The sequence below is a fragment of the Caloenas nicobarica genome, chromosome 2 (assembly GCF_036013445.1).
Source record: "Caloenas nicobarica isolate bCalNic1 chromosome 2, bCalNic1.hap1, whole genome shotgun sequence".
In the NCBI taxonomy this organism is placed as follows: domain Eukaryota; kingdom Metazoa; phylum Chordata; class Aves; order Columbiformes; family Columbidae; genus Caloenas; species Caloenas nicobarica.
The window spans coordinates 129,295,168-129,396,935 of record NC_088246.1 but is presented as its reverse complement, the minus strand read 5'-3'; the positions used below and the strand labels follow the sequence as shown (position 1 = coordinate 129,396,935).

General features: G+C 41.2%; 1 protein-coding gene across 1 annotated transcript; it reads left to right on the top strand.

Annotated features, from left to right (window-relative positions):
* The first annotated feature begins 1,683 nt into the window (after positions 1-1,683).
* CPA6 (carboxypeptidase A6) lies at positions 1,684-80,301 on the top strand. The gene is made up of 11 exons (XM_065627947.1): positions 1,684-2,282; positions 34,732-34,807; positions 48,100-48,224; positions 51,566-51,680; positions 52,602-52,703; positions 53,550-53,654; positions 68,126-68,236; positions 68,487-68,577; positions 73,118-73,320; positions 78,422-78,506; positions 80,114-80,301. The coding sequence occupies exons 1-11, from the start codon at positions 1,684-1,686 to the stop codon at positions 80,299-80,301; spliced, it is 1,800 nt and encodes a 599-aa protein (XP_065484019.1).
* Positions 80,302-101,768: the final 21,467 nt, after the last annotated feature.

The following is a 101,768-nucleotide window of genomic DNA, read 5'->3' as shown; positions in this document are numbered from 1 at the left end:
AAACAGAAAAGGCTTTGATGCTGTGTGACCACTGCTCAGTGGTAACTAAAATGTCCCTGTGTTATCAACACTGTTTCCAGGACAAATTCAAACCACAGCCCCAGAATAGCTATTGTGAAGAAAATTAACCTTACCCCAGCCCCCGTCAGCACAACATATTAACAAAGATAGCAATACCTTTCTTAGAGTGTTCCACATTCTGTTATTTTTCTGTACTATTTGGTTTTGGTGCTTGAACTCCATTTCTTTCTCATATCTTCTTACATTTTACTTTGAAGGAACATCGCAAAAAGGTGGGATTTAAGACTGAAATCTAGAGCCGCAGAAGCCCATAATAAAATTCTCCCTAACTCCAATGGAGCCAAGTTTTCCTCTTGAAAGCAAAAATTTTAGAATAGTAGCCAAACTATTTTGCAAACAGAAGCCAATAGTAAAATTCTTCCTAACTCCCATGGAACCAGGTTTTGAACCTGAAAGCAAATCTTTTAGAATAATAGGCAAACTATATCTTGCAAACGTTTCAATAAATTGGTGTATTACCTGATGCACTTCAGATATAGCAAGGATACCTTGTAAGACCAGTGACCACAAATAGCATGTGAAATAAAGCAGTGGGTTTTGTTCCAATATCATACTCACGCCCTCCAAAAGTCACTCAACTTTGTGACAGCTGACTTTTAACCTTTGAAGTCACCTCTGAACATACAGTAGAGTTTCTATTAAATAGGTGTATGTAAACTTAAAGTGGCACTTATTCCAAGACTGAAGACTTGAAGAAAAAAGGCTTTGGGTTTTGCCTGCAGAACATGGAAAGTGTTTTCAACATGAGATGTACAACATCTTATGCTGAACATCTGTGTATTAGCACACACACAAATTCAGCCCTGCGTAGCCTGACCAGAAGTGAATTTGAGTTTTTCAGCAGGATATGTTATGGGGGAATGGGCAGCTCAAGGGAGAGAACACCAGTAACCAAACAGAAGGGAATAATCCTGCCCTGGACCAAGTCTTTTCCATCTCCAGACTCTGTCACACAACTACTGTCAGATTTGGTGCCAGCACAGAAGAGACAGAGGAAAATGTTCACTTGCCTTTCAGCCACAGAATATGAAGCGTGTGTGGTTTAATACAGTCCTTTTTCAAAAAGTTCCCTGTGTCTCTGATACATTAGCAGGGATTTACAGTAGGTCTCACACATGGTCAAATGTCAGCTGGTTTTATTTGTCTACAGCCCACTCCTTTTTGCTCTCGGAGAGGCTGAGAAACAGTCATTTTTTAAGAACTTTTTGCTCTTCTGTAATGAAAGTCAACATAAAAGTATCAAAGGGGCTACCAGTTTTTTTCAATATTGGCATTATATTTTTACCTTTTTCTTTAACAAGTACTCCATATGTTTTCCATAAACTACAATTATTCGCAACAAAATTCACTCCATTTTCCTTGCTGTTCCCAGTGCTCCAGCAACTTATCTTTATGTTGGTCTTTCACCCTCACCAGTGTGGAAAAGACAGCAAATCCCCAGTTTAAAAAAAAAAAATAAATGCTGAGATTTTATTTTATTTATTTCAATAGCAGTTTGTCTTCTCCTTTCGATTACTCAGGCCCGAGGCTTTTGGCAACCCTGGTAACTCGAAATCCCACTTTCTCCTCCTTTCGTGGTTCCTAAGGGACTCGCCACCGCTGATGTTCTGTGCCGGTGTATCGCCGCCCTCCCATCAGACTCAACTCTTTTGCCCAACCGGGAAAATCACGCCGCTAATCCCCGCCGATGCCCCTTACCGCGTGTTAACCGGCCCCTGGCCGGCTGCCTTCCCGCAGCACCTGCAGTCGAAGCCCACCCGCGGCACCCCGCTTCCCCGCAGCCCCGACGGAGCCGCCGTGCCCGTGGGGGGCTGCTCGCCGCCGCCCGGCCCTTGCCAGCCCCCCCCCCCGCCCCCAGGGCAGGGCGCGGGGCCGCGCACCCCCCAGCCCTCCCCGGCGGGCGGGCGTCTCCCCGCCCCGTCCCGTCCCCGTGCCCAGGCGCGGCGGGGCTTGCGGGCGACGTCCTCCCCCGACTTTCTCCTCTCGCCGCTGGCGACCGGCGACACCTCCGACCGCCCCGCTCCTCCCGGCCCCCGCCTCCGCGCCGGCTTTGTGTGCGCGGCAGCCGCCACCTGGGGCGGCGGTGGCTGCAGGGCCCCCACCATGCCGCTCCGCGGGCGCCCCGCCGGGCTCCTGCCCCTTTGTCTGCTCTGCCTCCAGGCTGCGCTGCCGCTCCGCGGCCACCGCGGCCGCTACGCCGGGTAAGTCCGCCCGCCGCCCCGCTCTGCCCGCAGCCGCGCTCCCTCCGCTCGTTTCCCCAGCGCCGCCAGCGAGAACCGCTCGTCTGTGCGTGTCCGGGCTTTTCTTCCCGCTGCTGAGCCGTTTGTTTGCCTGTTTCCATTCGCGCTCCGGCGCTTTCTTGCGATAGATGCTCCAAGTCTCTGCTAGCAATAGGAGGGATGCTACACTGGGTTAAAAAAACCCCCAAGAACAAAACAACAAACTTTTAGTGTCCTTGTAGAAACTGCGACTATACAGAGGGAAAAAAGTTTTAGAGGCTTCACCGTGCTCTGAAATGAATGAAGGTTTGTATTTTCCTTTATGAAACGTATTTAGTAGAACTCGAAAGTGTTTTTGTTTAAAAAAGCTAGGCGATGTGCAATCTTACTGAGTGCATAAAAACCCCAAACAGTAAAGGGACCTAATTAACAGTAAGCAAACGAAGACTTTTACATGTATTTCAAACTAGGCGCTTTTTTCTTTCCTTTTTTGTTTTTTTTTTTGTTTGTTTCCTATTTAAAGTTGAAATGTGTGTTAGAGAGGAAAAGACTGAACCAAGTAGTAGTAAAAGGCAAACTGTAGTATCATCACTAGGCTTTGCCTCTGAAGTGTGTGTTCTTCTTGCCTAGTTTAGAGACTTCGTTTTTGGCAAGTATTTAACAAAATAGTATCTGCAAAAGATTGATGTTGTAAATGAGAAATCAGCCAAACACAGGAGCATTAGAGATACCAGTAGCATCTTTTCGCGTATAGTACAAAATTCATTCAAACCGACCAGCAAATTCTTCAGGATAAGCACACCTCCCCGTGGAAGGAGGAGCTCTATTATTCTTTTTATTTTCTTAAAGTAGCCAAGCCAGGCGTGTAAATTTTGCTACTAAAGTGAAGTTTAAAAAAGCATTCCCCGAACTTCAAGGATTTGGTAATGTGATATGAAGCCATTCATCCCTGGGTCACTATTAGTGATAGAAGGTAGTTGACAGCTGTTTCTCCATCTCTGTTCAGGTCCTCGGGTCCCAGTATTGATCTGCAGTGTGAAACCAAACCATCCACCCCAGTCAGGAGCCCTCCTGGCAGTGCTAGAAAGGAACAGGACAGAAAACTAAACTGTTCTCTAAAGCCAGGGTCCCGTCATAAGTTTTGTGCAGGAGCACTGTTCTCTCTGTCTGGAGCCCATTGCACAGTCGTTGTCTCAGTAAGATCCAATTTTTTAAAAAATCAAGATTGTATTCAGTTTGCTTCCAGATGACATTGAGATTAATAACAAATTCCCAGTGTTGGTACATAACTTTTTCTGAATATTATTTACATAAGCTATCTAATAATCGGTGTATGAGATGTCAAAATACACATTTTAATATCCTCTAGGTTTAAGTAAGATTGTCAATCTGTAATCAAGTCCATTAAAATACAAAAAAATGCATGCAGATTCAAGTATCATACCTCTGCTCATTAATGCAATTCCACTGATTTTGTTAAAGTTTTAAAATAATTTTATTGTTTAAGAATTTTCTGTGCCCTGAGTGGTGTGTGACAGACCCACACCACCTCTCCCTGTCGATCCTTGTCCTAGAAGCTTTTGTGTAGAGTCTAGCCCAGAAAAATTAGTCTTCTCATCAGCTTCCAGAATTTGGGCAAGCGCAACAAAAATCACTACTCAGAAAAGGGGCTAGAGTTCATTTTAAAAACTCTTGGTCCATAGGCAATTGTGGTAGGGGGCCAAGATACCTTTACAAGCCTTGCTGAAAATGTGGTCACATTTGTAACACAAACCAGAATGTGTACCACATGTGTAATGCAAACTGGAAAAATAACCTGATATTTTTCCCACTCTACTAATATTTTCCATTTCTGCTATTCTGGCATTAGTTTGAATCAGGATGAAGGTTTCTTGAGAATTTCGAATATGTCTTGTCCTTCTGAGGCATCTGTCATTAGCCCAGTGTCCTGGGCAGGATCATTTAATTTCCTCTTTGTGTGCAATTGATTAGAAATTGTTGAGCGGGTATAGTCGTCACTATTGAACCCAGTCTTCACCCAGGGGGAAAATTTGTTCGGTAGGGGCTTTTTTCAAGAAAGTCAGGAAGTAAGTATAGTTTTCTGATGTTCATCATTGAAAGAGGTGTCCCAACCATCTGACTTCATTTTGTGCTAAAAAATGTGTCTCAGTCCTAGACATTTCTATCATGTCAGAAGCTGTACCATATAGGTGAAAGACATGATTAGGGCAAAAGGATGAGAGGAAAAAAAAAGAACAAATAAAGCAATGTAAGACACTTCTCATAAACTCGGGCCAGCACTAGAAAGTACGGAGCAATTGTAGCTCTTTAGCTGAGAACTCTGACCTAAGACAATTAATTGGCATTGCACACGTTTCTCGCAACTAACTTCTCCAAACGGCATTCAGAGCAGGGCAGGTATGCGGTACGGACACATCTTTAAGCAGATGTGTTCCAGATACCTTTGGGAAGTCAACAGATAGTTGGGAAGTCTGAGCAAAGAGGCAGCAGCTCTCATGCCCACTGAGTTCTTGCAAAGGCTGAGGCACAGGTGTGTTTGCGTTCTGCTGCTTCACACAACGCGCCGGGGTTCAACCCGCCTCTGTGCTCTTGTGCCTCCAGGAGCTCAAGAGGAGCTCGGAGCTACTGCCTTTGCCTCTAAAAGACACTGCTAATCAGCCACCTCACAGCAAACTCCAAACTATAGTCTCACACACACGTTTTTCCTTCTCCCATTTGTGTGCTCCGTCCAAAGGCTTGGGAGTTTGACAAGGGGAGGACACATGAGGGTCTGGAGAGAGTAGATATGGTATATTCAGGAATATTTTCCAGGAGGCCATTACCAGAGGTTCAAACAGGGTCAACAAGGGTAACCAAATATGTGGAACGATTCAAGTGCCTGAAATGACCAAGTAAGCTAGGACTCTTTGGTCTCTAATAGAACCAATTTAGGGTGTACCATGTCTGCAAGCTTTGAGTGACATGGAGGTGGTGGGCAGAGATCAGCTGTTCACTGTTTCTTCCGGTTACAATAAGTAGGAGGCATAAACTGAATCTAGTAGGAACCAAGCTGAAAAGAAACTTCTTCACTCCACAGGTCTGAGACCTGTGGAAATCCTTGCTGAAGGATGTGAAATTTTTACAAGAATTCAGGGGGGCTTGGCAGGTCCACTGGAGAGGGAGTTGCTAGGGATGCTACTGAAATGACATCCAGCCCAGGGGGATCACTGAGTTGAAAGTAACTGTGGTTTGGGAGAGTACTTAGTGGTAGTATCATACACTTTTGCCTTGTTACTCTTCACTGGGTAGTTGTCTTTTGACAGATTTCCATTGTATGGTACTGGAGCAGATGGACTTTTTTGTGTTTGGGTTTTTTTTGACCAAATGCAGCAATCTTGCTACTCCTGGGAGTCCTTTGAAGAAGGATATGGCTTCCCATTAGCAGGTCAAGTTTTCTCAGGACAAAAAGCCTCTCTCTCATTTGTTCTTTAAAAATCACTACTAAGATCTTTTTACTCCAGCTCACCGACCTCCACTTGCACATTTTCTATCCCACTCCCTGTTCTTCCAAAGCCTTTTCAGAAATGTGCTTCATCTCACTTGCTCCTGCTCTCACCTCAAATAATCAAATGCAGGCAAAGCCTGAAAAATCTTGGCCGGTTCTTCTCTAAGGTTTTTGCTGGAGGTTTTGGAGTTTTTTTAAAATATTTGATCAAGACGTTAACTCCTCCAAAATGCTATTCTTCTGTGGGTTGCAGTGCTACAGATAATTGACATTTGTCTTGGTCAGGTGAAGGCTATAGTGCATTCTTACATTGTCATGTAACAACCGCATAAAATAATCTGGGAGTAATGTTGAGGTGGATAACAAGGAAACTGAAAACAGTAAATAAATCTTCTGTAATCCCAGATTTAATATGCTGCAACCACTTGGGACATCACATCCTGAAAACTGCATAAACCAACTGTTCATGTAGATAAGCACAGATATCAAATCTGAGAGCATTCAGCAAATTTCAAGTATTTTAATGCCCATTAATATCCCTACATACCACAGCTAAGTGCCTCTGATCCCACAATACCTTACACACAATAGCTGAGAATTGTTCTGTCTCATGGAAAAAACACATGGGAGTGTGACGAAAAATAGTTGCTGAGGGAATTGAGAAGTGGAAAAGAACTCCTTCTGTGCCGTTCCTCTCTGCAGATTTTTTCCAAATGTTTTAATCAGGGACTACAAGATCTGCTTTGCTGTGTAAAAAATGTTCTTTCTCTCTGCTGCTTGGCTCTCCTTCCCCACCCCCAAGTCAAAGTAAAATGTCATACAACTGGCAAAAAAAGCATTTGGAAAGCACACCACCAGCATTAGATCAAAGTCGATAATATTAATTCAGATGAAAACCACACTTAGTGCTTCTCTGGATGGTGTCAGGAAGCTTCTAAAAGGTAAAAGGCTGTGAGCTCTCTAGCACAAACAATTTTAAGTATCCTCTTTTCAAATGTAATCAAAGCACTACTGGTTCCTGAAAAGAGCACAGATCAGTGAAATCCACGACAGCTCTGGCACCTCTATACCCTTTCTCATCCCAACACCGCAACTCTTAATTTTGTGTTTTCTCATCACCTGATATTCCCCCTGCACAATATCCTTTATGTTCTCCAAGAGGAAAAAACTATAACTGCCAAGTTTTTATTCTTTTTCTCCTCTAAGTCCAGACATGTTAAATTTACCTTTTAAAATGTCTCTGCCCTCCTCATTATAAACGAGAAATATGAAGTGTTTAAGTTGCTCATTCTTTCCCTTTTTTACTTTAAAAGAAAAAAAAAACCCAACAAACTAGAACAAGAGTGCACATCCACGTGGCACAGGCGAAGTGAATGGCAGGCGAGGAGGTTCCCCATTCATTATGGCTGTGTCTAAATTGATCTCCAGGTTCACGTCACCATGAGAGCCTGGTCTCACATGTGTCCAGCTTGGGACCCCACTGGATGGTGTTGTGGTTCCTGGCTTCTGCAGGTGGAAGAGAGGGGCAGAGAGCAGGGGAGTAAGGGAAGACTTCAAAAAATCAGGACATGGGCAAAGTTTGTACCCATAAATGGGAGCGCTGAGCTTTTCCTACGTTTCCGACATTAGATGCAATCTATGGTCTTGCAGTAAGAATAATTCTTCGGGAAGTGCAAAACCAATTCCACTACACATTTATGCTTTCCTTGTTTTTAGAAGTGTATATGTTACGAATGGGAAGGTAGCATATTATTAAAGAAAATTCATGTTCAGGCTTGGTTTTGACTCCAACAATTATGCTCTGAAAAAAAACCCAGGATACATTTAAGGTGTACTAAGACAAAGATACTTATTTAAAAAAAAAAAAAATCACATATCATATCCATCTAGACGCTCAGTCTAAAGCTTCCACTTTGAATCCACCAACTTTCACTGTTTCATGGCAATAAACGGTCAAAGAAATACACTTTTCCCAGAGTATCTGGTACTAGTTGCAGTGAACTCCAAAGCTCCCACTTCTACACTCTATCTCCGCTTCCAGCTGCTGCTGCTGTGAATTCAGAGTCACTTGTGGGTTTCTTATAATGACGTTCTCAACTCTGAATGTTCTGTACAGGACCTTAACAAGCACTTAACAGGGGATAAGATACTAGAGTAATTATATACATACTGATTTCTTTTGTTAAAAACAATGGGAATCTAAACTATGTGAGTAATTCACACAAAAGACAGTAGAACTTACTTGTAGTCCAGAAGGAAAATCACAGTTCTGGAAGGAGCAAATTTGCAAAAGGGAAGCTAAAAATCTGTTCTTCTTGAATACATTGCTTATAGTTTGTAGGGAACTCTTAATTTCATACACTACATAGGACCATATCCCACACTGCATAATACACAGAATCTCAAGGTCTCCTGAAATTCTATATCTGTAAAAATGTCATCCTTATGTCTGAAATGGCCTTACATGGTCAAAATGCCGTAGGAAACGTTTATTGCTCTATCCAGTTGAAGGTGAATGGCCACCATTAATCATTTCTCTCTATCTCCAGGAGGTAAACTCTGTCATCTCTGTTTTGCAGACCTGTCCTTCACTTATCTTTTCTCCTTAATTTTACCTCTGAGTACATAACAGAAATTGTACTCCCTCTGCTATTGTAGGATGTAGTATTTAATGAGTGCACCATGTTCATGCAAAAAGTCGAGACAGAAACAGATATTTTTATCATATGTTGGGTGTCTCTTCAGTAGTCTTGCAAGCAAAACGTGCTGTGAGTATGCATATAGCAGTAAAAACTGAAAATGGGCAGTGTAGTTCACCATTCGGGATTTTTACTCTTCAAGCAGTATGATTTGTTTCGCGGACAGGCAGGAGATAAGGAGAATTTTCCTGCAGTTTGACCCTCTACACAGAAAAAAAGTTAAAATAAACAGTATCGTTACTGTCCCCTGCCCAACTGGTTTACATATTCATGCTATAAATATTATTTTTCATGCAGAAAACAACCTTCAGTCGATCCTGTACTCTCCGTTCTATTTACAATGATAAGCAGGTTTAGTTGCAAAATGAGATCCAATAATTATAATTGTACATTAGACTGCTCTCCAAAAACCCTGCTGCAGGCAAAACTCCTTACGGAACTTAACAGGACTTTTGCTGGTCTCAGATTTGCAGGAACAGACCTACAGTCAGCAAACTTCTGGAGACAATTAAGCCCAATCCTATTCTCTTTCAGTAAATTTTGATTCTTATTTAAAGGCTTTGTTCACATGGTCGAGTAGAAAGATGTGGTTCTGATTTGATACTGGTGTTAGGGCAAAAGTGCATAGATTTTAAGGGTGCTAATAATTTATACCTCAATATATCAGATCAGAATCACACGTTTAACAGACACTGATTGTAATGAAAGTATCTGCAAAGAAAACCATAAAACTGGGTTTTGTGCAAGGCACCAAAGCATAAGTGGGCCAAAGTACTCTGAATTGAAAAGATATTTGGACCAACAAATGGATGGGGACATTATATTCCATTCTTTCTGATACTTTGCACCTTTTGAGCTAACCAAACGAGGAGGAAGGGCCAAGGACTTCACTGCTTTGTTATGGAACTAGAAGCCAGGCATTGCGCATTACCCAGGAGGACAAGGACGCCTGTATCTTCTCAAATCAAAGCATTTTTTATTTTCTTTATGTTCTGCAGCTCAGTTAAGGCCTCTGTGCAGGGGAGGCTACCAAAGCAGGTCTTTGAAACTGCTGTTTGTAGACGGTTTATTACAGTAAGGTTGTTCTAAGAAAAACTTACTGTTTGCTATACCATATTTCAGGTACCTTGGGAGAGTAATGATACAGTTTGCAGCACCTCATGATCAACTCAGAGAGAAAAAAAGAGGCTTTTTAAATTTTAAATTAAGGTGTTTGTCTTGCATTTGTATAATGACACATGATTACAGTATCATATAGGTTTAAGAACTTCAGGTAAGCAGTATAAAGGGTGGCACATCTTAAATACAAAACGTAACAGCTGGTTAGGCCAGAGGACTAGAAAACTTTTTTTTTTTTTGAGGGACAGGTAGCATACATGATAAAACTATATCCTGTAGATGGATTTTAAATGTGAATGTTTTGACCATTTTCATTTGTTTTCTCCCAAAGCACCGAAGGTGTTAACTTAGTTGAAATACATGAACAGATTAATGCATTTAAGTCAGGCACTGGATTATATGAGTATGGGATAGGACCTTGAAAGAAAGTCAAGCCTCGAGGACAGATGTGAGAAATGACTTTAGCAGGCCTGATGAAAAACTGGTGCACTCTTTGATTTACTCTGCCGTAACCCTGCCAAGATTACCACCAGATGCTACTCTAAGGCTGCAGGGCAGCGATACAGCCAAACCCTGCTCATGGCCAGCTGCTGCCAGGGCAAGTAGTCGTGCTCCTGCTGCTCCAGGTGTGCAGCCCCTGCTTAGGAACTGGCACTCCTCTGCCTACAGCGAGCCAATTCCAAGAGAGAAAAAAAAGAACCACTATTTTTTTTTTCTAAACTAACTTTCAGCTTGCCAGGCTGTGATCTGGCTGCTGCAGAGCCTCTGCAGTGTTAGGGTTGGCACAGGGAAGGGGCGGGAATGGCTGTTTTCTTGGTACCTGCCTGTGTACCTCAAGCCTCTCAGTCTGCCTGTGCCCATATGCACTGGAGATAGTTGTCTGAAACCAGTTAATTCCAGGTGTGAACTCCAAGGAGCACACTGTGGTTTTACCTCGGCAGAATTTGGCTTCCTGATCGGTCGCGACTGCCAGATTCTTCTCCAGACCGATGGCAATGAAGCAATCTCAAAAGAATGTTTCAGGCTCACAGAGAGAATAGTGGGAAGCTTATTTTCCAATCAGCACCTTCCTAAAAGTGCAAAAAAAGCTAACCTTGATACTAGCCATCATCACATGTGGGTTTTTGAAACAAGGGGACTTCATCATTGCTAATGTCTGAAGAAGCTCTAAGTCCTTTGTGTAACAAACAAGACTAACGTGATAGTCTCTACAGAACAATAATCTCTATATTTTTTAAATAGGTTGATGTTAAGCAAACAATAACTGTATTTGTCAAGGGAACAGGGAAGATATTTAAATAAGGATGTTATATTAAGAGCTGTGCCTTTTGTGTCACAGTGCAGTTTCAACAGGGAAATAAACCTCGGCTTCCCTTGAACCGAATAGGACAAGAAGTCAAGAACATACTCTGCCTGACATTTGTACCAAATAACAAGACTCACCATGTAAGCACACTGCCAAGTCTGGGCTAATAAGCCGAGGGTCTCAGCGGAATGAGCTCGCGTCTTTGCCAGCAGTACACAGTGTGAACATACCCTGTGGCACCAAGAGCTTGTCGTGTCTTTATCTTACTCCATTATCAACAGACTGGATCCCTGATCCATCTGCCTGTGGTAGTGACAATGCTTAAAAATATATATGGGGATCGTTAATAGAACATAATGGTGAAGTAATTTGCCTTCTTTGTGAAAAATGAAATAGTTTCACCTTCAGTCTTCTTGGCATGGGCTATGCAGTGTCTGAGCACATTTGGTGTATCATATATCTTAGAGGCCCCAGGCAAAGAAACGTCACCTGGTTGACATCATCAACCTCTGTCAGACAGACACATGACAAAGACACTGATCTACCCTTGGCAGATGGTTCTGAGCAGACATGGGTACAGAAACATGGGTATGAGGGCCTTCAGCCTTTTCTCCCCTCTGTGGTGTATGCTGTTCGTCGCATGAGGTAGTTATGTCTTTGAAGGCCTTACATCTATCCTCACCTTCCAAAAATGTGTATCAAATTAGGAAACAGGTGTCCAGTGAGTTCAAGTGCTTTTGCAGTTCAGAAGCATGTTAGCAGGTGTCACAGACCTGGAGTCTTCAGGACCATCAATCTCTCACCATTGCACCCAGGCCCCTCTCTTTCCTGTATGCTTAGTCCACAGCCAGTGGGTGGCATGCAGCCCACCAGCGTGTCCTTTTTCCTATGTTCCTCGCTCTTTCCTTTGACATATCTTCTCTTCCTCATAAGATAACTGGCATGTTTTGGCCACATGCTGAGTGACGGACAAAAAGGCACCCAAAAAATATGGAGTCAGCACATGCTGCCACTGCCTGACCAAAGCAGAGAATGATTTGTTATGATCAGCACACATCACACACAAACAGATAGGGAAACAGTACAAAACAACTGAAAGATTAATTAGTTTAAGTGTCTGGGAGGTGATGGAAAAGCAAAGTAAAGCCCGTCTCCTACACAGTAAAGAGTCAGTATAGACTAGTGTTTAAGGTGAGTTAAGCCTTATGTCTCCTTTTTATGAGGGGCAACGTCTCCAAATACTATAAAAGCTGCACTGAGGAATGGTGGGTGAAGGGGTCCAAGGACCAGAAAAACCTGATCTTTCGCTTCTGCTGAACAAAACTGTAAGAGAGAGGAGAAGACCTGAAGATTTACCTTGTCAGACCAGATCAGGCCTACCAATTTGCAGACAGTGAGACAGTGCCATGAATCATTTCAGACTTACAGAATTGTAGAGAACAAGGGATCCACACTGTGCTCTGTGAAATCTGACCTTTCTGCATTGTTTTTCTTTAATCCAGTGTCCATTATCTCTGCTGAAAAAAATATGCATGAGCTTTTATGTATGGCAACTGCACTGGGGGTGGTCTTTGAATTAGAAGGCATTTGCTCGCAGAGCTTGCAGCAAGTCACGCTGGCTGCAGGCTGCACAGTTATACTGGGAAAAAAAATAAGCAAACAGGAGACAAGAAGCATTCTCCTGCGTGGTTAAAGAGGACAAGTCTGTGAAAACTAGGAGGTCTGAAGAAAGACGTTTCTAATATTCAGGTGTGTTTCCTGTGAAGTGCCATCATTAACTGAGGGAAGCACCATACAACATTTTAAAGGTTTATTCTACAGGTAATGGGTCTATCAGATTTCAGTTCTCATGTTAGAGCTAATGAAATGCAGTCTTCATGATGGAGTAGCTAATAGCTGGCCAATTAAAATGCAAAATAATAATTCCGTTAAAACATATCAAATGAACAGAACAAAGAAAGGACTTTATGCAGGAGGAAAGTGCAGGGATCTCACTGAGAGGACCAGTTTCTACCGCAGCCAATGGAAAACATAATTATTGGGGTGTATTTAGCAACTAACAGTCCCTCCGCCCCACTGGAAAATGTTGTTTTTTTAATGATAAAAAATAACACAAACTTCAAGCAAAACAAAGAAGGAATTCTTAAATTAGTTGTTGTGTAGAGAATTTTGCTGCTTACAAAAATAAATAAATGGGCGGATTTAAGGTAATATTTTTAAAGTTATCAAATCGCATGCAGAGTATTTATTTTTAAACTGCATGGCTATAAAACACCAGATGTTGTACAATGAAGTAATGTCAGAAGAAGACTGGGATCTGTTGTCTATGAGGAACAGGCAGATGCTCACTTTTAGCAGGGGCATCTTGCTTGTAAAACAAGAAAGTTTGCTCTCAGTGCGAGGACACCAAACACTCTTCACGGCATTCAAGACATGTGTCCCCATCACCTGTGGGGTTTTGTTATTTTAAGCTTAATTATTACTCATGTGAAACAAGGAAGGAGGAGTTAAAAATACGAGTTTATGGTGGAAGAAGTAAGAGTTGTCTTATGGTAGGGATTAAGCGAAGGAAACGTTGCCTGTGGGATGAGCACGGCAGCCAAAGCCAAGAGGCCTTTGCTGTTTTGGCCGCATGTTGTCTTGATATATGGCTTAGGTCACTCTACTCTCTGTTTTACAAAAGAAAAATGGAAGTACAACAAAAAGATAGATTTTTCATTTGAGATGGAAAAAACCAAAACAAAATCTGATGTAAATGCAAAGTATCATATCATATATTGTGTTGGCTATAGCATAATTGAAGTTTGTGGCAGTTCATTGCTAGCCATGTAATACGCCAAGTCTGTTTTCCATGAAACTTTATGTAAGGATAGCTGGGCACAAAAACCCAATATAACAAGAAAGAAGCTACAGAAATATGGAGCTGACAATTTAATGGTTTCGTACAGCTCTAAATTTGGGTGGTATTAATTCACATAACATATCAAGTGTAGCTCAGTGTGCGCATATTTTGCATATCACAGCTTTATAGATCGAAATAATTGCAAATGGAAATTAATTCACCTTATCAATTTATCTCCATGTGCAATGTAAAAAATACAATTTAAATTGCAAGTGCGTATTTGCATAAAAGGAGATAATGTGATTTTAGCTGGATTTTTAAAAAATTAACCACAAAAATGAACACAGCTGTGTATGTAGGTTCTGATTTTAGTGTTTAGTGGACATGTGTTGGTGCTGCCAATTTCCAAAAAAAACCCCTTCTGTTTATAATTTTGCTAAAACCCATTTCTTCAGGCATATCAAAGTAGCTGTCCTCTTCTAGGACAAAATATAGAGCAAGGCTGAGGTTCAATATTGATCAGGTTTCAAAATTTGTCCACTCGAGATAAAAGAAAACAATACAAACATTCTATATTTCTTCACGTGAAATTTAATCTCACCCTGCTGGTCCATTTATCTACCAAAAACTCGGCAAAATTAAACAGACCAACCAAATCTTTCTCTTCCCTCGCTCTGGCATTTTACCTTTAGATGGGAAGCGAGTACATGAGAGGCTCTATCTGATAAAATCACTGTGTGCTACAGCAGCAGAAGCAGATTTTTAGTGAAAATTATGCTTGGGGGACATATCTTGGCAAGCAACAGCTCCCTGATGGAAATAGCATTTGGCATCAAAAGTTCTTTCACAGAAGGCCTCTGTACGTAGTTTCTCAGTTGTCGTTTTCAAAGGACTTTTCCTTTTGCTGGCTGTGCAGGTGCTGGGCTGAGATTACAGCCTGCTGTGTAAAAACCTGCCTCTCAGTTCTCACCCCCCGTGTCTGCTTCGTTGTCCTCATGTCTCGTCGTGAGCAGCCTGCAGAAGCGTTCTGGGCATTTTACCACTTGCTGGATCAGCAGATAACTCCAGGTCTTTGTTGTCTTGTGTCTGCAGTATAATCAAGTAACAGTAGTTTTGGGTCTAATACAGTTCTTTTGGACAGTGGATCCAGCCAGTATGATAAATAGCAGTCTTATACTGGTGAAAATAAGCTTAACAATTTTTTATTAGTACGAATGCGTTCAATTTAGGGATTTGTTTTTAGTTGGACAGAAGGCAACAAATGCTGTACGAAATTGCTTATAAGTATGGATGGAGATTATTTGTTTAAGGAGACAGCAGCTCTCTGGCATTTCGTTAGTTTTTGTGAATTATGATAGCAGCAAATGACCTAAATTGCATTCATGAAATAAACTGATAGTTTTCATCAATTGTTAACAGTCAAAGCTCCATTTTTTAACATGTCGAGTTGTTATGAGCAAAGCTGAGAAATAGCTGATACCCAAGTGCAAGACTCTACTGACAGCCTCTGAACTCGGTATCTTGTTCTCCTGCATCTCTTTGGACTTTCTTGGTTTATTTGCTTGCTATTAGTAGTTTTCTGGATGTGAGAGTTGGAAGTCGTAAAGAGTAAATGAATTAAGAGACAAGCAAGCAGGAGGTCCTAAAAGATAGCTCCAGGAGATATTACCTACTCCATTCATTTCAACCCAAGGTTACACAGCCTGGATGAAGTTGATAGCAATGTCCTTTTTCACTAAAAATTATATGTATGTTTTTATACATTCACAGAAATGTATGCATTAACATTTCTGAAATGGGCAGGGCATCCATTATACCTCCAAACCTGTTAAGTCGAAGCAACACACACAAAGGTAACTGTCTCTCATACAGAAAGTACAGATAGCATGATGTCATTCAGTAAGGTAGACTAAACAATCTGTCTTTTTTAGATAAAAACTATAAAACCTTTAGAAACATTTACTGTATCAGGTATCTGATGAAAATTACAGTAATAAATCTGAGATGTTTTAGAAACCATATTCCCAGGACAATTACAGAATGCCCCAGGCATTTGCTGTCTGCCTGCTATTAGGCAGAACATGTTTGCACCATGTTTCCTAAATCCAGATTTCGCAGCAAGGAGTGTTTTCTTCTAGCAGCACAGCAGTGAATTGCCTAAACAAAATGAATGACATAAAAATCTCAAATTGAGAGTTTGGTATTTCAGTGGCAAAGACATAATAGTTAAAGAAGATGTCTGCATTTGCTCTTTTTCTTGGTTTAGCAAAGCAGATTCCAGATTGATGTTTAACAAATAACCCGTGTGGTACATGCTTTTTAGCAACCAAGTAATAAACAAATGTAAAGGCACGTATGAGGAAATCAGCTGTAGGTTGTTAGAGCAGAGCCTATAACATCTGCTTGCTACCAGAGATGCCACAGGGCTCCAGCTCTGAGCGTGGTACGTGGCGGATTAACGGGCTTTGCTGTGTCAGTGGCTGAGCCTTTCCAACAACCCCTTCACCATCTTCTGTGCCTTCTCCCGGTAGAAGAGCCAAACTCATCGCGTCACATTCGGCATGAATAGTCCAAGCCATAACTCAGCTACAAGCACATTGTGAACTTTAAAAACGCAGAGTCGCTGCTCTGCCAGTTAGAGTTTTGGGAGGGCAGCCAAGGTACTGCAGGGCAGTTTAGATGGAGTTACTGCAATTAAATCAGAATTCAGCCAGAAATGGATGCTTCTTAATTCAAATGAAAAGTGATTACCAGGCAAGTAAGTGAGGTTTTCACCAGTTTCAGTTCAGACCATTAAGCCTTTTTTTTACCTGCGTGGAAACAAAAAGCTTGGCATCTAATAAGAGCTCTGGCTTTTTTCCTTAGCCGAGCTCCTCAAAATCAGATTGTATTTTTTTTCTTGGTAACATAAGGGGCTCCCAAACCCTAGTGCATTAATTCTCTGCTCAAATAATGTTTTTCAAGTCACACTTCTTCTTCAAGCATATAACTTCATTGTTTCTTTAGATTAAATGAATAACACTGCCACCTTATTTTTGGACTTTTTAGTTACCTATTGAATTGCTGGAGAAAAATGCAGACATTGATTCAGGAACCAGAATAATTCTGAGGAATATTGGCTCAGGAAGTTCACGTTTTGGACAGTTCATAGTAAACAAACTATTTTCTCCAAAAGTTACAAAATTCTCCAAAGAGAATGAAACTGTAATGCATTTTAATTAATGTTGTGACCAGAATTTCCGAACCTCATCCCACATTTTTACACAAATATTTGTACTATCTAGCCATAAACTGACTTTATTAAACTAAATAAGAAGCTCCATACTCCATCTTACAAACATTTATCTATAAATTAATCAGATTCTGAGCCCAAATAAGGCCGAAGCACTTGAAGTAGTAAGATGAACTTTTTAAAGGTCATTTTTCATGTTTTAAATTGATAAGAAAGATTTTCAACCTTTTTTTTTTAGGAAAAAAAAAGGGCAAGATCTCTTAGGTATGCCAGTGACCATGGCACCTCACATCAGATTGTGAATGTTCTATGTTGTCCTTGTGGGATATCAATCACAGGACACATCAACAAAAAGTCAGTAAAGGAGAGTCTTCCAGGAGTGAGACATCTGGTTCTTTGGCAGCCTACACAGACTTTATATTGCCAGCTTTAAATTGGGCCTTTGAGTTTGCCACATGCTTTAGCTGATGATGGGCTGTCTGGACTCCCATGTGTTCCTGGTCACAGGAGCTTTAACATTTAATGCTTTGGCTTATTCCTCTCCCTACTCTCTTTTGAGAGGATCTCCACACGGGTAAAACATTGCACTCAGCCCTTGTCTTTAGAGCTTACAACATTTCTCCTCTAAGCCTCTAAATATGCATTTCTGGTTGGGTTTCTAAGGACTGGGACAGATTTACTGAACTACAAGAATTACCATCCTGAATATTCCTGTGCATCACCCAAACTTCTACACTTGCAGACATTCAAAAGAAGTGATCAGAAGATTTCCCAACCACAAGATCATTAATACATCCATTGGTTGCTCAGAAACTTCACAATTGCTTAATTTAGTAAACTGAGTCTGAAGTTTAAATAATAGTTTCTAGCTTGATGTTGGTCTTGATTCTTATAAATCTATCACTAGGGGAAGTCAGCTGGAGGAATTGTGTTTGTCAGTTGGGAAAATGAGGTCTAGGATCAAACTGGGCATGTCATCTGAAACACAGATTGTAAATAGTCTCATTTATGTGTATCTTGATCTAAAGTATTCTGCAAAGAAGCCCGCTACTGCTTTTAGAACTAGATGGAAGCTGCTGTTAGGGAGAAAAAGAATATCTCTTGGATATTAAACCCTAATAGAAACATTAAATTGCTTAAAAGAAGGATCAGTTTCTGAATTTAGTGAGCTAGGAAACAGAGGAATTGAGATGGTTCATTCTTAATCCATTCCATTTGTGTATTGATTACAGCTTCCTAGAACTCTTGTCCCTACAGATGACACTTCAATGTGGATACGACATATCTGCTCTCCTGAATGGTCCAGGGCCATCACATCGTCAGGCCTTCTGGAGCCACGGAGCCAGTTATATTCATACTGGTGTTAAGAATCGCCTTTTTTTTTTTTTCCTGCTCTGATGATGCAATCAAGAATGTCTGGTAATCTGAAATGTCATGGAAAATGCGTCTCCACTGTGAACCTGTATACTCAAAACCAGCAGATAATGCCTTTGTTTTCGTGTACTCATAATTTCTTATGCTTCTCTGCACAAACTGTTTGAATACTCGAAGTCAGCACGGTCTGGGAAAGCAGAGAAGCGCGAGCCCCGGGGACTGCAGTTGGCAGTACGCTCTGGCTCTGTGCGCTATTTATCACAGGCATCACTGGCTTCTCCTGCACCTCGGAAAACTATTAAACACCAGTATGTTCTGCTGAGTGACAGTCAAGTATTTTCATACGAATGCCTTCTAACCTCTATAGACAGACCTTCTTCACCAATTGTATTCGCTATAAAGATGCAAAAACTCCTGTCTTCATGCCAGTGCCTCTGACTGCCCACCTCTTCATGTCCAGATTCCCATTTTCTACTTCTTCACGTCTCTTTCTGCTGAGCCCTGTCGCCAGCCTTTCCCCTCACTGCTCTCAGGATAGTGATGCTCCCACTCCTCTTCCAATTTAGTGCTCATTTAGAAATCACTACTGCCCTCTAACCTTAGACCAGTGATGGGCCACACGGCAAGTTTTTAAATCTTTCAAAATCTGATATTAAAACATCTTGCCATATTACTAACTATGCTATTAAACTGACTTAAAAACCATTACAATAGTTTCACTTACAATATTGGTATCAAAGGGAGCATAAATAAAAGAGCTTCTGCTTCTTGCCGCGTTTTCACTGTGAGCAGCAGTGGGACAAGGGGAGTCAGCAGCTACTCTGCTCTTCAGAAGATGCCCAAAGGCAAGTTTTAAGTGTTGCTCATTAAGTGTGAGCATTAAGGAGACTTTTGCATCCAAAGTGACAGCAAATGGCAAGCGAGCAGCCGTGGATCTGGTGCATTTCTGTATTATACTGTATTTATCTGGTCATGCGTGAGAGCACAGTCATTTACAACGGTAATAACACAGCACCAGGATGCCACTTACTGCTGCGGCAAACTGTATCAAGCTCTAGCAGATTACCAGGCTTCCTGCAGACAAATAGCACCCAAATATTCATCTACCCAGGGAATTAGGCATCTGCTCACTTTAGCTGCAGAACTGATCCTCTAAGATCTATCAAGTCACTTAGTAAAATCCATCACTTTTGGCGCAGACTTCCTGATTTAAGGCTGACTTTTATGTTACTCAGAAATAGCTAAACATGAATACTGGGAAGAAGAAAGAAGCTAAACACATTGGAATTAGTAGTTAAACTTCTACAGCACTTAATTTTAAAAGTTAGACTAATGGCATGAGATTTTAAAATCTGTAAGAACAGAGAATTTATAGTTTTGCAAAAGACCTTTAGAAAACTATGTTCATACATAGCTGGATCATTAACATATTTTATGGAGAAGTTTAGAAGAAGATTGCTTCAGCTTCATTGGCACTTGCTTAAAACTGTAATATTTCACATAAGAGTCTAATGTAGGACTGAGAAAGCTTATTTTACACATTTAAGCGTGTGCTGACTCTGATAGCACTCAAATCTCAAAACTTGTGTAGCGTAGTGCCCCTGTAGGCAGAAAACATCTGTCAAGTAGAGCTGGTAAAAACAAAAGTTACTCTGGGTGTTTCTTGGTGAAATTGGCCTTCAACAGAACAGAAATTTCTGAGAGAGTTTTTCCAGGCTTTCACTGACCCCAAAAAAGAGACAGCATAGATGTTTAATATATTAAACAAAAAATCTTCTGAAAGGTAAATAGGTTGACTTCTTTCTTATTATTTCTCTGGAAATAACTAAATGTTCTGAGTAGTTTTTGGCAAATCAGGATTTACTTCAAGTATGATGGAAGTCTGAAGGTGTAACTTTGCTCACCAGAAAACAGGATGAATCGTAGCTCGTGTGTTAATGACATGGGTTTTAGTGGGAAAAAAATGTTTTCCATAAGCAGTAGTATAGAATATAGACCCTCAAAGACAGTGGTCTTCTGTAGGAAAAAATGCCCTCCACTAGTTATAGTACCTTTGGTAAATTTAAAGTATGACTTGAGACGCTCTGATAAAAAAGATGATGACCTTTTGACCCATGCTATCATTCAAAGAATCTCAAAGCAAATTTATACCGCATATGTCTTCCAGAAGCACCTCAAGAAGTATTTAAGGAAATTAAAGTACTTGAGGTGTTAAGGAAAGGGAAAGGGAAGGGAAAGTACGCTGAGATAGGTATGTGGTAGTCATTCATTTAGTACTTCTTTATACATTCAGTCATTCACTATGTGTTTCTTAATGTTCAAGGTTGTAGTCCTTGAACTGAAGTTCTACCTCAGAGCTTTCTATTTACAAAAAACAAACAGAAAAAGTCACTGCCTTTCTCGTTTTACTTTCACGTTTTTCAGCAGTTCCTTATTGTTGTGCGGAAAATGCCTTACCCAGCTTCTACTTGACATCATTTTGATGTGAACGTTTCAATCTGCTTCTTCCTTGCATTGTCCACTTTCACTGTGTGCTGTTTCGCAATTGAGTGGTATTAAAAAGCCTGGAAAATTACTACAATAAAAAATCTAAATATTTTTAAAATTTAATATTTATTAATTTAAATATTGATATTATATTGGTGCTATTTAGACTACTAATAAGATTTAATAACATCACCTTTGCTGTTCTTATAAAAAGATAATAAAAAGCAGGTGATGTGGGATTTATTTTCCTGTACAGCTTGCAAAGGTTCATCCTCACCAGAAAAGGACTTAGAAAAGACTAGCTTGACTTTTCACCATTTTCACAAAATCAAAATGCTAAATGTGCTAGATGAGCTAAATGTGAACAGTGAGATCTAAAACTAGACCTTTTTTTTCTTTTTTTTGCTTGGGCAGATGGGCAGATCTGAACAGCTTTATTGCAGCACTCACGACAAGCACTTTATGCCTGTATTAACAGACCATATAAAATACTTAATTGCCATGTTACGCACAGCTATATGGATCTGCATTAGTCCGACATTCATAGTATAACCTAATCATCACTAGTTATCACTAATCTTGCTACAGCCTCTTTTATGAGGTCAGAAGACTGTTACTCCTTATTTCTTGCAGACTGCGTTAGTACGGATCATTCCCAATCCCAGAGCCCCTTTCTGCCCCAGAGGAACAGTCCATGCCAAGTTTCAAACTAAAACTGAACAGTGAAAACAAACAAACAAAAGTCCTTAAAATACACTATAGTGAGGATGTTCCTGTGACATGGTAAACTCCCTTCACTATATCATGAAGACCAGGCACCTGAACAGGAGTTTTCACACACTGCCTGGTTTATATCCATGCTATTCTGGGCTGCTGAGTCCTTCTGTTGGATTTGAAATAGAAAAGTTTTAATTTTATCTCCATGCAGAATGAGAAAGCTTCTGGAGTCTCCCATAATTTCCTGCTCACCTGAAATTATCGTCGTTGTCAAAGGGTGTTTCGGGTGTACGCTGTTATTCCAATGTGCTTCAGCTCAGTGAACCTTGTGGTATCACAGGGAGAACCTTGGTGTTAGCGGCTTTATTGAGTATTACATTCTAAGCGTACAATCAAGGTATTTTTAAACAGAAAAAAAGGGTTAAAATGTTGCTATGAGGGCTGTATTGCAGAAAGATTTATTTGCCCAGGTAAGGTAAGTATCTTTTAAATGACTACCAATAATGGACTTATGAACTGCAGGGCAATAAACGTCCTGCAATAAACATTTTGCCCTAACAACTGCACATCACAGATGTCGGCAGATGTGAAACCTCAAGACCAGATTCTGAGTTTATGCAAGCAGGTGTCACTCCATTGACTTGAATAGAACAATGTACTGTATATGAACACCAACAAAAAGGAAAAGAACACCAAGTTCTTCTGGAATACAATTTAAGAAACAGTTTTCTTATTTAAATGTGAAATATAAATCTTGCTTCTTACAGTCATAAACACAGATTGCCAAGAAATTACGTATCAGCCTCACAATTCAGCTGTAATATTCAGGTGGCATTTATTCCTTGGTGAAGTATTTTACCTCACTTTGGTTAGGTAAATGACCTCACCAAGCCCTGTTAATTGATTCATTGCCTATTAATCCTTATTTGTCAGCCATATTTTAAAAATATACATTTATCTTGTGCTAATGAGGAACAGGAATAAAAGCCATTCTCAGCTGATTCAAGGAAGCATGTCAGAATGTGCAGAGTGCTTGGGTTACTGTGCAAAGCTCAAAATAAAATGCTCAAAGCAATCATGTCCCTGGAATCAGAGAACAAGCAAGTTTGGGTTCCTTAAAGGGAGGAAGAGGGCAGTAGAACAGCCCTAAGGTAAAGCAGCCAGAGGAAGAGAAGATATAATAGCTTGACTATATTGTGCTCGAGACTGTATTGGTTCTTCTGCAAGTATTTCACTGTGTAGATGACAGAGAGAGGACTTCCAGAGGGTGATTCGTATCTTTGGCGGTCTGAACAGTCTTGAGATAACCACCTCTCGTTATGGACTATATAGGGTTGGGTGGCCTAGCACGATGTGGAATGGACCTGGGCCTGTAACACAGCTTTAAAAAAGTTTAACTACTAATTCCAATGTGTTTAGCTTCTTTCTTCTTCCCAGTATTCATGTTTAGCTATTTCTGAGTAACATAAGTAACATATGACAAAGTTTTTTTTAAACTATGTTTAAAAAAGTTCAAGAGGTGCTTTGCCAAGATACCGGCCGAAGGTCATTCTTTTTATGCAGTACCTCCTCTCAGCAATTCAGATTCAGTTTTGGGGCTGGCCTATTCGTGATACTGTCACGATACAACAAAATTGTTCTGTCTATTCACATCACTCTGCTAGAAGCTGAGAGAGTGTTACCGTACTGCTCAGGGAGGACCTAAGGAGTTGGTCTCATTTTCAATTGTACTGAAATTACGACAAGCTAGATAGGTGCAGTTAAGCTAAACATTATTATTGTAACCACAGCCAGACTTACCATTTTTTTGCTTCTAGAAATCTTAGTGTGGCATCCTCTAAGGTCAGGATATTTGTAAACTAAGAGGTACAGAAATTTATGTAGGATTCCACATCATCTGGGCCAAACAACTATTAATACAATAAAGAAGTAAATCACAAGATTTTACCTCCATAATTATGCAACATGTATCTCCAATATTCCCTTAAGTCAGAAGTGATTTTTTAGATAACTGACACAGCATTAATCTAGTGGAGAAAAAAATATTTCTCAAGCAGCTTATGAAAATTGCAAAATGTAATTGCCTTAATGGCCTGTGCAGCTGCCTTACAGGAACTGTCTTCAGAGAATAAAAAATTTCATTGCCACTGAAATATTTATTTCAGTTTGATTTTGTTTTTTTAATTTGTATTCTGTATTTGGTGTGCTTTGGTTTTCTTCAGCGCTGTAGGCTGCATTTTTCAATGATATTACAGGATGGCACGTCAGTTTTGTGCGAGATACTCAGGACTGGTTTGTGCCATGAGGAAAAAGAATAAAAGAATTAGTTTTAGAAAATCGAAGGAGAGTCAGATTGCATATATGCGTATCAAGTCTAAGTTCAAAGATTTAGATGCATCAAATTATGCATAGCTATCTTGTTTATATGTGTGACGGTGTTGTATGCTTCCTTCCCATTCATTGCCTGCTGTTAAGTGAGACTGCAAACTTGTGAACCGCTATAAACATGTTTAAATTTAGCACCCTGAAGTCTTTTTCGTCCAGACACATATTTAGGTATGTGCAAGAACCGTGACATGTGTTATGACGTCTTTAGGGCTTAACACTGTCTTACAGAATCATAAAATAGTTTGGGTTGGAAGGGACCTTCAAAGCTCATCTAGTCCAACCCCCCCTGCCATGAGCAGGGACATCTTCAACTAGATCAGGTTGCTCAGAGCCCCTTCCAGTCTGGCCTTGAATGTCTCCAGGGATGGGGCATCTACCACCTCTCTGGGCAACCTGGGCCAGTGTTCATGTGCCTGCACAGGACCTCTCACAAGAAAATACTGAATACGACTTGTAGGAATGCACAGCCCTGAGGAGCGTTTGCAGTCATCTCCTGAGCAGAGCTCTCTTGGGGCACCTTTCATTTTCTGAAAGGAGCCTGGCCAGGAAGCCCCTCCACGCTAATTCTTCCCCACTACTTACTCTGCGTTACTTATCAGTTTCGTTTGGGGTATTTTTTTTAAGCTTTTACTTCTGACACTGAAAACCAAAACATGCTGGATCCACCTGAATGAACAATAAAATCTATGTCAGCCCATCTTAACAAGTAACTGGCCAGCACAAACATCAGTCCTACTCATTGCAATGTTGTGTGGGTAGTCTGCCCCTGAGAAACATTGTGCCAGGCTGCAACTTAAATTTATGGCTATAAAAATGCATGAGAAGGGTAAAATGTCATATCCCAGTGGGCTAGGCAAATGCAAACGTGCTGAGTCTTGCACAGCCGTTACGAAGGAGGCCCCGCGTCCATCAATGTGAGCCTGGGTGGCTTCCACAGCCCAGCTCCTACGTACAGCTGACCTTAGGCTTTCCATGGGTGCATCTGAACGGCCCTTACTGATGCTTAAAACCGCTTTACTTTTTAAAAAAACGAACAAGGAACAACAAAAAACTCACTTTCTCCCTCCCCTAAAAAAACCAACCAAACAAAATCCATTGTGTTCAAAATGGAGGTTATCAAGACAAAGGCACTTCTACATGGCTATTGTGTGGATTTTCACAGCCTATAAAATGAGTAATGAAGAAGAAAACATTTATGATGATCACATTAAACACACTCTTTGGCTGTTGTTTATTTAATCCACTGATACATACAAATACCTCTTAATGTTCAGACCCCACACACAAGGGTACTGTTAATTTTACTGATGCGTGAGGTGACATATATATTTACACGCAGGTCCTAGGTTTGGCTCCGCTAGAATACCAACAAGCATTTTCTATCTTTATTCTTGTCTAATCTCATTTACGCTTTTTCCAAAATACTGCTAGCGGTTCTGCAGGCAGTGACCCGTCCAGCTGCTGCTGTGAGCACTGAGTGTGGCAGGGAGGACACTCTGCCCGTACCCGGGCCAGCAGCCCCAGCGCTCTAGGGCGCCCGGTTCCTCCCTTTGGGCAGATCATCACGTAACTCCTATGGTATGAGAAAAAAATGGCATGAGGTATAAAAGGACGTAAAGCTCATATTTCCAAACAAAAAGGCTCAGGCAATAAGTTGCCCGAAACTAGATTAAATGGATGCATAAACAAAAAGACTATATGCATCCATAAAGCTATGTGGAGCAGCCGGAACAGGTGTTTTCTTGTTTGTGTGATAAAAGCGTCTCACCGTGGAAGATTTCTAAACCTCATCTCTAAATTCATCGCCAGGGACAAGTGGTCCTCAAGAGAGGACATGCTGTGAGTCACAAGGTTTCTCTTTGTCGTACTACGTCTAGCTCCAAAATGTTAAACGTTCACATTAAAAAAAAAAGAAAAAAAAATCTGATTTTATCTGAAAATTATGAAAATGTTAACATTAAAATCTGTTATAGTTAGTAAAACAACATATCATGCTGCAGGCACATGCACACCTAATTTGCCATCACAGGTAATTGGATTGATTTCAGTAAAGAAAGATGGTTCAGTAAATACACCGCAAATTGAAGTATATATGGTGCAGAATTGGAGCTGCACTTTTCAGTGTGTAATTCTTCAAAGCTCTAGATTTCTGCGACACAACTAATTAGAAACTGAAAATTTTTCGTGAAAATTACTTCTCTCTCCTCCTGCATCACACATTTGATTTCCATGTTCATAGAAAGTCTAAGTAAATATTTTTATTTTAATGTTTATTTCAAAATTACTTTTGAAAGTTGACTTAAAGAAAACCCATTACGTAATTAAACATCCAAAAACATTTCCAAATTTTTCAAAACATTTTATTGCACAAACCCTGACAATGCTAAATGGAAAGTGCATTTGACAGGATTTGTGTATATTGGTTCCCAACGACGTCGGCTGCTTCTGGTGCACACACAGACTCCCATCGGTGACGTGCACCTTGCGTCATTTTGCAGGGAAACGATGGTTGAACGCGTTGAGGTGCAGGCACTCGGGATTCAGCCTTAAGCCAAAACACATCGAGGTTGTGCCTTAAACTGGGAAATACTCCCACGTATAGCTGTAGCTTTTGCAGGCAGCTCAACTCACTGCTCGGTCTACTTGTCTTATCGGTCTCTTTATTCAAGGCAGTTGGTAGAGAGCAAAAATGACACTGTGTACCATGGAGACCAACTATCTGGCGTTTTTAACTCAAAGACCCTTATCGTACATCTCTGCTTTATATATATTTAATCCACTCCTTTCCTGCAGTATCATTTTCAGCTGATGGGAAGATATTCTGCCACAGAGACTGTTCGGCGACAAATTTGCAAAGACCATTTCACCTTGCTCTAGGTGTGCAGGGTTTCGTCTTGCTGAGGGACTCTTCTCATTTGTTTTTCTCAGAGATATTCTACCTGGGCACAAAGTTTTACTGTCCCAGGTCAGCATCATCACCCTGTTGGTGTCCCTGTGGGGAAAATAAGAGGGGTCCCTGTGAGACTCAGTCATCTGCTGTTGTACAATTTAGCAGTTTGTATCATGTTCCTGGGCTTAGTGCTTGCAAATGTGTGATTTCTTCTTTGAAATAACATACTGAGATAATGAACAGTTCAGCACCCAAGTCTCTATTACCCTTATCTCAAACACAGGAATAACTGATCATCCTGTCATGAAAAAAGAAACCTGCTGCTCTTTTTTCTTGCTTAACCTAGCAAGAATGAAGAGGTAACTCCCTTGAAATCAATGGAATTACACCAGTGTACTGCAGTGACACTGGCAAAAAGAGAAGCAGACCGAGGGTTTTCCTTACTACACTCAGTAAATTTGGTATTTTTCCCAGTTTTGTAATCTATGGATCCTGTCTTCCTGCAGAACTGTGGAGAGGCATGTCCTGTTCTTCCTTTATATGTATGGTGGCGTTGAATGCGTGCTTTCGATGAATTAAAATACAAAATCACTCTGTGGAAGCAAACCGAGTAATAAAGCATCGCAGAATAGTTTGGGGAAATTTAGCATGCTGCAGACATCTCAATGCAACAGTATGTCATGCCATAACCTTTTTTTTTTTACTCCATAAATATTTTCATCCTTCTTGCTGTAACTTGCATAAATGAATAAATACATAGAAAACACTAATGATAAGTCCTAAATTAAAACTAAGCTAACCATCTTGACTTTTATTTTTTAAATATGTATGAGGCAATTCCTCTGATCTTTTTTTTATACACTTACAAACTCACACACTACCAGTTATTTGTGTTTCTCTGGCAAGTACAGTAATGAGTATAGACATCCTCCTGCTAATGCTGAAAGCCTTTATACATTCATGAGAGCTTGAGGATCAAGGTCTTAGATTGAGCTCAAGAGATTGCCTATCAGGAATAGCAAAATACTTCCAGACTTTGTCCCATTCAGCAACAGGAATAGCTTTATGCTTTTATCCCTCATTCTCTGTGCCTGGAGTTATCATTACTTACAAAAATACAAATACAATTTATCCCCAAATTACTTCTCAAGTTATTTATTCCAGGAAGCTTCTAGGCACGTATTAGAAAAACTTGATGGACTTAATAACTGAAGTAAAATAACTAGGATGAAATTCAATAGTTCAAATCTAAAGATCATACATAGAAGAATTTCTCCTACAACTGCAAATCCTTGGGTTGGATTAAGGAGAAAAAAAAATAGCAATGTAGCATTCAGCCATAGGATGACTGTGATCTCCAGTGTATTAGGACCGTAAAATTAAGATGGTAGGAGAGGAGACTTTTCAAAGGAGTAACAAAGTTTACACAGCACTTTTTGTCCATGTTCGAAAGCAGAAAAGCAGGGACAGGTACAGAGAAGTGTGTGTCTGTAATAGAAAACAGGGCTTGAAGAAGCCTGCTCCATTTCTTGGCATGGTGTATATGGTTCTCCCTATACGATCAAGGGCAAGCAGTGGAAACTGAGAACTGCATGGCAAATAAGACCTACGGACCACTGGAGGTTTGGTATCTTTCGAGGCTTAGAGATGATCTCTGACAGTGCCTGTGACACCATTGAAGTCTATTGGGTAAAAGCACAATATTTCAAGACTTAAAAGGAGTTGTAGAATTTTGTTCTTTACCTTCTGTAGAATGTGTATTTACTGCTTTGCCTCTGTGGTCCCTGCATTGCTCCCGTTACTGTAGCCATCTGGAAGCTTAAAAGTCATGAATGTATTTATTGTCTCACTACTCCCACAACTGGAACAGGCTGTCCAGGGCAGTGGTTCAGTCACCATCCTTGGAGGTACTTAAAAGACGTGTAGGTGTGGCCCTTAGAGACGTGGTTTTGTGGTGGAGTTGGCAGTGTTAGGTTAATGGTTGGACTTGATCTTAAGGGTCTTTTCCAACTTAAATTGTTCTATTTTAACTTTGAAAGATGCTATCAGCCCCATTTATAGGAGTGGGGAGCTGAGCCATGTTTACACTCTCAGCTAAGCACAGCTCTAAGCCTAAGCTTGTCCATCATGCTTTACAGGGAAGTATGGATTTAGCTACAGAGCCAGGCTGAATGCCTTGCTTTTGCGAGCACCCATGCGTCAAGCACATCTGCCAGAACAGAGCCCAGACTCAGGCTCTTGCTCAGACTGTTGGAATGGATGGGGCAGAGAGGGACCAAACAAACCAGTCCACCACCAAATATCTCTAGCCAAATACAGTGTGTAGTTTTTACAACTGATTGGCAGCCAGCAATGTGGATATAAAGCCCATGGAGCTCAGTATAAGAAACCTTCTGCGTCTGCACTTAACCTCGTTTGTAGATACCTGTGGTGTTTTGCTCATGGTCTTAAAGGAGGTTGGAGCGTGAAAAGCCTCATGTAGGCTTCTGTCACCAAACCATACACACCTTCAGCCTTCTGTTCTTGACATCTGAATTCTGTACAACCCTCTCTCAGGCTTGGTGTTTCTTTGATTTCACTGAGGTCAAGGGCAAATCTTCTGGACAGAATCCCGAGATACTTAACTTGGAAATTGTTGCTGCAATTGTCTGCAAACATACATGAAGCTTAGGATGAACCGAAGCAACTTTAAAGTTCAAAAATGCTTCTGTGTGAACTTCTAGCATGGAGGAAGGTTGGGGCTGCCGGCAGATGCAGATTGTGGACTAGACCCTGGCCTGAGGTTTAAGCTAACTGATCAGGACATGGATAAACTATGGGACATGACATGAGAAATTGCTGGATATGATAATGTGAGAAGCTGGCAAAAATTTCAGATAGCATGGTGAAGGATGGCTGGATCTTGCAGAAGGTAAAGGAGGAGTTATGTAAGAAGTGGTTGAATTTTTCAGATGATTGAAGGGGAGCAGTGGGGACATTTTGCGGACAACAGTACCTAGGTAACCATATCAGTAATACCATATGAGGCTGAGATTACCTATACATACTGAATTTGGGTACAGATGTAGCAGATCTGGGATCAATGAGGAAAAAATAATTAGTGCTGAATTGTTTATTTGAGAGGAGATGGATGGAGAAAGCAAGGTATAAGCATAGTGAAAGGGATAGTCAAGAATGGGACAAGGGATAAAAATACATACAACTGATGTAATCAGGTCTGGCCAGGGGCACTGGCTGGGCAGCTCCGTGCTCGATCACCACAACTTAGTCAGAGCAGTAAGCCAAATTCCTTGGGTCAAAATGGGCACATCCCACATTTTTGCATACTTTAATCCTGCACAGGTAGCTCCAGGCCTCCTTTTCATCTGCTTTCCTTCTTTGGACAGTTGGAACTTAAACTGGAATTTCTGTAGACATTGACCTTTCCAGACCATCTGTCTCCAGAATGAAGCTGTTTAAAGGAAGAGTTCTAGTAATCTAGTATTAGTTTAGTCCCTAAAGTTTCCTGCTTGGGTAAAGTAGGAAACCCTTTTTGTACTTAAAAAACATCTATCAAACTCAGATGTATCATGCCTGGAAATTAGTGGGCATCTTGCACGTAAATACACTTTTCAGATAAGTCATCTGTGCTATACTGATAAATATCATACAATAACATATTTTGCTTCCTCAGAATTTTTGCCTACATTACCAAAGCAAATCTTTTTCATTCACAATCATAGATAAGCTAGCTCTTCATCACTTTTCCTGTCTTAATAACTAAAAGGCAGAAACTATATATGATGCTATCTAGAAAACACAAATGCCATACTCTTCTGTTTGAGTCAGCATAAAACACCAAATCAAAAAAATAACCAAAACACCACATTTGAATATTTCCTAACATTTGGACTAGAAGAAGAATTTAGCAGAGAAAAGGGAATGAAGCAATCAATCTTTCATCACAAGTGATATCTGATGGCACATTGGGAATTCACAAGAGGCTTTCATGCTGCATCATTTTTCAGATGTGTCTTTCACTGTGTTACTAGTTCCCAAGACCTAATGAACCACTTAAGTGCAGCAGCTATGGCTTTTCTCAAGAACTATAATCCCTCCTCTACGATTAGGAATGGATGCTTGTAAGTGGGGATTTAGTTTCTTTCAGATTTTTCCTATAGGTATTTGATTTATAACATAGCATTCCTCAAACTGTGTTTAAAATACTTGTAAAGCCTTTGTAAACATACTTTTATTGAATTCCATGGAAGAGGAGAGAGCTGATTAAGGTTCACATTAGTCAGGAAAATAAAACAATAAGAAGGATTTTCCTGAAGGAAATGAGGAATTTACGTAAATGCAGTTCATGCATGTGACTTCAGCAGGGAAGTTTCATGAGAGAGAAGTACTGAGTCCATCAGGAAAGAAGTTGTGTATGTGCTGCAGAACGGTTTCATTGAATCCATCTGGTCTGTTCATAGATGAGCTAAAATTATGAAGTAAATAGAAAAAAAGTAGATGAAAACAGCCAAAGAAATAAGCCCACAGGTTTTATTCCCCAGTGGAGGTAGGAATATCACCCTTCACAAGCCCAAGTAGCATATTCTGTGTTTCAAAAGCATCTGTGTAGTTTTTCATGCTGTTCTTGAAAATATAAGGGGGTAATGGAGGAAACAAAGATCATCGCATGCCAGTGCCAGCCAGCAGCTGGTCATCCGTGTTGCTCAGAGACAAGGCTGTCCCTGGGGACACTGGTGGTCTGGCTTCTATGCTCACCAGTCTCATCTGGTCAGTTCATTTCATATTGCTTGTGTATTGCTCTCTGCAAAGGCTTTCAACTGTGTTTACACAAAATTCAAATAATCTCACTAAATCCTAGCTTTAAATTCCATTAGCCAAGTTGTTAGTGGTAAATTGAAAGCTTGTCCTGGTCGATGTAAAGTTCTATATTCGTTTCTACAAAATAGATCTCATCTTGCTGTTTGTTTGGAAATATATATATATTTTTAAAAAGGTTTACAGCCATTATGGTTAGAAAAATAATCTTGCTTGTATAAACCAGCAGAGTGCTGACATATGTCTGCAGGCAAGACAATATGAACCAACTTTCCCTAGACGTATACATGATGACTTGATTCTTCCTCCTCAACAGCTAGACGTGAGGGAGGGCAGGGACCTCATTGGGGTGGTTCTGAGTGTTTGGAGTACAGCTGCCATTTATCAGCCACATTAGTCCATGAGCTGGTAGGTTTTGTTGTTGGCTCTTAACTACTGGGTAGGCTATTGGATTTCCACCCTAAATTCAATGGGTATGCATAGTGTTTAAGGTAATCATTTGATTTCTTCAGTGTGAAGTGTATCTAGGAAAGCTGTAAAGCTAAAAAATAACCTTAGGACTGTGTTCTTTGACTGGTAGATATCAGGAGTAAAGGCAGATTTGGTATCTGGGCTTTTCTGAAGAATGTATAATGATTATCTGCTGGCTGGCTAGCCTACAGAAATATGTGTTAGCAGATAGTTCTCAGGAATTCAGTGTATTCCTGCATCTTCCATGCACAAAAAATAAAATTGCCTTGTCATAATGGCTTAACCGTCTTTTCATGAAGTAGTAACAGCACTAGGTATGCTAAACTGCTTGCTATGAGCTCTCTAGCAGCAGACCCAGCCACAGCTTGAGGCATTTCCCAACCATGTGTCAAGTGATCAATCTGTCACAGCACCCATATTTTCTTCATCGAGGCAGGTCTTTTCATCACATTGGAAATGACAGAAGTGCTGAGCTAAGCCAAGGCAGTTTAGAGTGATGTGCATTAATTCAAGACTGTACCTAAGTGATATCTGTTCCTTCATAATTCCATTGTAGCCGTGTAACACATGCTTAGCTATTTATTTCATTACAGTCTGTTTTTCTTATGTCGGTTGTCCCAATCCTTCCAGAAATGTCCAATGAATCTTTATTAGTTACTTCACCTTCACATGTCCTGGGCAATCATTAGTTCTGTTTACCCGTTTTCTTCTTAATAGCAATTTAATATTCTGAAATAAATGAGCAATGGAAAATAATATCACTGTTGTATGTATGGTCAATTAAAAGCATTTATTTTCCTTTAAAAGATGCAGCAGTTGTAGTACTCTAGTATTCTAAAGGGCTTATTCCTTTCTGTGTAAATTCCTATACAGGAGGTTAAACTTGGCTCAGAAGCATAGTAATTTCCCCTAAAATTACAACAAGAGTATTTCAGAAATCTTCTTTCTTAGGCATAGACCATTTGTCAAGTAAGATCAACAGCAGCCAAGCAGAATGGACTGAGGTCCACATCTCCGGGTACATCAGTGTTACTGCAGCCATAACCTAGAGTCTAACTGGACCGAAAACTTTAAGACCCTGAAGTGGTCAGAAGACTTAGGAGTTTTAAGGCTTGGAACCTGTCTACAGGGGAAGCTCAGCAGGGGTAAGAACCAGAAGTGAAGAGCTCAGACAGAAGGATCAGAGGCTAACCAGGGGGAGCAGATGTTGACTGGAGAAAAAAGACTAAAGAAGAATAGGGGAAGGGAAAATGGCTGCTAGAAAGGGGCAGAGTAAGCTATTTTAGAATTCAGTATTTTTAGTAGTACCGAACCCAACAACCAGTGCATTCTTCTAAACCACTTACTGACAATATTTAGTGCTTACCTATATATGCATTAAGGATTCATGCAACAAAGGTGAGTCCTACCAGAGCTGTAGCTGCAGTACACCAAAGACAAGACCTGGTGCCTTCTTGCTGAGAATAACACCAGCTGCGGAGCCTTTCTGAAACAGTGAGGCCAGCAAATGCACCCTCATCAGTGTTGCTCTTAGGTGGCCCAATATCTTCTGAGTAGACTCAGAAGCCTCAGGAAAGTAGGAGAGTTTTAAGGGACAAACTTCCCTCAATGCGAAGGGAAATTCTACGGCATAAAACTCCCAGATAATGAGGAAACTGGAGATAAAGAAATTTTTTTGGAAGGAGATTCTGGCTAGTGGGTGGAACTGTAGAAATAAAGATATGCATGACCTCCAAGGGCTCTTGGAAGAGGAGAAGTACTGATTATCAACAGTACCAATCCAAAACTTCAAAATGTAGGAAAATGATGGAATTAGCCTTGGCCACACAAATTTATTTCAGCCCTCTTGTGTATGGACTGTGATGATGATGTCTTAGTTACATTATCACCCCCTGTATTTTCTATGGTCTCCAACCTCCCATAGTTGGCTGGTGGTCATTGAATGGACAGTGCTTCAGTTTTTTGTTTCCTGTTTCAAAGTTATGTTTGTTGAGATCTGCTAAAGGAAGTGCATAAAATAAGCTGCTATTAACTACTACCTTGTGAGCATGCGTGAACAGCGATTTACTTCACAAAATTTGTTCAGGCTTTAATAGGTAAAGTATAAGGCATGTCCCTGATGTGAAGGTTGTCTCTATTCTAAATTCAAGTCCCGTCTTTAATGCGTGAGAACACTGGACTCTTCAAAGCCCATTAAATGTCTAAGCATACAAAACCAATGTATCTTACCTAATCTTGTCCTCAGAAACAGATTAGTTGTTTTGGGAAAAAAAAAATTTGTTTTGATCTGAGGCAGATATTCAATATGGAAGATGTCAGCCTGAATGGTTTAAATTAGAAGGAATGAACAAAAGCATTTACATAGAAATGGAGGGTAAGCTGACACCCTAATCTGGAAAGGGCAAATCATTTCTATGAAAGTGTGTATTCCAGGGAGCAAGTTTAAAAGCAGAGCTCCAGTTCACCCAGCATTCTGCAGATGCTGAAAATGAGCACAAGTACAGTAGCTATCTGAACCTGTTTATTGTTGCATTTTGCTGCTGCAAAGGGCCTTAAAGTGTCCATTCAATGTTCTGTTATTGGCAGTGATAAAGTCATACGAATTGTTCCTGAGAGTGCGAGGGAAACACACATCCTGAGGGCTGCATTTAACAGGCTTAAGGTGAGTTTGATTATTTTAATCTTCTTTTTCTGATCTTTGTTGAAGACTGTAGTGGGTTAACTGGCATGTCTTTCATTTGTCACTTTATTTCAAGCTATTTTATACTCTGGAAAGCAGCCTTTGCCTATTAAATTCCTAATTTCCCAATAAAATAGTGCAGGATTTATATTCAACATGCCCGACAATTTTAACAAGAAACACTTATTGCCTTAAAATAATATAGGTGCCATACTTGCAAATTTGTCTTTTTTGCTCTTCTGTTTCTTGCTAGCATACATAGTTGCGTGCTTCATTATCTAGCTGATGGTTTTATTTAAAAGACTGAGTTAATTAAAGATGTGGACACACAGAGGAACCAGATAAAGGAGGTGGCTTCAGTTTGAGAATCTCTCTGTCAGGATAATTATTTAGTGGCAGTTGAGAGAGCGTCTGCAAGACTCAATAGCAAGACAAATGGCCTTTTGCTGCAGATATAAATGAAAAGCAGTGGTGCCAGTGTAGCAGCACAGCCCCCTGCAGCATGCTGCTTTGCCAGCATGGACAGTCTTTCCTCAGAGGGTGGCCCATGACCTCAGAGGAGAACGGGGGGTACCCATAAGCCGGGCCTCTGGCATGGGAAGGACTGCACCACGCACATGTGCTGACCTCAGGCACTGGGCTGGGGACAGACGTCATTAGTAGTCTCCAAAACACAGCCTAGCCGAAGCAGAACCGGGGAGGTACCAACTTCATCACCATGTTGAGTTTGTTCCAGGAGCTGAATGCGAGTCCCAGGCTCTGCTTCTTCACCTGTGTTAGCTCATGCTCCGCTTCAGCCCGGCGGGCGATGGTTGACTTCTCCCTGTACCTGTGGAGGTAAAGGAGTTTGATGGGCAGCCTTGCAGGCGGCAGGAACAGAAGCTGAAGTCGTTTGGCCCAGTGAACTCAAGCCTTCGTTTGTGTGTGGCTGAAAAGAGCCGTATGGACATACACAAAGGAACACGGTGGTAACTTTGGCAGTCCCGTGTTATGACTCAGTTTTGGGTCACAGCAGAACACCAGTGGTACCGCGGTGTTGGGAGCACGTGCAAAACCTGCGGGCTGCCCGCTGCCCACTGCCCTCAGGTCCAGCAAACTCTTAGGCAGTCTGTGACGTACCTCTGTCTCCCATGTTGAAACCTCATGTAAATTATTGTGTTCTCGATGAGGCAAAGAATGAAGGCGCATCTAATTTTCTTACCCGGTAGTGAACATCTGGATACAAGTAAATAAAATCTCAGTCCCCATACCAGGTCAAACAAAGTGAAGATCTTAGAAGAGCTCTTACACCCTCCCGAAAAGCATTCCATCTTTCAGTTAGGATGAAGCTTTTTTGCTACCATTTTTTAAGAAAGTGGACAGAGCTACCTTAGGTTCGTCAGCCCAGGAGAAGGCTCACTGCTGCAAATACTCCAGCAGTCAAGACGTTGGTGCCTTCCTAGCTTTAAGTAGGAAAGCTGAGGCTCCCTTCATCACCTCTGTGTTTTTTAACGATGCGTTCAGTTAGTTCCCCACGCAAGATCCTATCTGTTGTAAATCCCGTCCTCTAGACATCCAACCTATGCACATGTTGCATGAGGAATTTCAATGTTCAACAGAGGCTGTGTCTCAGTGCTATGTATTATAGCGTTTTATACTGTGATGCCCAGCTCTCCTAAAGAATATTGTCATACATTTGTTTCTGCAGTGCTTACCAAGGGCCTGACCCTCAACTGTGAAGGTTACTGTAATACACGAAAAAGGATAATTGTTTTACTCCTAATTAGGAAAAAAAATCTTACCATAAACCCAAGAAATACATGTGGAAGCTGGTTTTTGCATTAATTTCTTCTCCCTGGATGCAGGAACATAAAGAGAGAGCACATGTGTTTTTTCCTTTCTCCTCATGTTGCAAACCCTGCGAAGCAAAAGGGTTACTCACCTTCCTGCAACTGTTTCTCATTACAGAGCTCCCTTAGGCTCCCAGAAAGAGATTCCTTCACCCAATTCCATCAAAGTGGGAGCAGCAGACACTTAAATAAATAATTGCATGCGGTAACTCCGAGAGTAGGATAATAAAATTTTGGCAAACTGCATCGGAATCTGAGTAGTTAATTAGAAAGTGATTGATTTTGATGAGGTAGTAATCAGAGAAGATTGAAGGAAAGGCTAAAAAAAGAGAGAGTATTGACACCCAGTTTCATGAAAACAGGCTGGATTTGGCTGTGTTTCAGGTCATTTGGCTGCGTTTCAGGTCTTGGGGCTCTTCCATCTGCAGCTGCTTCACTGCCCATCTACATGGGGTCAGACAGAAAGAGACACCTGGGGAGCTAACAAGTAATGGATATGTTTAATATTAATTTCTCATTGTCTCCCCCTCTCTCCATCCCCCGCCCCCCCCCCCCCCAAAATCTCAAGTTATTCACTCATGACGAAGTGGATCGACAACGGCACTTCTCAGAAGTGCCGGGTACTCACAATACCAGCCACAGTCAGTAGCAGCTGCAAGTCACCAGCCCCTCAGAAGAACCATGTATTTAGAGTTGTGCAGCGTTTTAAGTCTCTGTGTTGGTCTCTCCTGTCCTTCCCCTGGGCTCAGACTTCCAGAGTTGGAAACAAAGCCGACACTGGACTTACATTCATTTTTTTAAATGTGAGTCTCTAAGCACAATGCTGATGATGTGCTTGGGAGAAAACTGAAGACAGTGCTCCAAAAAAACCCCACCAATAATGGAAAAAAATGCTGTGAACAAAGCCCAGCTATAGTTCTGTTGCTGTCTGAACACAGTATGCCTGACAAACAACAAGAGATATGAACAGCGGAGTCAATGGAGATATACAAATTGCTATAATTACAAGTAATGGGCTTTGGATTTTTACATTTTAGAGTCAGAAAACCCAGAACTGGTTTAAGACACATCTCCTTTGAATCCATTTTGGTTTGAGCAGTAATTTAATACCAACCTGTTATATTGCTCACATGTTCTGTTCCTGAAGGGAAAAATAAAGCCAGAACCAGGATCCTTTGAAGACACAACAGTTTTGTATCTATATAACCATCAAATAGCACCAGTTTCGTTGTTTTTTTTTTTTTCAAAGAAAGTATTTTTGGATTAACTTCAAGTAGTTGGTCTATTGAAGAATGTTAATGTTTTATTTACGGCCATTTCAGGAGTTCCACTGAACCTAAGTTATGACATGGCCTGGTAGTATTCTCCAGCATTGTCAGGTTTAGAAGAACAAGAAAAGCCAGTGAAAATAAAAGCTACATCACTTTTGTTCTCAGAGTGAGAAGGATATGTGAACTTGGGTTTAAATTCAGACATATGTTGCTCTACCCTGGCAAGTTGGTCTATTAGAGATGAGTTATATTTCAAAAGTACCAAACGTTATGCTCCATAGTGATGTCAGGATTAGTCCCCCATTAGTCAACCTGAAGAAACACAGAAATTGGAGTGCAAAAGTCAAGTTCAGGGAGCCCAGTTTGTCCCCAGCGTGATCCATGCACAAGTTCAGTGTTTTGAATCAATTCCCAGGAGAGTGCAAACACAGAGTAGATTCTGCACAAATGGATCGTATTCTCATTGCAGGATTTCCTCGCCTACCACAGATCATCTGTTCTGGCGAGAGAAAGGGGAGACAATCCCGCCTGTCCCAGGCTCCCTCCTCACTGTATCTGGTGCAGGGAGCTTTACTATAAACTCTTGGGTGTTCTGTGTTTTTCCAGCCACTTCCTTCTGCCTTTAAGATCTAATCTTGTAATGCAGAGGCAATTAGCCTTTGCTTCTGGTGTATCTCTCATAATCCAAAGAATTAGAAGGAAAACTCATCTCTGTCCAGTTCAAATGAGCATATCCTTCCAAGGGCCTTTATCACAAAGAGGTCTGAGAAAATTATTCTGATTGTCCTAACATAATAAAAAGCAGTGTATTTCAGTGTCAAGCAGAGAATAAAGCAAATGCAAAGATACCTCTTCTTATCTCCCACTGATTTGGACAAAGGGAAAACAATCAGGAAGAAAATAAACAAGCACTAGAAAGAGTGGCAATGTATCTTTTCACTCATTTTGTTTTATATGCCTGTTTCTTAATGACTGCCCTCATCACTGATTTTTCCTGAGCAGATTTTGTCATTTACAGGCTAGTCCAGGTGCTTTCTTTCTTTGGCCTGCTTGACATTTAGGAGCATTATATTTCATGGGAATAATACAAAGTGAGCCCACGGCTGACAGATTCGCTCAAGGAAAACCCATGGCAGATTACAATTTTAAAATGCCTGATGTAGGAAAGTGGTGGGAAGGTACCAATCCATTACATCCTTCTGGAATTAAACAAGCTGTTGTTTGCCTCACCTGATTTCGGGAAAAGAAAGAAGCACCAGGGTAATGGGGAAAGAAGTGAGGAGAGCTTTGCCTTCTGCCGTGCCAAAGCCAGTGCCATAGAGATCAGCAGGTTGCAAGGTCCGTCCCTTTTGGGAAGAGGATGAGACACAAAAGGAGTCCTTTCATGAAGGATCATCTTGGAATTGGCTGTATGTCTTGATGTATTTGGAGTATCTTAGCATATGCCCCCAGCAATTACCATGGGCAGCAGTGGCAGCCTCGCCACAGCGTAAGTGCAAAACTCACAGAAGCTGGATGAATACCCAGGGGCTTTAGTCCACATGGAAACCTTTTGATCTCAAACAGGACTGCTCTGGTACCAATACCTGAGCTGTAAGGGTAATTCATACACATTTACAGAAGATGTAGTCCCTTCAGAGTTTTTTAAACTCAGCATCTGGAGCTCCTTAGGAGGGATATTTGCTCCTTTCTTTTTTTTTTTTTAAGAAAAAAAAGAAGCCCATATAATGCTTAGTGTAATAAACCCCTGAAACATGCATGAAGTGTATAGGCTCTGCTTCAATACAAATGCCATTGCCTATACTGAGTGAATAATGGATAATGAATGTTTCATTCCACACATTTAACTTTTGGTTCATGAATTGCCCAAAGGCAAATCACATTAGTCATAATCACTTGCTGAGTAATTTCCACAAATTAGTTTTGGTCTGTAGCTCCGTTGCCCACAGTTCTTTGTTATTAATCATTATTATAAATTGATTCCTTCATTGACTGGTTCAGTTAACTTGCAGGTGACAAAACATTGCTTTTTTCCCTGATGGGGTGAACATAGCATGTAGACCCGCACCGCCAGTAAAAATAGCCTTACAGATGACAATTTGTCTGCTGCGAGTTATGTAAAGTTGCTTAAATTTGCATATATTCAACCAATAAACTCATGCACAGTAACCAAACAAAAAGAAAGTTGATCAGCCACCATCACAGCCTGCAAAGCCGCCGCCTCTGACCACCCTTGTCCCAGCCAGGCAAAGCAGTGTCCCCTGCGTTGCCCCCACAACAGCCCCCCCTCTAACACCACAGTACCACCATCTCTCCAGAGCGAGTTCTCAGAAAGCTCTTAGCCTCACGCGCTGCCGTCTGCAACTCTTTCTTAGGGCAATACGTGTCTGAGGTCGTAAGAAATGAGGCAGGTGGGGAACAGAGAGCCGTGCTCTCTTTTGAGGCAGGAGATGCCAGTTTCTGGTTTTCACTAAGCGACAAAGGCAGTGGCAGCTGGGAGATGCCATCAGTATGTGTGCAGTCATATGCATCTCTTGTCTCCAGCGTGTTCCTACGTCACATTGCTTTCAGTTTTTCTGGGGAAGAACAATAAGAGCCTGGTAACTCTGCTTCCCACCAGCAGCACCACCCCAGACCTTTGAACACCTTTCGCACAGTCCCTGTGCCAAAAACAACTGGAGCAAATATGATGGTGAGTGTGACAGGGGTAAATGATGATGGAGCTCCTCCTCCAACTTTCATGTAAGATGACAAATATGTTGCATAGCAATGTTAAGGAACATTTTCATATGGTTGTGATAGACTAAAATGCACCAAACTCTTTAGCAGTTGAAGTACAAACTCATGGAGTTCTTTATTTTTCTTGCTGTAGATCACTTTCACAGTTTCTGGATTGGCTGCTGCTCTAACACAACCGCAGGCACCGATCTTAAGTCTTAAATGTTCTGCCGCAGCCTTTTGCTCGTAAAAATACTCTCTCTTTTTATAGATACAGTACAAATCTATATTCCTGACCTAGTGTTTAAGACCAGAAATACCTTTTTGCAGGGTAACTGTTTTCACACTAATAATTTGCAAATGGTTACAGTAATCAAAAAATGAAAGAGAATTATTTAGGATGATAGTACCACAGTGACCCAAGTATTACAGAGCTGCCCAGTCTCTGTACCCCGGCGCTTCTCTTGCCCATCCATTGTCCTTCTGCCTCATACACCTCTCCAATGATTGTTTGTTGTCTCCTGCTCTTTCTTGTTCAGGACACAATTCAAGGAGCCTGTTATTGATTTATGAGTCTTTTCATGTTTTTAATTCTGTTGGACCTGACTGACAGAAGCAAATGTCACATTCCCAAGTGCTTTGCAAAGAAACCAGGATTTGTTCAGGCCCTCACATCCAGCAGATCCTGTTTATCTGCCCTGGAATTTTCTTTTGTAAGCGTTAGTTTTGAAGCACTACTTCATTTGAGCCTTAACCGATAATTTCTACTCCATCGGTGGTCTACAAGCCCTTTTATCATATATGGCTGACTGGCATCGGGCTGTTTGTATAGGTAGCAAAGAAACTACTGCTCTGTGAACATTCCTGGCATAATGGAGTTAGACCACTCATTCTTCAGTAGCTTTTTTAAAAAGAAATTCCTGGGCACAGCCAGGCACTTCTTTAACTTTGGGAGACGCCAGACTTGGAGGCCTTGAAGCCACAATGCCAATTCCCTTTTGTGTGTTTTCTAGCATCTACAGCAGCTGCTTATCCATTGTAATCCCTGAATTGATCCTGTCATTGCAGATCAGGGAATCAGAAAAATATCTCATAGGGGAAAAGGATCACTTGGCTATAAATCTGATCGTTTACAGCTCCATAGACAAATGCTGAAAAAGGCTTCAGAGAACAAAAGCCCATCTGAAAAAGCAGTAAAAAAGCCTATCAGCCCAAATGGAGCCATGCCTACTTTGCAGAAGGAAAGAATTAGCTCAGTGTCCTGGGCTGTGTACATTTTACTTTGCACATACAGCAAATATATCTAAATAGCCCGATGCTTTAGTCATCGGTCCAGATTTCACCCTAACTCATAGTTAGGGTTCCAGTCAGATGTGCATACAATATTTCAAATGCACAGGGAACATCAGGTGACAACAGAGGTTATTCATCAATATATCAGAATACATGTCTGTAAATTGCTTGTCAGGCTCAGAAGAAAAATGTTGTTCCAGGAAAACGTTAGTAGGAAGATGCAAGATGAAACAGGAGGGCCCAGGTATTGAGTGTATCATTCTCATAAGACACAGAAAGCCTGGACTTTCTGAGATGGAAGGAATCTGCTGCTTCTTTTTCTGGTGAGGAACCCTGGGTCCAGGCTCAGCAAAGCCATCAGCACAGCCCTATTGCTTCAGTGAGAGCAGGATCAGACCCAGGGCTTATTATCCCATTTCTCATGCAGTGCAGCAACAACTACAAAATGAACCAAGCCATATTTAGTTTAATAAGAAACAAAATAGGGTTTTGGTTGAGTTTTTTTAATGAGTCTGTTAAAGACTGTTTCACATCTTTCAAATATACTTAGCCCAGTGGCATCTGTACCTGTAAGAACGGATATTCAATTACCGTATAATTGTGTATGAGTTTTTCCTCAGTGACTCTCTTGAGGAATAGCCTACGAGCTCTTTTCTGCAGTGTAAAATTATACTAGTGTAAGTGGAGTGGCAAGACCATTACTGTGTTACAGTTCCACAAAGACCTGCAAAACTCAAAACTTCAAGCTGTGCATTGTTCGCATTCTGTTCCTGCCAGTGTTATGGCTGCTGCAATCCCATGAATCAATCCCAATTTATTGGCACAATTATCCTTACCAATCTCACTGAAAAGCAAATAAATACTGAAAAGTTAGAGCCAATAAAATGTCTAGTGTGCTCAATCAGAAACTTAAATTACTTTGCACCAGCAACTAGGGCTACCTCGTTAGTCGTTCTAGAATGCACAGGGAGTCTCACATTTAATTTGCAGTCAAGACTGTCAATTAAGTTCCTTAATTGGCAGGAGCAAGTGAGGATGAAATCAGTCCTAATCCTGAAAATATTTGCAAGGGTGAGGACATTAGAGGTGAACAGCTACAATCATCCACCAGTGTCAGTGCCAACAGGAGTCTATCTTCATTCATTCTTTGCGAATGTACCAAAAGAAGCCTAAAAATGTCATCTTGTTGCATGTTATACATGTACATGTGAGGGCTGTTTGTGTATATACATATATGTGACTGTTTCTCATGTTTTATGTGATGAAGCCCCTGACAGTCAGACCTCTGACAACATCAGTGAGACTAGAGTGGTTTCTCCATCTATTCCCTATGTTCTCCTATCAGATTTCTAATTGAAAACATATCTAACGAGTTTCAGCACTGCTTACCTTGTTCATGTGTCTATACACACGCATGTGAATGTAAATGGAAAACCCATACATCCTGAGAGAGCCCATGACACGCTTTTAGAGCCCATGAGCAAAGAGCACCATGGCATGCATTACTGACTCTACATTCCTTTTTACAAGAGGCTCAGAAATGCCAAGCCAGTTCAACTGATGGGATCATAACAATAATTATAGATGGAACTTTACAGCTGACAACACTTCTCAAAGAAATCTTTTCATAGTGATGTGAACGGCAAGGCCAGTTTTGGCACATGTATTGCTGTATACAACTCACTAAGTATAAAAACTGGAATTGCTAGGTAAATAAAGCATATCAAAATTGCTGTCTTCATGGAGTATAACACAGATAAATCACAGAAACAGATGTCCAGATACTAAGTGTAAACTATGGCAGAATTATTCTAGTTATTTTCAATGACAAGCACGAGTCATGTCTTTTGATCGATACACGATCACAGACCTGATGAGAATGCTAAGCATCTTCCTTTCAGGCTAAATAGAAGAAGAAATTAAACATCCATTTATGGAAGAGTAGTGAGGAACAACTGGAGGCTACTGCTGAGAAAATGGCTTTTAATTACAAAGCATGAGCTGGGCTAAGCCTTATGGTCTAAAGAAGCTGAGGATTTCTTTCAGTGACTTGAAGAAAGGAGTGTGGGATTTATGTAGCCATGAGTCTATTCCTGGGGAAAAGCGAGGAGACTTGTGTCCTCTTCGTCTCCCTTTCCACAGGCACAAAACAAGCTGGAGGAAAACCTGGAACTAGCGAAGAAAAAAACTCCCTGCTCTGGTTTCTGTCTTGGCAGGACAACAGAGCTTTGTGTACACCATTTGTGATATGTGGGATTACACCAAGGAAATGTTTGTGTTTTTCGAAGATTACTTGCATCATTTTTAATTTCGGAAGAAATTCTGAATTATCTTAGCTCAGCACCGAAATCTTTTAAAAATAATTGTCCCTTTGCCTTGTGTTTACTTTTCATCACCACGCTGACCAAAAGCTAGAGACATGACTGATGAGTTCAGGATTGCTGTAGCTTGGAAGGTGTCCAGGTAAGAGCTGATACATTTGTACTCTTCAGCTGACTTTAGCACCTCAGTTTAAAAAGAAGCTGCCAACAAGAAAACAAAGAGTGTTGGCTTTCCTAAGCACAAGTAGAATCCCAGGGACTTTTATGGGACGAGTGAGGTTGAAAAAAGAATGTGCGGTTAAAAAAGAATATTTACTGTGGAGTCACGATCAATTATCTCTTATACTTGCCTTGTTAAATAAAGCGATAATGTGTTTAAATCCTCTGGGAAAAGGGAGATGTCTCTATACCATTTATTCTCATAGAAAGTGGGTCTGGATGTTCATGTCTCCAGTGAGATTCTGGGAAAGAGCATTCGCTGGGCAACTGCAGAGCCACCGCTGTCCCCAAGAACAGGTACCTGGAGTCCCACCTGAGTGCAGCAGCCAGTGCCAAGTAATTGGTGTCCAGGTCCCAAGTCTGAGCCTGCTGAAAAATCCTGCCTGGGCTCTACTTATTGTCCAGAGATTTAAAACATCCCAAGACACTCTAAAGGTAACCTGCACCTGACAGGTAGGAAAGGATGTCAAAAGGAGACAGTTCTGCAAGGCCCAGTCAAAGGAAATGAGAATATTTACATTTGCAGACATACTCTAAAACATATCTCCTTTCCTCTAGCCTCAAGATTCCAGGTGCATTTTGAGGTTCAAATATTTGGCTGTGTGCTCAGGATGATCTGTAAGATTTCTGCATCTGTTCGTTTTGGTAGCTAGATAATCTTCCCCCACCTAGCACATCCCACCACCCACACAGCAAATAAATGTCTTTTTGGCACTGACAGGTACATCATCCATACTACTATAGAATAGCTAATGTGTAATATGTGAGGATAACAACATCCCGTCACAGATAGGAAAGAGAATAGGAGAACAATTAATATCACTACCACTCACTATCCAGTGGAGCCCAGCGTGGAAATCCAAGGCATACTTGCCAGAGGAACGATGCTGAAAGAAGAGTGATGACTCCGATGGAGCCCTCCGTATCCATAGGAGATGCAATGATGAAGTCTCCTAAAGTTGACAGTGAGTAAAGGAAAGCTGGACTTGCTCAGTCCAAACATGCCTGCTCTGAAATCCATCTTCTGTTTGTCAGTTTTCGTGGCCTGCCTCTATGTCACGCCAAGGACAAGCTGAAAGCTGCAATATAAATAAGATGTCTGTTGGATAAATGTGCTGCTTCTTATATGCTTTATAAAGTAAAATCAAGTCAGCAATTGAAGTGGTGCTTTGGAAAGCACAGGTAACATCTCCCAGATGAGCACCAAATGCTTTGTTTACATTGCAAAGGATAAGAAGTGGGAGTCAAATGAAACCAAACTACCCAAATAGGGAACTGAATTGAAGAGGAGTGATTCGTATTCTAAAAATGGGATTTTTTTGTCTCTCTTCCAGGACAATGCCAGCAGTGAAATATTGCATTTTTGCCAGAAGAGGATAGCAGTGTGCAAAATACATCTGATTTCATTAGTTAGAAGTAATTGTTCATTAGTAAGAAGATTGCTTCTGCTTTTGATATCCCCTTGAACCAGTATTGTGAGGGACATTTACAATACTTCCAAAATTAAAAAGCTCTGTGATGTTATAGCCAATAGTGTGAATATTGGTTGGTGTATCCCCTCCACAATGATGGAGAAATTCACCCAAATGGAATTATTAACTATCAAGAATGAAGACAAGTGTCAGGTGTATCTCAGTTGTGATTTTTTTTTAATTTGTAGCTTTTATTTCCAGTTTTTCCTGCTTAGATAATGCAGTTGGCTAGGAGACACTTCACTTCTGTTGCCCTTAACTGGTGTATAACAATTTGTTGTTATTTTTATAAAGATGTCTCAAGCTGAGTTGGTTGATACGCTGTTAAACCAAGAGCAACAATTACACCCTCTGTGATGTGTATTTTTAGGGGTAAATCTTAAAAGTCAAATACATTTTTCTAATTGACCATATGTGAAATCAACTGTGTTGAATTAGGGGGGAATTCCACTGGATGCCTGTAATTAATCAAAATACGAAAGATAGATAAACTAACAAACATAAGGTCTTAGTGCAGTGAGAGGATCTTTATTTATAAGCTGCATTTAGCACCATTTAATTCATGAGTTCAGTTCCTACTGACCATCTGTCATAGCTGCTGTCGGCCTCACGGGCCTCCTGAACTTTGCCAGTCCTTGTGTTAGACTTCCAAAGATGCCGTGCCCACCCACCACCATCACACGGAGCCACAGACAATATTGTGGCTGCGTGAAACAAAGAGTGGTTTTGGCAGGAGGAGAAGAGGCTGCCCCTGTGTTTCGGTTTTTCTCCGTCCAAAGTAGGAGGCGTTTAATTGGATTAACTGGACTAAAGTCACTACCACTTGAAGAGGTAGCATCAGGTTCAGCGTCAGATGCCGTCTTGGTAATCAGAATGTTCTTTCTCAGGGCCTCTCAAATGAGGTTCGTAGCAAGACCAGGTGAAATGCATTAGATATTTCCAAAACAGTTTGTATGGCATAGAAGAAGTCAGGAGCTTTTAAAATATAGATGATAAAAACCTTATAAACCTGGACAACCAGTAAGGCAAGGGACGCTCATGAGCTGTATCCATGACTTTCATTGGTGCAGCCTGGCACAGCTGTTTCAAATAAACTTCAGAAGATGATTATCAATTATTAATTATTTTTAAATTCTCTGTAAGAAATGTGGGGACATGGTAGTCCCCACCAATTCACCTCTTTGTATTCAGCTCATTTTTAAGGCCTGTGGATCTTGACATGCATATTTGTCACATTGACACAGAGCTTGTTGCTGAGACTCCTTTCCATAGTCTCCTGCGACTATTCAGCAGCTCTGGGAGGAGGTTTCGTTAACCTGAGTTCTCGCCACTGTCCTCGCACTGTCTGAGGAGGAACTGTTCTCACCTCTGATGAAGAGTATCTGCATCGGTTGTTGGTATGGCTGGGCGGCACACCACCACTTTGCTACAGTGTGCAGGACACTGAGCGCCAAAACCTTGTTTGCAGAATTTCTTGCTTTCTTAAAAATTCATATTCTGGGCTAAAATTTCCAAGTGTATTTCAGTGGACAAGAAGCATCCCTTAGGTGTGCTCAGATAGAGATAGCACATTAATAATTGTGCTATCGTTTAGTAGCTGTTGTTTTTTACAAGGTTGTAATCATTTTATCATCTTAATCCTGCTATTTTTTCATTTCATGTAAAATTATTGGGTAGATCACAGCTTCCCTCAGAATATTGGTGACCTCTTACTGAGCTCTGATCTCTTTATTATCAAGAATAAAACTTGAGTACACTTTGCAAACAACACTGGTGTATGCCACGCTTTCTACCTCTTCAGTGTTCAAAATACCTTGTGAAATAAAAAAGACTCACGAACTCTGTTGGAGCTAATACACAGGGATGCCTAGTAGTGTGAAGAGGCGCATGAAAGTGGAGGTAGGTTTTGTTCCAAGCTGTTTAAGGAGGCGCATTCTTGAGACTGTGCTCTCTTCTCGTTGGCAAGTCTCCCATGAGAGTTGTGGTAAATCTGCTCCAGTAGCTTGGACATCGAGCTGGACCAGCCAATGCAGTTTTATGGTCCGTACCATACCTAGAGTGTTTGCCTACATAGCTTGAAACGTGCCATCTCCTGGATTTCCCCGCCTACACTGAATGCATATGAATTACAGGTTGGTTCCTGCACTACAGGTGGACCTGTGGCAGCCCAGCAGCCCCTTCCACATTGTTGAAGGTACGGTCACCGACGTGCGAGTACCACGGAACGCGTCCCGAAGTCTGCTGCCCTACCTCCAGCAAGCAAACATCCCGTACACGTAAGCCTGTGCTTCCCTTTCTGTGCCTCGCTCCAGAGATTGGGCCTCCAAGGCAGGGCTGTGGCTACCACACCAAGTGCACTTGAAAATACGTTCCACATCATAGCAATTAGACTGGCAGACAGCGAGACATTGCCAGGAAAACAGCCGTTTTAATGGGAGAACAGAAAATCTCCCGCAGGCAGGCAGTTTTAATTAAATGTCCTCCTTTGGAGTCAAGCTGAAGTGTTTTCAATGTATATGAAATCACATCTGTTAAGAGAGGGATGGTAATTACTAATTCTACCGCCTGGTTTGCCTCTCTCTGTATTTAACAGGAGCTGGGTTTCTTTACAAGTGTGCTGCACACGCGGAGGCAAGCCTTCTGCAGGAATTATAAAGGAATGTACGAGTTCTGTTTTACAACTCTCCGTTCATTGTGACCCAGCACAACTCGTACAGAACAAATACATGCTCAGGATCACATATCATTTCTAGCATTTCTTTAAAGCATTCAAGACAGTTTTGGAATATACTTCATTTCATATTTATCTATATGATGATACTAGACAGAGTAATGACCTTGTCATTAAAGCCTTTTCAGTGAGATGCTGACACATCTGAGTAATCAACTGAGGAGTTATTTGAATTCTCAAACATTTGCTGAATAAAGCCCTATATGAAGCTATTTATACTTATTTCTCAGTGAGAAAAGGATGGTGCAAAGCATATTGTATATTATATGTACTATTATCAGAATTCGATTTTGTTAATAGCAATGGTCTCTTAGTAATTTGTCGTTCTAAAAATACAAAACCAAACATTAGGAAATTAATTAAGCAGGTCTGGTAGCCAAGTTTCAGAGCAACTTGCATGTCGACTCTACACTGCTTCAGGTTTTTTTGCGTTTCAAAATGAGATGGGGATTTCTCTAATTGTTTTCCTGTGCTTATACAAAATAAAGTCCCCTAATTACTATGCCCTGACAGTTGTACTCGTGTCTGCTGCTGTTCCTGCTCACAGTAATCACCTTTAATGGAATGACAGAAGGCCTCTTTATATGTGTTATAAACGCTCCCTGTAGCTGAAGACGTTTGCTTAGGTTGCAAGGCAGAGCGTGCGAGGGCAAGAACTGCGAGAGCGCAGGGTCTCTGCAGTTTGCCTGAAACAACGTGCTACAAATAGACGGACAACACTACATTCATTTTCCACAGGGAAAATTTCCTTTTGGCACGCAAGTTGTGTGTACCTACAAGGAAACAGGGCAGAATTTTGTCAGCTCCAGAGCTCCTTTGCTCTCCTCTTCCCCTCCCCGCCGCACATTTCGGACTCCTTGCGTGCTGGGTCCCAAGCCATCAGAAGCAAAACCCTGCAAAGCTTCAGCTGAGCATGTGCTTGTTCTGAGAAGCCTCCTGAGACCTGTGACTCCGCAAGAGCTGGCAGGATTCACAATTTTTTTTTTTTTTTTAATTTTCTATTTTGACACGCTGTTTGCAAAGGAGTTAAGTTGCTGCGTCCCTTTTGGAACTAGAAAATCTGAGGCAAACACCATGTGAAACTTCAGCCTGAGGGAGTGACACTTGTCTAAATTGTGAAAAATTTCTAAAGACAGGAAGCATTAAGCGGCTTTAATAAGGAACAAGGTGACCACCCCTTGCTTTTAAGATAGGCTTATCTGTCCCAGTGTTTGACTTTATGACAAGAAGACAGTCATGAAAACAAGCCAGGCATCAGATAAACTCTTACTGCACCAAATTGCCTCAGTTTTATTAATAAGTTCTCTGGCAACAAAGCCACTTAGGTTGTATTCAGACCGGAGGCACTTAAGAGCCTTTGTGTTATAAGCACACACAGTACACAGTCATTTAAGAGTAAAGAAAGATTATCAAATCTCATTTGGAGTACAGACGCATAAACAATCTGGAGTTGTGAAATTAAATCTATTATTGTAGAAGTGAATAAACAGAGCTTGATCCTGGTAGGTACTTAGACTCATCAGAATTCAGCAAAGCAGGCAAGTATTTTTTTAACATATTAGATGTCCTAATGACTTCAATAAAACCACTGGTTTAATCTAACTACAGGCTTAAATGCTTTATAGTGCTGGTCTTAAGAGTGTATAGCACTTTGCAAGTCAAGACTATAAGCCCTTAGTTTGCTTAATGAAAGTTGCTGATGTAGAACAATGTAATTCCTAATTATACAATTACTTCACTAATACATTTGGAGATGGGAATAACATTTACTTCGATATTATATGTAGATAGACCTAATATCTTTGAGGTATCTGTTGCACAGTTGAGTTAGGATCACAGTGAATGCACTTTCCATCTTTTTCCAATCATTGCAGCTAATGCTTATAAAGCTTTAAAAGGTTGAATGTGACCATTGTTTTACAGGAATGATGACTTAGTGTTATGGTGATTAAAAAATTGCCGTGCTTTAGGAAAAGGTGGTGCACAAGGTTTACTCTCATTTTTACAGTGATGTTGTTACTTATGTCAGTGACAATATTCCCAGCTCCTGCCACTGTTTGATGAAAAGGATGGATGCTCCAACTTCTTCAACACAGTTCTTTTTAGTTGTTTTCTGTATTATATTTTTATAGTTGTGTCAGTATTTGGTTTTGTCATAAAGGAGTAAAGTTTTCAACTTACACCACTCTCTCTGCGTTTTGCTCTTAATGCGAAGAACCTCTCGCTTTTTATGCAAGCATATTTAATTTTCACTTAGTATCGCTTCATGTTTTTCCTGAGTTATTTTTAAATATCTGGCACAAAACTGTTACAGAATAGATAATGTAAACAACAAACCACACTTAAGATTTTTTCTTTGCTTGTTGTGTTTCAGATAAAAAGATAATGCCACCAAGTTCTTCATATTTTTGTTTTGCCTCTACTGCTTGTAGGTATACATGATGTCCCATGCCAGTAAAATAACTGCTGAGAGAAAGTATGTACATGTTCTTCTAAGCCTAAAAAGATTTTTTTTTATGGTTTGGAAATCAATTTTTGAAGATTCTTAATTATGTAGTATAACAGGATTATAAAAGAAGATAAGCAAATGCTGCTCCATAAACAAATTTCTTCTTCACATTGGCTACATTATTTACATCATTCTGTTTTATTGCTTAATAAGCTCTTTGTGGTTTTTTAAGGCACTGTTACATGTCAAAGCAGCTGGAGTATTTATTTGGCAGCATATATTCAAGTAAGCCTGAAGCACTGTATTGTCAAAATAGATGAAGTAATGTCAGGATGGTTTAAATTCTGCTGTATTTCCTCTAAGTGTGATTATTGTTCCGCTTATCCTCTGTATTCTACTAGTTTTTCAGTTACACCGCTATCATTTTTTTTACCTAGGATTCTCATATCAGACCTACAGAAAGCGATAGAAAACCAAACTGGACAGAGGTCATACAGGAATCGAAGGTCCCTCTCTGGGTATAACTACGAAGCGTATCACTCCCTGGAAGAAGTATGGGAAAATTCATATTGTTCCTCTTATCTGCTACACTGTTGTTTTTAATAAGGCTAGGATTTCACTCTTTCTACAAGTTATGATTACCTGTTCATCTTCAAAAGTGTTTTAAGTGTTTCTTCTTCAAAAATAGGCACCTTCTTGAAAATATATATATTTTTTAATATTTATATTCAAGGCTTATCTTTACATTTAACAATCTTTGACAGCTTCTGAGTTCTGTTTTTAAAGTAGGTTTTCAATGGAATAAGAGATTTCAGTGAGTGATTAGTCTTACTGAGTCATTTACGTAGTATGAGCAAATGCTTAAGTATTTGCACAAGAGGCCCGAAGACTTAAAAACACTTAGCTACAAATTCACGTACAAGGGATACTATCCTGGATGACAGCTGGGTAAATAATTTGTGTTGGTTTCAGTGTGCTCACATACACAGGTTCAGTCTGCACCCAAACAAAGTCATTAGGCTGAGCATGGAGGGCGCTGCACCTCGACGAGACCCGGTGCCTGTGAAACAAATATTGCAGGTAGCACTGAATCCTGCGGGTCTGTCTGTTCACCGTTGTGTGTCCTGGCAGGCAGACTCAGGGACCTTCTTCCTTCAGTCCATTAATATTTAGTGGGAATGGTGGATTAGCCCCATCCCCAGATTTTCAATGGCCAGCTAATGCATTCCAGTAATATCCAACAACAAAACGGGAAAAAAAATCACATGTGACTGAAGGCTGCATGCAGCCTCTGGAATCAGAGCTATGAGAGCCCAATGGTAGTTCAAGTATGAAACCAAAAATAAACAAAAAGAAAAACTACAGGAAAATCCAAAAGTATAGAGGACTCAGAGCCGAGATTAACAAATGCATTACCATTACTTCACATGAAATGCAAAGATTGAAGCAACAATTTTATTTCTGTATTTGCAGATCCAGGATTGGATGGATCATCTGAATAAAACTCATTCAGATCTTGTTCACATGTTCTCTGTTGGAGAATCCTATGAAGGGAGACCACTGTTTGTACTGAAGGTAAAGATGAAATAGCCATTAACCAGACTGAAGTCTGGAATCAGGGACAAACACTTTGTCACTTTTGTTACTGCATGAACACTGGAGATGCAGGTTATCAGTGTTTCCTGAGCATGAGTTGCTAAGATCTAAGTATCTCTCTGAATGTCATCTTTAATGAACAAGAACATTAAAAGCTGGAAAACTAAAAGCCAAGTCCTTTTTGTTTGGATTGGATATGCATGGAGATAGATTTCAGGAGAAGTTCAATTACCAGGATTTGGATTTAAGGGAATTGGAATTTTTTTGTGTTTATAGACAACTTGGAAAGCAGTTATGCTGGAAAGGGACCCCAGAGGACCTGGAGCCCTTCTCAGCACGTGCCATGTATGGTTCCTCTTTAGTTACTGACAAAATTTCAGGGCTGTGTGCTCTCAACTCACTTTATTAGAACAACAAATTACAGGATGTCAGCAAGATGCAAAAAAAAAATTGCTTTCAATGTACTTTCTTTTCATCTGCTATTGCAGAGTTCTGAAAATTTGATTCTGCATCAGGCTATTCCTGTAGCATCATTTTTCTTCACCCAGCTCCATGTGATGTTTAATGATATCATTCCTCATAAACAAGGAATTGACAGATTCCACTTTTCTTGTAATTTTTTTTTTCCATAGATCAGCTTCACTATCTTGTCATACCTGCATATCATTATCTTGGCCATACCTTTGAAAACAATAAATTTGTGTTCCTTTATACGGGGAAGTTCAAAATGGCTTAGTGTTTCTAGTGTTCTATTATTTTGTCATTATTATGTCTCACTAATGTCATGAGATCTATTGATATTTCTATGAATATTCACACGTCAAGTTAGGTAAAAGATCACGGCCCTACAAGAAAGCTGTCTGGATAGACTGTGGGATTCATGCAAGAGAGTGGATTGGCCCTGCCTTTTGCCAGTGGTTTGTCAAAGAAGTAAGTGTTTAATGATTTACAGTCATGCAGTTCCTTCAGTAAACATTGCATTTTTGCTATAACCGATCTAACATATTATTAGTGAGAAAAACAACCAGCTGTTATACTGTTGTGGTTTTTTTCATTTGTAGAACACTTAAGTGCTTGATAAACAAAGCTAATAGCACCAGCCAGACACAGTTAGGCACAGGACAAAAATATGTGAGGCACATATTGGCAGAGATATGAGGTAGGATTTTATTTCAAGACCTAAAAACATGAAGATTGTAATGCTGGTGATGGTCCACGTAAATCACGGCCGGTGTGTACAACTTCAGATCAGTTCAGCAATACCTTTGCTTTAAGGACTGAGATTATGAAAGACATTTCTCTTTTGTGCAATTCCAACTAAAATTGTAGACAGATTTAATCTAAAATTATGGATTTCTTATTCTCTGAATATCAAGTGGTTTCCCCAATGTTTCTTTGATCCTATCTTATTGGATTTATTCTGCCTTTATGTTCAACATCTGGGGTCTAGCCTTCATATCCATTCATTTGCCATTTTTCAAATGATCAGTGAAATCAAAGCAATTGGAATTCCACTTGTCCGGTATATTTTTTTTTATATCAGCACTTAATATCTTCTGATTTCAGATTCATTTCAGATGCACAATAAGTTTGCAGGATTTTGACATTTCCCCTTAACCAAAAAGCTTTTGTTCAAGACGAGTTATTAGCTGCACAGTGGAGACTATTTTGCAATGCAATTTACAGAAGTCAAAGGCGGCTTCAACAAAACCCAACAGCTGTGCTTTGAGTATTTTGCATACCATTTTTTTCTCAAAATAACTGATGTGAAATCTTTGTTTGCAAGGTTGTTCCTATAAACATGCAATTTTCTCACTTCTCTCCTACCCCATCACTGTGGAATTCTACAATACCTCCTCTGATTTAAAGGATCTGCCTCCGGTTTTCTGGGATCTCTCCATTCAGCAGAATCATCCCAGCCCTTTAAGTCACTTCGTGAGAATAAACATCTACATCATCAACACCCTAACACATTAGCTGAGATTATCACATAACCATGTGTGAACTTCCCTCAGAAGTCACAGCAGCCTATGGGGCAGGTACAGAAGTGTATAGGAGAAGTGCAGCAGCGTATAGGGCAGGTACAGAAATACCGAGGCCACTATGGTTTGAGTGAGCCTGTCAGCACAGCTGCTAATGCATGGGCAGGCTAAACCAGATCCAGGAGCTGATCTCCAGGGTTCAGTGTAAAATGATGATGTGTCTTCATATTAGGACTTGTGTTAGTGTAAAGGTGAACAAACTTGCAACTATTTCTGAGCAGCTTTCCTACCCGGGAGAAGAGGCTGCAGTGAGGAAGGAAGATGTTTGGGTCAGGCAGGCACTGGTGGAAAAGCTGATTGCTCAGGTACATGTTCCTTACAAAGGTTTTCCCATAAATCTGGCAGACAGATAAAAATCACAAGGTTTTTCTGTAGAGCTTATGGCAGAATATAGTCTGTGTATGTGTATATAAAAACCTTCTGGTTGTTATTTGAGATCCTCAGGGAGTAGCTTGCTAGTAAGACTGTTTTGCTAACTATGTAAAAGCGTTTTCCTAGATTAAAGAAGGTTTCTGCAGAGTTCCTTGAGACTACAGGAATGCATCACCTTTGTCTGCACATCTTGGTCATGCATTGCCTTTGTTCACAAATGACATGCGTTATCTTCTTTCTTTAGTGCAATATTTCAATCCAGCATTAAAGCAAAAAGCATCAGGATAAGAATACAGTATGCTCATAGTCGCCATCATTATGTTAAAAATGGCTGGGAGAGGAGGAGACACAAGATTATTAGATTGTGTGGTTTAGGATATTGCTTTTCTCATTAAATGAATTAGATATTTTTTGTGAGAACTCGGGGAAAACTGAAGGTCTCTCTGTGCATTAAATTCAGCAATTCTCTTTTGCTGGCAAACTCTTCCCTTAAGCACCTCTGCAGCCTGGCAGCCCACTTTCCATCCTCCCTGGCACTTACAGGTAGCTCTGAGAAAGCAGTCAGCTTGGAATCAGATTTTTCCTGGCATGTTTGTTGACTCTAAGGAATAGCATCACAAGCCCATTGATTTAAGGCAAGCAAAAGGAAATGTTGGATTTATGCTATGTTAGCTGCTTTTCCAGCAGGAACAATATACGTGTATCTCTTTACTGTGCAGGCAGGCTGAAATACTTTATTGAGCTTTCACTTCACCCTGTGATCTCTGTCACTTGCTTTTTATTGAAATACCCGTACTCCTGTGTACAACTAGGCTTTTCAAGTGATTTAGCTTAGAAAACAACCTCTGTGTATGAATGTTGCTTAACATTCAAGCTCAAGACTGGGTGCTGCAAACTTGACCAGATATTCCCACCCGGCTTGGGATCCCTTGGTATCTTGCTTGCACCTCTGGAAGCGGCGGCTTCTGGGTGACAGTGACTTTGCTGCGAGCAATGGGGGACACCACTGAGCAGCTGGCTGCTGCTGTGGCTTGCTGGGGTATGGGCTCCCCACTTTCTACAAAGCAGCTGGAGTTATGCAGCTGAGAAGGACCCAGCTCCCATCTATCTAGAAATGCAAAGCGGACCAAGGCAGACGGGACTTGGGAAGTGAGGATGTGAGGCGAGAGTGCGGGAAGGCAAGAGGCTGCCTGCTCCGCAGGCTTGATCTGTATTCGGGTAAATGCAATAGTTAGAGAAAAAGAACAGATGAACTAGAGAAAAAGGGAGGAAGATATAGAAGTATGAGTTAAAAATTAAAAAGGGAAAGAGAATGCACAGGAAAGAGTTTTGCATTATGTGATAATGTATGATTGAAAGCACAAAACCAGCCTACTCACGTTTTGAAACAAACAAAAGGAGAGCAAAGACGATTTTTTGGTTTGGAGGCCTGGGGTTTTTGTGGGGGTTTTTTTTTTGGTTTTTGTTTTGTTTTGTTTTGTTTTATTACAATCTACTCCAGCATGATCTCTAGCCTTGACTCTGTATTCCATCGGTCTGGAGTTAATAACAACATCACTGTTTGTTTCTGTAGAAGGCGCCTCTGAATGCCTGTAGTCTCTCAGCTAAAGATAATCAGCTGTCCTACCGGAGTCAGCAATACTGGTGGCCTCTGACAAACCCTGCCTCAGGATCACTGAATTTCAACTCGAGAAAGGGGACACCCTGTGCACACAGAATCAGAGTTTTAGGTACCAGCTAACGAGCCACAGAGAAGTGTTGGTGCCCGTATTGTAGTGGAATACCAGCCAGGTGACAGTGGGGTCGCACCCAACTTCAAGCCTTACTCAGCTGGAAAGGGGTGGAAAAAAGGCCCTGACAGTAGAAAAATTAAGAAGCCTGGAGTAGGGAAGCAAGAGGAACTGTAAAAGGAAACGGAACTGATTATACGTGGACTACTTTGAAGGCAACTTGCAATGATATGTGAATCTAATGTAAACCAGAATTTCTGTCCACAGCAAAAGATTTTGGGAAAAAAAAAAGTTTTCTTAGCATAGATTTTTATAAAGACTGCACAGGATCTAATGATACTTTGAAAGGTGTTGGTAAATATTAGAAACTGGAAAGAAAGGGACTTTATTATGTGTTATTATTTTGTAGAAAGCAATAGACTTCAGAAATAAAACATGTTTATCAGACATAACATGTATTTATCCAAAATGAAATAGCTCTCATAGAAACGAAGAAGCAAAACCTATCGACTTTTTGCAAAAGTACAATTATATATGTATATGTGTTAAATAAGAACATTTAACTCTTCTTCATTGGGTGTGGAATTGTGAGAAGAGAAGGAGGGTTGAGATATCAAATTATCTCAAATTTAGACCTCAAATTTAGGACGTTACCATTGTTTTAAAAATCTGAAATACGGTTCACAGGCTGCTATTCAAATTAACATCAAAACTAGACTCTGTTTCAGTTTTAGTGGAAGCAGATGAGGATTTCCATTACATCTGGTTTGACTTTCTTCTCTCTAATAAATACTGCCATTTGATCCATGTCAATTATGTATAACCTTGAAATGTCATTCCTTTTCAGAAAACAACACACAAGAGATGTAACTGTAAGACGCACTATTCTTTGTTTCCTGTGCAGGAATTTGTATTTCAAGAACAGAAAATTCAAGAAATGTAGTTAAAAACCATGAAGCAAGCATTGATTGTACTTCTTCTTGACGAAATGTTCTAAGACTCCAATGGCAACTGTAAGGGAAATGTCCATAAAGAACAAGCACATCCCCCTAAGGGAGTGGCCTCATCGGGGCCTCATGTGAAGGTGCAAATAGCTTCACACTTTGGAAATGCAGTAACCTCCACCATCACCTTCTCTCTCACCCTCAAAAGTGGGCCTTTTTAGGAAAAAAGGAAAACTAGCATTGACCAGTTTCAGTATATCTGCATCTCAAAAGTGAACTGTGGCACGTGCTTCCATAGACTCCCTAGGCTCCTATATTTTTCAAATGTTTAAATCTTGAGGACTTTCCTGAAAATAATATTATTATTCTTTGAATGTGGGTCAGCTTACATTGCATTGCATTGCATGTAGCCACTTTTCTTTAATGTGAGGCTGTCGTGGATTTTTTCCTTTATGAGCAGTGCTACTGTCTACTTCTGGGACAGAACCCAGCCAGTATCTATGGTCTTTGCTGAGAAAAGGTTCAAAACTACTTCTGAGCTTTCTGGATTTGATCAAGGTGACTTGATAAGTCTGTTCAGGCATTGACCTTGCTAGACTACCCATGAATGTTCTCCCCTATCCACAGTCCCACAGAGAAGGAGCTGTATAGTGGAGGAATCCAAATCCGCAGCTCCGGAGCCCTGCAGCACTGTGTCATCCCTTAAAGATGGGCCATAATAGCTGTTTCATCTCAGAAGAATCCCAAATCTGAAAAGAATTGCAGTATGCTCTGTGTACTTTAATTTGTGGTATGCATGGTCAAAAGTCCAAATTCTGAAATGTGAGTGTTCTGTGATCCCAGTTATGATGTGTTTGTGCTTCATCCTGCACCCAGGGAGCAGATAGGTAACCCCAGACAAAGAAGTTAAAGGCTGGGGCCAGATTTTTTTTTAAATGCTGACATTGGTATTGATTGCTGCCAAAACCAGGCCTGAAGCCCATCTTTTCACTCCATAATAATGAGCTAAGAGAGACACACAGACCATCCAAGATGCAAAATGGCAACAGCTGCCCCCACTATTCTAAGCTTGAGACTGATTTATGAGTCGCCTTGTGGGATGCACATGGGATGCATACTGCCAGTTAGCCAGCCATTAGGCTTGTGGATCAGGCCCCAGAGACCGGTCTTCACCAGGAATTTTGCAGGGTTCAAGACCTCAGATTCCTCCTCAGGAATGCTTATGAAGTGCTTGTCTGTAAAGACAGGATACCTTAAATAACAGCACATACAAATATACAGAACTGAGTAAGAACTAAAGTGTGATCAAATGCAGGTCCATGCAGGAGACCCAGACAGCATCAGTGTTAAAAAGAGTTGGCTCTTCTTCTGCGCCATGCAGGCCATGTGGTCAGAAGGCCATAAAGCTATAAGTATTCCTAGTTTAAGGTCTGCTGAAAGCCAGTGTAGCACTTATTCTGCAAAATTCCATAGTTTGTGTCCTGATGGACAAAACACCTGCAATGTGCTGCATCAACACTCAGAGCAGCACTCAGTCATTCATTCCAGTGCTGAAGTCCATCCACACTGTCAGGAAAACAACTTCACATTCTGGATCATTTCTGGGTCTTGCTGAGCTCCATCAAAACTGGCAAACCTTTAGGGGTCAGGAAATTTATTTCCCCTTGCTATCCATAACTACCAGAGCCTCAAAATTACTGGCTGATTATAGAATTCAGATACCAGTTTTTCACCCCCTTCAGAAATAGTCTGATTTTGGGGGTGTGCAAGATAGTTATGTGAAACAACACACTAATATTTGTTAAAGATTATACACTTGACCTGTCACTTGTCAACAAACTTAAGTCTTTTGAACAGGTACAGCTGAAATGCCACGTTCCCACTATCCAGGACTTCAGACTAATATTAATTTAAAGGATGCTCATTACACCTGCATTTAGTTATTCTTTGAGACAATGTAGATAGTTCACCCCTCACAATAGGCTTTCCATTTTTTTGGAGTTCTCCAATAAGAAGTTTTGAACCATGGAGGAAAGAAAGGCTGGACCTGACTGCCTCACCCTGCGCGCCATACATTTGTGCCATTCCTGGTCCTGGGGACAGATACGCCACTGCTCTTAACATATCTTTGAGTGCTGGCTCTCAGAAACCTGAAGAGCTTTTGAAATAATTTGAAATATTCCAAAGTGAATCAGAGGCATGCAAGGCCAAAACAAATACGGTACCTTCAGCTTTTTCCTTTCACCCTTTAGCTGGATACGTTCCTTTTTTCTGAGGCCCATTCCCTTCAGCCAAAGCTCTTCGGCTGATGTTGGTTTGACTTGAAATTTTTTGTTGCTCTTTAAACCATCACGTCTTCTTGCTCTATGGAATTTTCCTATCCAGATTTTCCTCCTGTTCATCAATTTTTAGTTCACCCTTGTTTTAGGAAGGCCAGAAGCTTCTAAGGGCTGTATCTTGGCTCCCTGCAGCCTCCTTCACAGCTGCCAATGAGGATGGCACCATGAAGACTGGGCTTTTTTCACCTTGAAGGACCAGTCACCTGGTGACAGATCTCTCCCCAAACACTCTGCAGCTCTTTCAGTAAATGCAATACAATCATTGGAGCTTAAATTTTATTGTTTGCCAGACTCTAGTCTCCCCAGCCATCTTTTTAGTTGCCTAACCTCAGGAAAAAAATTGACTTCTCTATTGCTCCCTATATATCCACTGTCTGGAGGAAAAATCCATCTGTTTCATCCTGCAGCATCTATATTTGAAACACTCGGCCTTACTTGTCTTTAGCTAACTCATTCTTCTCTGTCAGGAGCTTCTGCCTGAAACGCTATTTGTTTTTTCTCCATCAGAGAGATTGCCTCTTCCAGCCTCTTCACTCAGTACTTCATTCATCAGCCTTTCAACAGCAAGAGGCACTGGTAAAAATGCAGAATCTGTTTTATCCTCTTAATTTTTTTCATCCTCAAGTGCTGTTCCTGCCAGTTGAAGTTTCTGTGCAGTAAACACACATATGTGTATGTAGTTTCTGCTTCTACTCAACGTCTCCCCTCCGCTCCAGGGCTGGTCCAGTTCTGAGTGAGTTGGGTTATTTCAGCAGCCATCATACATCCCACTTCGCTCTGAGCATCTGCATCTCTCCAGCATGTCCCTGCTACTGAAAACCAAGGCTACTAATGTGCACCACTTCTGAGGGGAAGGAAAATAAAGTAGCAGTGAACACTATCAACAAGAGTTTCCCAGACTAGGCTCTCAGTTGTGATGCTTTTTTTTTTTTTTTTTTAATTGCTAACATCTAAGCCAGTGCCAAAAAGATGGGGTGCAGTACTGTGGTATCACCACAATGAGGCATGTGATGCATTGTTTTAAAAGCAGCTGTGGCAAACCATTTTTGTACTGTGCAGTATTTCTTTCTCCTTTGGTCCACGGTGGATTTTCCCAGGTTCTGTTCCACAGTAAGATGGTTTAGAGAAGGTCCTTTGTTTTGCTGTGACATCTTCATAATGGAAAAAAAACCAGTTAAAATGGTTTCCAGTTCTCCTCTTCCAAAAGCAACTAGGTACTGTATTATGTCTTGTGTGCACTTTCAGCTACTCAGCTGCATCCTCCTGCCTACCCATGATCTTAAGAAGTTTAAAATTACTTTCATTTTCCTTGCAGTTATTTATTTTTCACAATGTGAATACATCTTCCTAAAATAAAGGTAACCCTGCAGCTGTGTTGTGCCTGTAGTAAGAATTCTTCAAAGACCCTTGCAAGTGCAAACTCTTAAAAGTATTAATCACAAGGACATTCAAATGCTACTCTGTGAAAGTTTTTAAGGTGTTGAGTATGTTGTTCTTCAAGTCATGAAGAGAATTCACATTGTTGTTCCAACTTACTACTTGCCCTAGGGAAGAAATTCTGCTTTATATTTTAGCAATTCGCTTCTGCATAATGATGCTGAATAATTAGGGGCTCAGTAAAACTACTGATGTGCAGAAACACTACTGACCATGAGGAAGGACTGTGAAAAAAGTTTCTGTGTGTTGGACAATTTACTTGTTCCAGAAATTGAATTACAAGGAATAATTTGCGTTCTTCATTATTTAACTGTGTCTCAGCAATTTAATGAAACAATTTATTCAAGTGAGTTCTGTTGGGTTGCCCTCAATAGGTACTACCCTGGCCTGACATAACTAGGACGTAAAATTCAAGAATTACATTTTTCTGTGGTAGATATCTCAGGGAGGGTCTCCACCAACTTGGTGGGCTTTAGTTTCATACAATTACTAGTAGAGAAATTTATGTTGCCCCTTTCAGAGTATTCACAGTGCTTCGGAATAACTCAGGCCTTTCTTTTCCCTGCTAGGCAGCCTCAACTTATTTGGGACCTATTAGGGTTTTTTTAATGTAGTGTTCCTCTAAATGAAACCAAAAAGTTACGTCTCCCGTTTCCACTAAGATCTGTGCAACTCTATACAGCTTCTTCCCCACAAGATCCTGCATTTGCTTGGGTGGTCCCAGCTATGTGCAAGCTTCCTGGAACTGCTGTTTGCTTCTCTAACCTGTCAGTCATGCCGTTGTCTCTCTGCCCTTTCTCTGCTTCAGCATCTTCTCCATTTGCATCCTTAAGTAGCAGCATAAGCAAACCTTTGGGGATCTTGCAGGTCCTTCTTTTCAGACTTTTTATGGGCTCTCTTCTGAGTCTTGCAGAGTAGTTGCAGCACATGGACATCTTTCTCAGTGGTTGGTTTTGGGTTGCTCCTGTGGGACATGCTCCCAAAGAAGAAGATTTTACCTGGTGGGAAAAAAAGGCTTCAGCCTTACAAGTTTGACTGTTTTAAGACATTTTAGATACTCAGTTGTATCTTACCTTTAATAACGGGCTTACCACTCTGCTTGTGATTTGAGTGAAAAAGCAGGACACTAACAGTAAAAGGGAAAATGGAGATTAAATGATGTATTGCTTCCAAGTACAGAGCCAGAGCTAACTACTAAATTGCCAAAAGGATATAGTGGTGATGAAGGCCTGAATGGCAGATCACAGTGTCACCCTGCTAAAATGTAAGATATACAGACAATAGTAAAACATTCTCTGTTACCATCAGAAAGGATGTTTTAACTGATATCTTAAGAATTGCATGGAAGAGTTAATCATGTTTTGTTGGAAGCAGTTTTATGTGATTTCTGGTAGACCAGCAGTGGAGTCAATTCCCCATGCTAAAATAGTAACTGTTTAATTCAGTGTGATTGTTTAATTCAAAAATGGAAACAGCAAAAGCTGATTGTTACCTAAAGTGTAATAATAATTAATTGTGGGACAGCAAATCATTATTAAGCTTAACTGCAGTTTTAGAGTTTCTCTCAGCCGTCTCCTTGCTTTGTCCTTCTCAGTCAATCTCCTTACTTTCTAAAACGCTCAGCTGCATCCTAAATCCATTTTAAACTCTCGCCTTTTATTGCCTTGGCAGTTTACAATATAGCTCTTTTGTTCACTTCAGCCCCCAAATTAAATTTACCATGGACCAGATCCTCAGCCATCCTACACCGGCGTAGCTGTCAACAACCACCACTCTGCTGATCCAGATGATCGAGCCCTCTCCTATTAATCATTGGTCCTTTCCCCATCCCCCAGGCAGATTGCTTGCACGGTGTTGGCAGAGTTCCTGCATCATCTGTTCATTCACTAATAACACTATTCAGCATTTATTGGACCAGTCTGGTGCTCTGCACACTCAGCAGCAAAGCTGCTATAGATTGCATGATGGGGAAGCAGAATCAAGCCGTATAAAGTCGCATTGCTTTGTATTCTGAGGGCTCTGGGCACGCTACAATGCAGTTAATTCACTAATGGTTTATATTCGTCTTGCTTGTGTCATAGTAAAGAGAAGATGTTTCAGCACTGCTGGGGGGGATGTGGTTCACATGATCATTATTCGGAGGATTTCAGAGTCACGTCACAAAAGGCAAGTCATGGGCGATGCTCCAGCAAGGACACACCTCAGTAACTGTAGGGCACATTGCCAAAGACCTCCCTGTTCAGGGAGGTAAGATTATACTGTCTATGTTGCCTGATTACATATTATCAAATAAAATTGCCAGGTAAAAACAGCATGAAAGACAAAATACTTTCAGCAGAAAAAAATTAATATGATCTCGCTTACACCACATTACACCATCTACCCTTTTGCTTTCCATGAAGCAGAAAGCCACATCAAGTCCATTACATTTTAAATTAAATGGTACTCTAAAAGGGTAACCAAATTATTAAGATGAACAATATATGCTTTAAAAAACAGAATTGAATGGTTGACATATTTGGCTCTAAATCAACTTTCGGACTTAAAATTTTGAAGAGTATTACTGGGGACTATAATGCTTTCCAAAGTCTCTCATGGCATTTTGTCAAAGACAGCAGTCATTAAAATAACAGAGTTGCTTTAAAAAATGAAAAGGTACTTGACATTTTGCAGTCCATGTTTTGTTTCGGTTTTTAAATGGTGGTGCTTTTACCTAAGAAGAAAAATATATTCTTCACTGGATTAAAAACATATTGAACATTAAAAAGTATTAATTAAAGTATTTTCATTATGTCATTTTTTGCAAATTTGGAAAGGTTCTGAAAAATTTGAAATGCTCATCCATGCAATTTCTAAGGAATGTATTAGCTTAATTTGATTAATTATCTGTAGTTATTTTAAGGAGATTATTTAAAAAATGTTTTAAAGATTTTAATCTTATAGCATTGCAATTTACGATACAGTATATAACACTACACTGTAACAAAATGAATAATTACAGATGTAACTGACAGCAAAAGAATGGCATACGTAAATACAGATACAAGCAAATATGGCGACCTCATTATCACTGATAAGTAAAAACCCACCACAGAGACACAACTTGAGCTTAGTTGTTAATACTGTCTAAAAGGAGAAAAGCATTAAAAAGTCAAGGAAGCGATATGTGGTGCCTTTTTTCCTCCCCAGTCAAATTACTTCTCCCTCAAATAAGCATGAGAAAAGTGTTCATTTTCCTTGACTCACATTTTGGAGCACGACTTGGTTCTGTTTCCACCTAAGAACAGTCTTTCAGATTGAACATTCATACTTACCAGGTAGGCTCTCAATCCTGTGAAGATTTAAGTGCAGGGCTAGCTTAATGCACAGAGTACCCCTAGTTTCTTTAGTTGGTGTTTTCCGCATATGGAACATCAATGAAACAGAGCCCTTTTTTTCATGGTCATTGTTTTTGAGTAACCATTGCATTGTTTTGGCAGAATTACTTTTTACTATAGCTGCAGTTCCCTGAATACCTATATTTTTATCCAAAAGTATTTGTGGCCTTGATATGGCTTCCTAATAGAAGTACATTGAATTTAAATGCCATACCATTGCAGCAAAGAATCTCTGGGGAATTTCTGGCACGTAGGCCAGGGAACCTGTGACCTCCGCGTTGGCTGGGGACTTTTTCCCAGGCAGCCCACAGCTCCACAAAGCTTCCCCTCAAAATCCCACTGTCATCCTCTTCTCCCCCCACGGTAGCCCTGTCTTCTTTCAGCATCTGTCGCAGCTGCTGCCCAGGTCTCATTGCGTTCTGTGCGGTGCCTAGTTCACCCTCTCTTGCTCCCTCTCCTCGCCTCTCCTCTCCTCTCCTCTCCTCCCCTCTCCTCTCCTCCCCTTCCCTCTCCTCTCCTCTCCTCTCCTCTCCTCTCCTCTCCTCTCCTCTCCTCTCCTCTCCTCTCCTCTCCTCTCCTCTCCTCTCCTCTCCTCCCCTCGCCTCTCCTCGCCTCTCCTCTCCTCTCCTCTCCTCTCCTCGCCTCTCCTCTCCTCTCCTCTCCTCGCCTCTCCTCTCCTCGCCTCTCCTCTCCTCTCCTCTCCTCTCCTCTCCTCTCCTCTCCTCGCCTCTCCTCTCCTCGCCTCTCCTCTCCTCTCCTCTCCTCTCCTCTCCTCTCCTCTCCTCTCCTCGCCTCTCCTCTCCTCTTCTCGCCTCTCCTCTCCTCTCCTCTCCTCTCCTCGCCTCTCCTCTCCTCTCCTCGCCTCTCCTCTCCTCTCCTCTCCTCTCCTCTCCTCTCCTCTCCTCTCCTCGCCTCTCCTCTCCTCTCCTCTCCTCGCCTCTCCTCTCCTCGCCTCTCCTCTCCTCTCCTCTCCTCTCCTCTCCTCTCCTCTCCTCTCCTCGCCTCTCCTCTCCTCTTCTCGCCTCTCCTCTCCTCTCCTCTCCTCTCCTCGCCTCTCCTCTCCTCTCCTCGCCTCTCCTCTCCTCTTCTCGCCTCTCCTCTCCTCTCCTCTCCTCGCCTCTCCTCTCCTCTCCTCGCCTCTCCTCTCCTCTCCTCTCCTCGCCTCTCCTCTCCTCTCCTCTCCTCTCCTCTCCTCTCCTCTCCTCGCCTCTCCTCTCCTCTCCTCTCCTCTCCTCTCCTCTCCTCTCCTCTCCTCTCCTCGCCTCTCCTCTCCTCTCCTCGCCTCTCCTCTCCTCTCCTCTCCTCTCCTCGCCTCGCCTCTCCTCGCCTCGCCTCTCCTCTCCTCTCCTCTCCTCGCCTCTCCTCTCCTCTCCTCGCCTCTCCTCTCCTCGCCTCTCCTCTCCTCTCCTCTCCTCGCCTCTCCTCTCCTCGCCTCTCCTCTCCTCTCCTCTCCTCGCCTCTCCTCTCCTCGCCTCGCCTCTCCTCTCCTCTCCTCTCCTCGCCTCTCCTCGCCTCTCCTCTCCTCTCCTCTCCTCGCCTCTCCTCCCCTCTCCTCTCCTCTCCTCTCCTCTCCTCCCCTCTCCTCTCCTCCCCTTCCCTCTCCTCCCCTCTCCTCTCCTCTCCTCTCCTCTCCTCTCCTCTCCTCGCCTCTCCTCTCCTCTCCTCTCCTCTCCTCTCCTCTCCTCTCCTCTCCTCTCCTCTCCTCGCCTCTCCTCTCCTCTCCTCTCCTCGCCTCTCCTCTCCTCGCCTCTCCTCTCCTCGCCTCTCCTCTCCTCTGGCTGAAAGAGAAGAGGAGCTCGGTGTGGAGTGGCACTGGGTGACTCGGTGGCTTTGCTCGGGGGCGACACGCTGCTGTGGCTGCGCAGGTGAGGCTGAAGGACCTGCAGGTGCAGAGCACTGCTGGGTGGGAAGCTGAGGCTGGGTGAGGTTGAAAGCACTACACAGCGGAGAGCTGGACAATGAACAGCCTAGGAAAAGCATTTAGAAATCTAAAAAAAAAAGTTCAAACTCCTCCATTAGTAAATTTAAGCCCCAGGTATGTCCATTTGTATGGGGTTTTCATGCAGGTGTTCCTAAAAAATTATCTGTCAGCTCCTGTGGAAGCTTCAATAATGCAGACAGCTGCATGGTTAGGAGCCCAGAAGTATCGGATTCCCATACTTCACACTGTTCCCTGGCATTTGTCAACTGAAAAGCTTTTAGCTTAGTTTATTTCAGAGCAAACATTCCCCTTTGTCCCCCAAACACATGTTCCTTCCTGGATCCGGAAGGCCAGAAATACTGCAGAGCAGAAGGCTGTAATTGCAGCACCGGGAGGAGAGGAGCCAGGCTCGGGCATCCCTCCGAACCCAGCGTCAGTGTGAAACGTGTTCTGCCTGCCGGGTGACACACTTGATTTCTCGCCTTACAGAATCAAGACTTAAAACTCAAAGGATGCCCAGCTATGGCAAGGGGCAGGTTTTGCTACAGCATGTGGAGTCCCAGGCTTCCCAAAACTGGTAAAGGAGCATCTGTGGCACTAGCAAACAGAACTCCTGAGGAGCCTCTGGTTTGCTGCAGATTTCTAAGATGTAGAATGGAAAAAAAATACTTTCCCTATGTAGACTTCCTCTACTAAACTTTATACTTGAGGTTCTCCAAAAGTAGAGGGTTTTTTAAATCATAAAGGAATATGCTGCCTGTATTGATGGCTGTGTGCATAGTAAATTACTTTGGCTACAACAAAAGCTTACATAATGTGAACCTTAAACACTTTCAGGCACGCTCTGACCTCACCAAATCATCACCTGGTGGAAACAACAGCACTTGATTGTCTTACAGGAGCTAAACATGTTTCCTCAACTAAGAATCAATTCCACTGATTTTCAGTTCCTGTGTCAAGAAACACTTTGTATGCATTTGCTGTTCTGTAATATGGGTTGTATTTTCTTGGCTATTGAAAGTGACTGAGAAGCAGAGAGAGTAGGCTCTTTTGAACACCCTTTTCACACGTTCACATGCTGCCTTTAATCACATTTGCAGGAGGATGTCGGCCTTTCAAGTACAGCTCTCAGGATGTCAGTGGTGCCAAAGGCCATGTGACTGTCTTAGCCTGTCACAATACTTAATAGGGAAATTATTTTTCTTATGGAAACTACTTACTTTGGCTTTTCTGCTTTAGGCTCTTCAGACATACCAGACCGATCCTGCGATGAGAAAGATGCTAACTCAGCTGTATTTCTATATCATGCCTGTATTTAATGTGGATGGATATCATTTTAGCTGGACAAATGTAAGTAGTATCAGTACTATTACTCAAAAAATTGTTCAGACAGGAAAGATCAAATGGTGGCTATACTATTCAAAGATGACTTTCTGTATAAGCTGGTCCATCACTTAGTGGCAGGCAAAACGGAAGTAAATTAGTCCAGTTAAAATATAATACTGAATCTGTTTACCAGGATTGGCTTGTTATATGTACAAATAGATTTTTGCCAAAATATAGTAATATTGCTATTTAACTATTTTGTAACTTACGTTAGGATCGATTTTGGAGGAAAACAAGGTCAAAGAACACAAGGTTTCGGTGTCATGGTGTTGATGCTAATCGCAACTGGAAAGTGAAATGGTGTGGTAAGTCTGGAGATACTTTGGTCCACCAGTTCAGATTATCCTGTATTTAATTATCCAACAGAGTAAGTAGGTTAGGTCGCATCCATTGTGAAGTATTCTCTTTTCTATTTTTAAAGTTGAAGCTACTTTCCCATAAAGCCACAGGCCAGGGCTCAAATCTTTAGCTTATAAAAAAATAACAGTCCTGCACTTTGGAAAAACACATCTAATGACAAGTAAAAAGTTTTCATGGCGAGTGTGGCGAAGTAAAAAAAAAAAAAAAAGCACATATAGCAATTTTGTATTTCTGCAGTCATGTAAAAAATTTGAAGCACAGTATTGAGCCTGGGCCATCATATTTCAGAATTTACTGAACTACAGCTTTAGGAAACATTTCAAACTTCATTTTATTTAATTTTTCATTTCTTTGAAATGGCTGTAGCTTTGGAAATGTCAGACTTGCTGTGTTGGCCTCACAGAGAAATGTCTGATACTATTTTAAGGCCATTATTACTAGCGATTTCATAAAGAAAGAAGGTGCTTGTAAATGCATGAAGAGCCAGTTTTAAACTCCCAGCACTTCTGTAAATACTTTCATAAAAATTGACCTCAGTTTTGCATAGAGAATGCAGCAGTAATGAAATACTACCAGGAGATTTGGAATGGGTCCACTGAAGAAGAAATGGTATTTTATTAAATCTTTTTTATTAAATCTTATAGCAAGACTCACACAGGAGTAAGCTGCCATGCCAGTTCTGGTGCAGCAGAAAGCAATAACACTTTGTTGTGAAATACGGCGGTATATATCTCGCTCTTCTGATGACCTGTTTTCCAACCTTGAGCAACTTCCTTCGCCTCCCTGTGCAGCTGTTCTCTCCTCCAGCATTCGGCCACCTTCCTTATTTGCCTGATAAACTTGTAAAGACAGAAATTGTGTTTGCGTAGTGCTAGCGCAACAGCCCTCCCTTCAGCCCATCCCTCTTCCCCTGGAAGTCTCTAGATGTTCCCACAATACTCCGATGGTTGCAGCAGGAGTGAGCACTGTACAGTCTGGCTTGCGGCGACTGGATTCTTTAAGGAGATTTTTGAGAACTGTAAGGATAAAAGAGTGTAAGTAATCTGCCTAGGGCGAATGCAAATGAGGTGAGAGTGAACAGAAGCATACATTCAATATATTATGGATTTGTGAAATATGCTTCCAGTTTTTTTGGACTCTACTTGCAGTAGGGAGAGGACTAACACAGAAGCAGTTACAGAAAGCCTGTGTTAGTTGAGAATCCCTCCACTACAGAAGATGGTCCCAGGGCTGCTATCATGATCTTTAAGGCAATTTTATGCTGCAAAAATAATGTAAAAATGAACCAAAGAGTCCTGCATCACTGTTAACATATTTTACTTAAGAGCGTAAGTCACAACTGCAGGTATTTTGCGGACATACATTTATTGTTCAGAAGATAGCCACCAGCATGGTTGCAATGAACAGTTTTCTTACAAAGTCTTCAGAGCCATTTTATAGTTACCCCTCAGTGCAACATTATATAGTTACTCACAAAGTGCATTTTCTTTCTGGTCCTACTGACTCTTTCTTGGGTTCAAATTGCTCTGTCCTCCCTCTTCTTGCTCCCCAGCCACTGTATTAAAGCACAGTTTTCACTCAGTCCTGAAAATGTTTGCTTAGTTTTCAGTAAAAAACATTTTTTCTAGGCTGAATGAAACTATAACAAAACACATGCACATTGTGTGTTGTAATCCACTACTTGTTGCATTTCTCCCCTGCCCTGAACATTAAAGACAGGTCCCCACCTTGAGTTTAAAAAATAAAAATTGATTCAAGGTTGCTCATCATCCCACCAAACATATGCTCTGCTTCCTACACTGGACCCAAACTCCATCTGATTATTTTGCCAGAGAATAAAGAGCTCTTTCATGAACTGGGCTGACTGGTGTTCAGAAGATCCTCACCCGGCACCCCATATTCTCATTAATCTGGCACTAAATGAAGCAGAGAAGAATGTGGATCATATCACACTTTGAGGCTTGTATAATCATGGTGTGTTTAACATTTAATACTGCGTATGCTTATAACAACCTTTTAATTCAGTTCAGTTGCACTTACAGTTTGCAGACAAGGTTTGAACTTCACCGTGGGGCTTCCAGGCAGGCATGTCGTGGCAGAATCCAGCCCCAGCAAAGCCACTAAATGTGAGCTGCAGGGTAAAGATAACACAGCATCCCTTCTGCTTTCCTCTTCCTTTCTAGTGTAGGACTTTGATGTAAGCTTTATGATGTTGCTTCTGTATTCTCTAGAGACCGAGAAAAGGGCCACATCACTGATTGTGGTAGATGTCGCTTTGCTGCACGCCCTGTACCCAAAACAGAGCACAGAAATTGCACACAGCCCCAGGTGAATACTGACTGCAAGATCTCTGGGTCAAAATGCTGCTTGCAATATATATTTAGGTGCAATAACTAGCACAACAGTTTAATGTTCATGAAATTAACTATTGGCAAGTTTAAAGCCAATAATGAGATATTTAGAACTAAATTATGTCCTAGGGCAAATGCAGTTCAAAGGGGCTGGATCCAAAGCCCCCAAGACAGCAGCAGTGGGAGTTAAAATTCCCAGTGCATCCCAATTTCCAATGCACCCCACTGCTCATTGAGAATGGTCCCCCATACTGGCAGAAGAAATTACTGCAAGGAAGTCTGGGAATCATGCTCCAGCTCATCCATCGTCCCAGTCTGCGTTTTGTACCAAAGCATTAGTTTTATCAGTCTCCACACACATTTCCTTTGTACATTTGACCTCATGATGGATGTTGGAGGGTACTTGTTCTCCTCCAGTATGCTATCAGGTAGAAAAATAAGGCAGCTTGGTGACATTTTGTGCAATTCCATTTTCTTCTCATGACTGTAACTCAGAAATTTCGCAGGAGTCGATACTCACTGTATCTTTTTTTTTTCCTTTCTGTGTTACTTTAGAAGAACTTCCAGTATGAAATTTGAGTATATCCTTACGTTATCCATGGAAACTCTCTCTTTTTGCTACCAGCAAGCTTCACTTAAGGAAGTTTTTTCCTCACTGAAAGTCACTAAACTGAGTCATATTTTACCAGTGGGTCATTTTAGCATTAGCTTGTATGATTCTGTTGTGTATTAACAGTGATGTCCATTTTCATGATTCAACAGACAACACTGTTACAGGAGATGAAGTATCCATAAAAAAAGCAAAGGCTCCGGAGGCTCTGTTAAATAGCTCTGCTTTAGCTATATTGCCTGACAAGACATTGAGGCAGAGCACTCTTGGGATTTGGATGACTTGGTGGCCATCTGTTCTGCAGGGAGGAGACCGTCTGCCCTCCTCTATATAACCCTTCCATATCCACGGCGATCTAAGCACTAATAGCTTTTGAAATCCTCACCTGTGGCCATTGAATGGTAACCTCAGTTTTCGTATTACAAATGAAGCTGCAGCGTGAAATTCTTCCACTTTTTAATTTTTGGGGCATTAGGTTGATTGCATAACCCTGCTTTAGTTCATATTATTATGCCTTCTGACACACTGCTCTTTTCTTATTATTTGAAGATGGCAGTACTTACTATACAAAGGAAAGCTAATAAAACACTGCTTTTGTAAGTCCCTGATGACACCAGGGAATGTCGCAAACAAAGTATTATTATTCTGTGGGTCAGCGTAAAACACGTGGCATTTTGAAATCACAGTGGATAAAAGAGCGGAGTGGATTTGCACAAATATTGTTCTTAGGGCCCAGGCCCTAAGATGTAAATGAGACATTGGCTTAGATCCAGAATTGCTAAATGATCAAGGAGCCACTGCCACATCTCCTTTTCTGAGTTTCATCTTTCAGTACCTCATGGGATATTACATGCAGGCTACACTTCTACAGCTTACTGCCACCTAAGCAGGTTGACGTGGTGGAAGATGTCCTCACAACTGAACCCCTGCCATAAAGTCGAAGGAAAAATAAGCCCTGTGCAAACTGAGATGATTTCAGTTTTAGCTAGCTGTGTGATCATTCCATGTGGCTTGTCATTTTTTTCCATAAGGTTTGCAAGAGTAAAAGTAGGCAGTAGTCAGGGACAATTCTCATGTTTTAAACCAGTCTCTAAGATAATGCCCGTTGAGGTTATCTACCTACCATTGTAACCATCACTGTAGTTAGCTAGTAGGTTAAAATGCTCCTAAAGGCTAGATTTGTCTTGATAGTGACTAGTAAAAGAGGTATGGAATACATAGTAAAAGAGGTATGGTATATGGAAAGCCAGGGAAGAAAATACAATCAAGTCAGGCTTTTTCTGTTGGGTTAAAACCAGGGACAACTGCATGTAGCTGGCCAGTTGGCAATTTGGTGTGTCTACTAGATGATCGAGCAGATCACTGTACTGAGGTCCCACTGGCTCTTGCCCATCAGTCACAAGAAAGCAATTTGTTTATTGCTTTTCACACTTCTGCGCGCAGGCTCACACAGGCTGAGCCAGAAGTTGACTCTCAGAAATTTTCCATGATCGCTTGCCATCAACTTTCTCTTTCAATCTCTAGATGAAGGTGCTTCACTTCACCCATGCGATGACACCTACTGTGGTCCCTTTCCTGAGTCTGAGCCTGAAGTAAAGGCTGTTGCTCATTTTCTCCGCAAACATCGGAAACAAATAAAAGCCTATTTGTCCTTCCACGCATATGCACAGATGCTGCTGTACCCTTACTCTTACAAGTACGCAACTATTCCAAACTTCAGCTGTGTGGTAAGTTCCTTAAAACTTGGGATAACATGGTTCCCTGTATGTTATTTTTTGGTACTTCTTGTTTTGAGAGGAGACTTCTTTCTTCAGTACTTTGCCCATATTTAATATTGAGCGGTATTTATTCAGGATCCACTTGCAATCTCATTTCTGGTTATATAACCTTCACTCAAAGTGAGTCAGCAGTAACTTGATTAAAATGGTATAATGCCTTCCATCCATCAGTCCCTTTAAATTACTTTATAGGATAAATCCCTGGATTTTAATTATAGTTATTATCATTTTATTTAATTAACTGTAATGGGAATTATGTAGTTAAGTCCTTGGGCATCTAGCTGAAATTCTGTCCCTTCAGTGCTCAGACCTTAAACACAGAAGCACAAAGATCATCTTCCATTTTATGAACAAAATAAAATAAAAATAGTTTATATTTGTCAATTAGAGGAGGAATCTCATAGATTTCAACAAAAGTAAAGCTTCTATTGCTTTACGTGTCATCCTGCTCAGACACAGTGGTTTTACCCTTTTAAGACAAGTTGTTAATTAACATCAGGTGCTTTGGAGTTTTTGTCTATTAGAAGAAAAAATTAATAAGAGTATGGTTTTTGATGCAAGCCTATTGATTTACAAATATGTACATTTAATATATTCCATGCTCATCTAAATGCAAGAGAACTATTCCCTCTGCTCACAGTTTGAAGTCTGTTTTTAGCCAGCCTCCTGTACATAAAACCCTCCCTGTGGCTTATTCTCTTGGGGAAATGAGTCTTAAACTTCACTTTCTGTTTGCCCCTGCTCACAGACACGCATTGCACCAACCAGTAGCAAGCCTCTTTCTTTCACCCTCAGTCCCTGGTAAAATTGCATTGTCCATATATCTCCCATTTTGGCCTTGAACGTTGCAGTGACATTTCACTTACTAGTTTAAGCTAGTTTACTCCAAAAGGAGCTGAACTGCACCTTAGATTTATCGTGTGCAGAATAAACGATGTCGTTAGACCTTGGAGCTTCACTGAAGTTTCACTCAGCTGCCCTCTCAGGGGCTGAGCAGCCAGCACTCCACGGACTGAACTCTCTTTGTGCCTTTATTTCTGTTAAGACACTTAATTTCAGCAGGTACTAAAAATTCTCCTGTCTGATGTCATTCTTGGGAAACAGAGAAAATTAGCAGTTAACTAAGCAGCCAGAGGAGCTAAAAATGTGAGACTTGTGAGGGATGGCCACCCAGCCTTGCATTGACTGTGAATAAATCCATGGGCCTTCTCTTTGTTCTAACTTCTCCACCCTGTTTTGGGGCATGGCAAAGGGAAAGAAGAGGTCCCCGAGTGAATTGGTGACTGCTATTTACCAAAACACATAGACTGGGAATTTAAAACCACAGGATCTCATTCCTTTAAGACCAGCAGGTGTAAGTACATTTTTTTAAGAACAGACAAGACAGCAGAAGTTAAAGACATGGTGTTAGGAAGAATGAGGATCAGCTCTGCAAGAATATGACTCTTGGATGTCTTGATGAAAACACACAGAGTAACATCAGGCAATAGCAGGAAATTCACTGTAAGGAAAAGGAGTCTCTGAGAGTTTTCACACATACTGGTAAATCTTCAGTACATGTTGTTCTTGTTGCTCAAGGGCTATTTCCATTCTGAGACAGGGAGTAACGTCCTCTGAGCACACACACTCAACCTTTCCATCCACAGCTTTTAGATCAAAGGAACCCAGTTTTTGATGAGTAGTAGGTGTTCCCTAGGTTTGTGAGACCTTGGATCAGGCTTCTCATCAGAGGGAGGGGAGCACAGACCTAAAGGGGTAATGAAAGACACCGTTTTAGACTATGGCTCTGGACAAATGGAAGCCAAATCCCAATTCCAAATATTCTGCCAGTATTTGGACTCTGTACTTCTTTGTATTGCAGTGTGTCAAAAAGAACAGGGAGTTCGTAATAAGAAACCGAAGTAATTTCCTGTTATTTAGAAAGCTTGTTCTGGGGATCATAGTGAAAATGAATGGAATATTGTTGCTTATTTATTTGTATTTTTTAATATTTGCCTACGGCCAAAGGCTCCATTCCCTGGTGGTTCTGAAATTAATAGTCTTTAATATTTGAAGTGTCTAAAATGGTGGCGGAGGTTTCAGATTCTCCAGTTCTCTTGGAGAATTACAGTGAGCTGGAAAGCAGCAGATCTCTATTTCCTGCTGCTAATGGAACGAATTTTGTTGGCCTACACGGACTGTGTACAGTGGACAACTGCAGGACTCCACGTGCATAGCAGATAAATAACATTAGGTGCTAATAGGAGGCCACAATTAATCCTGAGCAGAAGAAAGGATGTTTCTGTCTGGGTCGTATCATTCTAGCAAGCTGTCAGTTGCCATTTCGATTAAAGTGTTCAATTATTCAGAGTTGCTTTGAAACTGGAGAGCTGTGTACTGATCACAACATGCATATTCTGTTCTAATTTAGGCACAACTCTCTTATCAACACTCCTCTGAAATCTGTTCCTTTAAGATACTTAAAATGAAAGTGCACTTCTAGGTTGAAAAAAAACCAAGCAGAAACATTCATCCACCTCAAGAGTTCTAAATTTCACCTACTTTTCATACCTTTTCTTCCTGTACAGTAGTTTGCCTTAGTGTTTGCAATGAACTTACAAGGCATGACTGAGTTTGCTTATGTCTTTGTAAAAATCTGGTAATTCTACGTGCAGCTTTCTCCTTGAGGATGTTCAAAGACTGGTTGCCTGGATTTATTCAGGATCTGACTTGCATGGTATGATGCAGTTGAGAACTGTCCCCTTCTTCGGGCATGTAACCGTGGAAGCCAGCAGTACCCCTCAAAGCTAAGAGCATTGAGCTTACAGCGCCCAGGGACACCTGCTTGCGTGGTGGACGTGGACTTGGGTCACTCCTGGGCTGGCCTTCAAACAGTTGCTGCCTCTGCACAGAACCCAGTACTGTTGTGCTGGTTTCAAATGGGCATTACCAAACTATTTCTTCAGATATATTTCAACAGGGCCTGCTCCTTTTGTCTCATTGCTGTACAATGAGTAACTCGTGCATGGAGAGTCTTCGTCTTTGTGGCTATGTTCTCATTTCCATGGTGTGTTTACTGGGATATTGCTCTCCACCCATCGCAGCTCCCTCAGCTGAGCCCTGGCTCCCACTCCCTGGTGTCAGGCCTGTTGTCAGGCTGTCCTAGCTCCACACCATGGTTCTGGGATGGTAAGCCCAGCTGCTTGGCATATTTCTGTTGAGCATCTGAGCCTGGCGCTTGGGACTTCAGTGCAGGCACCCGACAACAGCCTGGGCTCCCCAGAGCCCTGCGAGTCCCCACTGCCCCTCGCTGCCCTCGTGGGGTCCAACGCCTCCGACCCCGTCATGGGTCTTGTGTGTCATGACTCATGGAAGCTGAGGCATCTATAAGAGGAGGAAGAGTCCTAAGTGATAGCTCTTCCCTCTTCCTCAGACATCCTCCCACCTCCTCAATTTTGGTATTAGGGTGACTCAGAGGTTGCCCCTCTGCACCATCTGGTGACCACATCCCAACCCAGCAGAAGTTCCTGGCAACGCTGGCTGTAGCGATCCCTGCCTCCACACACTCTTCTGGAGGTGGCAAGAGGAAGAGAAGGGGCAAGCTGAAAATGTCAGTCTTGGGCACTATCATCCCTGTGCTGAGAAACAAACAAACAAAAAATCGAGTTGTGCCTAGCAGATATTTATTATGGAGTAAGAAATTGCTCTTCCATTTGCTAAGAGCAGTTCTCAGTGTAAAATAAACTCTCCAAAGCCCTACTTGCTGGCCAGTAAGTGAAAGTGGTTGTGGCTTGGTTTTGTTTTTTTCTGGAATGTCATTTTAAGGCAGTTTTCTCTGGCTTATCTATTTGGGCAAAGACCCACAGTAGGGATGCCTGCATGGATCAGACCAAGGATTAAGCCAGAATCCCAATTCCTGATAATGGCAAACAAGTGGAAGGTTAGGGAAGGTGTATAAACAGAAAGGCAAGTATAGAGTAATCCTTCTCCACTGCATTCATCTACTGCCTGATGAATAACCAGGTAAGGACCGAGTTCACAAAGAGTTGCATAAACTGAAACCTACAGCTCTTCAGTTCACATAAAAACAGAACAAAACAAACCAAAAACCACCACAACCATAGCAGGTTTATCCTGTGGTTCAAAGTCTAGCAGTTTGTAGCTCCAGTGGTGTTCATTTCTTGCTCTGTGGAAGATGGCTCTGTGTTTTCCTAGATATTCCTTGCCTTCACTGTACCTTCTCCAGGATCCTTTTCTTTGGCATCATAATATTCCTTTTTCTTTCGAATACATGCATCTTTTCTCTGTGTTTGGATGCACTTCCCATGTGTGACCCTTGGAATGTGCCATGGGCCAGGCCTTCTGTACCCAGTTTCACAGGATCCCATGAAGCTCCTCAACAGACTGCATCCATGTGTATGATAAAATGCAGGGGCTGATCTTCCCCATACAGTACTAAAATCACATTTCTGCAAGAGTTCTCTAAGCCTACATCATCTGGCCCCAGAGAAAGTTAGACTAGCAGTGAACATTCATCCATCTGTCCATTAGAGATTCAGGAGCGGAATTCGTATCCCTCCTTCTTCCCACTCTGCTCACTGAACCACTGTGGAGTGTCACCAAGAGATCATTTCTCCTTCATAAGCCCAGCAGAGATGAGGTTTAGTGGACTGGGCAATGCGTCTACGGGTACTGGCAGAAAATTCATGCACGGCTTTTAAACTGCATAAAAACCAAGTATTTCATCTCATGGTTTCACATGTTTCCTGAAATTGTTGTGTGACTAAATTGGTATATATCCTTAGAATTACAAATACTTAATGGCTGATCATTCACAGTGCAGTGAGCTTTTTTATGCCATGAAAATATCAAATCAAGTTTTTCAGGGAATTAGAGAATTGCTGAAAAAAAAAAGGCATTTATCATTTAAAATAATTTTAAATTAGCTGCTGCAGACTCATGGAACACAGCGTTGTGCCCGAAGTCAATGATCCATAGCTGGTAGGTTACAATCGCGTGACAGTATTTAATTCAAAGTCTAATTTATGTATTTGTTTTCTCCCTCACACAGGAATTAGCTGCCTATAATGCTGTTAATGCTCTTCAGTCAGCATATGGTATAAGATACAGATATGGCCCTGCGTCTACCACTTTGTGTAAGTTTTCCTCTGGCACAGGTTTGTGACTTTGACCTACCTATAGTAAGATGGAGATTACCCTTATTACAACAAAGAGAACAAACACTGTTTAAAGTGAACTTTGTTCCAGTTGTGGATGGTGAGGAAGGCAGAAGATGAAGTTTTGTAACTGATTCAGTCAGTCGATTGCAGCAAGATTAACTCGATGCAATAGAAGATACTAAAATGCAATGCATTTGAGAGGTGAAACCCAGCAAATAACACATAAAACCAGATTTTTTTAAAAAGAAAGATAAAACAAAATCTTAAAAAGTGTATCTTTATCAGATAATGCACTGCTAAGTGATAAAATATTTGGGAGGAAATAATTCAAAGTAGGTTTCATTTTTCACCATTACTTTGCCTCTCCTCTGCAATTGTGGTAGGTACAGCTATTCATAGATATCATTCTAAAATTTAGGATGATCTCTTTAAAAGCTAGGTTTCAAATGTCTTTGTGTCTAGATGATGATAAATGATAGCAAGAGTATCTTTATCTAGACATCTTCCATTTTTTAGAGAGCGATTTAAAATACGTTTTTCTCTATAACAAAATATCTTTGAAATATGCGATTTAAATATGTAACAACATTTGTCAGGCAAGCTCTCCGCGTAGACAGGTAGGGAAAAAGAAATTCAGTAGGCTTCAATGAGACACTTTTCTTTAAACTGAAACTATGGGGCCTGAATGCTCTCAGTAATTGTAACAGACATCAAAAGTGAGAAGCTTAAGTAAATAGCAAGATTTTTTGGAAAACCTCCTGCATCTCCTCTGCTGTTGCTGTGTTTTGGTTAGAGCTCCTCTTTATAGTGGGCCTTCATTTCACAGCATGGTCATCATCTTGTGCTCATTACAGCGCAGTCAGTTGCTATGTCAAAGGAAGAGCAGTGTGAATTGATGCCAGAATTGCACAGAAGACAGCAGGCCACATGAGAGACAGATCTTTATATAAATATAAATGTCTTGGGTAATCAACATATGGAGATAACGAAAGCATAAGAAGCACACTTCCTTGGGAAGGTTTGTTGATATTAGACACCACCTATGCAAATGCTCTCATGCTGTAAGGCAATGGTGAGAAAACAAGACAGAAATGAAGAGAAAATAATTTTGAAAGCACTTGGAAGAGGAGAATGTAGATTGCTTTATCAACTTTCTCCCTTTTCCATGCAAAAGAATTGCCAAAAAACCCCAAGTTAAGCCTAGGAGCATGCAGAGCTGCAGTCCAGCTGGGAGATCTTTGTGGAAGCAAAGCCTTAGACTGCACTCACCTGGGGACAAGAAGAGTTTGAGGCTTTATTCTAAATGTTCTCTTTTCTAAAGTTTTGCTTTACACAAAAAAAAAGTCAGTTATTATTTTTTTTTCTGTGAAAAGCAAAGGCCTAATCCCCTGTCTTGCTGAGCACCATTCACTGTGTGCCCATGCCCTTCTCTGAAGGGTATTCAGGATCAGGGCAAGCAACAGCTGGAGTTGCAAGTGTATTCACTAACTTCTGGAGACAAAATGCCACGAGAACCCTCTGGTGCTTTCAACGTGACCTGCATTTAACATTTTTAAAATTTTTCTCTGAATTTCCTCTTTCAGATGTGAGTTCTGGTAGCTCTATGGACTGGGCCTACAAAAATGGCATCCCCTACGCATTTGCGTTTGAGCTGCGTGACACCGGCCATTTTGGATTTTTACTTCCCGAGACGCTCATCAAACCAACCTGCACGGAGACCATGCTTGCAGTTAAAAATATAACTCTTCATCTGCTGAAGAAATGTCATTGAGAGCTATTTCTAGGAGCTGGAAGTGAGCATTTTACTTCCAGTGCTGATGCCTTTCAGTGCGTCCAGTTGCCATTCTAAGCTTGGCCACTTCAAAATCATAGAAGCTAATTGGAAAGATGGTATTGTTTCTACCGGATTTACTTGGCGGGAAATGGAAAAAATAGTTTAATATCTACTCTACAGAAGTGCATAAAGTTGATATACTAGCTTAGTTACCAGTTCAGTGTGAAATAGTCTGTTCTTTTTGCAATAAAGCTTTGATTCTGCAACTTCTGTGGGGCAGGTCCAGGTCCACATACGTGTGTCTGAAATAAAACTCCACTTCCAGACAGTCCCTGGCCTTACTCCTTTCCCTAACAGGAAGACTTCCCTTAGTAGAGTCTCTCAAACCAAGGGATAATGTTTACATTAATGTATATGTACTCTGTGACCCAACACAGGCCTGTATCTATAGCAGTTAATGGCATATAGTTGCAGCTGGCCATGCTGCAAGTGGCAACGTGGCTTCCTTCTGCATGTATACGTGCCTATGTATATGCACTTTCGTGATTTTTTTTTTCATGTAATGCAAGAATTTGACCCAATGTTTCCTTTAACTGTTCAGAGAAACCTATTTTCAAATGTATATATTGGAGTGGGCTCAATATCAACATATTGCCTTTGAAATTGTAACTTCCCTAGAGATGTGTAAGAATTATAATGAAATATTATTGAGATATACAACACTCTGCTTTATGGAGAGACAAAGCAACTTGCCATGACTTGGAACTTGGAAGCCAGCAGTGGACCGGTGCATCTGGGTTCTGCTGTAGTTAGCGGCTGCCCGTTTCCACCAGCCGAGGATCTAGCCTTAAACCGTGATTAACTGGTGTTAACTGATGTTGTATTTATCAGTATTCTTGCAGTGAGTTCCATAGCTCTGTGGCTATGTGGCTGTTCTTCTTGGAAGTCGTATTTTTTGCATGTTTTAAAGGAATTAATAATAGATTCTTAAGTTAGATGGAGGTGAAAGCAGAAGCTTTACAGCTGAAATACAGTGAATAAGCACCATGTTTGAAAGAATAATAATGAAAGCACAGAGGGTTTTTTTGTACTTTTAAAAGAGTATTTTTTGATCTTATTATAAGTGCAAAAGCATATATTTTACTTTCTTAATTTTGAGTTTAATCTTATGCCATGTTAAATAAAATGTATTTGTTAATAAAATCATAGAAGGCTTTTGAAGTACTCTTCATATTTCATTTAATTTGTAAAGCTTTAGTTCAAGGATTTGAAAATGTTACCTATCTGTAAAGCATTACTAACACTAAGGATGTGATATTTTAAAAAAATGACATCCTCTCTATAGAAGTACTTGAACTTAGCAAATGGACAACCCTTTATGAGACTAGGGAGCACTGTATTTAATTAAGAATACCATTGTTTTCAAGACTGCAAAAGGCAATCAGTGAGGAAAGTTGACAGAATTGCATTCTATTTGTTTAACTTTTTGTTAATAAAAAGTATTTATTTTAAACAAACTTTCCGAAAGTTTGTTCAGATTTGATTAGTTCAGACTTGTTTGAGTAATGCAACTTTCTATTCTGTTTAAAAAAAAAATCTAGGGGACAAAAGCTCTCAAAATATCTATCCAGTAGTCATTTCCAATTGCTTATGACCATAATCATTAAATATTTTGAAGACAGCAATAACCGCATTTTGCTATGCACAGATTCTTGACCAACAGTCTTGATAGTGGTGTAAATTAAATATTAGCACCAATTGTTGTGAGCTATTCTGCATTTAGGTGACAAGATTGAATCACTACAAGGACATAAGAGACTGAAGTGAAGGACAGAAGGCGTGAGAGATTGCTAACCAGCATGAGGCAAATTTATCTCTGGATGGCTACAGTACAAACCTTTCCAAGTGTGGGTCAGGAGAAACCAGATTCAGATGTGATGGTGTGATTCCTGCTTATAGCCCAATAGTTTGTCTTATGAAACATTTCAGTTTTATCTTCCTACCATCACATCTCCCCTGGTACTGAAAAGTATTTGAACTCTTGGAGCAAGAAAGAAAAACAAACAAACAACACAACCCACAAAACAACCAAAACCACAAAAAAACAACCACACACCCAAACAAACAAAACCAACCTCTTTTAGTTACCAAAAGGACCTAACATCGTAGATCTAGATGACCTCCTTGGACAGGAATAACTGCAAGCATTCTTAGAGTTATCCAAGAAGCTTTGACATTTAGAAGTACTTGACATCAAAGCTACATCCTGGCACGTGGACGGAATCAGCCTGAATACTATGTGTTATGTGCAACTGAGTACTCTGAGCTGCTTTTTGAAGACCTATGCAGGGTAATTTAGTGCCCCATAGCTGAATACAAGTGTAAACAGTCTCTGAGCCCTTTAATTTCAGGGTCACTAACGCTGATCAGAAAGACTAGGAAAGAGCAAACCCTACTTCCCGAATTAAGAATTTGTAAGACAATTTAGCAGCAAGAGTGATTCTAAATAGAGTAGTTTACCCTAAGGAAAGAACTACTGGAAATCAGCTATTTGGATATGGAACAACAGCCTTTGTCACTTGCAAATGTTACTTGTCTGAACAGCTCTTTTTTATCTCCATAATTGCTTACTCCTCTTCCCTTTGTACTTCTCTTCAGCAGCCTTTATTGCCTACAGGACAACAGAATTGATAACTGGTTTTGAGAAGAGTGAATTTATTTTATGGTCATAGATATTGTTTATCATTCAACACAATAAAAAATACACTAACAGGAAAACACCGATTATTAACCCAGCAGTCAAAATCATGTATATAATGATTATGTGAAATCCAAGAGTTACACTTCCATTGACTATTGATAGAATAATTATAACCACTTCCATAACTTGGAAAAAGTGCTCAGACAAGCTTTTGTGAACATCTGGGGGTTTTTTCGTGTATAGCTTTTATGTTTTATGAACAAAACCTTGAGACTAATTAACATGAAGCAAAGAGGCCTCTGCCTCTTCAAGTCACTCTTCTCAACAACAAAACAATTATCTCAAATTACCTTGAATCATAATTCGTAAATTGATAAAGATTGGCCTTTAAAGGTCAAAAAAGGTATTGAGTTTGGTTGCAAACCTTGAGAAAAGAGCATGGCTGATGGGTGAAGATCCCCATGCCTTTTCCAGAACTTGCTTCAAAAAGGACAATGTATTTGGTCACTCAGGTAACACATAAAGCCTATGGGAAACTGCAATTATTTTTTGAAATTTCTGAAATTTGAATAGAGAGAGTCCAAATGACCTTGAACGCCAACAGGCATTTACTTTGAAACATCCAGTGCCAGCCCGCTTGCCTGTAAAGAACTGCAGCGTGCAGATTGCGCTGCCTGCTCCAGGACTGCGCAAAATATTTATTGAAAACACTGCATCTAACTCGTAAAGTAGGAAAAAAAAGCATTACACTTCCTACCAAAAATAGGTTACTATTCCACTATTCTAGTTTATTCATGTTAAGCAATCCCTTCCCTTTTTATGTTTACGTTCACTTTAATGGTACCACTCAACAAGATATTTGGTAGCATGGGTAGAGTAATAAGTATTTTTGTAAGCCCTTTGACCTTTCCCTTGGCTTTGTTAACTGCTATATCATTTTCATAGGTCACTATTATTAATATATAACGGTAACACTCCTTGTTAAAAAAATGTTAGTCTGTGATTTCGTGGTTTTGATTTCTGTGCCTAAATGTTACCATTTTCATGAAGTAGTTAAGCAATGGTAAAACACCAGAATAATGCCTCAGATGTGCAGAGATACAACCATCCCTCTGCTGTAGAAAATGGAACAAGAAAACAGAAATTCAAATAAATTACAGAGCGACTTTTAAAATATAAATCCTGTGACATTAGTTATACTTCCTTAAAAAACATTCTTAAATGCTTGCTGCACAAAATACCTTTTCTGAGTTGCAAATCGAAAATCTTCTGTCCACTGAAAATGTAGACCGTTTGGCATGCTTAATTTGTGCTCGATTCTCATATGCATTCTGGATAAAAAATTTAGGTCCAAAGAGCTGTAACTGCATCCTCTTTCAGGGGCGTAGGAGGAAGGGAGGGTGGGGAGAGGGCTGGGTACATCCTGAGGCTTTCAAGCCGTATCAGCACCATGAAGCCAGGAGTACTGATGCTGCTGGTGGGTCTGTCTTGGATGAAGGTGAACCACTCCAGCATAGTTTTCCCAGTCTTTGGCTGAATGTGCCTGTCATCCTAAGCGTGATGCATGGGGTGAGCAGCTTGTCAGAAATCCACAGCCTTGGGCTGCGTGTGCTGCCCAAAGGGCCTGCCTTAACAACAGTGTCTGCTGTTAATATCTGCAAATTTAGGATAACCAGAGTCAACCCAGAGTAATGAGCTAACACATGGTCCTCCCTAGCAAATGCTGTTTGGGGCAAGGACATTGAGAACAGGTGAATCTTTCACCCCTGAAAGCTTGTCCTTAGCTGACAGGCAGGAGCGGTCAAGCAGAAAGTCTGGGCTCGCTCTGCTTGCAGATGCTGTCGAGCCCTTTCCTAAAAGACCGAGTCAAGCGTGGCAGGGCTTGCCCTTGGATTTAGACATCAGGGAATACACTCATAAATAATAGATTCAAATGTTAATTAAAAAAAATCCGCCACTGTCCCCAGCCATGCAGAAAGCTCACTTTGCCTGCAACAAACAAAATCTATCCATTGCCATGAAGACATGAGGTAACAGATTTATTCCATCCTGCCCACTCTGAGACGCCGGCTACCTTAGCACTGCTTGGCAATATTGAAAAAGACATGCAGCAGAACAGCCATAACAATGAAATATTTTAATCTATCCCCAGGCCTGTAGGAGCACATACTTTATCTCAAGTAATAGATAACCACTTCTGAAATAAATATTGTGGTACAACTGCGAGCAGGTGTTTTAGTCTTTTGTGCTGACTACTATTAATATGTGCCAGGCTATTCCTCTGCATACCAGGATGGCTTGATGCTGGGGGAAATATCTCTTTTTTTTTTAACCAAATAATGAATCTTTTTTTAAAACCAATTCTGAGCAGAACATCATGTTAGGCCTGAGGACATACATATATACACAAAAGAGTCTGAGAAAGTTTCATTTTATAACAGAATTTTCAATTATCTTGAAAATAATGCATCTGTTAAAATCACAGCCAGTGTTTTCAAGTGGCTTATTGTTTTCAGCATGTCATAACTGAAGAAAACAGAATAGCAGCCTGAAAAGCTAAGCAGAAGTGACTGATCTACTTACTGTTTCATTTCCCTTGTTTCATTTCACTTTGTTTCTAGATTGAAAAAATCTGGGTTGGTTGGGCTGAATTGAAGGAGTGCAGTCAAAAAGCTGAGTGTAAACGGTTCTTCTGTGCTTAATGAGCTAGAAATAGCTACTTTGGAAAAAAAAAAGCAACTTATTATATTTCAAGTTCTTTATACAGACTAATTGCTTTACTCTGTTTGAATTAAATTATCGCATTCACAGAACCTGGTATGGTTTGGCATGATGTATTGTTATTTTCCTGGGAGCTGGCCAGTTTTCTAAGGGTTAAATTAGTTAAATGTCTGCTACTGTGGTAGGGTAACCGCAGCTGCTCTTCAGCCTTGTTAGCACAGAATCTGTCAAAAAGGCAAAATGTCTTGAGCTGTCTCTAACAGGATAAATTTGCTATATCATGCTGCACGTGTCTCCATTTCTTTTCTTCCATTTCGAAAATGAAGTGAATGCTGTCTGTCAGTGACAACTTCAGGCTATGAAAGAGCCTAATTTTTGGTGCTAAATTTAAATCATGAACCCCGTTAAAATGTGTGAACTTCCCCGCATACCTACGCAGACCCATTCGCACACAAACAAGATGTCTGTCTGCACAACGTGTACTGTGTGATGGTTTACGTCATGGTGTAGCTGCAGTTCTTGGCAACCACGGGGCTGCTGATGGCAGGCAGCATGTCTTCGGCATCTCCCCTCTGCCTGCTGTAGCTACCAGCAAGTTCAGCTGGTTTGGCCAGAACCCAGAAAGCCCCTGACACTATTTACCAGTGCAACACTAGAAAGTCTCCTCCTGGGGTTGCTGCGGCGTGTCTCTGTGGACTTTTCTGCTACTACCGTTAACACACTACCTGCAAGCTTAGAGAGTGGGCAAGGCCCTTCGTGTGTTGCACTGTACAGAATTATACAGAATTATTCACTATCGTGAATGCTTAGGGCAGAGCCCTTAAGAATCATGGAATGTCCTGAGTTGGAAGGGACCCACAAGGATCATCGAGTCCAGCTCCTGTCCCTGCACAGGACAACCCCACAGGTCACACCATGTGTCTGAGGGCCTTGTCCAGTCTCTTCTTGAACACTGTCAGGTTGGGGCCGTGACACCTCCCTGGGGAGCCTGTTCCAGTGCTCCAGCACCCTCTGGGTGAAGAAACTTTTTCTCATGTCCAACCTAAACCTGCCTGGCGCATCTTCCTGCCATTCCCTTAGGTCCTAAAGAAGGTGTTATGCCCTCAACTCCCAGTGCCGACTGCATGCCAGAAAGCCTTCATTACCTTGTGGGCTATGAAGAAGGTCCTATACTGCTGCCCAGAGTGACCAAAGGGGTGTCTGAGGCTGTTCCTGTGAAATCTGGTAGCACTAAGGAGAGCACTGGAGAGCCTACAGGCTCACACCAGCTGCCACCAGGGTTTTTGGACTGCTTCAGCCCATGAATAGTTCTTCTATATATGAGTCACTCTCAGGAATACATTTGTAAAACAATAATTATAGGAAAAAAAAAAAAAACAACCCAACAAACAAAACATTTTCTTCTACATTTTAAAGTTTTTCTATTAAAGCTATTGTGATTATTTTAATGAGGTTTCTTTTCTGAGAAATAAGGTTTCTTTTCCGAGAAGCTGCGGTAGAAATAACCTGAAGTTGCTGTCATGCTGAAGGCTGTTTAGGGAGTCGGTGGATGCAGTTCACTACATGTCAAATACACACCTACCAACACTTTGGATAATAAGTGCAACCTTCAGGAGATGTCTCACCAGAGACCTCACAGCAAACATGTCTGAAGACCAAGCTGCTCCTCAGAGAGCAGATTTGATGTGGACTAGCTAATGAATGTTGGGAAGCTCGTCTCCTCTTGAGCTGAGAGTAGGAACATCACATTTCCACAGCTGTCAGGACTGCACTTTTCAAAAAATGCATTAAAGGCTGTTATCAGAGTTTTCACAGAGAAAGGAAGGTCCCCATTCATTTCACACTTCTCTGCACGGCGCCAGGGGAAGGGCTGCTTCCCCGGTGTGCCTGGCTGCAGGTGTGCTGACACCCAGCCCATCAGAAACAGCATTATTTAAAACTGCTGGAATCACTGTCTTGTCTTTCTTTTGCCTCTATGAGAATTCTCAACAATCCATCAGTGCTAAATCATGAATATGCACAAGAATAATTCCTATTTAGGTGTCTATTGAAGGACATGCAAAAAGCTGATTTCCTAAAAATTCCTTTTTGGATTCAGTGATTTCCATTCTGCTGAAAACTAACAGTTTGTATGCAGGGTGAGGGGGAGAATGAGCAGAAGTAATCCTGGAAGACAAATTATTTATGAAAAGTTTTATCCAAAACCATACTAAGTACAGTATCTATCATCTTTATACTCTAATTCTGCACACACAGACAAAGGTGGAACATTCGGAGCATGTTTTCCATTTGTACTCAGTATCAGGACTGAAAATAAAGACAAAGGACAGAAGTCCAGAGGAGGAAAAAGTCCAAATTAAATAGCAAGACTCTAGACCCCAAAAGCAGCAGAGATTACTTGGACTAGTATAAAAAGGCATTTTTTTCTTAAACCAGGAATAAAAATCACTGAAGCACCAATACTTCAGAAAGATGAAAGGAAATAATATTGAATTATGTTAATATGTTGAATAATTAGAGGGCTGTGGGGTCAAATGGCCTACTGGGAGAGTGACCAGCTATCTGTGACTAAACAAACAGTTGGAAGAAAACAAAAGCTAGAAAAAAAAAAAGGCAAATAAGCAGCAACTAATCATTTTAGATTGAATGACAATCTGTGGGAAGTATAAAAATATCTTCATCTCAAGTAAGTGAAGTAAGCAGATACCGCTGGGGTTATTGCTTAAAGTAACAAGCAGAGAAGACCAAAGGGACACTAAAATCAAGAGCGTCATTTCTCCATTCATCTGATGGTGGTCAGAGCCCACAGTCAAGTTTCTCCTACCTAAAAAATTACCTGCCTTCAGGGTACTCTCATGTGACAATATAAACTAATATTCAGGAATCCTGTGATAGAATTCATTTTCGGTATATGAGGATACTAGCAAAGAAGTAAAGGTGTCTAGTAATGCTTACTACCTTCCTTGGCAATTACAGTGTTTCCCACTCCATGCAAGTCATCACATTTATCTCCACCTCTCCAGCTATACATGTGGATAAATCCTAACACAGCAAAACCAGATGGGTACCTGCCGTGTGAAACAGCAGGGCAGGGGATTCCAAATGAAGGTAGCAGAAGTCATCTGCACTGTATTTGGGCCGTATTTCCAGAAGGGAACGAGTATACATGTAAAAAGCACCACGTATCTGCTACAAAATACTGGAGACCAAAAGGTAAAGAGGGTTAAGATCAGCTTCCTCTGTGCAAAGCCTCACTTGTCATAAAATGAATCAAAATACTGATCCCACTACATGGTAGAAGAGCATCTCTTCTTCCACTTTTCATTAGACATCCATCATGCCACACAATGATGATTTTTTTCTATTCTTCTGCATTGCAGTACATTTTCATAAGTACACAGCTTTTCAAGTATATTGATACCATGGCTGGAAAGGATAAAGTTGCAGCACAACCAGTAAACAGTACAAAATTAAAGACATGCAATAAATTCCAAGCAAAATGCAGCACTGGAACCCAGGAGATGAGACTTTTATGGGAATTTTTCCAAGGAAAGCTCTCTTAGGCTTCACTAAATCTTGACAATGCGTATCTATTTAAACCACACTATGCTCAAATTCACTGGAGTACAGAAGTCAAGGCTGCAATGAAAGGGAAAACTATTGGATATGTATCATTTTACTTGCCATTCAGTGTGGGAAATTATTTTTGAACAGCCAGAGTCAGTCTACCTGCCTAGTATACTTTTTTTTTGGTTAAAGGAACAATAAATAAATAATAATCTTTAAACTCTGAAAATTTCTGTTATACAAAAGAGTATTACTTGTCAAGGCTCACACACATTAATCACAAATGTGCTTTGCCTTAGATGTTCCCTGACAATTCTATACACCACCATGAAAAAGATCCAAACCTTTAACAGCCCATTCATTCACTATTATTCAGCATATTGACTACACCTGCCAATAATCCTACAGACAAAAGCATCACTTGAGATTTCTGAGATATCCCAGTTAAATCCTTCCATTCTTTCACAGCTGGGAAAACCTGGCAGCCCTTGTACCTCCTCCTGGGGGACAGTAATGCAGGTGCTGAGGAACGAAGAGGTGTGAGAGTTGCAGGTTTACTGATGCTGCCATCCACCATCTGTTTTTTCCATATTCATCCCCTGGGGTGGCAGGCCACAGCTTTCACCTGCCCAGGAGGAGAATTTCACAGTCCTCCTGCTTTGAAGGTAGGATTTCACAGAATCACAGAATGTTAGGGATTGGAAGGGACCTCGAAAGATCATCTAGTCCAATCCCCCTGCCAGAGCAGGAACACCTAGGTGAGGTTACACAGGAAGGCGTCCAGGCGGGTTTTGAATGTCTCCAGAGAAGGAGACTCCACAGCCCCCCTGGGCAGCCTGTTCCAGTGTTCCATCACCCTCAGTGTGAAAAAGTTTCTTCTCATATTTAAGTGGAACCTCCTGTGTTCCAGTTTGTACCCATTGCTCCTTGTCCTATCACTGGTTGTCACCGAGAAGAGCCTGGCTCCATCCTCATGGCACTCACCCTTTACATATTTATAAACATTAATGAGGTCACCCCTCAGTCTCCTCCAAGCTAAAGAGCCCCAGCTCCTCAGCCTTTCCTCACACAGGAGATGCTCCACTCCCTTCATCATCTTCGTTGCCCTGCGCTGGACTCTCTCCAGCAGTTCCCTGTCCTTCTTGAACTGAGGGGCCCAGAACTGGACACAATATTCCAGATGTGGTCTCACCAGGGCAGAGTAGAGGGGAGGGAGAACCTCTCTTGACCTACTAACCACTCTCCTTCTAGTACACCCCAGGATGCCATTGGCCTTCTTGGCCACAAGGGCACAGTGCTGGCTCATGGTCACAGTGCTGGCTCAGTGCTGTCCGCCAGGACCCCCAGGTCCCTTTCCCCTACACTGCTCTCTACTAGGTCATTCCCCAACCTATACTGGAACCTGGGGTTGTTCCTGCCCAGATGTAAGACTCTACATTTTCCCTTATTATATTTCATTAAATTCTTCCCTGCCCAACTCTCTAGCCTGTCCAGATCTCGCTGGATGGCAGCACAGCCCTCTGGCGTGTCAGCCAGTCCTCCCAGCTTGGTGTCATCAGCAAACTTTCTGATAGTACACTCAATTCCCTCATCCAAGTCGTTGATGAATATATTGAATAATACTGGCCCCAGTACTGACCCTTGAGGCACTCCACTAGATACAGGCCTCCAACCAGACTCTACCCCATTGGCCACGACTCTCTGGCTTCTTTCCTCATTTAACTCATCTAACTCCAGCTCTGTGAAAGCTACTCATGTAGACTAAATTGACTTGGGTTCCTCTGTAGTCAGCAAAGGAAAATAAAGGATGTAGAGGATCACAGGTCATATCTATCTTAGAGTTGGTAGCGTCAGTACTGCATGAGTTATTCATTAGATGTTAAGTCTTTTTGCATATCAAGAGCCCAGATGACAGCTTAGACTAGGTGCCTAGCTTTTGTAACTGTTAAAATTAATGAAGACAAATTCCACCCTAGGATGAGACACATCCTTTAACTTCCAGTACAGCAACCATGCTTACATACCAGTTCTGGCTGAATTCAGATGCCTGAAGTTCTTCCTCTCAAGGTTGCCCATGGCACATGAGACATTCAGGTCTTCTCAAAAACAACAGTCTTCTTAAAAACAAATGTTATTTATTTTAGCTATAAATATTTGTCTTATAGAAAATAATGTACACATAATCAGCAAACTGTCTACATATATTTCTGCCATGTAACTTCAACTATAATTCAGGCAGACCTAATTTCTTCAGCCACCACAAGTAAAGCCTGGCATTTTTCAGGTGCTGTGGACCATGAATGCTTCTCCCCTTCTGTCTCTCTTATGTCTCTTTTAATCCCACCAGTTATTTTTGTTACTTTACATTCACATTTCATTTCTTGTAGTTTGCAGGAGAGGGAGCCAAAAATGTAGGAGCCCCATTAATAACAATTAGCTGTCTAAATCTGAGTTACCTGCTTGATGCATTCTTTTTCTTCTTTTTTCCTGCGCAGATTTTTTACTAGTTAAACAAATGCTACTATACAGCATGCAGAAAATACCAAAGACACACAACATACCAGTACATGAATAATCAAGCAATGTAGAGTATTCAAAATCTATCCTAGGGCAGTTCCAAATCTGTCACTGAAAACAGCAAATTGCAGGGCTGGTGACAGCCTGTGGGTTTTCCCCCAGCAGCTGACCAGCTGCCAGCTGCATCCATAGGAGACACCTCTTTTGGCAGTCAGGCTCCTCTGTTAATTATCTCTTTTTCCTGCTTCTGGCAGGCATTATAGGATATTTAAAGGCTCCTAAGTTTAAAGTGCTCCCTGAATTTAAAGTGAAAATGTTATCTTACTTTTATAAGAATGTATAAGAACTTAATGTTCATGCAAATGATTAGTAATTGAGACCAGCAAACGAATATTCAAAGTAAGCTATAGCCTCTTCAGCCTCCCACTGCAGAAAACAATCTTGTTCTTACAAAAGCCAATACCTTCATTAGAAAGAAATCCGCTCTGAGCTTTTTATGGGCAAGAAAAACAAAAGCCAGCCATAGTAAAAACCATTTGTTGCAATTGTATGAGTGGATTAAATGTTTTCTAGCAAATGGCATAGTAAAAACAACCTCAGAATTTAGGCATAGAAATAGCGACTGCAGATTTCTGCGTTCTCTGAGTTTTTAAAATAAATGAATATTTGCAATTATTGCAACAACATTCAGGTTTGCAAATACACTAGAATGTTTTATATTTCACGCAGCAATCACATTTACCAAATGCGTACAAATACGCAAAGACTGCTTATAAGACATTGCTGTTACCTCTCGGATTTTTAAAACAGAGCACAGTCAGCTTCCATAGAGGGCTCACATCTATTTCAAAGGACACAACCGCATTCTTATATGGTACACCGTGAATTTAAAGCCAATTTGGATTTTATTCTTCCACCTTTGATCCAGCACTACAATGAAAGAAGTGAAACCATTAATTTAAACCTCCACAAACCTGGGGAAAATTCTGGTGGGGTCTCACATTTTGTGACATGAATGCCTCAAATTACTATTTTAAAACGATGCAGAATTGTCTACCCTCCTTTATGTACTCTCCATGGGCTATAATGCCTTAAGATTAAGGAAGCTATCTTGCAGGTGCTATACATGGTGCTGCACCAAAAAAGGCAGAAATTCCAGTTGCCCGTGCTGAGTGTTCCAGTTTCTAAGTACCCAGATTCCTCAGATACCTCATCCATGTGAGAGAGTTTACTGCCAGCACACTCAGGTTTGAAAACCCATAACATACTGTTTTCTTACATCTGTGTTCATGCCATTTGCATGCAATAATATCCCACATATTATTTCTGTTCTAAAATAGTGGGCAAAGGAAAAGCAACGTGCTGACAAGAGTTTAATCCAAGAAAAGATAAGGAAGAACAAACTAATGAATAGAAGTTGTTTTGTAAGTGAGCATTTTAAGGGCAACACCTGCAGCTATCCAGAGGTGTGACCTCCACTCCATGCATATAGAAGTAGACCAAATTGAGCTCCACTGCCATAACCTGCTATTAAATTCATGTAAGCTTTTATTGCAAAATGTATCTAGTCCCAGTGCTAGCCAAGGAAGAATGTTTGGTCCAAGCACACTATAAAAATTATTATTGCTGACTGTATATCGTTATGTATCAATTATAAGGGCCCTGCGCAAAGCCTTCTCTTTACAGATCCATTGTTTAAGCAAGGGTTGCAGTTCTGGAAAGCACAACTTACCTCAAATCACATTTGTCAGGTACTGAGAAGAGAAGCAGTCAGAAAACTCAGCAGTGGCTCTATGGATTCGGAGGAACTTGGCCCTGTAGACTGTATGTCTCATGAATTATGATAAATGAAACTTTTACCAGCCCAACAACATTTGTTCTGTTTGGCCTTCTCAGCTACAAACAATTATAAACTGCACCTCAACAGTCCCACTGGCAATATTTCCTCATAGCCACCGTCTTTACTCCCCTAGGAGGAGATCTAAAATCATAAAGTTTTAGCAAGAAAAAGCACAAAACACACCCTTTGAGATATCAAAACTAAAAGCTCCAGGTCTGCCTGGATGTGAATCCAGACAGCAGCAGCTTTGCATGTCACGAGAAACCATCCATCGTACATGTTGTGAACCAGTCGGTCCAGTTTTTAATGATCCAGATTGCACGTCAGCTCTGACACCCGACTTGAAACTAGAAATATCTTTGAAGTCTAATCAAAACTGTCGTAGGCATCTCAAATGTCTCGTAAAGATATTTGAGTGAATACCTATCTAGTAAATACTTAGTGAGTTAATTGCGATACTAGAATGAATCACTCCAGTGCTTCTTTAATGTCTCTCTTCCAGGCAAGAATATCCATAACTCCCATTCAATTTTATCTTTCTAGTTATTCATATTCAAAATTTTTCCTTCCTGCCATGAAGCCCACAGTTTATAACGTACATGCTGAAATATCAGTTATTGCATTTTTGACAGGAAATAACCCGCTGCAGTTGCTGGAGGAAACAATCAGGCAGATTCAAAGATCACTTCATAGCAGCTAAAAGTGGTTATTGCTCCAGTCTCATTGCTTCTAACTTTAATTCACATGACTTTTATGACCTCTCTGTCTAAGCTTTCCAACACAGATATTAAAATACCTGGAAACCATCCTTGTTATTCATTTGACTTACCCTACCCACAGATTAAAGAGAGATTTTTCTCCAGCTGAATTCCATTCAACTTTTCTCAGTTCCTTTTCATTTTCAAACCTTCTTTTGTTATTATCGGCTTACTGAAAGAGATCTGCATAAACCTTTGAAAACGCACGAGTTCTAAAGTGATACGCTGAATTCACCTCAGATCAAGGGCAAGAGAGTCATTCAGCTTCTAAAAACTAGGTTAAAACTAACATTTCATGCTCCCAATATATGGGATATTTAATGCCTAATCTGTAAGACACCTCAGCATGCATTTCGCTGGTCACATCAGTTACAAAGACCGGCAGGAGTCTGAAGCTACGATATAAAGGTAGGAGAGTCATCATTTTCAGGAAATTTGTTACTCTTCTAATTTGTCACAAGTCAGAATATTCCCCTTTTGTAAAATGAAACTGGAGATTAAGAATTCGGGATAACCATACACTATTACAAGTGTTTGGGCAGATAACTAACTAGCCAGGCTCACACCCACAGAGTAATCTAGGAAAGCTGTAACAGTAGGGACAGCATCTCCCGAGAAAGAGGGCAGTCATCTTGTGCCTCCCCCCGTTCAATAGTTTCTCCTTAAAATCCAATAACAGTTCCTTAGCAATTTTATTAATATCTGCTGGAGCTGGCTAGGAGAAGCAATAAATCAGTGGATCTTACTGCTGCCTTTGCCATACATCCTCCATATGTCTTCTTGTGCTGTGCAAGGCTCTCAGGAAATTGCCAGAACTTTGTATTCTTGGTACTCAGAGACAGAAATATTTGCCATTATGAAGGAGTCACTATACTGGCTTGGATCTACCTTTGCATTTGCATAGCCTCACATACAACAATAACTGTAGAGTAGGCTCCTGGTTCAGGGTGAAGATGTGCTATTTATTTCTATGTTCCCCAAAAGAAACACTCTATCTTTTCTCAAACTGGGTATCTCTGAAAATCACCTTCTCAGACAATTATGGCTGATACATCTGTAACCAGGTCCTCCAGATTGAAAAATTACTGAAGAAACGTTAAAAAACCCTATATAACTAATTTTTAACAAATATATTTCCTTCTGTCTTTAAGATGGATACTCGTATTCTTTCTTCATTCACAATATTAAGGAATGGTATGCTGAGGTGCCATGGAAGCTGGGAACCAAATTATTAATCAATTAGCAGGAGCAAAATGCTGAAGAAATAAGTTGGAAACTCCTGTAGGTATGCTAGAAGAAAATGTATTCCCACAGGAAAAGTCCTAGCAAAAAGGGATCGCATACCAGCAAATGCACCGGTGTAACTTCCAGTGCATAAATGCAAGTTACAGCCAGGATCGTTTGATATCCTCCACAGTTTCCAGCTACAATTCAAAACATTAATCCATCAACCACAAGAGGTGGGGTTTTTTTTTTCTTCACTGTTATCTGACATTTTTCCTGCAACTGTCACAAATTGACAAATATCATACTTTACTAGGAGTCTGTATGCTCGTTTAACTGTAGTATGCAGACTGTATTTGAACACAAGAACCTGCACTTTTCAGCTTTAAGGAATAAATTTGTCACCTTGCAAGAGCCTCCTCAAAGTGATGGATGTTTATTTTGCTATTGGTCACTCCAGAGTGTCATATGCTTTTGTACAAACATTTGGAAGGAACCTAGGAATTACCAATTGATTAATATTCCCTGTGCTAATAAACATTTGCTTTTTGTTCTTTCAGTGCAGCAGTGGATATACCGCAGCCTGTTTTAACCTCTTAAAATACTCTTCAAACAAACTATGAACTCTTAATTTCAGTTCCTGAATTTATCTAAAAAAACCCCCCCTCTTAAAAATATTAAAGTACATTTACAGTGAGTGTATCTCTTGCAGTCTGGTTCACAGATTGGGATCCTTTGCATAGTGGATACAGTGGGTATTTTGAATTATGTTTCACTTATTTTCACAAGGGTGGCAGGCCTAGGACTCCACAAAGGAATAGTGGAAAATTCCTTCTTTGTACCTTGGTATTACATGACCAAGCACCACCAGCAGACCTGTCAAATCTTATGCATTCACTAAGAGACTCAGAAACTTCTCCACGAAGGTGCCTGCAATTGCAGAACAGAATCTCAGTTTCTCTCCTGTTCCAGGTTCCCATCTGCCGGATCCATCTGGACCCTGATCCATCACACACTGATTATCTGCATCTGGTACATAAAAACAGAAGGGGAGCAAATTCAAAGTACTATGCTGCAGCTAAAGAAGGTGCCAACAAGTGAGCCACCACATTTAAAGGATCATATACACTGGCACTTAACACACTCATCCCCATCCATCCTATATACAGAGTCACATACAGAGACAGGGCTGAGTGGTCTCTTGCACAATGGAAATACTGAAGAAAATTTATATCAAACCCAGTAGTTTAAACAATGCTTAAAATTGGCATAAACTAGTACTGTTGCTAAAAAAATGCAAGCCTGCTGTCTTGCCTGTTTTCTTGTTCCTGTCCTTGTGTTATCCCCTCCTTTGAGCTAACACAAACACTTGTGAGGTTGCCTGATGTATCAGGATATGGAATATATATGGATTAAAAATCCTCTGTTTCTTGTTAGGTCAATTTCTACCTAACTAAAATTTGAATATAATTCAGCACATAATTCACATGACAATGCAAATGCTTATGCTGACCAAGGATGCAAGAAATATATAGGTAGTAGCAGGAAGAAGGATTGCTTCTTTTAAAGGCAGTTCTGTTTTATTCTAGCTTGAAGTGATCACAATCTAATCATTACTGTGCTGTTTCAAAGCTCACCAAGATGACTGAAGAAGACACTGCCCCCATGGCCCTCCTCATCACCTTGACCACATTTCCCCACTCCCTTTCTCGTGTAAGAATTACTGAATATTCAGGTAAGTCTGATCAATTCACTGACCTCACTGAAAAGTAACCTTCTTGTAAGGCTGATTTTTGGCTGGACCACCAAACTGACTCACTGCCCAGCTGCCAAATGGCACCAACACACGAAAGGGGGTGCAACCTCATAGAGGTGCAAGAGTCCTTTTCCACATCTTCAGGACTTCACCAGCAATGAAACAGGGATCTCTGCAGCTACGATTACAGTCCTTAGGTCAGCCATTGACTGATGCAAATTACCAGTAAAGCAGAAATCTGCGTGTTGAAACCAGTCTAATACAGGCATTGGAATCATTGTACCTAACAAGCATTTGGAATTCTTTGCAACACACTGCTGTTGTATGGTACCATCTGTTCCCCAGGGCTCAGTATTGGGGCCAGTTCTGTTTAATCTCTTTATCAACGACAGGATGAGGGAATCAAGTGCACCCTCAGTAAGTTTGCAGATGACACCAAGTTGGGTGGGAGTGTTGATCTGCTGGAGGGTAGGAAGGCCATACAGAGGGATCTGGACAGGCTGGATCCATGAGCTGAGGCCAATTGTATGAGGTTCAACAAGGCCAAGTGCCGGGTCCTGCACTTGGGTCACAACAACCCCAGGCAGCGCTAAAGGCTTAGGGAAGAGTGGCTGCAAAGCTGCCTGGTGGAAAACGACCTGGGGGTGTTGATTGACAACTGGCTGAACAAGAGCCAGCAGTGTGCCCAGGTGGCCAAAAAGGCCAACAGCATCCTGGTTTGTATCAGGAACAGCGTGGCCAGTAGGACTAGAGAAGTGATTGTCCCCCTGTACTCGGCACTGGTGAGGCCCCACCTTGAATCCTGTGTTCAGTTTTGGGCCTCTCACTAAAGGAAAGACATTGAGGTGCTGGAGAGGGTTCAGAGAAGGGCAACGAAGCTGGTGAGGGGTCTGGAGCACAAGTCTGATGAGGAGCAGCTGAGGGAACGGGGGCTGTTCAGCCTGGAGAAAAGGAGGCTGAGGGGAGACCTGATCGCTGTCTGCAACTACCTGAAAGGAGGTTGTAGCATGGAGGGGGTTGGTCTCTTCTCTCAAGTAACAAGTGATAAGACAAGAGGAAATGGCCTCAAGTTGTGCCAGGAGAGGTTTAGATTGGGTATTAGGGAAAACTTACCCATGGAAAGGCTTACCAAGCATTGGGACAGGCTGCCCAGGGAAGTGGTCGAGTCACCATCCCTGGAGGTGTTTAAAAGACATATAGATGAGGCTTTTAGGGACACAGTTTAGTGCCAGTTAGGTTAATGGTTGGACTCGATGATCTTAAATGCCTTTTCCAACCTAAATGATTCCATGATTCCACCTTTAGTTAGGAACCCATGTAAGATAGTAATATTCTAATTGTTCACCCTTTCTTTCTTGTGAGTTTTCTTATTCTCCTTTCCATAGAGATAGAAGCCTAGCTTTTAAAGTAACCAGCAAAGAGCTAAGCATGTTCCTTATGGTCTGTAGTCTCTGAAGCAAAAGCTACCCTCAAAATGCTTCCTCAATTCCATAAATTGTTCATAATTGACCAAAAATTATTTTAACACATGGCTTCCCTAGTAAATAAAGCTGACATAACACCTGGCTCTACTCAAAGCACTGGGACCCAGTGCAGAACCTGACAACCATTCATATCTTGGCCCTAATGAAGGCACTGGACTGTCTTTTCATCTCCAATGCTTATATCATAGTTGCCCTGTGATTTCCAGCCTTATTGGCTCAGCTCTTGGAGGGAAACTGGCTGTCAGCCTGCTGGACAAATGATTTACAGTAAGATCTTCGCATGCAATTTCAGAAGCAGTCCTTCAATAACATACAGGCTCCACACTGTTGTGGGGTTTAGGCATGGCTTACCTTGTGACTAATGTGTAGATGTAGAGAACGAGCTGTGCCAAGCTATAAACTTGGGGAGCTGGTGAACTGAGCAGCAGTTGTTTGAACTTGAGAACAGAAATTGAAGATTCAAACTATATGGGAAAAAAAAAAGACAAAACGAGAAGTTTAATCTATTCACATCAGAGCAGGAATGAAAGACAAGGAACCAAGTGTCTTTTTGACAGGTCTTTTCCTCCAGTAGCTTGATGTTTCAGTAATTCTACATGTAAAATCAACTTGTGTACAGCATATGAAAACAGACATTAATATGAATAAAACAGATAACTGCAGTCCTCAGTGCTCTTTACATACAGATACCCATTGTCTTCATGATGTTGCAATTGCGAGTATATTTCTGCCAAATAGACTGTGAAAATCAATAGCAAACTCCATTTGCTAAATAACACTTGCAGGCTCTGACTTGGATAAGGAAATTTGGACTCGGGTAGTTTGTGCAAAACTACCAGCAAGAACTCCATGGAAATTCTTACTCTTGCTATGTGGTCACTAGCAGGCAGTTTTGAAAAACCAAAGTCTTTTTGACATCAGAATTTCTGGACTTGCACCTATGTATAACAAAAAATGAGATTTAATCAACAGGCAAAAAGTTTTTCCCTACATAAATTACTAAAAATAATTAAATTATGCTTAGTAATTGTGCTGCTGAAGATGCAGTCTTTTGAATAAACCAATCCAACCTGAATACGGTCATTTAAAAAAAGCCTTTGTATTTTTTTTCAAAAATCAATTGGCTTGGTGATATGACTTCTAACTCTCTCCCAAAGCTGTCATAAGGCAAAGATCAGGTGTACCCCCTTGATATTTTCAGTAATCAGTTGGGTAACAAAATACTAGGTGGGTCCTAACTGACGGTGACTAGAAAATGCCCCTGGTGCAGATCCAGTAATTTCAGCAAAATACATGTTTTGCTCTAACAGTCAGGCCTGGCATTCACCTATAGCGTTAGTGGAATTCCCCATGCCAGGGTATTCCTTAAAAAGTCTAAATATAGATACCTATGAGGCAACAAGACATTTTGGCACAAATAATTTTTCATTTGGGAAACTGCTTAAAGCAACACTGGTCAGCATTAGCTGCTTCTTCATTAGGGGGACTGGGATCACTGTGCCTTTCCTAATGCAGCTACAATTGCTCTGTTGTAGACAAACTACTCAGTAAAGAATGCAAGGCTGCTTGCAAGGCCTTAGCATGGTGGCACGATAGCAAGCTCTCTCGAATTCTCCATGAGGAAGGGATCAGGATTAATTTCTTCAGAAGGCTATTGTCCTGATGCAGCAGGACCAGAGAAACAGAGAACAGTCAGGAAAAGTTAGCTGGGGATAATCTTCCTGTGTACTGGCTGTCTTCCACGGTCAGAGATGGCCCCTGGTTTCCAGGACTACCTCTGCCTTCTGCACACTGATGCTGTAGCCCTGTCCCACTCTGCCCGAAAGGTACATCTAGAAATTCAGTCCTTTCCAGATTCATTTTTAATTAACATTTTCCATTTAAAGTAAAAATATTCTAAAGCAGACCCGGCTTCGCTTAGTGCCATAGTCTGCTTTTAAATACTGGTGTGCCACCCCTGAGCGCTAAGACTTGCTCTATCTTGTTTTTGCTGCTTACCGGTGAGCCAGAGTGTCAACCAAGAGCTTTTCTTGGCCCTGAACCCAACCTTAAGGAAATCACCCCTTAGCACTCTGGCAGGGAAAAAGGCCAAAGAACACAAGAGGAAAAAAAAAAACCCAAAAACCAAAAACCACAAACCCACAAACAAAACCAAACCAACACACACACACACACAAAAACCCCACAAAAAATCCCCAAACAAAAAACCCCCAAACCGACCAACAAAAAAAAAAACCAAAATACAAAAAACCAACACAAATTTGTAGCAATAACAAAACACAGAAGTCACTGTTTAGTTATAAGTGCATTTTTTTTTAATGCTTTATACTAGTGCACGTACGATGGGGAAGAAGTGCAGGACAACTGTGTTCGAAGGGCAGGGGATGAAGGCGCTAGGGAAAGGGCACCCGAGCAGCAAGGGCACCGCCAACGCGTCCATGCCGCGGCCCGGGCAGGGGCAGCAAGGCCCAGGGCAGGCGGCTGCCGCAGCCGCGCCGCACGCCCCTCCCGGGAGGCGCTACCCCCGGCGGGGAGACGCGGAGACGGGGCTGAGGCAGCGCCCGCCGGGCGGGCTCGGCGCTGCCCGGGAAGGGGCACGGGGAGCCCGGTCACGGCCTGCACCCTAACGCGCCGCAGTGCTGCCCTCCGCTCGCTCCTCCCGTGAGGCTGCGCCCCGGGGGCTTCTTGTCAGGGGAGGCCGCGGCCGGGGAAGGGACAGCGGCTGCTCCCCGAAGGAACCTCTACCTCCAGCGAGCTCCCCCTCAGGGACAGGTGGCGCTTCCCGGAGGAGCCTTCCTCCCCCTCCCAGCGCTGGTGGCCCGGAAGGGAAGCCCTGCCCCTCCTTCTCCTCAGCCGGCTCCCAGGTGGCAGCGGCCATCTCCGTACCTCCCTCCCC

Excerpts from the sequence above, each read along its gene's own strand:
- CPA6 (XM_065627947.1), top strand. The coding sequence starts at position 1,684 with ATGTTCTGTGCCGGTGTATCGCCGCCCTCCCATCAGACTCAACTCTTT. Across the intron at positions 34,808-48,099 it reads CTGCATTTAACAGGCTTAAG|GTGGACCTGTGGCAGCCCAG; the intron begins GTGAGTTTGATT and ends CCTGCACTACAG. Across the intron at positions 68,578-73,117 it reads CTGGAAAGTGAAATGGTGTG|ATGAAGGTGCTTCACTTCAC; the intron begins GTAAGTCTGGAG and ends TTCAATCTCTAG.